General features: G+C 39.3%; 1 protein-coding gene and 4 long non-coding RNA genes across 5 annotated transcripts; 4 read left to right on the top strand and 1 right to left on the bottom strand.

Annotated features, from left to right (window-relative positions):
- Positions 1–1682: 1682 nt before the first annotated feature.
- LOC116419294 lies at positions 1683–10473 on the bottom strand. The gene is made up of 4 exons (XR_004229561.1): positions 10430–10473; positions 8472–8531; positions 6498–6596; positions 1683–1912 (listed from the first exon to the last, which is right to left on the bottom strand). It is a non-coding gene; the product is annotated as an uncharacterized LOC116419294 (long non-coding RNA).
- A 61475-nt stretch (positions 10474–71948) lies between these two features.
- Positions 71949–99821, top strand: LOC116419476. The gene is made up of 2 exons (XM_031939971.1): positions 71949–72046; positions 98718–99821. The coding sequence occupies exon 2, from the start codon at positions 98750–98752 to the stop codon at positions 99380–99382; it is 633 nt and encodes a 210-aa protein (XP_031795831.1). The 5' UTR covers positions 71949–72046; positions 98718–98749; the 3' UTR covers positions 99383–99821.
- Positions 99822–100417: 596 nt separating this feature from the next.
- LOC116419475 lies at positions 100418–125369 on the top strand. The gene is made up of 2 exons (XR_004229801.1): positions 100418–100527; positions 124828–125369. It is a non-coding gene; the product is annotated as an uncharacterized LOC116419475 (long non-coding RNA).
- LOC116419474 lies at positions 103778–109558 on the top strand. The gene is made up of 5 exons (XR_004229800.1): positions 103778–103819; positions 105288–105500; positions 105656–105867; positions 108750–109024; positions 109306–109558. It is a non-coding gene; the product is annotated as an uncharacterized LOC116419474 (long non-coding RNA).
- Positions 125370–127969: 2600 nt separating the features above from the next.
- LOC100919439 lies at positions 127970–140812 on the top strand. The gene is made up of 6 exons (XR_004229798.1): positions 127970–128059; positions 130829–131390; positions 132584–132678; positions 133383–133526; positions 138127–138176; positions 140353–140812. It is a non-coding gene; the product is annotated as an uncharacterized LOC100919439 (long non-coding RNA).
- The last annotated feature ends 3367 nt before the right edge of the window (positions 140813–144179 follow it).

Genomic DNA, 144179 nt, shown 5'->3' with positions numbered 1-144179 from the left:
CAGTTTGATGAAGATCTCTTCTCAGAATAATGTCTTTAAATGCATCTAAAAAAATACAAAGGAAAATAATCATATTGAAAATGCAGCTGTCAAATTATTTAAAAAAAAAAAAAACCCAAGTTCACAGACCCAGAACCTTTGCTTTAGATTGAAGTATTTACACACACACACCTTGAGTCTTAATGTCTATATTTGACATTTCTTCTTTTAATAATATTTTACTTTTTTTGATTATATGTAAAGACAATTTTAACATCCATTTTTTAAAATTTTGAGTTGCAATTTTTCCTACCCTTTCTCTCTTCCCTTTTCTCTCTTTGACTTACTTCTAAAACATTTTTCATAAACTATATTTCTATGAATCTTAGATAGTTTCCCAGGGAAAAAAACTCCTTTAATAATCTGTCTGTCAATTTTCCCATCTTAACCTCCCTGTACCTCATTCTTCTGCCCCAGGTGGACAGGTCTTAACTTGTTTTTTCTGTGCTTTGTGTAGAGAGAAGGAAAAAGAGTTAGAAATGGATGTAAGAAAATGCTCAAAAGTGGAAGAAGCAAGGAGATGCTCTTTTCCAAAAAATTCTAAGTAATATGAAGAGATTTTTACAGGAAGCTGCTAATACCCTATTCATGTTCTAGGGAGAGCTCAATGTCTAGCCTTGCCTGACTCCAAATACCACTCTATTGAGCCTAAATCTCTTTAGAACACAAAAAGCCAAATTTTATTGTAATGTCTCCAATAACACTAAAATCTTAGCACTGACTATGTCTACAAAATATGCCCAAACATAAAGCTTTGAAACCTACCACTAAATTACCTTGCAAAAATCACTTCTCTCTGAACTTCATTTTTTAATCTGTAAAATAAGGGTTCTCCTTCTATCCAACGAGTAATCTCACTAATGACAGAGATTACAAAACTATCTTGCAAAGCCCATCCTATGCAACTCTTGCCCTTGCCCTCATAAAGTCAATCAAAGGGGTTCCATCTGATGTGCTGACTGGTCCTCCTCTTTGAAGGAAGATGCCTTAACTCAATGAACCACTGATAATTGCTTAAATTCTTGCTTAAAGTCATTGCTCATTTAAGCCAGGTTTACCTTCAAGAAAATAACTCATGAATGGGTTGTTGCACTGTATTCTACCAATTGTCAATAAATGAAAATGATTTCAAAAGTATAAATTGTGCTCATATTGTTTGGCAGCACATTACATATGGACTTTCTGGAGTTGCCAAAATTTAAGTTATATCAATGGCTGGACCAAAATTCTATCCAGCTCTTTTACAGAGCTAATAACATTTATAATAACGAACACTTACAAATATTTTATTTACTATCCCATAAATCTTGGGAGATAGGTGCTATTGTTACTCCCATTTTATAGATAAGGAAACTGAGGCAATCAGAAGTTAAATCACTTGCCCAGAATCACAAAACTAGTAATGCCTGAAGCTCCATTTGCACCGATGTCTATTTCAACTCGAGGCCTAGTCCTGTGTCTACTGTGACATTTGTTGTTTAGTCATTTTTCAGTCATGTTTGACTTTTTATGAAGCCACTTTGGGTTTTCTTGGAAAAGACACTGGACTGGTTTGCCATTTCCTCCTCCAACTCATTTTACAGATGGGGAAATTGAGGCAAACAGGATGAAGTGACTTGAACAAGGTCACATAGCTAGTGAGGTTAGATTTGAACCCAGGTATCCCTGATCTATGAACCACTTAACTTCCCCAACAGAGCATTCTACAAAACACTTATTCTCATGTTCTTACTCATTTCTCAGAAAATCTCTGCGAGTTAGATGTTATTAGTCCCATTTTATGGATTTAAAAAAATAGGTTCAAATTCTGGCTGTATCACTTATCGTATGAATGCCTTTAAACAAATCACTTCTCTGGGCCTCAGTTGTTCATCTGTAAAACAAATCAATTAAGCTAGATTATCTCTAAAATCTCTTGCAAAAACATGACAAACATATGAAAAGATGCTCCAAGTCATTATTAATCAGAGAAATGCAAATTAAGACAACTCTAAGATACCACTACACACCTGTCAGATTGGCTAAGATGACAGGAAAAAATAATGATGATTGTTGGAGGGGATGTGGGAAAACTGGGACATTGATTCATTGTTGGTGGAGTTGTGAACGAATCCAACCATTTTGGAGAGTAGTTTGGAACTATGCTCAAAAAGTTATCAAACTGTGCATACCCTTTGATCCAGCAGTGTTACTACTGGGATTATATCCCAAAGAGATTATAAAGAAGGGAAAGGGACCTGTATGTGCACGAATGTTTGTGGCAGCCCTTTTTGTAGTGGCTAGAAACTGGAAACTGAATGGATGTCCATCAGTTGGAGAATGGCTGAATAAATTGTGGTATATGAAAATTATGGAATATTACTGTTCTGTAAGAAATGACCAGCAGGATGAATTTCAGAAAGGCCTGGAGAGACTTACACGAACTGATGCTGAGTGAAATGAGCAGGACCAGGAGATCATTATATACTTCAACAACAATACTAGATGATGACCAGTTCTGATGGATCAGGCCATCCTCAGCAACGAGATCAACCAAATCATTTCTAATGGAGCAGTAATGAACTGAACTAGCTATACCCAGAAAAAGAACTCTGGGAGATGACTAAAAACCATTACATTAAATTCCCAATCCCTATATTTATGCACACCTGCATTTTTGATTTCCTTCACAAGCTAATTGTACAATAATTCAGAGTCTGATTCTTTTTGTACAGCAAAATAATGTTTTGATCATGTATACTTATTGTGTATCTAAGTTATATTTTAATATATTTAACATCTACTGGTCATCCTGCCATCTGAGGGAGGGGGTGGAGGGTAAGAGGTGAAAAATTGGAACAAGAGGTTTGGCAATTGTTAATGCTGTAAAGTTACCCATGTATATATCCTGTAAATAAAAGGCTATTAAATTAAAAAAAAAAAAAAAACATGACAAATATGTTCAATGATGAATAGAACCAGCTACACCCAGTAAAAGAAATGAGTACGAACCACTACATAGCATTCCCAATCCCTCTAGTTTTGCCCGCCTGCATTTTTTTATTTCCTTCACAGGTTAATTGTACATTATTTCAAAGTCCAATTCTTCTTTTGCAGCAAAATAACTGTATGGACATGTGTACATATATTGTATTTAACTTATACTTTAACATATTTAACATGTATTGATCTATCTGCCATCTGGGAGAGGAGTGGGGAGAAGGAGGGGAAAAATTGGAACAAAAGGTTTCACAATTGTCAGTGCTGAAAAATTACCCATGCATATAACTTGTAAATAAAAAGCTATAATAAAAAAACATGACAAATATGAAAATATGTTTAAAAGGATTGCACATGTTTAACCTATGTCAGATTGCTTGCTGTCTTGGGGAGAGGAGGGAAAAAGAGAGAAAAAGTTGGAACACAAAGTTTTACAGAAATGTATGTTGAACAAGGTTTTTCAAGTGTGAATGTAGAAAACTATCTTTTAATGTATTTTGAAAATAAAAAACTTTTATTAAAAAATTTCAAAAGAAAGGAACTATGCATATATTTTGAAAATAAAAGGCTACAATAAACTGGGAAAACATTTTTACATTTAAAGGTTCCGATAAAGCCCTCATTTCCAAATTATATAGAGAATCAACTCAAATTTATAAGAAATCAAGCCATTCTCCAGTTGATAAATGGACAAAGGATATGAACAGACAATTTTCAGATGAAGAAATTGAAACTATTTCTAGTCATATGAAAAGGTGCTCCAAATCAATATTGATCAGAGAAATGCAAATTAAGACAACTCTGAGATACTATGCACCTCTCAGATTGGCTAAGATGGACAGGAAAAGATAGTGACAAATGTTGGAGTGATGTGGGAAAAGTGGGACACTGATGTAGTTTATTGTTGATGGAGTTATGAATGGATCCAACCCATTCTGGAGAGCAATTTGGAACTATGCTCAAAAAGTTATCAAACTGTGCATACCCTTTGATCCAGCAGTGTTACTACTGGGTTTATATCCCAAAGAGATCTTAAAGAAGGGAAAGGGACCCATATGTGCAAAAATGTGGCAGCCCTTTTGTAGTGGCAAGGAACTGGAAACTGAGTGGATGCCCATCAACTGGAGAATGGCTGGATAAATTATGGTATATGAATACTATGGAATATTATTGTTCTCTAAGAAATGACCAACAACATGATTTCATATAGGCCTGAAGAGACTTACATGAATTGATGCTAAGCAAAATGAGCAGAACCAAGAGATCATAGTACACGGCAACAAGAAGATTATACAATAATCAACTCTGATGGACATGGCTCTCAACAACGAGATAATTCAAACCAGTTCCAATTATTCAGTAATGCAGAGCATCAGCTACACTCAGAAAGAGAACTATGGGGAATGAGTGTGGACCACAACATAGCATTTCCACTCTTTCTGTTATTGTTTTCTTGCATGTTTGTTTTCCTTGAGTTTTTTTCTTTCTTTCTAGATCCAATTTTTCTTTTGCAGCAAGATAACTGTATAAATATGTATACATATATTGGATTTAATATATATTTTAACATATTTAACATGTATTGGACTATCTGCCCTCTAGGGGAGGAGGTGGGGGGAAGGAGGAGAAAAGTTGGAACAGAAAATTTTGCAAGGGTCAGTGTTGAAAAATTACCTATACAAATGTTTTGTAACTAAAAAGCTATAATAAAAATAAAAATAAAAAATAAAATAAAAGGTTACCATTTAAAAAAAAAAAGAAGTATGAGCGGGAAAAAACTATCTTTACATATATTTGGAAAAATGAAATGTTATTGAAAAAAACAAAATAAAATTTCTTACAAGCCTAAATCTATGATACAGTCTCAGGGCTAATAGGTATCAGAGTTGAAACTGGACCCAGTTCTTCCTATCTCTAAGCCCAAGGTTCTTTCCACTATATCTCAAGGCATGTAAGTGGCATAGGGATTAGAATGCAGGTCTGAAAGTTAAGAAGAATTGAGTTCAAAAGTTACATTTTCAGGCTTCTTTTTAGTCCATGGAAAGCTCCAAAATAATAATTCTTCCCTTAACTGTCTCTGTTTCCATTTCACAAATGAAGTCGGGTACAGAATAGCTAAGGGATTAGCCTAAGGTGACATAGCAAGTCCATTTCTGAAAACTCCTCCAATTTTTACTTATAATGTCCCATCCACTACCTTAAATGAAGAATGAAGTTCCCTCCTAAAGGAGCAGATGGGGTGCAGTCAGTCTCAATTGAAGCGACGGGTTTCATACTTGAGAATAATTGGCACTAATTAATGTGTCTAACAGCTTCAAGCTGGCTGTACATTTGCACAAGTCCCCTAAAAGCTTCCTCTCAGCATCCTCTGCTGGGTGCCTAACAACCTCTTAGAAGTTCCTTATAAGTCCTTCAATAGTGTTGGTAGAAATATTTTGCCCAATACTTTGGAACATGTTAATGCTCTCAGCGGCTCCAGGAGTACAGAGACCATGCCTCTTCAGAGACTCAAAAGTTCTCAATTAAAACCTCATTCAACAGATAAGGCAATTGACGTATGATGGCTGTGTAAAGAGAGATTCACATCTCTTTTAATGGGATCTGATGCTCGGGACAAAGGGGTAAAGGAATCACCTTTTCATAAGATTTTACATTTAAAGTTAGGAAGCTTAGATCCATAATCCTGTGACTTTAGAAGTCATCCCAGTCTACCATCCTCCTTTTACAGACCTGGAAACAGAGGCCAAGAAAAAATGGTGGATTTGTCAGTCATACTCTACACTTAATACTGGAGAACAGGGATTATCTGGGTTTGTTTGTTTGTTTTTTTTAATTAAAGCTTTTTATTTACAAAAGATATGCATGGGTAATTTTTCAACATTGACCTTTGCAAAGCCTTCTGTTCCAAATCATCCCCTCTTTCCCCCCACCCCTTCTTCTAGATGGCTGGTGAACTATGAGTTTTGAGAACCAAATAGGAAGAGAGTATCAGGAAGCAAATCCAGTTTATTTGAGTCCCCTTTTCAGAGACAGGCCTAAATAGCCAGGATTTGAATTCCAGCTTGTCTGCCTAAAATCTAACAATCTTTCCAGCACAACACACTGCCTCCATGTTTGAATACTAATACTCTCCCTTTCCCTACCCCCATACCTTTAGCAATTATGTTGTTTATCAAAAATATTTTGATGATAGATATTGCTAATACATTAGTTCCTTTTGTTTCTGAAAAGGCTTATATTAAAAATGCATGTGTTTTCTGCAGAATGTTGTGGTAATGTTCTAACTAAAGTCATAAATCTGAGAATCAGCAATAAAAGTGATACAGTTTCATCCCTTCCAGTTCAAGAATCGATCTCTTCAGTCTATTTCCTGGTGCTGTGGACAATGTATTACTGCCTCTAATTATGTTCCCTTGGGCTTCATAAACAAAAGCATGAAAAACCAGAGAGGTCTTTCCTGGAAGGTGTCCTTTGCATACCTTAAACGGGGCATCTAGCATTCGGATGCATGATCCATGGTCATAACCCAGTGGAATATAGCAGCACAGGCTCACAGAGTCATTTCAAGCTGAGGCTTGCTTAGGAATCAATTCATGTGATCAGGAAACAGAAAAGGAAACAGGCCAAAAGAAATTGTGACTTTAATGAAGATTACCATCTAATAAGTGGTGTGAAAGGTAAAACTTGAACATAATATCTTTAACACCAAACCCTGCTCTACCTCAGAAGATATTCCAGGAAATAGATTTCCAAAATATAACCAGTCACAAAAGATTTGACAATAACCTGAGCCTGCTGAAGATTTACATGGCCTTAGGCAGGAAGAAGAAGAAAGAAAAAGAAGAAGGAAGAAGAAGAAGAAGAAGAAGAAGAAGGAGGAGGAGGAGGAGGAGGAGGAGGAGGAGGAGGAGGAGGAGGAGGAGGAGGAGGAGGAAAGGAAGGAAGGAAGGAAGGAAGGAAGGAAGGAAGGAAGGAAGGAAGGAAGGAAGAAAATAGAAGGAGAAAGAAGAGGTAAAAGAGGGGAAGAAAATAAGAATTAATAATCTACAATATTTTAAAGTTTATAGAGTGCTTTAATTTTGTCTTCTCATCTATTCCTCATTTTAAAAAAATCCTATGAGGTAAGCAGTATGGCTATTTATTATTATTATACTTTTTTTTTATAGATGAGTATGCTTAGGATAATAGAGAAGTATCTGAAGCAGGATCCAGATTCATATCTTCTGAACTCCATGCAATCTTAACACACTACCTAATTACAAAAAAAAGTTCCTTGATTTGGACAGTGCTTCTAAGAAATCACTAAAGTTTTTCAGAAATAATTAGTGGATTGAGTCTGTATCCCAAAAAGATCATAAAAGAAGGAAAATGACTCACATGTACAAAAATGTTTGTGGCAGCCTTTTTTGTAGTGGTAAGGAACTGGGAACTGAGTGGATGCCCATCAATTGGAGAATAGATGAATAAGTTATGATATATGAAGGTAATGGAATATTATTGTTCTTTAAAAAATGATGAGCAAACTGATTAAAAAAAAAAAAACCTAGAAATACTTATATGAATTGATCCTAAATCAAGAGAACATTGTACCAGGCAACAAGAAGATTATGTAATGATCAACTGTGATGGAAGGACTCTTTTCAACAATGAGGTGATTCAGGCCAATTCCAATAGACTTGTGATGGAGAGAGCCATCTGCATCCCGAAAGGACACTATGAATACTGAATGTGGATTAAAGTAGTATTATTGCTTTTTTTGTCATTGCTGTTTGCTTGGTTTTTCTTTCCTTTCTTGTTTTTTTTTCTTTCCCTTTTGATCTGATTTTTCTTACCCAGCATGATGAATATGGAAATATATTTAGAAAAATTGCACATATTTAACTTATATTGGATTGCTTGATGTCTTGAAAAAGGAGGAAGGAAAGAAAAATTTGGAACAAAGATTTTGCAAAGGTGTGTGTTGAAAGCTATCTTTTGCATGTATTTGGATAAATAAAATACTATTAAAAAAGAAATAATATTGAGTTCCAATATTTTATGACTTTCTCCCCTATAGGGCTCCCCTATAGGGGATCACAGTAGCTCAGGGACAAACATATCTTTCCCTATTCCTCAAAGGGAATAACTGATGAATAAAAAGATTGAAGTTCTCAAAGATCATTGCAATCTAGTTCTAGCCCTTAGGTCAATTTCAGGGCCTCTGAGGAAGTAGTCAGTGGTCCAAGTGGGAAGTTTTTCAAAGCACTATGGTAACTGGTAGCATCACTATCAAGTGTGGCCAGAGACTTCCTACTCCCACAAGACTAGAATACTCATTGAGTTGCTTAAAGAGTCCCAAGTACAGGTCTGGCTGAGTATCCACCTCCCATTTACTTAGGAACTTTCCTCCAATCACCTTTTTCCTCCTTGGAATTTATGTTTTCCATCTGCAATATAAAGATAATGCTTATTACCTTTTTCATGGGAATGCTGAAGAATTTATGAAATCAACATGTGTAAAGGCTTCAGAGTCCCTGGAAAACAGATTTAAATGTTGCAGCAAGTTAAATAAAATATGCTTTTATGTTTGAATTCCTTAAATATTTATGTTTCCAATATCATTTATTCAAATAGTACATGCTTATCTTCTCATATACATGATTCAATCCCACTTCACCTGGCTTCCTCAGTTATTTCAATTACCTTTTCCTCCAGTTTCCCATCATATTGTTAATGGCACATATATCTTTTTTTTTTCTGGTAACCAGATGCCAACAAGTAGATAAAGTATTTCGATCAAAAACCACATGATCAATTCACCAAAAAAAAAAAAAAAAAAAAAAAAAAAGGGTGAAATATCCTATGGGTCTCATGTTAACTCCTGAAGGGTTTGGAAAAATTCTTCTTGCAGTCTGGGGCCAGACAAAAAAGAAAACAAATCACTCATTCTCCATCTCTTAGGTAGTGAGGTGATATGGTACACAGAGGATCAGCCTTGGGAGTTAGAAAATCTGAATTTGAATTCAGATTTCAGATGTTTATTTACTTGCAGTGTGACTCTTTCTAAATCATCTAACTTCCTTGCTTGCAGGAGACTGACTAAGATTTAAAATTGCAAAATTGTAGAAGAAGTTTCCCCATTGGGACTTCGCAAGACCAGTGAAATCATAGATTTGGACCAAAAATACTGTTGGAATCTTATAGGATCACAGATTCCAAGCTGGAGAGTCTTAGTAACTCACTCAATTCAACCCAACCACTTGCCCCAGTTTTCCAGAAGAAGAAAGTGGCGCTCAAAAAGGGAAGTGATTTGCCAGAGACCACACTGGTAATAACAAGCACTAGAAAAAGATATATACTCCAGATCTCTAGTTTTAATTGTGATGTTCTTCATCCCCGTCCCATGGGTAAATAGAACAGTGTAAAGAGTTGGTTTGTAAAGGATCAAATTTTAGTTAAGTTCCTGAACTCTGGAAGATCCCTCCACAGATCCTGAAGTCCCACTTCTGATAGCTAAGAGATTCCTCCTGGAACCTTCCACTTTTCCTTGTTTTTGGAGGCAATCAGGCTTAGATGACTTGCCTAGAGTTGTATACTTAGTGCTTAGTATAGTCCTGGAATAAATGTTCTTAGACTTTGTATTTCTATAATGGCAAAAGAAAATAAGCAAGATTGACACCTTATCTGGTGACTCCCCTGGGACCAATTTAAAAGAATGTGTAGATAAGATTGTTGATTTGGACACTGTAAACTCCCTGAGGACAGGGATTATTCACTTCTGTTTCTGTATCCATAGCATCTAGGTACAAAGAAAGATCTTAATAAATACTTGTGGGGTTGATTGATAGGAAGAGTAGACCAGAACAAGTTACTTTAATGTTGGATTAGATCAAGGGAATGACATGGAAACAGGAAGACCTGAGTTCAAATCTGCCTCAATCTATTTACTAGCTATACAGCTTCAAACAAATCCCTTCATCTCTTTCCAACTCAGTTCTTCATCTGTAAAATGGGAATGATAATAGTACCTACGTAGCAAGGTTATTGTGAGGATTAAATGAGATCATTTTTGTAAAGCATTTTATATATTTTTAAAATATGATTTAAATATTAGCTATTATTATTATTACTACTACTATAATTTAATTTTTAAAAGCTAGAGATTTGTGAGCCCCAGAGGGGTTACAAGATTAATTTTTTGGTCCCATAACTAATTAGGTATAATTATGTGCACCCAGGTGTTTCTAACTTAAGCAATCTATTGAATGCATGATGCAACCTTCTGAATATTATTGTCATTATTCACTCTGTCCTATTATGTGAGAAGAGGAAAAGGAAGGGAACACAAATTAAGTACCTACTATGTATCAGGTGGGCAGCTAGGTGGCATCGTGAATAGAAATCAAAAAAACTCCTCTTCATGAATTCTTACCTGGGCAAGTCAATAAACTCTGTCTCAGTTTCCTCATCTATAAAATGAACTGGAGAAGGAAATGGCAAACCGCTTCGGTATTTCTGCCAAAAAAATCCCAAATAGGTCACTAAGAGATAGAAAGAATTGAAGAATGATTGAACAACCACTACATACCAATGTGGTAAACATTTTATAAATATTATCTAAACTAGAATATATGAGTATCTCAACATTCTAAATACCCAATGCAAACAAAACTTTCCAAGTCTCTTATAACCCTCCTTCCTTGCCCTCTCAGCCTTATTTTCCAGGTAGTCTGAATTGATGAGTGACAACATGTTCAACTGAGGCCTATTTTCTAAAATGAAAATGCCCAAGAGCCATTTGTGGTTACTAATCATCATATAGCATCCGTTGTTGCTTCATTCTTCTCCATTGAGCAACCTTAGGAAAGCAACCTTCTCATAGATCTAATAACAATTACAGAAATCAACTCACACATCAATATCCTCTTTATTGATTCAATTCATTCATTTTTCAAGTATTTTACTGGCTCATTACAATAAGCCAGGCACAATAATAAACAAAATACTCCTTGCCCTCATGAAGCTTACATTCTACTAGGACAGAAATATGAAATATATAAGTAATAATGAAACGAGGGCCAGTTGGATGGAGTTACTAGTAGTTGGGGTGATTTCTCCTTTTTATCTCTTTATCAAGGGATATCATTTCATCAAGGGATATCTTCTCATCTTCTGAATATTTCCCTCTTTATCATCAACATTCTTTTATTTATGTCCAATCTCTTCTTATCTATTGACTGCTTCCCTAATGCCTATGAACATGCCCATTTCTCTTCTATCTTCAAAAAGTCTTCACTTGATCCATGAATCCCTGCTCCCCTATATTTCCTCCCATTTATGCTAAACCTCTTTAGAAAGTCATCTAAATGAATGCCTCCTATTCTTTTCTTCTCACTTTTTTTTTTAAAAACTCTCTATATAATCTGACTTTTAATCATATTATTCAAACACTTTCTCAAAAATCACTAAAGGCTTCTGAAATTCTCTTTCAGAAATTATGCAGAAAATCCCAACTTTTGACCTAAACCACACAGACTGATTGTCGATACTATGCCAGGTTCCTCTCCTTTTCCCTTTGGTCATGGTGGTTATTGTTCAAATATCTCATGGATATAAAATTTTATGGATGAAGGCATTCCTTCTAATGGTGCTCATCTTAATCCATCCATGTCTGGCTCTCCTGGGAAACTTTTGTTCATTGGCTTCTGTAAATCCTCTGCCCTACTACCTAATCAATCAGCTGGGTCCAATCCCCTGGATCTCTTGAAAGTACCTAGGTACCAGTGAACAACTCAACAGTACCTTTCATCTTTTTAACAGCCTCCACACTACTTCAGACTTCATCATTTCTTTGCCTGGACTCTTATAATAGTCTTCAAGTTGATCTCTCTAACTCTTGACTCTCCCCACTCCAATCTATCATCTTTCAAACTGATTTTCCTAAAGTAAAGTTCTGAAAAATGTCACTATTCTCCACAAGAAACTTCAGTGGCTTCCTAGTAGTTTTAGTGTTAAATATAAATAACTCTCTTTGTCAATTGTCACACATTGTCACATTGACGTGTCATAACTTTGTCTCTCCCTAATGTTCTTGTCTTTTAATGTATTATTTTTCTCCATGAACTTTGTAGTCTAGTCATTTTTACCTACTTTCAATTTTTCATACACTAAGCTCCAATTCCCAGGTCTATCTTTTGCAATGGTTGTCTTCCTGGACCTAGAATGCTCTTTTTCTTAGAACCCTTGTATTCCTTCAAGATTTCACTCAAGCATTGCCTTTTGTAGGATTTCCTAATCCCCATCCTACGTTGGTACTGCCAGGGCCATCTCTATGTGTCCTGATTTGTCCGGTTACTGGAGTTTGATGACTCCAGAGAACAAAGTAATAGAAGTGACCTTCCCCAGCCCTTTCTCACTCAAATCCAATTCACCTGTTACGTCATGGTATCACTTCCCTGATGCTGTGGTCCTTTGAATATGAAGGACAAACAACAACAACAATAACCTTTGTACCTATCTTGTAGATACTATAAAGATATAGTGTGTCCTACTTTAGAATGTAAACTCCTGAGGGCAGGGCCAGCTTTTTGTATTTTTTGTAATTGCAGTATTTAGCATGTGCCTGATACAAAAGAGACTCTGAATTAATGTTTGTCTGTTGGGAAAAAAAAATTACTAATGGCTTTTTCCCAATCTTCATCCTCCTTGACTTCCCTGAAGCCTTCGACATCATTGGTCACCTCTTTTCTCTTTAATATTCTCTTTTCTCTAGGTTTTTGTAACACTGCTCTCTCTATGTTGTTTCTCCTCCCATGGTCTAACCACTCCTTCTTTGTCCCCTTTAATGGATTTCATCCATGTCATTCTTGACAACTGCAGACATTCTGTATGGCTCTGACCTAGGTATAGGTATGACCTATATATTTCTCTCAGTGATCTCATCAGTTCCCATGTTTTAAGTTCAATTATTATTCAATTAATTTTCAGATCTTCTTATCCAGACCTAACTTCTCTCTTGGCCTCTTGTCACACAACTCCAACTGACTACTAAACTACTGAACATGTGGAAATAGAAAATAAGACATCTTAAATGCAACATGTCCAAAATGACTTTGTCTTTCCTCCCAAACTCTCTCTTGTTCCTAACTTCCTTATCATGGTTGAGGATACCACCAAACTTCCAGTCCCCAAGCTGGCAACGTTGATGTCAACTTTTACTCCTCAAACTCTGTCCCCTTCTGATAGCCAATTTGTTACCAAGACATGTCAATCTGATCTTTGTAGCATGTGACACTGCCACCACTGCCACCACCCTGATGCAGACCCTCATTACCTCACACCTAGAGTTTTTTTTAGCCTACTGGGAGGACCCCTGTCTGATTGCCTCACATCCCTCCCCACATCATTCCATTCTTTACTCAACTACCAAAGTGATCTTTGATTTAATCATGTTACCCTGCTCCCTAGTCCATAAACTCCAGTGGCTCTCTGTCACCTCCAGGATCAAGCAATTTAGTTTGAAAGCCCTTGATGATCTGGTTCTCCCCACCCTTCCAGTCTTTTTACACCCAATAGCCCTCCCCCCCTTTTTTTTCCCTACCACCCACATACTCTGTGATCTGATAAAGCTGTCCTTCCTTCAGTTCCTTGAACAAAACCCTCCATCTCAAAAACAAGCATTTTCTCTGGCTATCCCCCGCATCTGGAATGCTTTCCCTATTTATCCCTGCTTTCTGGCTTCCCTCAAGTCCCTGATAAATTTCTATCTTCTATGGGAAGACTTTCTCAATGCCTTGATTCTAGCTCTATTGATTATTTCCAATTAATCTTGCATAGAGCTTGTGTGTACATAGTTATTTGCATATGGTCTACCCCATTAGATAGTGAATCCTTGAGAAAAGAGACTGTCTTTTTATCTTCTCTGTATTCTAAGAATTTAGCACAGGACCCAACACATAGTAGGTGCTTAATAAATGTTTCTTGAGTAGACTCTTGAACTGAGTCTTGAAGGAAGACAGGTATTCTAGGTAACAGATGAGGAAGGAGAGCTTTTCAGACACGAGGAACAGTCTGTTCCAAAGACATGGATGGTATATTATGGAAAAAGAAGCACTTTCTCTACTCTCCCTGTGGAAGATCAACAACGCCTTTTGCACACATAAAACTTAGCTAAAATTCCTTCAATAGAACATCTAGAGAAGCAGTTATTTCTTCTTTTCCTTAGCTTTTCCTAAGTTCACAATTACTCATCTTGATTCCCCTTTGTTGTAGGCGCAAGAGTGGTAGCTAGCGAAGTTTTTCTCTGAGCATCAGCTGGAACAACACAATTAACTCCAACCCAAATCAGAGAAGTGTCTTTTCAGCACATCATTGAATTAAATCAGTACATCAGAGCAAGCCAGCTCAGGGAGTGATGAGGTAGCACTTTGCCATCCTCATCACATTGCCCCAAACAGATCCCTCTAGAGGCCTCGAAAGTCACAGAACTGCTTCTGCAGTTAATCTGGAGTACAAATGAAACCTTTACCTTTAGAGAGAGAGAAAAACAAAGGGAACAAGTTTTTATTTTCTCATCAGTCTCTTGTAGCACAGATCCCCCACTGTATTCAAGAAGGCCTTTGAGATGCCGTCAGGGGAAATGATGGTTATCACTTCCCATCCAAGAGCAGTTCTCTTTATTGGGCAGAAAAATCCCAGGGTGCACTCAGCGCATCCAGGAATATGGCTCCTCACACATTCTCTGTATGGCACCTCTGAGGCAGAAAGAGCTCTATGCTCTTCTCCTGCCTAAAAGCCTGTGCATGTAGTCTATTTTTTAGGGTCTTTTTCCAAGGTGGGAGCCAAGAATAATCTTGAATAATGGAGTCAAGAACATTAAAATGCACATTTCAACTACGGACTTGCAGCGAAATCCCCAGCATGGCAGGGTAGATGTCTAACAATGAACTCCACTGAAACATTGAGTCCCCACATGATTCCAAAGACGTTCATGAATCTGAGGCTCCCTGTGGCATTTGGTTAATTGGTGAGCCATGGGGGTTTGGACGGCTTTGTTTGAAGTGGATGGCTGTTGTTTTGGGGTTTTTTCTTTCTTTCTTCCAGGGTGAATACATGTTATCATTCTTCAGGATCACTATGGAGTTAGCAATTAATCAGAAGTGTGATATTTGTGTGTGTGTGTGTGTGTGTGTATGTGTGTATGTGTGTGTAGTATGCATCTACATGTGTATTTCACAAACCAAGCTATCACTCACAAGCACCATGATAGCATTCTAATCAGAAGTTATAGAAGCTAAAATATATAATGTCATACAATTCTCTTTGTGATGGAGAAAATGATGAGAGTGGGAAGAGAAACTGAAACTGAGGAAGAAAAAAAGTCAAAAGGAAGACAAACTAAACTTGCCAGTATCTGGGTAGTTAATTCAATCCTAAGCTCTTATGTCCATGATTAAAAGGAATAGAGAATCAGACTTCACTAAACAAATCAGACAAACTACAGCCTGACTGCTAAGACATGCATTAAAAATTGACTTCTAACTTCCCTGATAGTGAAACTAAAGGATGATAATATGCATGGTTCTTATACCTAAATGAATGAATACAAAAATAAATGAATTACTAGATAAATAGATAAATGTTATATGTTGATAACAGATAAGTAGACAAATAGATTCATGAATAGATAACTAATAGGTCAGGGTGATCTGGTTAATTGGATGGATAACTATATAAATAGATGATGGATGGATAAATAAATAGATATATATTCATTATAAATGATAGGTGATAGATAATAGTAGATAAATATAGGAAATGATATATGGGTAGATATAGCTAGAAATACATAGAAGATAGAGGGGTGAATAGATGGATAAGTAGACATAGATGATGGATAGATGGATAAAAGATTGATGGGTAGATGAATGAATGAATGAACATATAGATAAATTTTAGATAGGTGGACAGATAGAAAGATAGATAGACAGAGAGAGAGATAAACATAAGAAAGATGAATAGATGGATAGATGGATGAATCAGTGGATAGACAGAAATAGATAGAAAGGGAGACAGACAAATAGATATAGAAGATAGAAAGGTATAGATAGATAGATAGATAGATGGATAGAGAGATAGACAGACGATAAAGGGGTGGGTAGATAGATGGATAAGTAACTATAAATGATGAATAAATAGATAATAGATACATGGGCAGATGAATGGATGGATGAATGGATAGACAGATAGATGGATGGATAGATAGATAGATAAAGTCCCCTAATCAATGGCATTATGCAATAAAAAGAATATTAGATATGGAATCTAAGAATTTAGTCAATGTATTGTGAGTTTGGGGGGTAAGGGTGGGGAGAGTGGATTTATGTAGGTCTAAATCTCCTTGCTTGTACAATAAGGAAATTGGAGAAAATGTCCTTTATGGTCCATTAAAGTTCCAAAAATATGTGCTCCTGTTCCAGTCAGTTAGAGCTTGAAGAGAAATTAAAGAATATTTTAAAACAATCCATTCATTTTACAGATGAGGAATTGAATCGCAGAAGGGGGAAGTGAATTTGTCAAGATCACAAAACTAGTAAATGGCAGAAAAAGGACTAGCTGTAAGTCTTGATGTTCTGCGATCAATTAATTCCCTTTCCACTAGAGCGTACTGTCTCATTGCTATATTCATGATCTTATTGGGATGAATACCACTCACTGATCACAGATGGCAACAAATACACAATTTTTCATATTTATTTCTTCCCCTAAATTTGCTTCCATAAAAGCTCAATCTATCAGTATTTATTAAGACCCTATTATTATCCAGAAACTATGGGGACACAAAGATTAAAGGAACATAGGTTTGCTCTCTGGAGGCTTATACTCTTGGGAAACAATGCATCCAGTATTGTGACAGTGACAGGCTGCAAAAAAAGACCTGAGTGCAAATATGACTTCTAACACTGACTGTGTGATCTTAGGCAAGTTATTTAACTTCTGCTTCAGTTTCCTCAAATGTAAAATGTGAATAATAGTAACACATATCTCTCAGAGCTGTTGTGCAAATCAAATGAGCTATCAGTAAGACACCTAGCACAGTACATGCCATAACAGGCATTTAATAAATGCCTATGTGCATATGTGTATATGTGTATCCACACAGATGTGTGTGGTGCACATGCACTTGTATACATATATAAACATACATGAAAATATATGTGTGTGTGTAGGGACAGCTAGGTGACACAGTGACTAAAGCCTAAGTTTAGTTTAAGTTCAAATCCAGTCTCAGACAGTTACTAGCTGTGTGATCCTAAGCATGTCACTTCATCCTGTTTGTCTTAGTTCTTCCTCTGTAAAATAAACTAGAGAAGAAAATGGCAAACCACTCCAGTATCTTTGCCAAGAACACTCCCCAAATAGGGTCACAGAAAATTAGATATGACTGAAATAACTTAGCAACAAAAACTACAACAACATATATATGTATGTATGTATGTATGTATGTATACGTGTATAAAACATATCTGCACACTTATAAATATGTGTGCATATTTATACATGTATATATATACATGTATGGAAGGAAACACACATTTATTAAGTATCTACTATATGCCAGGGATAGTTCTAAGTGTTTGATAAATATTATCTCATTTGAACATATATATAAGAACATATACATATATTTGTATCTGTATACATACACATATCAATATATAAATACACATAACATATACATGTAAAATGTATTAGAACAACATATTTGTGTCATATATTACATATAAATATAATATATTATAAGAATAAGTATTATACATAGATCTATAAATATGAATAAATATATAAAATAATATATATACTATACATATATATGGAAGGACATGAATGTTTATACAAATGTATTCACACCAATATTCATTGTGATTGTTTTATGTATATATAAACACATATATGTATTTATGCATATATACAGATATGTAGATATATATGTATATAGAAATCAAATACAAGGAAACTTCCCAGAGAATGTCACTGGCATCTGTGCTAGAGCCGTTCTTCTAATATTAGCCAGGAAAATTGCAAAGACCGGAGGGAACAACAATTAATTAAAGAAAAATAATTCTTGGGACAGAAAAAAAAAAAGCAATCTTCTCTCCTCCCTGAACATTCAAAGATTGTGCTGCTCCAGAATAGTCCACACAAATAGGCATGATGCTGAGTGTCCAATTATTTCACCAGCTTTTCATAACCTTATTGTAACCTACTGTTCCATGTGTAACAAAAAGAAAGCAAGGCATTTTGCAGACAGATGATAATGGTTTCCAGTGTTTTTCAAATTGGCTCAAAGCCCACATCATATAAATTGCTAAAAGACCCCATGTAATGACAAGGTTCTTATAGGCCACAAGACTGTATGTGCTGGTAATTATTACACAGGCTAGGTAATTAACTTCTGACTTAAAGAAATGGAAAGAGGGGCCAGAAGTGGAACAGGGCTTATCAACTCTTACTTAAGTGAAGGGTACTTACCTTTACTTATTCCTTGGGCATTAATTGGGAAAACTGCATCATCATCATCTGTTTCTCCTGGAATTGGGAGAAATTTTCCTAAAGTTCAGTAAGAGCAATGCTTTTTACAGGTTATTGTTATCTGCATCCTTGTTTATTTTAGTTGGTATTTGTAATGTCTGCCCTGCTGGATTGGGTATTTTTAAAGACAATGTCCATGTCTTCTGCTACAGTTCCTTCTTCATTATCCTCATCATCATCACTATAGCATTTATATAGCACTTTAAAGTTTACAAAATGCTTAACAAATATTTCATTTTATCCTCACACAACCCTGGGAATTAGATATTTTTATTCTTATTTTATAGGTGAAGAAACTGAGGCAGAAAGAGGTTAAGTTATTTGCCTCCATAGTAGTAAGTGTCTCAGGCAAGGTTTGAACTTTGATCTTATTGACTCCAGGCACAGAGCTCTATCCACTATAGTGTATGGATTGTGTCCCCTCTAGACAAGGGAAAGTAGAGATTCAAGAAATATGATTGTGTATTGATCTTTTCTGTACATAGATTTATATAATAATGGTATACCCTCGGAGTTGACCCTCTTTTAATGTGGATCTCCTTGGTAAAAACTGTCTCGGGTTTGAGGTATTCTCTGGTTAGCAGCCACTCAAAGTCATAACGGAGGAATCGCTGTGTTTATTCTTTCTAGTCAGCCAGAGAACACATTAAGTTTTTAAAAAAATACATTTAATCAAATAGCAGAACCTATAAAGTGAAAACTTGTGGGACTGCTTAGTACAGTGGGACTTGTGGGACTACTTAGTACAGTGGGATGCCTCCAGTACAGTCTTTGGGGTGCAGAATTTAAAGTTCCCGGTAAACAGATATTTTGTACCTATTATTAATAAGTTTGTCATCTAATTAGTCAAAATGACCAACAGGAATCCATCAAAATAACCTTATAGAGCAACAAAAATAAAAGAAGATGTGGAGATTTAGCAAAAGCCAGAACTCAGCACAGCAGTCCAACAGCCCTGTCCGGGACAAAGATGTGCGAGGGATAAGAAGCAATAACTTCATCTTCTCCTTAATTTTTGTGCTTGATTAGATTCATTTACAAGCCTTGTAATCCTAGCCTTCACACATCTGACAGCCCTAAGAAATGGATTATAATTAAACAAAATTCCATGTAAAGGGTTAAATAGACATGTGGAGTCATTTCTAACCCTAAATCGGAGGAGTCTGTGAGAACAGATTTAGTTTTAGCCTAAGACACGAACACTCCCAAGAACAGACCTAATCTTAGCTTTATGGCATTATCTGACTTTTGCTAAGGAGATCCTTACTTGAGGGCAGCTAGGTATCTCAGAGGATAGAGCACTAGGACTGGAGTGAGGAAGACTCACCCACTGACCTTCTATATTTATTAGCTATAATGACCCTGGCCAAGTCTCTTAATCCTGCTTGCCTCAGTTTTTTCCTCACCTGTAAAATGGGGTGAAGAAAATAGCAAGCCACTCCAGTATCTCTGCCAAGAAAATCCCAATGGAGTCCCAAGGAGTCAGACATAACTTAAAACTATTAAACAATAAGTTGAGGGTGGGGGTTCCCAGCCTTAGGGATGAATAAAGAGCTGGCAGCCTGTCCTTATCACAGAGATATTTCCTGGGACCTATACTTTAGCAGATGGGGGCTAAGGTGTTCAGAAAGTGTCCCTAAAGAGAGGGAGCCCTCATATGTAGCAATGGGAAACTCAGGAACCATAAGAGACGCCTAAACAATTTGGAAACAATACAATGTCCAGTGGAGAATGAAAAGTCATATCCCAGCAGAGAATGAAGACATAATACCCAGGTGGAAACAGTGTGAAGATATTACCAAAGAACTTAGCAGTCCCCCAACTTCTCACTTTATATGTTCTGCTATTTGATTAAATGTATTTTTTTTAATTATGTGTCCTCTGGCTGACTGGAAAGAATAAATAGTGATTCCTCAGTTATGACTTTGAGTGCTGCTGACCAGAGAATACCTCAAATCTGAGACAATTTTACCAAGAAAATCCACAAGAAGGTCAACTCCGAGGGTATACCATTATTATATAAATCTATGTACAGAAGAGATCAATACATAATCATAATCATAATTGCCAACAGTGTAATGCTTTTAAGGTTTCTAATTTTATCCTCACAATAACCTGAGAAATAGATACCATTATTTATCCTCATTTTTCACATAAAGAAACTGAGGCACAAAGACATTAAGTAACTTTGCCCAGACTCAGTAAGTGCCTAATGTTGGATTTAAATTCAGACATCTATTATTTATTTGAACATTAGCTTGATAAAACTTTCATATGCTTTATGCAGCATTTGGCATTTTAAATAGTAACTAAAAACACTGATTTAGAAAACACTTAGAGAGAATAGCAAGCATACAAATAAAACCTAAATAAATGGAGATTGCTTTCCCTGGAAGAGAAAGAAGGTTTGGGGTGATCTAATGTTCAAGGAAAGGGATTTCATTTGGACAATGCCTAATAGCTGCTTGCCTTCTTCACTAAGAAAAATAGTGCTACACTGAAATTATACCTGGAGGAATACAGGCTAAATACATAAGCAAGGATGTGCTGGAGCCAATTCAAACCTGCTTGTGCCAGTCAACTATTGCATTTTCTCCATGAGCATTTACACCTCGGAAATCAGCTAATGCTAAAAAATCAGAACTTGATTTATTGTTGTGTTGATTGTCTAGACCAGGACTGTCAAAGCCAAATAAAAACTAAGGCCACTAAACTATATATAAGGATCCCTGCAGGCCACATATTGACTTAAAAAACCACATGTGTTCAAAGGTTTCTTTTTTATTAATGCCATCAACACATTAAAAACAGATAGGAATTACATTTTAGTCTGGTTCAGGACACACTTGGGTATTGTTATGGACTGCATTCGGCCCAGGGGCTGTATTTTTGACACCTTTGGTATACATTTAAGAAAGCAAGTGTGAAAATGTTAATAATGCACCTTGTACTTAAAACTATGGTCTATGTACTTTTGCTTTTGAGGAGGGGTTGTTAAACATTTACAATATACCACCTATAAAAGATAAGAATTATTGAATGCTGTAACGAATTATTAAAGGATGTTGTGCTCTACTTTTCTGAAAATCTGAATTTCTGAAGTCTGGAGTCCCTGAATGGGTCCAGAGTCTGGACACTCTTCTTTCAAGCTTATTTTTATTAAGTTCCACCCGAGACTCAATCCAGCATTCCTGTCTGTTGAGACTTTATTGGCTTCTGCCCAATTTCCTGTTCTCTGAAAAATGGGTAGACTTCATCTAAATCATGAAGGGGCAAATCAAGTCGTCATGGAACCATCAATAACTACTCCTTGGGTCTCTCCCTTAGATTATAAACTCTTTGAGGGCAGAATTGTCTTTTGACTCTTTTTGTATCTCCCAGGGCTTGGCATATAATAAGCACTTAATAAATGTTGGTTGAGTGATTGATCTCCATTCAAACAATTCTGAACCTATTTATTATCATTTAGACCCACCTCCTTAAACTATGGTTCACAGTCCCATTTGGAATCTTGTCACTGAACGTGGGGGTTATGAAATTATGATTTATTATTAGTGTTTGATTTACATACTTATTTTATATACCTATATACCCAAAATCATGTAAAAAATTTTCAGGTGAAAATGAGACATGAATGGAAAAAGTTTAAGAAACCCTGATCTAGCCCACTTTTATCTATCTTGTCTACAAAAATACCATGAAGAAATCTATCTGTTGATTTGCTAAAATGGTAGAATAGAAAGAATGAAGAATTTTAAGTAGGTGGAACTGGGTTTAAGTTCTGACCTTGCCATTTATGTTTTGAGGGAAAATAGGCAAGTCATAAGTTCTCTGGGTCTTGGTTTGCATATGTGTAAAATGGGGACTTTAGACTTAATGATTTCTCTGATCCATTTCACTATTCAATCTATTATCTTATCATATAAGCAATGGTTCCTTGGCCCCTTAATCATTTACCAGACCAATTAGTCTAACAACAACCCTGTCAAAATATGAAATGGCATGTCCTATTCTTGAAGGCCAGCTGGGCCTTTATGAATTCATTTTAGGTTCTAAGTATTCATTAATATACTTTAGGTGAAAGAGGAATTCACCACAGTTCATCATAGATCCTCTAGATTCTCTCTTTTTTTAATCAATGGCATTGTACTGATTCTTTCAAGTCCCTAAATGCTTCAGAGTCTCCTACAAGAGATTGGCAATTGATAATAAATCGTAATTTCAAACCCCATTCAGGAGCTGGCTCTGGATGAGAATAGCTGTATAAATGAAGCTCAATCAATCAACATCTATTAATTACAGATCTCTGTAGATTTTGGCCTGCCATTCACATAGGAAATACCAAGTGGATGAAAAGAATGTCTATTGCCCAAATTTCAATACACATTTGGCTAAATAATCTATACAGCTTATCTAATAGTATGTATATTCTATATATGCTATATAGATATAGATATAGATATAGATATAGATATAAGACAGACTATATAGATAGACAAGGTGAGCCCAGAGTTGAAAAGGAGGAAAGCAGGATGAATTGTTTTTAGGAAAATGCAAAGATATTTTCCCTAAGCTTCCCATGAGGCAGGTAGGTATAGTAGATAGAGCTTCAGAACTGGAGTCAGGAACAAATCCAGTCTTGGGCATTTAGTAGCTATGTAATCCTAAGTAAGTCTCTTAACCCTGTTTGCCTCAGTTTCCTCATCTGTAAAATGGGCTGGAAAAAGAATTGGCAAAGCATTCTAGTATTTCTACCAAGAAAACCCCAAATGGGGTCATAAAAAAAATCAGACAGGATTGAAATGACTTCATAATAACAAAAGCTTTCCATGAAGGCAAAGGCCAATCTCTGCAATACAAACATTTTACTAGTTGTACTTACTATATAGCAGGAAGCTATGGAACACAATTGCTCTGACCAGCTAAATATGAATATCACAAAGAAGGCAATGGAAGTGTACATAGTAGATTTTAAAAGATTATCATATGTAACCAATAAGAAACTCCAGAGGAAAACAGAAACAAAATGCCATAAAGGAATGGTATAAAAGCAAGGAAAATGAGTCAGTCACACTATGGGGTTGGGAAGAGGAAGGCAGGATAGCAGGAATATTCCTCTGGTATTCTTCCAATGCCAGAAAAGCATAAAGAAGGCCTGCAACATACTGGGTGAATCGTCAGAGACAAATTTGGGGAAGATATGGATGAGTATCACCAACCAAACAGATAGCTGTGAATGAATTGAAATTTGCATCTTTAGAGAGAACTTCCAGATGGATGAGATCCCAGATTCTTTGGGTATTATCTCATTAATAACCCACTCTAGAACTTTGTCAGGAGTCCCCATCAAATTCCATGGACTTAAAAGCTTTATTCTTTGTCCCCCTTCTTGAAAATCACTGTATTTGCCCTACCTGGGGCACTCTAGAACTTTGCCAGGAGTAAGCATCAAACTCCATAGACTTGAAGGTTTTGTTATTTTCCTATTCTTGAAAAGCACTATATTTGCCATTCCTAGGGGCCAATGGAACCTCTCGCTCTCCAAGAGCTTTCAAAGATCACTAACAACCAGCAATCATATCTTTCTACCTGCCAGTTCTTTCAGTTTCCAAGGTCATGTTTTATCTAGACCAGCTGACCTGAATTCATGTCTGAAAAATGTCTCTACTTATCTCCCCATTAGGTATTTTTGTTCTGCCTTTTTCTCTTTCAAAAGTCATTCTCCTTGAACAAAAAAACAAAAACGAAAACAATACAGAAGACAGTATAGGTCTATGATCCTCAATTTCCTCTTTTGTAAAACATTCAAAATGTCACCCATCTTACCTAACAGGGACTGCCATAGTTTCAAAAGAGAGAGTATAATCGTATTTACCTTAAAGTACCAAAGAAATGTCAACTAACATTATTATTTGAAATTGACAAGGTTGCCACCATAAAATGAACATTTGAAAGAAGCAAATGGTTTTGATCAAGAATTATGGACATACACTCCCAGACAAAAACATGCCTTAAAAGGCAGGTCTTTTGATAAAGGGAAGCCAGATGACAGTTTAAAAATAAAACCACATTACTAAAGTTGGCCTTGATGCAATAAATAAAATATGCTCTTTACTATAACACAGGCCATGCTATATATCTCCCCCATTTTTACATAAATTTATTGACATATCCATTGCTTCATCTTCAAAAAACAAACTGCAGCAAATGCATCATCGTGTCCTTCTGTTGGTGAAAGACTCACATAGACACAGCCTTAGAAAATAGAATCAATTCTTCTCATTAATCAGCAAGAAGAAAAGAAGAAATGGGAATAAGCTAGAAAGAAAAGGGAAATGGGTAATTCAGAGATTGAAACACACAGACCAGGGACCACACTAGCATCCTTCTCTCTGATGAAGTTAAGAGCCTGAGAGAGTTCAGGGTATCAGGGATGGTTTAACAGAAAGGAAATCAATCTTGCCCTGGTCCTGTGCAACAGATTTAGATAGACTGCTACAAGTCCCTTCCAACTCAACTGATTCTATTCCCAGTTTCTGTAAACGTGCCCAGAATACGAAGCGGCCATAGAAACCAGTGTGGGTCAACTGAACCATTATAGATTTCAGGGATGGGTTCCTCTCTAGGTTATTTTAGGGTTTCTTACCTTCATCCAATATGATTAATTCAATTTAACATTTTTTTTATTAGGTGTTTACCATGCCAGTCATTGTAGATTCCATGACAAAATAAATAAATAATCCCCGTCCTCAATGAGTTTATATTCTCCTAGGGAGGGGGTGGCAGGATATGTGCACAGATAACTAAATACAGAGCAAATACAAGATAAATTTCAAGTAATTGGGGGTAAGGGAGTGTTAAGGAAAGGGAAACAATGACATCTGAAGTGATTGAAAAGAACTCATATAGAAAGACTTGAGCTGAGACCTGAATGGTCCTAAGAAATTTTTCTTTTACACAATACTACTTGCATTTTGTCTTAAAATCAAGCATTCTATCACAAAATTCCCCTCTAGATTTGGTTGTACAACATGTTGAATTTGATCTATCCCCTTTCCCCCATGGTGATAAAGAATTCATCTCATTCAAGATTACACATGCAGTGCTATCCGTGGGATACACAGATTGTATAACTTTTTTCCAATTTTCCAGATTAAGTCACCCTACTCTCTACATTGGAGGGATAGATACTATTTGAAATCATTTGTAATGTTTTTAAAATATTAGAGGCCACTAGATGGTGCCATATTGCATATAGTGCTGGGTCTGGAGACAGACACTTTTCTAAATTCAAATCTGGTCTTAAACACTAGCTGTGACTCTGGACACGTCAGCCTGCTTGCCTCAATTTCCTCATCTGTGTAAAAAAAAAAAAAAAAAGACTGGAGAAGGACATGGCAAACCATTCCAGTATCTTTACCAAGAAAATCCAAAAAATGGGGTCATAAAGAATTGCACACAACTGAAAATGTCTGCTGTATGTGCCAAAATGTTTGTGGCAGCCCTGTTTGTAGTGGCCAGAAACTGGAAAATGAATGGATGCCCATCAGTTGGAGAATGGTTGAGTAAATTGTGGTATATGAATGTTATGGAATATTATTGTTCTGTAAGAAATGACCAGCAGGACAAATACAGGGAGGATTGGCGAGACTTACATGAACTGATGCTGAGCGAAATGCGCAGAGCCAGGAAATCATTATATACCTCAACAGCGATACTGTATGAGGATGTATTCTGATGGAAGTGGATTTCTTCAACAAAGACAAGAACTAACTTAGTTTCAATTGATCAAGGATGGACAGAAGCAGCTACACCCAAAGAAAGAACACTGGGAAATGAATGTAAACTGCTTGCACTTTTGTTCTTCTTCCCAGGTTATTTATACCTTCTAAATCCAATTCTCCCTGAGCAACAAGAAAACTGTTCGGTTCTGCACACATATATTGTATCCAAGATCTACTGTAATCTATTTAACATGTATAGGACTGCTTGCCATCTTTGGGGAGAGGGTGGAGGGAGGAAGGGGAAAAATCGGAACAGAAGTGAGTGCAAGGGATAATGTTGTAAAAAATTACCCTGGCATAGGTTCTGTCAATAAAAAGTTATTTAATTAAAAAAAAAAACTGAAAATGTCTGAAAGAAATTTCCCCCCCAGTTTTTGCCCCATATGCATCAACTCTTGCTTTGAGGGGTTCAAAGATCTATAGCTGGAAGGCAGTTCAGATGTTATCAGATTCCATCCTCTCATTTTAAAGAAGAGAAAATTGAAGCCTAAAGAGGCTAAATGACTTGCCTAAGATCATATTGGCAGAACGTATCTGAAGTTGGATTCTTTCTGAATCCAAATCCATCTTTCCACATTATGCTCCACAACCTCATTTCGTCCATCAATCTATGGCTAATACCCTTGGCTATCCTTTAATTTGGGATGTTATGGCATTTTCATCCCAGAAAATGGCTCCAGATCAGTAATTACATCATGAGGGCTACAAAAAAATGATGAGATTTGGACAACAAACAAGAATAAACAAGAAGGAAATAAGTGTGATCCATAAGTGTTTCCTAAAATGTGATATTTTAGGGCAAGTCTTGGGCAAAATTAGTCTATATGCCTTCCCAGGAAAACTCTCGCCTCTTGACACCCTCTATTACCAGTAGTTGATACCTTGGTGCTATCATCTAGCCATCCATAGCCCACCCAGCCCCACTCCAGCACTCTTCCCAAACCCATACATCCCCTTTAGTGACCATATGATGAATTTCCTCTTTTCTTGTCCCATCTTAAATTTGTGTCAATTTTCGGTTTAGTTGTTTGGAAATGCTGAATATGCTCATTCAGCATGTTAATAAGGTGTTAGAATGGTTACAAGAGAGCTGCTATCAATGTGCTAAACTCTCCAGAGATGCTGGAGTTTTGACAAAGAACTAATGTTTAATCGTCCCATGGGCTATTCAATTGGGAACATCATACATCTGGTCCAAAGTGAGATGGGGACGGCATTCTTCAAATCACTCCCTATAATAGACATGTTGATTTTGCATTGGTATATATTTATATTTCATAAGGTTATCTATGTTAAGATAGTGAGAGGAGAAGAGAAAAGAGTGGGAAGAGAGAGAACAGTCAGAGACCCAGAAACAGAGAGAGGGACAAACATATATTGAGACACCTAAGAGACAGACAGAAGGGGAGAGAGAGAGAGAGAGAGAAAGAGAGAGAGAGAGAGAGAGAGAGAGAGAGAGAGAGAGAGAGAGAGAGAGAGAGGAGAGAGAGAAAGGGAGAGGAGAGAAGAAAAGTGAGCAAAGATGGGAAAGAAGGAAGAGAGGATCATTGGGGGAAAGATAGAAGGGAAAAGAGAAGAGAAACAAAGAGAGCTGGAGAAATGATGAGAGAGGACAAAAACTACAAATCTGTGATTTCATCAGTTCAGGGGAAAAGTCTTCAGAGCATTGCTAGGGCACCAAGAGATTAAATGGCTTACCAACTTGACATCAGTCATAAAACCAAGATACATGCAAAGCAGGATTTGAATCCAGTTCTTCCTGACTTCTAGGTTAGTCCTTTGACTGAAATGCTACATGGTTTCTCAAAGCCCAACAAATAAATATGCATTATTAATTACTTTCAAAAATCACTCAAATACCTATCATGTGAAATACAGTATCATTATCACATTATAAAGCCAGTCTGACTTGCCTTTATTTAAAAAAAAAAAATGTCCTTCATCCGTGATGTGTAAACTTCATCCCTAGCAATAACAAGAATTCTTTAAGCTTCTTCTATATAGCTGGCACCAGCCTAAGACAATACCTTTGCCTTTTTTTTTTTTTATTTCCAATGCTTAGCACAATATCTTTAATTAATAAATCAAGATAATTTTAATAATACATTAAAGTAATTTATTTTGATGAATAATGCTTGTTGTTCCACAGACTTCTTCCAAAAAAAAGGTGAAAGAGGCTCAAAACTGACTCCACACTTGTAATGCAAAAAGATACAACATTATCTTCCATACTCAACAAGGAGACATGAGCAGTTCTGTGGATTCTGCCGTGGGAACTAACTCAACTGCAATGACACAAATTCAGTGTTCCCAGGAAAGTCTCCAAGGCTTTCACTACAGAACAGCTGAACTGCACTCATAGAATCTCTTCTGTAAGAATTAGTCATGTGAATGAAATCACAGGTGATGACTAATTATAGTAGAAGTATGAATAGTTGCAGCAGCAGTAGTAATAATAATAATAAAGCATTTACTAGTGTCCATTAAATCTCTCTCCCTGTCCGTTGGGCAAAATTGCCTATTTATTGAGGCTCATTAATTCTATTATCCAAGATGATGTCTTCACTGGTCTTTAAGTAGATGTGGCAGATGTGGTATATTCGTGTCTCAATTGTAGCAGAAATGAAGAAATATTAATTACTCATGGCTGAGCCATACTAAGAAAAAAATACTACCTAAATTAATTTATACATTCAGTGAACAGGCAGCTTTCAAAAGAATAAATTTAAGCTGTCATTAGGAAAAAATATTCCAAATCAATTAGAATGAGAAATATAAATGAAAACAACATTGAGGTTCTATATCATTCCCATTGGATTAAGGGAAAATGGCAGAGGGGCTGTGGAAAGACAGGCACTGTTGGTGGAATGGAGAAGTGATCTAACCATCTAGGAAGGAATTTGTAACTATGCCCCAAATTATATTAAGCTGTACATACCCTTTGAGCCAGTAATGCTACCAAAGAGTCCAAAAACAGGGGGAAAAGATTAATATTTACAAAAGAAATTTGCAGCAGCAAATTTAGCTGCAGAAAATAACTTGGAACAAAGCGGTGGGGGGGGGGGGGGGAAGAAATCTCTCATTAGCTGAACAATTACAATATATGAATGTAATGGAATATTCCTGCCTGGTAGGAAATGATGAAAGAGATGAATACAAAGAAACTTGGGAATATGTGAATATGTTAATGCAAAATCAAATGAACAGGACCAGGAAAATAATGTATATAACTACATCATATATCCAGAACTACAATAATATCCAGAAAAATAACTTTGAAAGATTTAAGAACTAGGATCAATGTTAATAGCCAATCATGAATCCAGAAACCGGTAGGGCAAGCCTCCCATCTCTAGGCAGAGAGGTTGATAGTTTGGAGATATAGAATGATACATGAATTTTCAGACACAGACGATATGAGACTTTATTTTGCTCTTCTATATTTATTTCTTACAAAGAAGGGCTTTTATTAGGAATGGGGGAGTTTAGAAAGAAAGAAAAGACTAGTGATAATGATTTTTTTAAAAAAGTATTAATGCAGCATTAAAAATACACTAAAAAAAAAGCAGAAGGAACTTCAGAAGAAGGCAAAAATATAGTAGGTTACTGTTGGTTTTATATTAAATTAATATGCCTTCCAAAAAAAAAAAGTCATAGGTAAGAGAGATTCATGACTTCATGTATAATCCTTTTTTCTGTTCTTTTTTTGCATGTGACCTTGAATCAAGAATAGATAAACTCCAGCCTCAGTCACTTCCTTAGCTGTGTGACTGAGCAAATCAACTTAAATTCTGTCTGCCTTGGTTTCTTCATCTGTGAAATGGGGATAAAAATAGCACATCCCCAGAGTTGTTGTGAGGATCAAATGCCAAAATATCCGTAAAGTACTTTTCAAATCATAAACCACTATGATTATATTGTATTCATAATTGTTGAAGTATATCAAGTTGATAATAAAAAATGAAAAGAGGTTAAAAATAAAATTGAATTTAAAAGTGATTAAGAAGACTACCACCAACTAGCTGATGATGACCACGGCAACGGCTCAACATTTTACTTCTTGTACTTACTGATTCAGCCAGCATTTATTAGATGCCTGCTATGTACCAGGAAGAATACACAAAGTGAGAGAAATCCTGGGCAATAGCATGAGACCGGGGAATGCAGCGAGACAGAGAGATAGGAATACAACCTGAAGTAGGCAAAATCTGTGAGTGACAATGCCAAATGGCTGTGGCCCTGGAATTTACATTACTGATTAATCATTTCCATGACTTTAATCCCTTTCTCATGGTGGCTCTAAATCTTTCATAAATACCATTTTATTCATCCCAACCACTTCCCTTTTAAAAAAGATGCAACAATTATTATTTTCTTTATTCTATGGGTAGAAGAACTAATCGTATAGTCTTATGGAATTTCAATCAGAGGGAACCTTACAGGTCCTTTGTGGTCCAAATTCTTATTTAACAAATGAGGAAACTGAGGCCCTGAAAGGAGAAGCTGGGTAGAATAGTGGATAGAGTGCTTCACTTGAAGTCCTGGAGACAAGTTCAAATCCAGCTTCTGACGTTTACTAGCTATTTGATGTCAGGGAGGTCACTTTTAACTTCTCAGCCTCAGTTTCCTTATCTGTAAAATGAGTATAAGAATAGACCCTTTAACTCAAGGTTATTATAAGGATCAAATGACATACCACTTGTAAAATTTTAACTTTAAAGTGCTATATAAATGCTGGCTATCATTATCATTATTTAGTTGTTTGCCAAATTGAAAAATATTGACCCCCATGCCCAGGGTCAGAATGGGACTACATCCTATATATTCTAAATATTCATCTATTACTCTTGCTAATAATAAGGCAGAGCTTCCATGCATGTACCCACTACTTTGTTCAAGTTATCATTCCTCATTAATGCTTTGTTGATTAAAATTTCCTTTTGTATCCAGATACATCAATACTGGAAGATTTTGCCGATGGATTTCAGCTCCCTAGAACACACCATCAGGCCTATAGACAGAGGCAGCTTATCCCCACAGAGAAGATATTCACAAAGATCACAAAGACAGATAACGATAAGCCCTTTTTCATCGGGAGTCCTGCTTTCCTAATCCAATGAAAGAATAGTGGAGAAAACAATGGGACTGACAATGTCCAGAGTCTGGCCTCCCAGAATGAAACCCACTTAACAGCATTTAAAGGTTTAACAGCAACACAATGAGGGCTTCCAAATAGTTTCATGTCTACTTCTCCCACTCTGGAAGGACAAAGGGTCCTGAGCATGTTAATCTTCTAAAAACTAAAGAAATTCAGACTGAGAAAATGAATCACAGGTGAGGGGTCAAAAATAATGTTCTTCTTTTTGAAAAAAGCAAAAAGTAAATAGATACACATATATAAGAAGAGGAGACAAGAGGAGAAAGAACGGAAAGCAGAGAGAGAGAGAAATAGAGGGAGAGGAAGGAGGGGAAGACAGAGAGACAGAGACAGACAGAGACAGACAGAGACAGAGAAACAGAGACAGAGACAGAGATAGAAAAAGAGAGAGATGAGACAGAGAGACAGAAAGAGAGAGATGAGAAAGAGACAGAGAGAGAGACTGAAACAGAGAGATGAGAAGAGATTTGAATCAAAGTATGACTCCAAGTCCAGTTAAGGGTTTCTAAATTTAAAGTAATCCTCTGGGGAATATAACCAGTTAGTAAGCCAATGTTTTATAATCATCAAAATTAACATTATTTAGTAGTCATAATAATATGCACATTTACATAGCATTTTATTGTACTCAAAGTGTTTTCTCCATAACAGCTCTGTAAGACAGGAGCACATCAGAGATTATAGTATTGCAATTCAAGCCTGATACATCCAATATAATGGGTGAAGAAGCATTGGGTATAAAATTCTGAAAAACTGAGACACTCATAACATCATGTACTTTGTGAGGTTTTGTGAGAAAAGCAATTTTCCAGGCTTAAAGTATTATGTAAATAAGTTTTAGCCCCATTTTACAGAAGTGGAAACTGAAGCTCAAAAACTCAATTCCCATAGCTAGTGAGTAAGCATCCAAACTGATATTAAAACCAGGTCTCCTGGACTTAGTTCTCTTTCCATGACACCATATTCCTATCTCCAGATGATTGGCTCTCTTGACAAAAAGACTTAAATGATCTCCAATAAGGAAAAGTCTTCTTAAACCTGAACAAGTCATTTTTGTTCAGGCTTGCCAAATTAAAAAAAAAAAAAAAAAGCTAGAAAAAATGTAAATCAAGGAAATACAACGTAACCAAGCCCCACGCAGTAATCTAAATAAGATAAAACGACCCTTAAAACTACAGAACTTTGGAATTTCAATCCATCTGAATCATAGTTAAATAAATAGCCCAAGAGATGCTGAAATAGCTATTGTCACTGGTAAAGAAAAATTCTGAGTTCCCACACTCAAGAAACTATAGCATTTACAGAGAACGGATTCATTTCTGACTTTGCTTAAGGACAGGAAACACAGACACACAGACACTCACAATAATAATCTTATGGGTGAACTCCTTCTCTCCCATTGCCCCCCATCCCCTCTATCAGATAGCCACTTATCAATGTCTTTCTCTTTGCTCATCCCCTTATCCATAATCTAGTTTGGAGACCTAATTCCCATGTACAGGGGTCTCAATTGAGTCTCTATATACCTTGTTCAAACGAATCAAAATCAATTTTCCCCCAGCAGACTTAACAGCCAATCACCATCAGAATTGATCCGATTTTGTTGTTTAAGCCAGTTGTAGTAACCACAGCAACTATGCTGTGCTTGGTTATTTGAGGTGTCATTAAGATAGGATCAGATTGTTAAGACTGAGGACAAAACATTCTTTCCTATACTCCCTGCAGGGGAGGAAGCACATCCTTAAATCCATGGGGTTTTTTTTTTTTTCTTAAATTGGAAAACATCCCAATCTCACAAACTAAATGCAGAGGTCTCCTTCAGGTTGCCATTCACCCCCAAACTGCTTTGGGCTACAAATCTGACCCCATATACTTCTGCAGCAGAGAGGAGTCAGCTTTGGAGACCTACCTTCAAACAACTAGAAGACATTCTATTAATCTCCATGCCATAAACATACACACTATAAAAGAAATAAGGGCTCAAATTCTGAACTTCAGACTTTATTGCCTCTCAGCTCGCTTCCTATGGGACCAGTTTCTGCATTCAGAACCATCCAGGGAACCTGCCTTCAACCCCTAGAATCCGTTAACCCATTTTTGGATATATGAACTCAAAATGGAAGCATTGAGCTTCCTGCCCCCAAGCTGACTTGATTACCTGAATTAAGAAATACACCATTCTGGGGAAGCTGGTGGCACAGTGGATAGAGCACCAGCCCTGAAGGCAGGATGACCTGAGTTCAAGTCTGGTCTCAGACACTTAATACTTTCCTGGCTGGGTAACCCTGGGCAAGTCACTTACCTCCAATTGCCTCAGAAAAAAAAAAAAAAAAAAAAAAAAAAAGAAATACACTATCCCTAATTTCCAATTCTTATTCCTGTTCATCTACAGGTAATGTCTTCCTGCTTTCTACTTTCTCTTCAATCCAGGATCCACTCATACCATATCCCAACATTGAATGTGCTAGGGTTAGGGTTATTAACAACTTTGCAGTGGAACACTTATAAAATTAGGAGTTCAAATCCTAGCTCTAACAACTGTTATCTGTGGGATGTTGGGAAAGTCTCTGCCTCAGTTGCCTTATCTGACAAAAAGACTAGGGGAGCTCTAAGCCTCTCTAGCCTTTAATTTGTGAATCTATTATCCTCATGATAATGTGATAGGCTTATGATAGCCCTCCTCTTCACCCCTACTACATAGTCCTTTAGCTAACCAGGCATCTCAAATTCACTCACCTTTTAACACTAAGATTTAAACAAGGAAATGATAAGAACTAAACAAAGAAATGCAAATCATGTACATAAATCAATTCCTATAACTTCAAGATCCAGTTTTTTTTTTTTTAATATAAGAAACAAATTAATCTCAAAATTCATGAATGATGACTCTGCTCCTTAGACAAAGGGAAGCATTTAATGTTAAATCAATATGTTCCTGATGTTGTTGTTCAGTCATTTTTCAGTCGTGCCCACCTCTCTATGGCCCCATATTGGGGTTTTCCTGGCAAAGATACTAGAGTGCTTGCCATTTCCTTCTCTAGTTCATTTTACAGATAAGGAACTAGGCAAATGGGATAAAGTAACTTGCTGAAAGTAACACAACTCAGAACTCAGGTCTTGGGACAACTAGATGTTTTGGAGTCAGGAGGACCTGAGTTCAAATCCAGCCTGACATTTAACACTTACTAGCTGTGTGACCCTGAGCAAGTTGCTTCACCCCAATTGTCTTGCCAAAAAAAAAAAAAAAAATGAACTCAGATCTTCCTGACTCTAATCCCAGAGCTCCAACAACTAGGAAACCTATACACTATGTTGTCAATAGGGTTGATCTATTTCAAAGATAGAAACAGTTGTTTTCTCAAAACCCCATAAAGCAGAGATCTAAAGCAGGCAAAGACCCTATAAAGGAGTCAGTCAGTGAGTTATCCAGGCAATAAGCATTTATTAAATGCCTATTATTTGCCAACTCTAACACTCCCAACTTCCAGATAAGGATAATGAGACCCAGTGACTGACCCAAGTTTACCCAGATAGTCCAAATCCAGCATTTCTCCCCAAGGTGCTCCTCTTATATTTATCTGACTTCATTCTCAACAACCATGTACTCCTCATTCTGGCACTCCAGAACAACCTAATCACAACCACCTTGATGCCCTCTCCCCCTGATCTGCATCTGCTTGATCCCTCACCTGTCTGATTCAATTCCTACTCTTGAACCCCTGGGAACAACACTGGCTTTGCTGACCCAATCTGTCTAATAGGCCATTTGTGTTCCGAACACTTTTCTTTCCCTAGTCTATCCCTTACTAATCCGCCCTTTGGCACTAATTTTATCCAGGAAATTACAAGAGCCCTAGACACAGGATAGAGACTAATTTATGAAAAAACAGCTAAAGATCCATGTCCTTATCTGCAAACAGATGATCCAGGAAGTGAGAGAAACATCCTCCTCTTGGTGGAAAGGAGGGAATATGTAAATTGGTAGTTGTCTGACAAGACAGTGATAACCATCATTCTATATCCTTACCAGATACCTGTAAAGGGCTGAAACTCTTGAGCTGATGCACCGAGGTTGGACAACCGAGCACTTAAGGCTCATTACCGATTGGACAATACTCTATAAGCATATGCTTGGAAAATTGCCCTTCCCACTATTCTGGGCTGGCTCGATAATTGGTGTACACAGAGAATTATAGGAGAGACTAAGGGGTGGAATAAGACTAGCCAGGATCACTTTTTGGGCTGGAGACAAAGAGGAGAGGTCATGGAGATCCTGCATCCATCCAATTCACTTCTACCCCTAAAGACCAAGAATAAAGACCAAGAACTTTTGCTTATCCTGACTCCAGCTGATTCTAAGGCATCCAGGGTGCTAACTCAGTCTTCACGGATACCTTTCTGAAAATGGGCTGGACGTCAAGTTCCTTATAATCTATATCCTATCTAAATATCCAGTTTCCAAACCATGACTCTTGTTTAACTCCTTAAAGTGCCTATCTTTTTCCTCATTTATCCAAGGAAGGGAGAGCCAAAAGACCTGAACTCAAGAGCCAAGTCTATCACTGTCACCCAATCTCAGGCTCTGTGTCACTTATTTTCAGACTTTTTCATTTGTAAAATGGATATTCACTAGATTGTTGTAAGGCTAGTGCCCTCAAAAGTAGAAGTGAAGCATTTTAGGCTCTCTGGAAAATTCCTAGGCATATAGGAATCTCTGCTGAACTGTTTTGTTTTGTTTCTTCTTCCAAGGAATGTAGCCTAAATTGTTTCAATATTACTAGGTTTTCACAGATACAACCTTCTAGTGAACAGATCTCTAACCACAATTCAATTCTTAACTCCTGAGGATCACGGATTTCTTTTTGAATGGGACTGCAGGCGCCTCACTACTGGCCATCCGAAATGTGCTTCTCACACATCTGCCTATAATGATAGAATCTCACTCTTCTTCAAGTTACAATCCTACCACTCTCAATTTAGCACTAATGCCTTCCCAGTCTGTCGCATGATCTTGTAATAATTCATTTTTATCTAGTCTCTTAATATTTATTCTGCATATTCCAAGTGTGTCAAAAGGGTAGCTTGAAGCTTTAATAGATAAAAATGGCACTAAGATTTTCGGGACACCCCATATTATTTTTGTTCCAATCGGCATGCAAATTCCCTGAGTTTGTACTCATATCCTCAGAGTCTAGTAGAGTGCTCAGGCATAAAATAAGCCCTTGTTAGATATTTACAGAATTAATTACCAAGACAAAAATAAAATATTACACAAAAGTAAGCTATTACTGCTTCTAATAACAATTGTGGAGCTGGATGAGATCCTGAGGAATGCTTCTTCTGTCACCTGAGTGTTGTAAAACTTGACAAAGATCAATTCCTCCTCAAGATGACGCCTGGAAAGTGGGTTAATCCAGTAGCTGCTTTTGCCTTGACACTGTTGACATCTCCTTAATAAGGTGTGAACTCATTTTCTTGGTCAGTTGATGGGAGGCAGAGGAGAACTGATTGATTTATGGACAAGTTGTGCACCTGAGCCAGGTCCTTGAACTTGGCCTTTAATAGGAAGTCTATGAAGCCAGAGTCAAACAGGAGAGAACCTTGCAGAGACCCACTGAAGAGAAAGCCCATTGGACAAACTTCCAGTTCTCTGGAAGGAAGGAAGCTTGGCCTTGTGTACCCTTCTGTTGAGGTTGGGAAGAGAACCCCAAAAGGTTGGAGTCACAGACTGATGTCACATGGTGTCTCAAAAGAATTTGCAGGCTTGAACCCATCTCCTTAGCCAAGGGACAGAGTTTATTGTAATTGTGATGCTATTATAAAGCAGACTGAATTTCTAAAAGAAATTAGCTGAGAAACAGAAGCAAGGAGACACATTTATCCAGCTTTTTATCATATATATGCTAATTCTATGGTCCATAAGTAGGAAGGAGGGGTAGTCTCCAGAATTTGGTACTCTCTGGCAAGATTATCAGTCAGCAATGAATTAATGGTCTCTAGTATTTAGTTATCACTGACCGACAGTTTATCTATCTGTCGGTCAGTAATAAACTGAGGAGTGGTCTCTTCACTATTGTCTCAGGAGTTTGATCTGGGGGACTATCCTGAGACCAGAAGCTATCTGACTGAGGAGTGGTCTATTCAGAATCAGACAGATTGGGGTGGGAGTTTCCTGAGGCCAGAAGATTTAGGATTTACTGACTTATTGTTAGAACAGAAGCCCCCCCCCTAAAATTAGGGGACCACAAAATCATATTACATCACCTCCAGGAGCCAAATGCATCAGGGTCCCAGAAATGACAGCAGCAATTGAGCAAATAGAGGACCCAAAGCAATGCAATCCAATCGGTAGAGGATTCTTACAGGGCAAAGTCCATAGGAAACCTCATTTAAATCTCAATTGCTATGTTCCCAATGGAAAATAATGGAGCAATTTTCCCCTTGGGCAGAGAGCTTTTGACATTGACAACTGTGCAGCAGCCTCTGTGTTTTGCAGAAGTCATCTTAGCCTGTCTAGAAAATGTCTCAATCCCCCAAATAAAAAGGCTACAGTAAGAGGGGCAGCATAATATACTTGCTCCTGTTTCCTGTTCTCCTTGACACTTTCCCTGCTGGCTACAATCGAACCAACAGGATGCCCTTAATGGACAGAAACCCTGAGTTAAGAATAGCACTGGAGTTTATTTTGAGCCCAGGGAATCTTGGCTTCTTATCTCCCTGACAAACTCACTTCCTACCACCCTCAAGAATCTCCTGAAGGATTGCTTACCAATCAATACATCTACATGCATTTTTAAGCACTTACTACATGTGCAAGGGCCTTGGGCCCAGAGAATAGAGACATGGGTGAAAAAGGCAGAGAGGCAGATTTTAGCTAAGTATAAGAAATAGCTACCTAAAAATTAGAGCCACCCAATGGAGAGTGGGGCCGGAGGCAGAGTAATATAATAACAGTAATGCTCTCTCCTTCTTTCTCTCTCCCTCCCTTCCTCTCTCTCCTTCCCTCTTTCTTTCTCTCCCTCTCTCTCTGCTTCCTTCCTTCTCTCTCTCCTTCCCTCCTTCTCTCTCTCCCTCCCTCCTTCTGTCTGTCTCTCCCTCTCTTCTTCTGTCTCTCCTTCTATCTCTGTCTGTCTGTCTATCTGTCTCTGTCTCTGTCTCTGTCTCTGTCTCTCTCTCAATTTGTTCCTGTCTTCTGCTCTCAACTGTATCTTACCCAGGCTGGATGTAAAGGAGCTAGTAAGGAGCTCAATCCTACTCTGATCTACAGAGGTGCAAGTTTTCATCTACTCCATTTCTGACCTGGGTCCCCCCTTCCCTAGATAACCTGGGTCCCCATCCTTCCAGGGTTCATCATGTTTATGATGGAGAGAAGACTTTCAGATGTTGCATATGCAACTTCTGTACTCAAGAGACATACCAGCTTCAATCTCTCAGGCAGCTGGGGTGAGAGACATGTCACCACCAAGCCTAGCTTTCTGGATGGAAGTGGATGGCTGCTATTTCCAGTTGGGAAAGTCATTCTTGATCAAGTTTGGCTAAGACTAGAGATGGTCTCTGAGGCCCCTTCTAAAATCGAAACTTTGTGATGTCTTTTGAAGGATAAAATAGGGGAAATTTTGAAAAGGTACTGCAAACTCTGTCAAGATATGCTTGCTAAGGAACTCAATACCACAATACCTCTGAGCTCAATACCACAATGGAAACAGGGAAAGATGTTGAATGTTATGCCACAGTTCTCAGTTTCCATAATTATCCTCATCCAGTCCTGACTCAGTTTCTCTGCTTCAACTCAAAGCTCAGTCCTGGCTCAGACTCAGGGGCAGTCTGATCTTGCAGAATCTTGCAGATCTTGCAGAAATTTAAATCATCCCCAAACCATCTGTTGATGATATTGGAAAGACAAGAGACACAAAATAAAATCAATCAGCTAACATTTTGAAAGCAATACATTTTCCCCTGGCAACGTGCTATAAAGGATAACCCAGGTTATGTAATCTGGGACTTAATCTCTAAGCAACTCTCTAAAATTCTAAATTGAATAGAAAGTATGTTCCTGAAAGGCTGGAGGGAATCACCTACCAGGGGTTCTCTCCACTATTCACAGATTCAGCCCCTACTCTTAACTGTAATAGAACCACTCATATGGATTATGAAACTCATTGCCTCTAAGAGGAAGGAGCAATAACTCTTTAAAAAATGTAAATAATAAACCAACCATGGTTGGACCTAATTAAGCATCTGCAAAAGAAAACTGTCCCAGAGGTGACAATTTTAAAGGTACCAGGGATTATTTATTCAATAAATCAAAGGCTTGGAAGAGTCCAAAATAATAAAAATAATAAACAAGGAATCATTTTTTGCAGAGCCCCCCCAGAGAGACAAATGAGAAGACATTACCTGTTATTGCTCCATATGTGTGCTTGCTTGTTTGTATAAAACGTTCATGAGAATAGACTGTGTGCATATCAATGATGTCATGGTTAAGGAAAATATAAAAAGAGTCTGGGAAGTTTTGTGCAGGTCATTTTCTATCACATCCTTATATTCACTGCCATATAGAAAGGTATAAAGACTAGGAAAACCCATTAGTCTATTGTTAATTTAAGATAGTTAATCTGATCACAGACATTTAATAAGGTGCAACCCTGGGCAAGACACCCTTCTTCCCTCAGTTTTCTCATCTGTAGAATGAGCTGGAGAAGGAAATGGCAAATCACTCCAGCATCTCTGTCAAGACAAATCCAAAATGGGGTCAAGAAAAATCAGACTTATTGAAAACGACTGAACAGCAAATTGTTAATTTATTTTTAAAAGCATTTTGCTCAAAAGAACAAAAACAGAGACTCTTCTTTACTAAAATGTCACCCACCCACAAGACAAAATGGTATGACTCTATCACTACTAACAGATGACATTGTTCTAAGTGCATCACCTCATGTTCTACCACAAAGTGTCTTCAGTGAAACCTACAACAATGGGAAACAGGGTTTTGCTTTATTTTGTTCTGTGGATGGGAGAGTTTAGCAAAATCGAGCGTAAATAAATAAATAAATAACATATAATGTATAATTCAACAGGCATTCTGCATGTGTTGGATTGACTATGCTGATGAGGATTAAGTTAGACCCAAAATTGAGAGGGAGGAAGCACTCAAAGAGAGAAGTTGTTTAATGATCTCAAACTGTGAGATATCAAAAAAGTTCATTTCATTTTTAAGAGGTTTGGGGGACTTTTGTTTTGTTTAGCTCATGTAGGTGGTACACAGAGAACACATGTGAACCTCCTCTTTATAGGAAGGTAAGAAGAGACATCTTTTACATCTCCTCTTCTCACCTTTCTCCAAGGGAGCCTTTGATTTCTGCCAGGAGGAGAAGCAGGTGGCTGGGGTCTGAGGCTGATCCCTCTGCTCTCCTCAGAGGCAGGGGGTATTTTCAGAATTATGTTTATCTGCTCCCTTAAATCTTATTAGTCTACAGAAGGTAATCTTTAGGTTCAAATTAGACTCCTAATTTTTAGTCCTTAATGAGGAAAAGAGATTCCCAAGCAGAGATTAAGTAATTAAAATTAAATTAAATTAAGAATTAAATTAAATTAAAATTAAGAATTTAAAAAGCAAGAAACTATGAGCAAGAAATAAGCCTACAGGAAATAGTCTGGGAATAATTGTGTATTCCATGAGGCGCAGAGGAAAAAGATCCATTTGATTCTATTTCTCTGTTCAAATTCAGTTTCAGATATTTAATCACTATGTGCTCCTGAAGAAGTCTCTTAATCTCTGCTTTCTTCAGTTTCCTTAACTGTAAAATGGGAAATAATCAGAGTACCTACTTTATAGCATCATTGTGAGGAACAAATAAAATAATATTTGTAAAGTGCTTAGCATAGTACATGGCATACATATAATAGGTCTTAAATAAATGCTTTATCTTCCCTCAGTCTCTAAAAGAAATAGGTGAAAATTGTGTAGATAGAAAGGTATGGCTGAATTATGACAGGCATTGGTGAAGGGAGTACCCACAAAAAGCATAAGTTTATCAAAAAAAGATAATAGTAAAAATAATAATAACAATAATAATAGATAGCATTTATATAGCACCTATTATGAGCCAGGTACTTTGCTTAGCACTTTACAAATATTACCTCATTTGATCCTCATACCTATTCTGGGAGATATCAAAAAATGATAACAGTAAGAATAAGAATAATAATAATACTATTTATACAGCACCTTATATGAGCCAGATAGTCTGCTTAACACTTTACAAATATTACTTCATTTAATACTCATACCTACCTTGGGAGATAGAGGGAATTATTAATAATTGTTCCGTCATTTCAGTTGTGCCCAACTCTATATGACCCCATTTGGGAGAATTCTGATACTGGAGTGGATTACAGTTCCTTCTCTGGCTCATTTTACAGATGAGTAAACTAAGGCAAACAAGATTAAGTGACTTGTCCAGGGTCATAGCTAGTAAGTATCTAAGGCTGGATTTGAACGCAAGACTCTAAGCCCATCTATTGTTCCATTTAGCTGCCCTATTATTAATGGTCAAGATGTTATTAGGAGACACCTTGTTTCCCAGAGAAAGGACCAACAAGCGAGCTGTGCCTTGAGCTTGGTATAACAAACAATCCTTTGCAATCACCCTCTGGGTGACCTCAGCTGTGGCAAAATCCCAGAATCATTTCTCATAATTATTGTATTGTTCAAGCAGACCATGTGTTCTCTGAGCTTGGACAAGCACCAGAGAAGCTCAGAGAGTTCTGGTCATGGGGCCCTGTTTGTCACAATGTGGTTGTTAATACTATATGGAGGATCAATTCTGATGGAAGTGGTTATCTTCAACAATGAGAAGATCCAAATCAGTTCCAATTGATCAGTGATGAATAGAACCAGCTACACCCAGAGAAAGAACACTGAGAAATGAGTAAGGACCACAACATAGCATTTATACTCTTTCTGTTACTATATGGTTGCATTTTTGTTTTTCTTCCCAGGTTATTTTTACCTTCTTTCTAAATCCGATTTTTCTTGTGCAACAAGATAACTGTATAAATATATATACATATATTGTATTTAACATATACTTTAACATGTTTAACATGTTTGGGACTGCCTGCCCTCTAGGGGAGGGGGTGGAGGGAAGGAGGGGAAAAGATGGAACAGAAGTTTTTGCAAGAGTCAATGTTGAAAAATTGCCCATGCATATGCTCTGTTAATAAAAAGCTATAGTTTTTTAAAAATGTGGCTGTTACCCCATTATCAGGGCTACATCTTCCCGGTATAAATAGTGAGATTTACCTCCATAGCCTCGGGTCCCCTCACTAGGGGCAGAGTTCCAGGAAATGTGTCTAATTGGCTTCCTTGCTTGAAAGCCATTTCCCTCACTTTGAAATAAAACTTCTGATGGATTCTTGAGGCTCCTGTTTCTAGCTTGCTCTGTTCAGCTCTGGCCATCCCTAGATTAGTGACTACTTTGGTCCAGTTGACCTAAGTTAATATTTATATAGTGTTTATCAAGGGATCCACTGATACCACCTAGCTGTGAATGCTGAGGGAATAGAAGTTTGAACTGATGGAGTCAAGGAATCGAAAATTGGAAAGTTCCTCTTGCTTGTGGCATCTTCCATGTTTCCTTGAATCTATGCTGTATTTTCCTTATCTGTAAATTGGGTTTTTTTCCCAATAAGCTTCTGGAGGACAGAGCCTGTTTTTGTATTTATCTTTGTATTCCTAGCACTTCTGGCATAAGGAAAGTCACTTAAAGCTGAACTGAATTGGATCGAAATCAATGGAATTGAATCAAGCTAAATTAGAGAAAGTACAAATGGGGTATTGTGGTGGTCAGCATAAGGATATTGGCCATGCTTGAATGATGGTGAGAATAGAGAAAGGGTGAAAGGAACATCAAGAAGAAAGGGAAGGGAAGAAAAAAGGAATCCAGAAGGGTACTTCTAAATAAACCTGGTCTACTTTGTAATTTTGCCGATGATTTCCCATGGCTAGAACTCTATATATCAGGACCTTCCTCAAAGAGTTACTTTTCCTAGGCAATAATAACTAGCCTGCCATTAGTGTTTGCTTACAAATATGGTAGGAGACTTTGCAGGGAAAGTCCATTTTCATTTTAATTCAATTATGTAAACTATATTAGAAGTTGAAAGTTCAGGTTGCATGCACCTGCTTCCACACACCTGCCTGGCTATTTTTTACCATCGGATTATGGGTTTAGAAGAAGAAATATCTTAAAGTTATCTACAACAAACCTCTTAATTTACAGATGAGGATATGGGCTTCCAGTGGGTTAAATGATTGATGGTTAACAACAGGCTTGGGTTTGAACATGTGTCCTCTGTTCAAAATCCATCTCCCAATTCATTTGCATGTTCTTATGAACTCCCCAAAGTGAAGGTCAATAGTTAAACCAGCTGGTGTATACATAAACACAACCTTTAAGAAAAAAGCAGTAACAATAAAACACTTCCAGGAAAGTATTTCCTTCCCCAAGAATATTTACAATATAAAAAAGAATACACTTGGGGAAACAATGCTAAAAAGCCAAGGTCTTTTCTTTCAATTCATTTGTTATATGGGATGTCACTCTTCATGGGGGAGAGATACAGACATAGAGGAAATGTCTGATAAGATAAAAAGACATAAATAAAAAATGGTAGAATCAATACACATAGGTTATGTGTTTGGGGTATTTGTGTCCCTCCATGGTTGCCATTTTGCCCTTTTAGAATTCCTGCATGAAAGATCATCATATCTTTTATCTGTTCTCTCCAATGACTAGTTTGCTCAAGGCAATTAATGAATTCTATAGCCAGAGAGAAGAAAATGGAGAACTAGAAGAGACACTGGTTACTTTAACCAGGCAAAGGGTATTTCTGAGTTGGGAGAGAAGAATGTATGGAGAAGATGTCCTGGTGACATTCAGGAGTAGACTTCTGAGTATAAATGAATGAAACCATTATGAGCTACTCCAAGCCCACACACATCGCTCTGTGATGGTGACATTATTGACCAAATGACTATCTATTCTGTCGATTTACATCTCACTGGATGAGATGAAAGAAATTAAAAGTCATGATAGGACAAGAACACCAAAAATGAGGTAACTATAAATGTGCTTCAAGGATCATGAATTTAGAGCTACAAGGACATTATAAGTCTAGAGCAGGGCTTTTTAAACTTTTTCCTCATGACTCCAGGTAAAAAGGTATATAAAATGGATATATAAATTAAATATATACTGGTAATAAATCATAATGAAATTTATGTTAAAACATTCTTGGATATACACACACACACACATATATATATATATATATATATATATATATATATAACCACTTATTAAAAGAAGGAACGAATGAAATAATGAAATGGATATGCTTAGACATAGAATTTTCAGAAATCTTGTATTATTGCCAAATTTTTGTGACCCCCCCCCCATATTCAGCTATATGACCCTATTTGGGAACACAACCTACGATTTAAGAACCTTTGGTCCAGATCAATAAGGATCCTAGAAGGGCTGTACAACATCTTGTTTTACAGAAAACTGAGAATAAGTGACTTGTCCCAAATCTCAAAAGGCAATAAAGCAACAAGAGTCAGCATTCAAATAGGGGTCCTTGGAACCTAGGCCCACCATGTTTTCCTAATGCTTTGCTTCCCCCTTTGCAAAATAAATTCTCCATCTTGCTTTCTCTATTCATTTCAGTGAGTACCAGCATATTAGAATGATTGGCCCAGGTTATTTAAACATTAATAGAAATGCATCTGTCCTTACAAGAAGCATTTCATCAACGTTTGTTCTAAATATGGTATTTATGTCCTAAATGATATACTACTTGGTCATGTATTGATTGGTCGGTACATAATGTACCATATAATTATATGTACGGCATTCAATTACAGTGAGTTATTCTTTACGTGCCATCTGCAATTTGTGCTACCTAATTGTGCCATTTTAAAAATCTAACAGTTTTCATATAATTGTGTAGTTTTCAACATACACATTCCAAACAAGGCATTAGGAATTGAGTGGTCTTGAGCAGACTCGTGGTATTTTACACAGTACCATTTACTGTTCTCTCAGTTTTCAGGTGAGCTTTGTTGACAAAGCCTAATGGTCACTACTAGCTAGAAAGGTCAGATAGGGAAAAGACTTTATAAAGGATGAAAAAAAATTAAGATGCATAGATCATGCTATTATAAAACCATGACTGTGTGATCTTATGAGCCAAAGTCTATCTACCGTCCATAAAATTAATAATACATTAATAATTAATTAATTGATGATAATTAGTATTTATATAGTACTTTATGTTTGGAAAGTACTTTACAACTATTAACTTATTTTATCCTCACAACAAGTGAGAGTTCAGTATTATTATTCCCATTTTACAGATGAATAACATTAAGTAACTTTCTCAGGATCACATAACTAGTTCCTGAGGCCACATTTGAACCCAAGTCTTCTTCATTCCAAGCCTAGCACGCTGTCCATTATGTCACATCACTGACTCCATAAAAATAAAATACATAATTACAAAGGAAATCAATCATTTGATTGCAATTGCCAAAATATTTTTTTTAAAAAAAAACAAGTTCATAAGTCACATATTAAAAATCTATAGAAAATGCAAATCTATGCCCATCGTCATCCTGGGATAAATAGTATTTGCCATCCTGATGCTATTCCCTTCCAATGATATTGCTTAATGAAATCTTAGTCAGTGATGGATAGTGATTAATGATTGAGAGGGAAATGTATTGATTTTTTTTTTCTGTGTTGGACACGACCGACCGATGCATCATGCCTCATTACCTCAAAAACCTAGTCTTCATCTTCAATTTGAATCAACAAACATGTAGTAAGTAGCTTATCATTTGTAAAATGAAGAAGTTGGGACTCTGAGATCCCCTTCTAGATCTAATCTATGATCCAAGGATCCCCTCTAGGCAAGGTAATCTAATAGTGATAGTGATTTGTTTGGTCATTATTTAATTGTATCTGACTCTTCATGAGTCTCTTTCTGGGTTTTCTTGGCAAAGATACTACAGTGGCTTGTCATTTCCCTCTCCAGCTCATTTTAGAGATGAGGAAACTGAGGCAGGCAGGATTAAGTGGCTTGCCCAGAATCACAAAGCTAGTAAATGTTTGAGGACCTATTTGAACTTAGGAGGATGAGGTTTCCTAATTCCAAATCTGGCATTTTATCCATTGCACAAGTTAGTTGCCTCAAGTAACAGTGATATAATTATGAATAAGAAATTCAGAATTTGGCTCCTAGATAAGGATTCTAAGGTGTGGAATATGAGTTCAAAAAAAAAGCTTTAAAAGTACCTATTAGGTCTATTTTTATTCGATTTCAAAAATGGTAGCTTACCAGCAATTGCAAAGACTATTAAATCACTTAATTATATAGGAAAGTTTGTTGATTTTTACTATTGCCAGACTTTATGCTTATCTTGTAGTTCTTTGAAATGTATTAATGCTTTTTGTGGATCTCCTTTGTTTTAGAAAAGCCCCGACTATCTATGGTTCATCTGTTGAGAAGAGTCTCCTGGTACCCAGAAAATGGAACACCCTAATAGCCAGCACTTGCTTATTCATTATTCATTACAAAAATAAGAATATTTGTAGGATATAATAGAAGTGACATTTAGCTATGCTCTTGAGGGTAACCACTGTGCAGAGGATGAAGATGATCAAGAGTTTCAATGACAGCATGTGTGGCCTGCCACATAATTATTTTTTTCCACAATCAGTGCATCTCTAAATTTTCAATAAGATCTAGATGGAGGAGGCTTGGAGGTAGAGGGAAAGAAATACAGCTCTTCAACTAACTTTATCTGTATTTACTTTTTAAAATCTGCAAAGGGTAATACCTGTACTTCTAGCAATGTCCACTTCCAAGGCCCAGAGCTGATAAGGGTGATTGGACATAGGAAAGGGCAGAGCACAAGTTTGGGACAGGCCCAAGCAAAGTAGAGTGATGTTGAATATGGGCTCCCAATTATGCACTGTGTATGTGTCATTCAAACATCAGCCCAGGTGTTTGCAGAGGCTTACCAGCAGAAGACGGGTGATGAGGTGAGTGTTCTTTCTTTTTTATAAGGGAAGAGGATAGAAATTTCTGAAAGATTTCTACTGAAATACTAAGAAGCAGCACTCTTAACTCAGAAGAAGGTATATTTATCGGGATTGAATTGTAGGTCGTTTTACACAACAAAAATATCCAAACACCCAGGTGTCACCTTGCAGACTACATTTCCCCCAAAGTATTTAATGAAAGCTAGCACTTTAAAGTTTACAAAGCACTTTGCATGTATGACCTCATTTTATCCTAATAGGTATTATTATTATTATTATCCCCATTTTGCAAATAAAGAAACTGAGGAAGGAAAGGATTAAATCACTTTCCTAGAAGTCACATAGCTACTAAGTGTCTGGACAGGATACAAACTCTAGTCTTCCTGAATCCAAATTCAGCATTTTATCCACTAAACCATATATAGGTGTCCCAGCTATCAATACTAAATTTTTCCAATTATTACTTCTCTTGTTCCTATAAAAATCAATATAATTATTATTTAGTTAAATCTTGCAAAGATCATGATGCATAAATTCCCAGATTCAATGCATTTCATTAGAAATCAAATTTATCTTCCTATCCTCAGTTTTGTTTGTAATACAAAGGAAAAAAAACCTTTTAAAAATTATTCATGTCCTACTACTTTATTGAAAGCATTAATTGCCTCAATTAATGAAGATAAAGCTGCTTCCTGTTTACAAGTATCATCTTAAGTTATTTTTCCTGTCATTTATAGCTAGCTTTCTCATGCTTTGTAGTCACACTGCCTTATCTTTGATTTACCTGACAAAGTTCCTGTGCCAATGCTTGATTTTAGACATATTTTTGATCCTATTAAAGAAATCTGATTTGATTCCTATGGTTTTCAGTGTTTTAAATATGAATAGAATAATTTATCAAAGGTTCTCTCTTCAACCAATTGAAAATCAAGTGATTTTGAGATTTTTTGGTTACCTCCCCTCTCTGGACATCAGTTTCCTAATCTGTAAACTGAGGAGCTAGGGTTACATCACCTTTCAAGTCTCCTGTAGCACTAAATTTATGATTCAGAGTGAGGAAAGAACAATAGGAAGAAGGGAGGCCCCGTTCTGCCATGTAGCCAGTCAATCAACTTTTATCAAGCATCTTACTATGCCCCACTCCAACAGGATGTGCTGTTCCCAGATGGATGGCAAACTCACCCAACGACCCAAGTCAAAGCTTCCACTATCAAAGCAACAGAATATTGAAGAATCCTGTCCAGGAGAGGGGAAAGATAGGAGGTCCAGTTTTTTCTGCCAAACTATCAAGGTAATTCTGTAGAAAAACTGTCCAATTCTAAGGAAATTCCCTGCATTAAAAGGGAGGTAACTCCTTTGCCAGGGATGTCTTACTCATCTGATGCTGAAATTACAAAATACAAATTAATTTGCCACCAAAAAGCTTTCTCCTCCTAGAAATAAATGTAAAATCATAGCAGATAGCCCAACATGGGATAAAAAAGCAAAAAGGGAATCCAGCTTAATTGGACAGGTGGAAGGAGGGAGGATGATGTATTATACATAATGAAATTATTCTGGTTAATCCATTCATACATAACTTCAATGTAGATGACAAAACTCTAATAAGATATAAACATATTATATGATTAAAAATATAGAAAAGACAGGAAAATAATATAATAAAGAAAATCACTAAGTCATGTAGAGATCTATTTTTCTGCACACAGTGTATAAATAATATCTCTAAGCTGCTGTCCCCTTCCAATTCTTGGGTTCTAGAGCATGAAATGTGAGATTCTAGAGTGTGAAGTCCGGCTATATAAGGCTGAGCTGAACGAAGTGAAGCAAACTAGAAGATATTTAAATGAAAGAAACTAAGAAAGTCCACACAAATACATTTAGAGGCTTGATCTATAGTAGAAAAAGGAAGGAGGGCTCCAAAGCTTGCAGTTCATTTAGAAAACACTAAGATCCATTCCAAATAAAAAGATGGAAGAGCAGAAAAAAAAAATCTCTTCTACTGTTTCTTAGATTTTTTTTTCCAACAGTTATTTATGGTTCTTTTTTCCCTCCATCCTGTCTGTCGGATGACTTTTGAGGGTCTTATCTAAAGTAAAGAAATATTTCTAAGTGCTGTAATGGGATGGGACTGACCAGTTTAATGAAGGCAAACTGCAGGCCTGGATGAGTTCCTCCTGCCAGAAGGTGTCAAACAGCTATCGAAAACTGTGTGAGTTAATAAAATCTGATGAAGACGATCACTGTCCACTTGAGAACAGTGATCCCCCGGGTACAGCATCTTGATGTAGCCGATTATGCTGTATCTCCAACTTGGCAAAGAGAACATTTAACAGGAGTCTGGGCTGCTAATCAGCACTGAAAAATAATAGAAAAACAGACCATTGTTCTCTCATCTCCCCTTCCAAAACCTATAGGTATATATTGTCACACATATAGGATAGCAAGGGAAGAAGTAGGACAAGACAGCAAATGCTTCAGTGCCAAATGAATATGTAGAAGGTAGAGGAATTTGGGGTGTAGGTAGAGAAAATTGCCTTCTGGATCAAGCCCTTTTCCATCTTCTTTTCAAGTGGATTTGTAGGACTGATAGGGAAATTATAGAGGCTGAAATTAACCCTTTCACAACAAATCTACCAGTGCCCTAGCAAATTGTATAAGTAGGATTCACAAGATGAATTTAAGAGAGGCAGATTCTCTACCAACGGTATAATAGTTGAAAAGGATGTTTGACAATCAGCAGGATGATTTCAGAAAACCCTGGAGAAACTTACATGAATTGGTGCTAAATGAAGTGAGTAGAATCAGGAGATCATTGTACACAGGAGCAGCAAGATTATACTGTGATCAATTCTGATGGACATGGTTCTTTTCAGCTATGAGATAATTCAAGCCTGGGCCACTGATCTTGTGATGATGAGAGCCATCAACACCCAGAGAGAAGACTGTGGGATCTGAGGGTACATTACAACATGGCATTTTCACTCTTTTTTGTTATGGTTTGCTTGAATTTTATTTTATTTCTCTTTTTTTTTTTTTTTTTTTACTATTTGATCTGATTTTTCTTGTGCAGCAAGATAATTATCTATTTTGAATTTAACGTATATTGTAACCATGTTTAACGTATACTGGATAACATGCCATCTAAGACAGGGAGTAGGGAGGAGGAGGGGAAACGGGAACACAAGGTTTTACAAGAGCCAGTGCTGAAAAAAATTACCCTTTGATTTCAGAAAGGCCTGGAGAGACTTACACAAACTGATGCTGAGTGAAACGAGCAGGGCCAAGAGATCATTATATACTTCAACAACAATACTATATGATGACCAATTCTGATGGACCTGGTCATCCTCAGCAGTGAGATGAACCAAATCAGTTCCAATGGAGCAGTAATGAACTGAACAAGCTCTGCCCAGAGAAAGAACTCTGGGAGATGACTAAAAACCATTACATTGAATTCCCAATCCCTCTATTTTTGCCCACCTGCATTTTGGATTTCCTTCACAGGCTAATTGTACAATATTTCAGAGTCCGATTCTTTTTGTACAGCAAAATAACAGTTTGGTCATGTATACTTATTGTGTATCTAATTTATACTTTAATATATTTAACATCTACTGGTCATCCTGCCATCTGGGGGAGGGGGTAGGGGGAAGGAGGGGAAAAATTGGAACAAGAGGTTTGGCAATTGTCAATGCTGTAAAATTACCCATACATATAACCTGTAAATAAAAGGCTATTAAAAAAATATATCCTTGCATATGATTTGAAAATAAAAAAAAAACTTCAATAAAAAATAAGCAAAAGAAAGTTTGACAAAAGGGTGTGAATGGAGGTAAAGAGAGTTTGGGAAGATAGAGAAGAAAAAAAGGACGAAGATGTCAATTTTGTTACCCTATCAGTAAAGAAAGCCATAAATCTGGCCTGAACATGAACCAGAGAGAGAAAAGAAACAAAAGCTGATTCAAAAAAGTTTTACAGAGAAGGATATCAAATTCCCCTTATCTATCTATACCTGGACACAAATATATTTTTTTTCCTTATTAATGAACAGTCACACAAAGACTAGACTTTTAAAAGTTTTGTGTTGAGATGTTTTTAATTTTTGGCAAAAATACACACTAGATGGAAGATGACATTTTATATTAATGAGAATCAGTGGGAAATACAGTTTGAAACACAATAAAGACAGAGTGACTTGAGTTCAGGAAACTAAGTCTCTTCACAAATACTCCAGCCTGCAGAGGTGATTGGAGGGAGGTAACTGATATAACGGAAAAATGGTTCTGTGTGATGACATCACTACCTCAAAAACTGTTACTGGGATAAAAGGCCAGGAGTCTCCATAGCCATGCTCTGTGAAAGAGAAAGAGAAACAGAGAGAGAGACAGAGAGAGAGAGAGACAGAGAGAGAGAGAGAGAGAGAGAGAGAGAGAGAGAGAGAGAGAGAGAGAGAGAGAGACACAGAGAGAGAGAGAGAGAGAGAGAGAGAGAGAGAGTGTGAGTGTGTGTATGTATGTATGTGTTTTCTATAACCTGGTACTTCACCAGCTGAAAGGCTGCTTTGTTTTTTTCATCTTGGAGAAGCTCTTACAGGTAGGAGGCTTCATGAGACAGAGTACTCTGGGGTGGGGATAGACTAATATGTGAAGAAGGAGGAATGAGGGAGTTTGTATTGGGGGGTGGTGTGTATGTTTCTAGGAAGTCATTGGTCTAAGGATCAATGAGAGAGACCTTTTTTGTGCCAGCAATAGGAGGTGGACAAGATGCTTGTTCCTAGGTCCTCAATGTCATCAATACAACTGAGATCATAAGAGAGAGCCAGCCCTCTTCTATAGCCTCTGGGGAGATAACAAACCATCTGGGACTCATCTACAAAGAAAATAGCTTTCTGTTGTTATCCTGAAGAAACTCCTCAGTTCTTAAGTAAAAGAATGATGTGGGCCAGGGAGTTAGGATGTCTTGAGTTTCAAATTCAGTCTTGGACTGAGGTGAGAGTCCCTGAGGCAAACCATTTCACCCATTTGCCTCTTTTTCCTCAATGAGATGGTATAGTGGGAAAGACTGACAAGTACAGTGCAAAGGACAGAAAGGAGGTGTTTCCTCTCACTTTCTCTCCCCTATGTGACCCTGAGACTGCCTCCAGGTCCTCGTGCTTAGAGCCTTCAAACAATTCCCCCAATTGAGGAATCAAACTGAACTATCAGAGACATGTGGATCCTCTTAGCTGGAGAGGAGATGGGGCAGACAGAGCAGCATCAAAGTTCCTAACTTTGTTCTGACAATTAACCTTCTGACACTGATACCGGAGTCTATCCCACTTTTCTCCAAACTATATTTTAAAGACATTTTTTAAAAACTCTATAATCTCAAAATAGAGTATCCATTTCATTGCTTTATTTAATTGAATGGGGTGGACCCAGTTGTTCATTCTACCTGTAGATATCCAGTGTAGCTGTGGGAAAATCCCTTTCTCCCTGTACTTAGATAGCCAGTCTGTCATTTCTTCTTAGAAAGCTGGTGTGCTTCAAGGCACTGAGAGGATTAAGAAAGGTTTTCCAAGATAAAAGTATAAGTTAGGACATTCAAGGCTCTCATTCTGGCCCTTCAGGCCCACATGGTAGTTACTACTCTACCCTTGTCTTGTGGATTTGAGAATACAAATATGAATTAACTCTTAGGGGAAAGAAGCAATGATGCAATGCAAGCCCATAATCTGTGAGCCTGACAAGTCCATAGGATGTTGTGAAATCAAAAAATATTGTAATTATTCTCCGAAATTTTGTGCTTTGAGCAGTCAGATAGAAGGTACCCACCACAGCAAACAAACTTGAGAGATTATTCTTTATACTGACAGACACTTTGCCTATAAGGTTTCATCTTCTCCTCCTTCTATTGTTTCTTTCTCCCTTTCTTGTGCCAGCAATAGGAGGTGGACAAGATGCTTGTTCCTATGAACCAAAATGATCTCTTTTGGTCATTATAACTCCATTTTTACAATGGAATTTCTCAGTTGCTGCCTTTGGAATACTTTTAATGATGAGGAGAGTGGAGAAAAGGGATAGAGAAAGGAAGAAACAGGGATGGGGACCTGTAGGAATGGATGATTTTTATCAAATTGTGTTGAGGCTGGCTCTACTGTTAAAAACATATAAACCAATGAAAGGCAATAGCTGGGCTATGCCCAATGAGCTAATTATAAGGCCTTCTTAGGCTGGTTGCTACTTCTTTAGCTGGAATGATAGGGGAGTTATTGGAACCAAAGCTTCATATTTATTTGAAACCAGAGTGCAGAGAGTTTACAAGAGAGAGAAAGGGGGAAGAATAATTGGAGCCTACAGTCAATAAACACTTATTATCTAATGTAGGCTAAGCTCCATAGTAAACAATGGGCCTTACAAAGAAAGGCCCAAGTTGGGCACTGGCCCGGAGGAGCTACCTGTCTAAGGGGAGGACTCCATATAAACAACTCTGTACAAATCAGTGGTTTACCAAAAAATTAGGGCTTCTTCCAAGTATGCAACAAAGGAGAGCACATGCAAGAACACATTAACAAGGGTTGGTCCAGTTGTCCTCCAAAGACCTGGTATCGCTCCCGGGAGATCATAATCCCTCTGCTGCTGCCATCTTTCCCGCCCACAATCTCTTTCCTGATTCCTTCCTCTTTGCTCATATGGTCCCTCCTTCATTCACAGACTTGGTCCAGGAGCAGCAGAAAAGCCTATTCAAGAAGGCAAAATCAGTGATACTCCATGATCCCTCTCACCGTATTGTACTTTTGTCAATGAGCAACAATGAGATAAAGTGTCCAACCTCGAGAGCCAGGAGAACAGCGTTCCTGCCGGGTCAACAATCCAGGAAAAGAACATTAGATCCCATCATGGGTGAGAAGTTTGGCTTTCAAGGTTCCTGCTATGACCCTGGTAGTGTCTCTAATACTGGTGGAACCCTTGGCTCCTGTTTCCCCCAAGGATCATCAGAAAGCCACTTTGGCCTCTCCTGACAAAACTGACAGTGCTCCTGTGAAGAAAGCCGCAAAAGTTCATTCTGATCTAGCCGCAGAATCAAAGATATCCCCCAAGATCGCCCCCGAACCCTCCTTCCAATGGCCCCAGGGCAAAGGTTCTGGACGCCCAGCCTGTTCTGAAAGCCAGTGCTCCTCTGAAGACGACCGCTAAAGTCCATCGTGCCTTGGCCCCCTAGTCCAAAACTTCTCCTAAGGTAGTCCCAAGTACACCTCCCAAAGGCCCGAGGGAAAAGGTCCTAGACAACAAGGTCCAGTTGGGGTATTTTTTTAAAATTCTCCTCTAGAAGTTCTAGGAAGATGGTTGAGAACAGATTGTTAAGTTCCAGCTCTCCCGATATGGGGGTTATGAAGGACAGTAACCACGGACCCCTCCCAGAGGAAGACGGAGGGGGAAGACATCATGAATGTCTCTCATCCAGGCAGTTTTTCCTAGAATAAAGACCAAAGAACATTTCCCCCCAATTTCTGCTTTTCTTTCCTTAAAGATCTAGAGGCATTGGGTGGAACAGTGAGGACTTAGGGAGTATGATCTCCTTTAGCAAAAATGCTAGAGCTTTTTCAGTCTTACAAGGGGAGCCTTTTGCCCAATTCATACAGGGGTTAACAAAACCCAAAAGCAGTTTGAAGCCCCTGCCGGGGGCACATGTGCACATAATTGTCCCCTAAGGATGGGCCCCTCCTCCAGATAGGCTTTCAGGATGGGGGTTAAACAGCCCTTTCTGATTTTGCTTATCTGGGAGCTCTGGGAGGGAGGGGAGGAGTCAGGAGGTGGGGAATTAAAGGTGTCCTGGTCAGGGAAAGCAGGAAGCAGCACGGGCCTGTACTGGAAAGCCTGTTTCCCTTGGTCTGAAGTGAATTCCTCTTCTGTTGTCCTTTATGGGAGAGGGACGACTTGCAGTCCTTGTTCCCCTGCACACACTTATTGGGGGAATGTTTGGCTGTGAAAAATCCCCTTTCTTTCCATATTGCCCCCCTCAGCATGGGAAGCACAAAAGGCACATCTGGAGTCAGAATAGATATTCATGCTCATTCCTTTCCCCAATTCTAAAGCTCTGATGGGGGGGGAGGGGGAACTCCAAAACTGATGAGTTAGAAACTCCAGTGACTGGCCTAGAGTGAACTTAGAGGCTTTCTCAGAAAGACTATGGCAGACATTGCTCTAGATGGGAGGGTCACCCCAAAGACATCTAGTTGTTTTGAGAAATAATCAGGTTGTGACCAAGTCCCAAAGACTGAGTCAAGACCCCTAGGACCTGGCCCCACTTTTCATCAACATAGTTAAAAGGCTTCAGGTAGGGCTGAGGTGGGGAGAGGGTATTTGTTTCCAAGGTCTTCAAAAACCTGGGCCTGATCAGGGTGTGATAAGATTACTTGCTTTCCAAGGTTGCCCACTATCACCATTATTATTCAATATTGTATTAGAAACACTAGCCTCGGCAATAAGAATTGAGAAAGAGATTAAAGGAATTAGAGGAGGCAATGAGAAAACCAAACTATTACTCTTTGCAGATGATATGATGGTATATACTTAAGAGAACCCCAGAGAGTCTACTAAAAAGCTATTAGAAATAATTCATAACTTTAGCAAAGTTGCAGGATACAAAATAAATCCCCATAAATCCTCAGCATTTTTATACATCACCAACATCACCAACAAAATCCAACAGCAAGAGATACAAAGAGAAATTCCATTCAAAATAATTGTCAACAGGATAAAATATTTGGGAATCCATCAACCAAAGGACAGTCAGGAATTACATGAGCAAAATTACAAAATACTTTTCACACAAAGTCAGACTTAAATAATTGGAAAAATATTAAGTGCTCTTGGATAGGCCGAGCGAATATAATAAAGATGACAATACCCCCTAAACTAATTATTTAATGCTATACCAATCAGACTTCCAAGAAAATATTTTAATCTAGAAAAAATAACAAAATTCATATGGAAGAAAAAAAGATCAAGAATCTCAAGGGAATTAATGAAAAAAAAAAAAAAATCAAATGAAGGTGGCCTAGCTGTAACTAATCTAAAACTATATTATAAAGCAGCAGTCACCAAAACCATTTGGTATTGGCTAAGAAATAGTAGTAGTTGATCAGTTGATAAGATAGTAGTTGATCAGTGGAATAGGTTAGGTTCACGAGACAAAATAGTCAACTATAGCAATCTAGTGTTTCACAAACCCAAAGATCCTAACTTTTGGGATAAGAATTCATTATTTGACAAAAACTGCTGGGATAACTGGAAATTAGTATGGCAGAAATTAGGCATGGACCCACACTTAACACCGTATAAGATCAAAATGAGTCCATGATTTAGGCATAAAGAACAAGATTATAAATAAATTAGAGGAATATAGGATAGTTTATCTCTCAGACCTGTGGAGGAGGAAGAATTTGTGACCAAAGATGAACTAGAGACTATTATTGATCACAAAATAGAAAATTTTGATTACATCAAATTAAAAAGCCTTTGTACAAACACAACTAATGCAAACAAGATTAGAAGGGAAGCAACAAACTGGGAAAACATCTTCACAGTTAAAGGTTCTGATAAAGGCCTCATTTCCAAAATATATAGAGAATTGACTCCATTCTCCAATTGATAAATGGTCAAAGGATATGAACAAACAATTTTTAAATGATGAAATTGAAACTATTACCACTCATATGAAAGTGTTCCAAATAACTATTGATCAGAGAAATGCAAATTAAGACAACTCTGAGATACCACTACACACCTGTCAGATTGGCTAAGATGACAGAAAAAAATAATGATGATTGTTGGAGGGGGTGCGGGAAAACTGGGATACTGATGCATTGTTGGTGGAATTGGGAACAAATCCAACCATTCTGGAGAACGATCTGGAATTATGCCCCAAAAGTTATCAAACTGTGCATACCCTTTGATCCAGCAGTGCTACTACTGGGCTTATATCCCAAAGAGATTTTAAAGAAGGGAAAGGGACCTGTATGTGCCAAAATGTTTGTGGCATCCCTGTTTGTAGTGGCTAGAAGCTGGAAAATGAATTGATGTCCATCAATTGGAGAATGGTTGGGTGAATTGTGGTATATGAATGTTATGGAATATTATTGTTCTGTAAGAAACGACCAGCAGGATGAATACAGAGAGACTTGGAGAGACTTACATGAATTGATGCTGAGTGAGATGAGCAGAACCAGGAGATCATTATACACTTCAACAACGATACTGTATGAGGATGTATTCTGATGGAAGTGGATTTCTTTGACAAAGAGACCAAACTCAGTTTCAATTGATCAATAATGGACAGAAGCAGCTACACCCAAAGAAAGAACACTGGGAAATGAATGTGAACTGCTTGCATTTTTGTTTTTCTTCCCGGGTTATTTTTACCTTCTGAATCCAATTCTTCCTGTGCAACAAGAGAACTGTTCGGTTCTGCACACATATATTGTATCTAAGATAAACTGTAACCTCTTTAACATGTATAGGACTGCTTGCCATCTGGGGGAGGGGGTGGAGGAAGGGAGGGAGGGGAAAAATCGGAACAGAAGTGAGTGCAAGGGATAATGTTGTAAAAAATTACCCTGGCATAGGTTCTGTCAATAGAAAATTATAATTATTAAAAAGAAAGAAAGAAAGAAAGAAAAAAGAAAAGAGGGGGAAAAAAAAGATTTCCTGCTTCTTCTCTGCTCTGAGCAAAAGGGAGGTAAGAGGTGGGATGTGGGCCAAATATTTAACAGATAAGGTTTTTTATGGCAGCTGCCAAAGTAGCCTCCAGGACTGGGCAGCAGATCAAGTTATCATCTCCATACGTGTAATGTGCCTCATGGCTTCTACTGATCATGTGCTCAGATTATAGAAATTTATTATAAGAGGAAAAAGCGGGGACATGATTATCAGTCAAAATCAATCCTTCAGGACCTCAGCCTGATAGTATATATATGACAGGATAATTCACCCTTAGCTCTGATAACCAATCATATACTAAGAATTCTACCTCATAGCCAGACTCAGGAATAATCAGGTGGGAGACAAAGAAACAGAGCTGTCCTCCCAAGCCCTTGCCCAGATAAAGACATCCACCTGTTACAGCTCAAGAAGGCATCAGTCCAAGTAACTTAGAGCATTCCTTCCAAATGGAGGGTTACTGATTTCATCAGGCAATCCTATCCAAATTTAAAATTCAATATTAGTTACATTCTCAAGAGATTTCATCTCAATAGTAAAGTTCACTCATCTCTTAGATCCTAAACTATCCCATGTGCTTGCAGAGCACAGCCAAAGCTAAATGAAGGACTGTCAGGTTAAAATCTTGCTCTGGATATTTCAAGAAAATCATAGACCATATTTCTTATCCTATTAAATGAATTCAATTCAATGAAATCATTAAGCATTTTTTTTGAGGGGGGAAGACTTAGGCATATTTGAAGGTATTCAAAAAAGAATCAGTAGGTAGGGAGAGGGTCTGGTGACAGATCATTTGAAGACCACTCTGCTTATATACAAAAAGGATCATCTGTGGAAGATTACCTAAGAAGATGATCAACAACTGATTCAATCAATATTTATGTAACTACTAAGTACAAGACATCATGGTCAGTACTGAAGACATAAAAATAGCCTCTGCCATCAAGTGTCAAATTGATGTTCCTAAAGCCCAAGAGATGACCATGCCATTCCTTCCCTGTTCAATTAAGTTCAGTGATTCCCTATTACATTCAGGATTGAATATCTCATTTAGCTTTTAAAGAACTTCATAAGGGAATTGAGCAGAACCAGGTGATCATTGTACACAGCAACATCAATATTATACAATAGATTCTGATGAACATGACTTTTTTCCAACAATGAGATAACCGATGCCAGTTCCAATGATCTTGAGATGAAAAGAGCCGTCTACACCCAGAGAGAGGACTATGGGAATTGAATGTGGATCACATTCTTGCTTTTTGTTGTTCGCTTGCATTTTGTTTTCTTATCCATTTTCTTTCCTTTTTGATTTGATTGTTCTTGTGCAACAAAAGAATTGAGTAAATATGTTTATACATATTGGATTTAATATATATTTTAACATGTATAATATATTGGATTGGATGCCATCAAAGAAGGGGAAAATATGAAACACAAGGTTAAACATAGGTCAGTGTTCTGCTTCTGTTTCTGAGTGCCTATGCCTCAGGTTGTTGGGCCACAGTTCTCTTTTAATGTCCTGACCCAGTTTCCCTAATTGTCCTATTCCATTGCTCTGCCTCAGGTTATAACCATTCCTTTTTTATGTTTAAAAGGATAAAAGTCTTATATCTTAGACCTTAGGCTATACTTATTCTCTCTTAATGTTTGATGGGATAAAGGTCTCTATCCATTTTAGATGTCATTAGCATATCAGGAGCCTCTCCAGTACCTCCCTCTATTATGTCATCATAGGTGCCTGTCTCCATTATGTCATCCTCATCTTAGGTGCCTCCTCCCATTAGGTCATCCCCATCCACCTCCCCCATTATGTCATTGTTCTTATAACCCTATAAAAGAATCTTGTATCCAACATTCAGGGCTGGATTCTTTGAGATGATAGTCTCATTCAGCCCTGGGACCAAACCATGGATCCATTGGTCCCAGTATATCTCTCCATTTAATAAACTATTAAATTGTTCTCTAATTGCTATCTTCCTCAGTTTCTCCAGCATTACATTTTGGAGGCCCCGGCAAGATAATTAGAAAATGAGCAGGATTAGAGATAAGGGATTTTTGGGTCCCTGACTTGGGCCTGACTTGTGGATCTGAATTCTTGCCCTGGAGAGGCTGGGCCCCTCTGGGTTTTTTTTCCAGAGCCTCTGGGAAAAAGAGCAGTTTCTAGCCACAAAAGCCTGATGGTAGACACCCCCATTTTGGCCACAGGAGAGTTAAGTCTGTTTGGGCACCTTTTGGGGTAGCATCTGGTTATGTCTTAAGACCTGTTCTGTTCTGTCTGTATAAGACCTGTTCTGTTCTGTCTGTATGTCCGTATTCCCAGAATTATGAAATGTTGATGGGCATAAATTCTGGGGAGTAGGGTCTTCTGAATTCAGAGGACCTTACCTGGGTGTCTAAGACACATCTGTGCCAGGTTGCACAACTCTGGGAATTCCAGAGTATAAATCTGGGTGTCTTTTAATTTTTAAGACACCATCTGGCTTAAAAAAAAAAAAGGCTCTGTTTGGATTATGGGAGGAAAGACTGGAGCCAACAACTTCCCTCAGGGCTATTCTTTCCACATAGCCCCTGGTCTGTGTTAAATGTTTTGTCTGCACAGTCTAGTCCATGTGTGTTCTGTGTGATTTGTTTGTCTGTTTTGTTATTTTAAGAGTCTGTAAATTTAAGAACAATGATCAAATTTGGGAATTGGTTATTTCAATACTGAACTCCAGCTGGAGAAAACATTTAATTAGGAATTTTAGGATGACTCTAAATTTGGGAAATTTACTAGTTTGCCTTTTCATACCAGATTTCTTCTGAGTATTCTTTTGGGTAGTTTTAAAATTGTGGGAAATAATTTTTCTGTTGCCCATGCAGGTTAGATTTAGTTATCTTTAAATATAACATTTTAAAAGAACAATAGCTTGTTAAAGAAGTTCTGTTAACTTGCATGAAAGGGGTCATATGCCTCTAATTAGGTAAAGTATATAGCAAAAAGGATCTGACTTTTGAAGGCTCCAACTCTGGCCAAGTTGGAGCTTAGGAGGAGTCCACTGGGAATAATGACCACATGGGGCCAGAGGGAGAGAAAGAAACTATGCTGTTTCATTATTTGAAATGAGATAGGAAAAGCAGTTTTATATTATTGGGAATTTAAAGCTATATTTTGGTTCAGCGTTTGTTACCTATATTATAACATTGTAAGTTATGCTTTAAATCCAGCTCTGCTGGACATGTGGGTTTTATGGAATCTTCCCTCTCCATCCCCCCACTTATTTGTGCTATTTTAAATGTTGGGTGGGGTAGGGATCTTTTGTCTTCAAAGGTGAAGATTTAAACTCACCCCCTACTGCTCTCTGCTACTTCAGGTATGGAGCATCTAGTTAGCCTGGGCTGCAGTTTAGTTCGACTTCTCTCCCCCCTGCCTCTTTGGAGGTGGAGTGGGGGGAAAGGCAGCCATGTGGAATCCTCTCCTTCCCCCGCCCCCCTCCAAAACTGTTCCAGACATTTTTTTAATCAAGTTATAGCCACCTAGCTCTTGGCTAAAAGGAGCAAACTGATTTGTATATATAAGATTATGGTAAATATCTGTTTAGGATTTATCCAAAACTTTGGCTAATGGGATTTGTTATTGGAGGTAAAATTTCTTGGATTTGTAGTTAATATGTCACTTTTTTTTTCCTCCTGTAACTTTCTATAATCAGAGCAATGGTCAATAAGAAACTGTTAATGCAATTCAATTATGTCATACCTTGCTATTTCCAATCTGGTTATATATTATACCTGGTTATCTGTAATCATTATACCCTAAATACTTGAGCAAGTATGTATTTAGTGTGGTCATCTATCAGTTACTAGATAGATATTGTGTCTGGATATTCAAGTATTTTAAGGTTTATAACTAATGAGAGGCCACATCTTGTAGCAGTCCTTATGGACCAGTCTTTCTATCCCAGACTTTTCTAACTTTGTTAGACTTTTTTGTTTGTTTCTAGATTTGGTCAAATTACAGATATATTGACTTGCTTCTGGGACCTAGATCCGAGCTTTGATTGTCAGCATGCCACACTACACCCATTCCCCTCCCTGTACTGAGCATCTCCTCCCATCTTCAGCAGGAAGCAATATTTGAGAAAATCATCACCCCTGTTCCTGATGTAATTTGGACTCATATGGGGGAAATGAGAAAGTGACTGAATTGTTAGAATTTTAACTCTTAACTGTTTTTAAGACTTGGGATGGAAATTGTTAAACTTGTGTAACTACTGCTTTATGTTTGAAGGATTTTTAGTCTGCTATGTGCATGTATATGTATATGGTTTATATGTGGGATGGCTATTTGATAATTCCTTTCCATAAGAAAAAAAGAATAGGAAATTGGGGAAACTTGTGTATTTTCTTAGGTACTTCTGCCCCACCCCCTATCTTACTAGTTCAAATTTAATTGGAAGTCCTGTGAGCAGTCCTTTCACTGGACTATCATTTGCTGGTTATGCTTTAATCTTGGAACCCCTTATTCTGTTGGAATTGCCCTGGCAGACTCAGTTTTGGGGATTATTTTTTAGAAATCAGAAACCAAGACACTTGTCGTGGGATTGGCAGTCTCTCTGATGTTTCTCCACTCCTGTTACCCCAGATCCTTAATTAGTATTTCAGCATATTTAAAAGGACCCTGCAGTTTTATATCAGGCTTCTAAAAGTTTGGGGTTTGCCTGCCTTGGTTTAACTGCATAATCTGCTCAGAAATCTGATCCTTTCTGCAGCCCTATCTGTTCTGGGCAGGGACAGGTGGAGCTACTCCAACTTTCACCCTTCTCCCTGGAGTGGGTAGCCTCTCTGAATGGGCAGCACAACTGTCTTGAGCCCTGCTGCTCTGTAAGAGAGACTGAGTCATGCACAAATGACCACAGATCTAACTCGCAGTGAACTGTCCATATGCTCCCCAACTGCAGAAGACCTAACATGATTGCAATAAGGAGATTTCTGTATTGCTGATTAATTCTAGGGTTATCCTGGAGAAATTTGTCCTTGTTATAAGTCCTTGCATAGTTCTAACTTTATTTTGATTTTTATTCGGTCCATTTACTTCACATAGGGTTGGTCACAATTATGATGCTAAGACCTTCTAGAGGAAGGTAATTCAAAGATTTGAATAGTTAGAAAAGTGTGGAATGTTGTGCCACAGTTCTTTTTTAATGTCCTGACCCGGTTTCCCTAATTGTCCTTATTTAGTTACTTGCCCCAGGTTATAACCATTCCCTCTTAATGTTTGATGGGATAAAGGTCTTTATCCATTTTAGATATCATTAGTGTATCAGGAGCCTCTCCAGTATCTCCCTCCATTATATCATCCTAGGTGCCTGCCTCCATTATGTCATCCTCATCCTAGGTGCCTCCCCCCATTAGGTCATCCCCATCCAGGTACTTTCCCCATTATGCCATTGGGTCTTGTAACCCTATAAAAGAATCTTGTATCTGACATTCAGGGCTGGATGCTTTGAGATGATAGTCTCATTCAGCCCTGGGACCAAACCATGGATCCATTGGTCCCAGTAAATTTCTCCATTTAACAACTATCTTGCTCAATTTCTCTGGCGTTACAAGGTTTTTACCTCACAGAAAGGGAGGTATAGAGTCTAATCTCAAGGACAGTTGCAGAAAACCCAAGCAAGAGTCTGCCTTGCAACAGAATCCCAGCCATCTCTCTGGGAAGGCACAGATCTAGGATGAGCCTGTGGGACAGGATGCTTGACCCTCTTACCCAACTTTATGGATACTCGGGCATCTCCAGATACAAAGAGAAAGCATTTATTTTGTCTTTTGTCAGGATAAGTCAAAGCACACAACTGAGCAGCCCAGTACGGTATGATACCCTGGGATAGAAACAATAGAATATAACATTTAACAAAAGACTTTTGAGTTCCTTGGATGGTTGAAAAGGAAGCAAGCATTGAGCAATTTTGTCTTTTTCCTGTGGACCACAGTACTTCCTGAAGCTTAGACCTAGGGTCTTACAACCTCTTGAGAAATCTTCACCTCTTCCCATTCAGAAGGAAGGAAGAAGGAAGAGGAAGGAAGGAATAGAGGGAATAAGGAAGGGAGGAAGAGAGAAAAGAAGGATGGAAGGAACAAAGGAAAGAGGAATGAGGAAGGAAAGAAAGATGGAAAGAAAAGGAAGAAAAAAAGAGGGAGGGTGGGAGGGAGGATGAAAAGAAAGTTGTTGTCCAACTGACTTTGAGTAGGATAAAGCCATTTTTGCCTCAATTTTTACCTAGTCTCACTTAATGAAATTTTTTCCAAGTCAAGAGACAAAAAGCTCTTTCATGTTGCTATGAGGGAGGGAACTTTAGGGAAAGACTCAGAATAAATCCTATTAAACTTGCAATTTACATGAGAAAAACTTTTGTACTTAAGAAAAAACCTGGGGGACTGACCTCCTGATTAGATCCCATATGTGTAGGGTCAAGATAGTACTATCATTGAAGGAACTGGAAAAGGAACCATTGCAACAAAGGTTAATCCCGCCAATGTGCCCCTCCCAGGCAAACTGTCTCCCTCAAACAGACCTGATAGACACCTTGTCGCCAGGCTGATCTCCAGTCATCCTGATCTATAGCTGGCCATTGGATCAAGATGGTTCTAGAGTAGAAAGTGAGGCAGGTGACCTTGCCCAGGCCTCACTCCCTTAAATCCAAATCATTTGCTTTTCATGGCCACAGGCAAGTTATTCGAGATCTTCCTCTAAGGGGAGAGAACTGGATGGGATGGGCCAATGAAATGAAGACCCCTCTCACTCTGAATCCCCAATATTTTGTAGAGTAGGAGGGAAGCATTGTATATGTTAAAGATACTTGATGGATTATATTTGTTATTAAATATGAAAATCTGTATTTTGAAATGGTGACTATACACATACCTCACACCTGATTTCAAAGGATTTTTACATCTTCTATCATATATCTTCCCGCCAGGCTTGCACAAGATACCTTTCATCATCCACATTTTACAGATGAGTAAACTGAGTCATAGAAATTTTGTTGGGGGTTTAATGCTCAATACTCAGTATTTCATAGTGTCTGAACTAAGACCTCAAGTCCATTTTGAACTGGATTTGTAGAACTGATGGGGGAATTATAGAGGCTGAAATTAATCCTTTCCCAGCAAATTTACCAGTGCCTTGGCAAATTAGCTAAGGAGAGGGGGCAGAGCCAAGATGGCAGAAAGGACATGCTCTTTTTGTGAGCTCCACCACATGCTTCAAATTAACAGAAAACCCAGCCTCTGAACCAGTTTTGGAGTGAAAGAACCCACAAATATTTGGAGTATAACAAATTTCCAGCAAAAGATAATTTTTAAGATCTCCAGAAAAGGTCTTTTTCAATTGGTCACAAAGGGAGGCAGGCCAAGCACAGGCAGTACTGAGACCCAGGGCACATGGGCTCTAGGTATGGGAGAATCTACCAGGAGGAATCCACAGCAGTGTTGGCTACTCTGTCCTGGTTGCAAGCCAATAGATCAGTAGATTAGCTATAAGACATCCATTGCAAATACCAAAGGCAAATAGTGAGTCCTTAAATGCCAAAATTTCACAGGACCTGGCAAAGCCCACCCAGCACCAGAACTTAACACTGACCCAGCGCATCCACTGTGGCCCATAGAGGAAGCTTGGACTATTTCCCCCTTTGCCCTAAAAGACATCTTAACTGTAATGTCCCATAAGGCTACTCTATCTGCCCACCCATTGGTGGCACACGACTAGGCCAGCTTACCTGCCTTCAGGCTCCAGCCCAGAACACATAGAGACAGACCAACCAGGAGGTGCAAACATTCTATCTTTATTCAATCATCCTCTCAGTGGGGTTAGCAGGAGCACAAGAGCACAAGAAAGCAAGAGAGCAGGAGAGCAGAAGAGCAAGAGCATGAGCTCTGCTCAGGGCTATTTATGCTGCCTCTCCTCCGGGATTGCCCGGGCCCAGCCCACTCAGAACTGTGCAGGCGGAGCCCCAAACTGGAGGCTTCTGGAGTTAGTGCTGAGTCCCAGGAGGAGATCTAGCAAGAGGAAATGCCCCTTGCCATCTCAGGAAACCCATAGCAGTTCCTTTAACTCCTGCCACACAAAAGCTCCTGCCTCAGAGGCCAAGCCCCTTTTTACCTCCTGGGCCCGCCCTACCAGCTGACGTGGCGTACAGGCTCCACGGCACATCTCAAAGAGAGAGCAGTGCTTCGTTGCCCCTTACATCTCCCCCTCTTTTATTAATAAGACTGTGCTCATGTGGATGAATGAGAAGCTCTTCCTTAATCACCTCTATGGAATTTTTAAGAATACGTATAAAGCATCCTAGCAAAGTAGGCAAAAGCAAAAGAAGCAACAATACAAAAATGGCTACATCGAGCCCATGGGATACAATAGAAGGGGATGGGAAAGAAAATATGTTGGATCCAATCACTAAGTTGGTCTGGCCCGGGTAGTCATCTCCCCACTATGGCGCTGTTTGGGGAATTTCTTGGGTCAGCTCCTCTTCTTCTTCGGCCCCTGTTTTAATAGGGGCAACTTTCCTTGTTCTTTCTGGAATCCAGCAGCTTTCCCCATCAGGATCTACAAGACACAAATATCCCGGCCCTCTCCAAAGTACTAAGGATGGACTTTGCCAATGTCCTTCTTTGTCCTTTTAAAGGACCTTTTGAATGTTCTCCAGCGCTTGAAGCGCTGTTTCCATGGGGCCTAGTTTTCTGTCCTGTCTATAAGATTGTGCCAAATGTACCATTCTTGGAGAGAGGCCAGTATCCCTATCCAGGCACAAAATTGTAAGTCTATAAGGCCTTATCTACGTCTGCCTGTGTGAGCCATCAGGGATTCTGTCTACTTCCTCCCCCTTTCTGTTTAACAAGGGTGGCCTTCAGAGTATGATGGGCCCGTACCACTAGGGATTATGGGGAATCTCTGTAACATGTTTAATGGTGAACATTGCAAGGAAGGTGGCCATCTGCTTAGAGGTATAAGCTAGACCATTGTCAGTCTTTAGGATATTAGGAATTCCATGAGAGGAGAAGCAACTATACAAATGTTTAATGACCGAAGAAGTGTTCTCATGGGAGGCCACTGTGGCCCAAAGGCATTTTTAAAAAGTGTCAATACAGATGTGGATGGCCACACGGCCCACATGGATCACATCAATTGCCACAAACTTTTGGGGTATAAACCCCAGGAATTATCTCCTTTACTAGGTGGAGGAGGGAGAAATGAAACACACTGCTTCCCTATCTGTCGGGCTAGGCAATGTGGAGAATTAGCGGGTAAGCAGAGAGAGTCCTAGGCACGTTCAGGAGCTGTGGCGACCATGAGAAAGGAACATTGTAAAGCCTTGTCCACCACCTCCTTCTCAGAAATTGCGCCTCCTGCACAGCACTGATCAGAGTATACATGCAGGATATAAATGGGATGTTTCCTAGTCTGTAAAATCAACTGCAAGTCAGCACAAAGGTCAGCAATTGAAGAATTCTGAGGTTACAGGATAGTATCCTCAATGCCTCTGAGCACTCGGACAACACATAAGCTGTTTGATATGATGTTAATGGGCTCCGGGTATCTCTTACAGGCCGGTAGGATAGTGAAAAGCTTATTTTTTCTGGTTGGAATCATAAGGACTCTCTAACAACAGAATCTCTTTTGAGCGCTCATGATAAATTGAGGCCCTGAGGTTCTTAGTGGAGTCAGTAAAGACATTTGTGCCTTGCACAGGCTCATCAACAATCATCTTACGAAGGGGCTCTACCAGAATATGGGACGGCAAGGGAAGGAGTAAGCATGTAGAATGGGAGCTTAGTGTAATCCATTGGACACAATATGCCCATGACTCCCAGTTCAAAGGGTAAATAGAGTAAGGGTCTTTTCCCTGTTAGATGAGAAGCTCTTTTACCTGCCTCAAGGGCAAGTTCTCCCAACATTTCCATATGGTTTGATAATATCTTCTGTGCTTATCATGTACACATATTCCAAAATTGTAGTACCACAAAAGGACTTTTTGTCCTTTACGGGACCTCTATGGGGTACGTGGGGTCCCACCTCTCTGTTTCAGATTAAGAAGAGAGAGCAATGATCTTATAAATCCCATCCTTGGAGGAGGAGATCCTTTTATGAGGGGAGTTTAGATCAGACTCTCCTTTCAAGATGTCATATAAAGGCTGCATCAAAGAAATAGGAATAGGGGTGCGAGCCCTTAGCCACTGAATTTGTCCAACCAGTTTCTGAAACAGGTTCAGAATAATCACTTTGTCTAATTGTAAATTAGATATCTAGTTAATAACTGCAGAAGTCCCCATGGGAGCCCCAGGTAAATGATGGGACACTTATGTTGGATCTTTTCTGGGACTACCATCAGTCCGCATTGAACAAGAACACTTATGGTCTCTCTGAGCAGGACAGAGAGATCTTTCCCATTGCTCACTGATAACAGTGTATCATGCATATAATACAGTATCATGGCCTGAAGCCACTCCTTCCTAACTGCTTCTAGCACTTGTGCTACATAAGCCTGACACAAGGTGGGGGACACAACACATCCCTCGGGGAGAACTTTCCCTTGGTAGCCCAGATCAGGTCCTGCATTGTTTGTAGAGGGAATGGTAAAAGCAAATATTCTCCTCGGGGGCCAGAGGGATGGAGAAGAAACTATCATGTGTGTCTATTACTGTAACTGCCAGCCGGTGGGTACTAGATTAGGAGATGGCCGTAGGGCTCCCATAGATTCAAAAGTAGCATTAACAGCCCTAAGCTCCACTGGCATTCTGAAGTTCCCAGATTTTTTCTTTACGATAAATACAGGGCTATTCCATGGGCTGGACATTGTTTCTATATGTCCGGCCTTCAACTGTTACACAATTTCCTGTAAAGTTTGGGCTTTGCAAACTGAGAAAGGCTATGGGGCCACCCAAACCGGGGTGTAAGGTTTCCATGTTAATGGTGTGGGCATGATATGAAAGGTGGTGCCCGAACACCCAATGTCCCCAATTAAAAATTCTGTGGAGGTGGTATATAAACTGAGGCCCCACAAGCCTCCAATATGTCCCTGCCCATAGATTGTACCGGAGACCTGTGACCACCAGGGGTCGGAATACCCTCTATTTGTCTGCAAACTGCCAGGGCAGGTCTTCTGCTGCAACCCCTTTAGATATAGCGGCTGTGAGGGCATCCATTTGAAAGGCACTGGAGCCGACATTCTCACAGTTCTATCATCTCTTCCAGGTCAGGTCCCCATCTAACGCAAGCATGGCCTTCTGGCAGTTAGTATTAGTATCCTGCGGTTCCAATTTCTGTATAAGGAGACTGGAGGCTTCCCTCTTAGCCAGGGACCTCTCAACAGCCGCCTGTAGGCAGGCCACAAAATCGGAACAGGGTTCATCTGGGCCCTGTTTAATCTTTGCCATGGAGAGTCTCTGCTTTCCAGAAGCCTGAACTTTGCTAAGTACTCGTTGGGCACACTGGGACACAGCTGCATATACTGCTGCATCATATTGCATTTGATCCTCACTTCTTTCATACCTTCCAGATCCTACTATTTTTTTGGAAATCATCTTGAGGCATATGGCTCTGCATGTCACTTACAAAGTTTGCCAAGTCTGCAAACAGAGTCATCCACTGCAGAGTTCCAGAGAGACTAAGGCAGACATTAGCAATAGTCTTCCAATCATTTGGGGTTAAAACTAAGCATTCTGCTAAGGAGGATAAAGTTCCTTTACATAAGGGGAATTTATACCATATGTGTGGACTGCTGATTTCATTTCTTTAAGTTTTTTCCATTCTATTGGGGCCCATGTTCTTCCCCATTGATTGTCCTCAAATACTAGACAGGCATGAAGCCATTCGTCTGCCTCCATCTCTCCTTGTGCTGCCTGCTGAAGGATAGCAGATAAGGTTTTTTACACATTCTGTCCAAAAGGAGGAGCTATTGGGGCAGAAGGCCAAGTGCCTGTAAATGGAGATAGAGTTGGCCATTCTCTCAGTTGTTCCCTCCCTCTCTTTTGTTCCTCTTTTATCACCACCAGCTTCACTTTCTGACTCCTCTTTTGAGTTTATATCAGCCATATTGGCACTTGCCAAATTAGCATTTTTTTCTTTCCATTACAGAACTTTTTTGGCTTGGGAGCCAATTCAATTCTCTTTCCTTCCTTCACTGCTTTCTAAATCATTTGTCCTAAGGTTGTCTGGGAATCTCCAAAGTCTCCACAAGGAGGAGCAGAGGGAGCAGATGGGAGACATATCTTTTCAGGCAGGGTAGGGGATGGGGAGAAGGCCGTCCCTCAGAGACAGAGGCGACCTTCTCTCTGTTTGCTTTCTTGTCTTATCACCATCCTTTTTTTCAAGGTTATATGTTTCTCTATTTACTTCCTCATAACTCATATTATTCTTGCCTCCTCCTGTTCTGTTACATCCACTTCCTGCTTCTTCCTCACTACCTCTTCCTTTTTCATCACATCCACCTCCTTTGTCTTTTTTTTTTACTTCCTGCTTCTTTCCCACAGCTAACTTCCACCTATTCCATTTTATAGGTGTGGCTGGTCCCGGTGAGTGCCAGTTTATGACCCTCATTTTGTTTTAGACATTTACACTGAATTACCTACTTTTAATGGATTGCAGTTTATACCTCTTAAAGTGCTTCTAATCACCTGATAAATGAGGTGATGCTATTCTGGGAGGGCTCCCAGTGTTTCCTTATCATAGGAAGCATCAGACTTCCTACTACCTCTCATTTTTAAAAATCAATTTCCAATCCTGCTTGCTTCACTATTTTATAAACGTCTTTCCCTAGCACCTCCCGGTATGGGACCCTCACAATAATTTTTCCCATCCCTAACTTTCTACTCACTAGAGTAGAGTTCTGTCTCCCTTCCCAGCATGTAGGCCTGCTACACAGTGAGGTCCTAGCCACATAGTCACCACTTGAGCATCCCATAGTCCACCCATTGGTGGCCTGTGACTAGGACAGTTTACCTGCCTTCAGGTTCCAGCCCAGGTCACACAGAGAAAGAACCACCAGGAAGTGCAAACATTCTGTTTTTATTCAGTCATCCTCTCAGCGGGGGTAGCAGGAATGCAGGACTGCAAGAGCACAGGAGCTCAAGAAAGCAAGAAAGTAGGAGAACAAGAGCACGAGCTCTGCCTCTCCTCCAGAATTGCCTGTGCCCAGAGCACTCAGAACTGCATAAGCAGAGCCCCAGATTGGAGGCTTCTGGAGTTAGTGCTGAGTCTTAGGAGGAGATCTAGCAAGAGGACACGCCCCTTGCCATCTCAAGGAACCCCTAGCAGTTCCTTTAACTCCTGCCAGACACAAGTTCCTGCCTCATAGGCCAAGCCCCTTTTTTACCTCCTGGGCCCGCCCTACCAGCTGACGTGGCATACAGGCTCCACAGCACATATCAAACAGAGAGCAGGGCCTCAGAGGAGAGAGGCGAAAGGAGAGGGAGAGGATGAGGCAGTAGGAGAGGGAGAGAGAGGTGGAAGGAGAGGGAGAGAATGAAGAAAAGAGTGAGACAGAAAAAGTGAGAGTGAGAGAGAAAGCAAGAAAGGGAGAGAGAAAGAGGAAAGAAAGGGAGAGAGAGAGAGAGAAAGAAAGGCGGGGGAGAGAGAGGGAGAAACACTGTGTGTGTGTGTTCCATAAGCTGTTACTTCACCAACTAAGGGGCTGCCTGGTGTTTCGCATCTTCCAGAAGCTCTTACAGGTAGGCGGCTCCATGATGTAGACTACTTTGCGGTACAGGTAGCCGAATATGTGTAGAAGGAGGAATGAGGGACTTTGTATTGGGAGGAGGTGTGTATTTTTGTGGGAAATCACTGGTCTCGAGATGAATGAGACATTCCTAGTGCCAGCAATAGAAGATGGACAAGATGCTTCGTCCTCCGTCCTCAATGGGGGAGCAGCTAGGTTACATGTGAGATCACGAGAGAGAACCTTCTTCAGTTGACTCTGGGGAGATTACTCAAAACATCTGAGACTCACAAAGAAAATGGCTTTTTGTTGTTAAGAAGCTCCTCAGTTCTTAAGTAAAAAAAAGATGTGGGCCTGGGAGTTGGGATAACCTGAGTTTTAAATTCAGTCTCCGACAGAGTTGAGTGTCCCTGAGGCAAACCATTTCCCCATTTGCCTCTGATTCCTCACAGGGTTGATGTAAGGATCAAATGAGATGGTATAGTGGGAAAGGCTGACAAGTACAGTGCAAAGGACAGAAGAGAGGGGCTTCCTCTCACTTGACCCTGAGACTGCCTCCAGTTCCTCAATGCTTAGAGCTTTCAAACAAATTTCCCTATTGCAGGATCAAGCTTAACCATAAGACAACTTGTGGATCCCCTTAGCTGAAGAGGAGATGGGGCAAAGTAGCATCAAAGTTCCTAACCTTGATCTGACGATTCACTTCTGACACTGACACTGATACTGGAGCCTATCCCACTTTTCTCCTAAACCACATATTAAATTCATTTAAAAAATTCTCTGCCATCTCAAAATGTATATGTACTCTATTGCTTTTATTTACTTGGAGGAGAGTGGACCCAGTTGTTCATTGTACCTGTAGATATCCCAGGTAGGTATGGAAAATCCCTTTCTCGCTGTACTTGGGTAGCCAACACCTGTCATTTCTTCTTAGAGAGCTGGTGTGCTTCAAGGCACTGAAAGGGTTAAGAAAGGGTTGTCCCGGGTAGAAGTGCAGGTTGGGACTTTCAAGCCTCTCATTCTGGCCCCTAATGTAGTTACTACTTTGCCCTTAGGTCATGTAGATTTGAGAATATGAATATGAGAGAACTGTTAGGGGAAAGAAGAAGCAGGGATGGGGAGCCCATGGACTGTGACAAATTTATAGGATGTGATAAAATCAAACAAAATTGAAATTATTCTCAGAAATTGTGCTTTGGGCAGTGTAATAGTATATACCCACCACAACAAACAAATTTTGAAGATTTCTTCTTTATGCTGACAGACCCTTTGCCTATAAGGTTTTATCCTCTATTTCTTCTGTCACACAAGGGCGTTTCTCAGTTGCTGCCTTTAGATTGTTTTTAATGATGATTGACATAGGAGAGATGGGATGGAGAAAGGAGGAAACTGGGAAAGGAACCTGTAGGAACAGATCATTTTTATCAAAACATATGGGACGATGAAAAGCAACAGCTGGGCTGTAACCAATGAGAGGTTAGGGCATTCTTGGGTTCCTTGCTACTGCTTTAGCTGGGAAGATGGAATAGCTCTTGGAACAAGAGCTCTTAGTACTTATTTCTTGACATTTTTTCCCCGAGGAAATTCTTGAAAACCAGCATGATGAACACAAATTGGACACTTCCTCAGGGTGAGAATCAATTAATCATCAAACATGTAGGAATCCTTGTTCTGATATCAATACCGTATTAAATGAAAAAATTACTCACAAAAAATTCAATCTGAGAGGGAAGGCCAATAGTGTCAATTAGAATATGCCAGACAAATAGAGAGTATCTAAAATTTATGTCAGAAGGCATTTTCCTCCTGAAACAAGGAGACTATCAGAAGAGTTCAGGAGACAGGTGGACAGGGTGAGCAGATTGTTAGCTATGGGAGTGAAGAAAAGAAAACATCTGGAGGGGAAATGGTTGTTGAGTAAAGAATTAAAAGATGCCTTACTCAATGGATGCTATGAAGGCTAAGCAGGAAAGAGTGGTGAATGACTGAGCCTACAAACCTGGCTGACAGAAAAAGGAATCTCAGAAGAGGGCAGAGGGTGTGGGACAAAGAAGGGATTGTGTTTTGCACACATTGAGATTCAGGTGCAATTGGGCGTTTGGGTCAAAATGTCTGACGCATATTATATGGGAATGGCATAAGAGAGCTCAAGAGAGAGACTGAGGCAGGATCAATATACCTGGGAGTGATTTAAGCTGTATCTGTTCCCATTGTTTCATAGGAGGATGATACTTGTAACTTCTTGGATATTATCATTATTCTGGCAGTTAGAAGGAGGAGCAAACATAGTCAGAGGATAACGGGTGTGAGTGGAATTTAAAGGGATAATATCTTTTTTTAAAAAATGATGAAAAAGAGCAAGATAGGAATGTAATGGGAAAAGGGAAGAAAGGGAGAAGTGCAATGGTGTAGATTTTCTGCTATAAGAAAAAGAGTCAAGAAAAAGCTTTTCCATTAGGAGGAGAAGAGGAGGAGAGGATAAATGAGAGAACATCACTCTCATCAGAATTGGCTCAAATAAGAGACATCATAAATACTCAATAGAGGTATAGAAAACTATCTTAGCCTTCAGGAAAATAGGAGGGGAATGGAATATGGAAGGGGGGTGATAAAAGAAGAGATCATGTTGGGGGACTCAATTGTCAAGAATAAAACACTTTTCAGGAGAGACAGGGTGAAAGGAGAAAGACAATAAATGGGGGTAAATACAAATAACAATAGTAAGTGTAAAAATAACTTTTTAAGCAAGTTTCTCTGATGGAATATCATTGTTCTCCGGGAAATAAAAAACAAAATGTTCCTAGGGGAAAAAAACAAAGAGACATATACCATATATGAAATGACGGCAATGTGCTGGGGAGACCAGTTGTCAATGTTTTTGTTGTTCCCAGTAACACAGTTGTCCACAACTACTCTGAAAGACTTATGTTAAAAAAATTGCTATCCATTCACAGAGAAGGAATGATTGTGTCTGAATACAGCTCGGAAGCAATCTCTAGTTCCCTCTTTCTGCATTTTTAACTAACTTGTTCTTGAGGCTTTTTATTTCCTTTAGGGTGAGAGGTCTTTGTTTTTATTGACAATTTTTATGAGAAAATTTTAGATAACGTCAAAAGTGACTTAATTGTGAGTGGGATTTAGGGAAAGAAACTACAAAGCAAAAATCTTAAAAATAAATGTAAAAGAAAATCTTTTGAATGTAACTTGAGTAAATAATTAAATTAATTAATTAAAATTAAATAAAAAAGAGATCATTTACTTTTGTACTTTGGAGGTTATAATAGTAATTTTGCATTTCAATTAGAAAAACTCAACTGAATAAGAATGTGAGGAACTAGAGTGCAGAGAGCACATTCACAGCTATTCATCCCACACCATTGCTATTCTTTTGTACATAGTAGATTTTACTTTTTTTACTTTTACTTCGCTATTGTTAACAATACAGTGATCCAATACTACTCTGAAGGATTTATAATTAAAAATTAATTAAAATTAATTTTACTTTTCTTGAGTTCATGGAGGTTTTTCCAAGTGGAAGCAACAGTCAGTAAACATTTATTAATTATCTACTTGTGTGCCAAGCTCCATACTAAATGCTGGGGGCTTACAAAGAATACCCCTAACAGGGAACTGGTCCGGAGGAGGGGGGTGACTCCATACAAACAATTCTGTACAAATAAGTGTTTTACCAGAAAAATTAGAAGTAATGAAATTGTCTCTTGAGCTTCTTCCTGGTGTGCAATGAGGGAGAGCATAGCAAGAGCACAATGACAAGGGTTCACTTGTCCTCCAAAGGCCAGGTACACTATTGGTAGATCATAATCCCTGTGCTGCTACCATCTTTCCGGCCCACAATCTCTTTGCTGATTCCTTCCCCTTTGCTCATATGATCTCTTTTTCATTCACAGACTTGGTCCAGGAGCAGTGGGCAAAATCAGTGATGTTCCAAGGTCTCCATCCTCGTATTGCCCCCTTGTCAATAAAGGAGCAATAAGCAAGTGTCTGAACTCAAGGGCCAGGAGAACATTTTTCCTACCAAGTCAAAAGTGGAGGAAAATGACATTAGGGCCCTGACATGGGTGAGAAGTTTGGCCTTCACAGCTCTTGCTATGACCCAAGCAGTGCCTCTGCTACTGGTAGAATTGCTTCCTGCCCTTGCAGAGCAGCCTGTCTCTCTCTCCCCAAAGGACCACAAAAGTATATCCCAGTCTGGCCACAGATTCCAAGACATCCTTCAACATTGTCCTTGAACCCTCCTCTGATTGGCCCAGGGAGAAGCTTCTGGATCACAAGAAACCATTCTACCCTCTGCTGAAAAAGCCAGTGCTCCACAAAAAAGGACCTCCAAAGTCCACCCTGCCATGGCCAGGGAATGCCAGATATCCCCTCACAAAAGGACCTCCAAAGTCCACCCTGCCCTGGCCAAGGTATTTGAGAAATCCCTGGAGATTGCACCTGAATCCTTCTCCCAATGGCCCCAGGGGGAAGTTTCAGGATCTGAAGAAGCCACACCAACCTGCCCAAGAAAAGCAGCCCCTCCTCCTCACAAGAGGACCACCAAAATCTGTCCTGCCGTGGCCTCCCCAATCAGAAACTTGTCCCAAGACCATCCTCAAACTCTCCACACCAAGGCCCCAGGAAAAACATTCTGGACCTCTAAAAGATACACCAGCCTGTCTGAGAAAAGCAGCTCGGGCTCCTCTGAACAGGACTGCCAAAATCTGTCATCCTATGGTTAATCCAAGCCATTTTCTTCCAAGACAGTCCCTAAACACTTCTCCTAAAGACTATAGGGAGGAGGTTCTAGGCAGCAAGGTCCTTCTGGGGGCTTTCTAAAAAACTCTTCTCTGGAGGATTCTAAGAAGAGAGATTAGAATAGATTGTTAAGATCCAGCTCCCCCAATTTCCCTCATGAACTGAACAGATTGTGATGCCTCAGGGCAAACATAGACATTGAAATTGAAGACTTGGGGGAATCAGGGCAAATATAGACATTAAGGTCAAATATGGACATTAAAATCAAAGATGAGGTAGTCAGGGCAAATACAGACATTAAAATCAAAGACTTGGAGCAGTTGGGACAAATATAGACATTAAAATAGAAGACTTTGGGTAGTCAGGGCAATTATAAACATTAAAATCAAAGTCTTGGGGTATAACAGGGATCCTTCAGACATAACACAAAAAAGATGCAAATAAAGCCATCGGGCTGGGGATGAAACTGTCTGAAGAACCAACATCTCCAGGCAAAATCCCCAGAAACAAGAGGGGATGCCCAACTTAGCTGAATGTTGGTTGGAGTTTCAATAGGAACCACAGAGTTCATCTCCCAGACTGTCAAGTTGAAGTCAGAGTCCTGGAGCCTGAGTGAAGCTGGGCTGATTAGGATTGCAGCTGGGTCCACCTGTGCCACTGAGAACCTGAGAACATGGCCCTGGCAAGAAGGAACCAGCCCTTGGTGGATACAGAGGCAGTGGGGCAGGGATGCTGCTGGCAGCTGGTACTTGCAGGAGTGGGGAGCTCTTCTTTTGGTGTTCCTGATCAGAAGGCAGAGCTGAAAGGAAGTTTGAGAAACCATCCCTCTGCACCACAATTAGAAGACTAATTCCTCTTTTTAAAAAATGTACCTGCAAAAAACCACCCTACCATTGAAATATGGGAACAAAGAAGACTAGAGTTTATCTTCACAGGAGAACACTTAAGTAAAAAAGATTTTGCCACAACGAATGGCTCCAAACTGAAAGAGAATATATAGAACTGAAAAATGAATTTAAAAATTAAATGAGAGACATTGAAGGCAAATCAAAATAAAAAAATAAAATCTGTCCCAATAAAAACCAAAAGCTAATGGAACAAAAAAGGAAACCAACTTGCAAATGAGGTATAGAGTCTCAAAAATTAAAATAATTCTTTGAAAATGAGGATTGGGCAAGGGGAAGCCAGGGATGTTAAGACAAACCAAGAGCTAACAAAACAGATTGTAAAGCTTGGAAACAAAGGCAACAAGATATGAAACATCTTATAAGTTAAAAGACAGATCAAAAGAATGGATTAAGAAGAGAAAATAGAAGAATTGGACTACCTAAAATCTGTGACCAAAAATAGAACTTTGAAACAATAATGCAAGAAATACTTCAGGAAAATTGTCCGAGGGGTAGAGGTGGGGTGGCAGGAGCAGAGCCAAAATAGCAGAGAGGAGACACAACTTTACCTGAACTCTCCCATGAGTCTCTCAAATTAATGGCAAATCAAGCCTCCGATCTGGTTTTGGAATGAAAGAACTCACAAATATTTGGAGTTTAATAAATTTCTAGCAGAATATAATTTATAAAAATGTCAGAAAGTTCTGTTATAATTGGGCAGCCAGGAAGGTGGCCCAAGCACAGACAGTACATTCACCCAAGGAGGTTTGGGTGCTGGGGACTGGGGAATCTACCAGGAGGAATCTAGAGCAGTGTTGGCTCCTCTGTTCTGGTTGCAAGCCAGTACATCAACAGATTAGCTGAAAGACATTCAACCTTAATACAAAGGGCAGACAGTGAGCCCCTAAACTTCAGAATATTGCAAGCCCTGGCCACTCCCACCAACTTTTGGAAGTTAATCAGCATTGACCTACTGAAGTCACTGTGACCTATAGAGTTAACTTGGACAGTCTTCCCTTTCCTTTAATACAGATCTTTAAAAAAATAAAATGAGCAAAAAAGCAAAAATAACTTTGACCAGAGATAGTTTTTGTGGTGAAAGATCTCTATGATGGACAGAGTTCAAATGCTGAAGACACTAAAAGATCATCTCCAGGTGAAATTCCAAAGGCTGACAGGAATTGGTCCCCATATCATAAGGTTCTCTTGGAAGAATTAAAAAAAGATCTTAAAGGAGAGTTATAAGAAAAATGGGGAAAGGAAAGGAAAGGAAAACATTGCAAGAGGGTTTAGAAAACACAGATATTATCTGAAAAAAATTTCCAAAGTATATTTATTGAACTATAAAAAGCATATGACTGCTCACAAAATAAGATTTCCAAATTAGAAAAGAAACGTGAAAAATTGAATTTGTGAAATGGAAAATACGTTGAATAAAACAAATCATTTAAAAATTCAATTGGCCAAATACAAAAGGAGCTTTAAAAAAGTAACTGAAGAAAATAATTAACTGAAAATTGAACAAATGCAAATGAATGATTCAATAAGATATCAAGAATCAGTCAAACAAAACCAAAGAAAACTGAAAAAAGAAGAAAAATACAATACCTCATTGAAAAAAACAACTGACCTGGAAAATAGATCTGAGACAATCTCAGGATTATTGAACTTCTAAAAACCATGATGAGAAAAGCTGAGATATCAGCTTTCAGGAAATCAGCAAGGAATACTGCCCTGATGTCCTAAAACCAGGAGATAAAAAAGCCACTGAAAAATTCACCAGACAGCACTTGAAAGAGGTCCAAAAATGAAAACTCTATAGACACATTGTAGCTAAACTTCAGAATTATTGCAAAAACAAAAACAGATCTAATTAAAAGAGATAAGAGAGTAAATTATATCTTGCTAAAGGGTACCAAAAATAATGAAGTAAAAGCAATATTAAATATATATGCACCAAGTGATACATACAGCATCCAAATTCCTAGAGGAGAATTTAGGACAGATGCAAGAAGAAATAGATAGTAAAACTATATTAGTGGAGATTCTCAGCCTTGCTGTCCCAAAACTACATAAATTGAACCACAAAATAAATAAGAAGTCAAGGAGATAAATAGAATTTTAAAAACTGATGTATGATAGATTATTGGAGAAAACTGAATGGAGACAGGAGTATACTTTTTTCTCAGCCATTCATGGAATGTATACAAAAATTGACCATGTAGTAGGGTATAAAAACTTTAAAATCAAATTCAGAAAGGCAGAAAAAATAAATGCATTTTTCAGATCACGATGCAATAAAAATTATATGGAATAAAACACCAGAGGAAAATAGATCAAAAATTAATTGGAAACTAAAAACACTTAAAGCCAAAGAATGAATGGGTGAAACAACAAATCAAAAACACAATCAATGATATCATCTAAGAGAATGACAATAATGAAAACATACCAAAATTTGTGGGATGCAGCCAAAGCAGTTATTAGGGGAAATTTTATATCTCTAGATACTTATTATTTAAAAAATAGAAAAAGAGAAGATTAATGAATTAGGCTTATAACTAAAAAAGCTAGAACAAGAACAAATTAAAAACTTCAATTAAACACCAAATTTGAAAATCTGAAAATAAAACAGCAGATGAATAAAACTGCAAGAAAACTGGAGTTTATATAGGCAACTACCAAAAAAATCACTCAATTATTTAGCAAAGTTTCTTGCTTTTACTCTTGCCAGATTTTATGCTTACCTTGTAATTATTTGGAATGTACTAATGTTTTTTGTGTATCTCCTTTGTTTTAGAAAAGCCAAGATTATCTATGGTTCACCTGCTACCAAGAGCTTCCTGGTACACAGAAAATAGAACATCCTAACAGTCAGCTTTTTCTTGTTCATTATTCATTCCAAAAATAAGTCAACATACTGTAGGGATATAATAGCCTTGACATTTGCCTGTGTTCTTCAGGGTAACCACCGTATAGGGGATGAAGATAATCAAGAGTTTCAACGACAACATATGTGGCCTGCCAAAGGGGACTTTTAAGACAGAGGGAAAGAAATACAGCTCTTCGACTAACTTTATATTTTCCTCTTATAATCTTCAAAGGGCAATAATACCTATGCTTCTAGTAATGTCTACTTCTGAGTCCCAGTGGTGATAAGGGTGATTCAGCATAGGAAAAGGCAGAGCATAAGTTTGGGACAGGCCCAACCAAAGTAGAGTGACATTAAATGTGGTCTCAATTATGAACTGTGTATATATCATTCAAGGATCAACCCCAGTGTTTCCAGAGGATTACCAGCAGAGGACAGGTGATGAGGTGAGTGTTTGTTCTTTTTTTAAGGTGGGATAGAAATTTCTGAAAGATTTCTACTGAAATACCAAGAAACAGGACTCTTAAATCAGCAGAAGATATATTTATCATAATTGAAGTATAAATCTTTTGACACAACAAAATATCCAAACAAACTCCCAGAGAAGTCCTCTTGCAGCGTACATCTCCCCCCAAAATATTTAATGAAAGCTAGCACTTTAAGGTTTACAAAGAACTTTGCATGTATGATGTATCCTACTAGATGTTCCTATTATCATTATTCCCATTTTACAAATAAAGAAAATGAGGAAGGAACAGATTAAATCACTTGCCTAGAAATCAAATAAGTTACTAAATATCTGGATAAGGATGCAAACTCTAGTCTTCCTGAATCCAAATTCAGCATTTTATCCACTAAACCATGCTAAATTTTTAAATTATTTGCTACTCTTTCCTATAAAAATAATTTTAATTGTTATTTAGCAAAAGCTTACAAAGATCATGATAGGTAAATTCCCAGGTTCAATGTATTTCATTATAAATTAAATATATCTTCCTATCCTCAGTTGTGTTTGTAATAGAAATAAAAAAAAATTAAAACATTACTTTCATATACTACTACTTTATTGAAGGCTTTAATTGCATCAATTAATGGAGATAATGCTGCTTCCTCTTTACACGTAGTATCCTCTTAATTCATTTTCCCTGTCTTATTTATAGCTAGCATTTCTCATGCTTTATAAAGAAATTGTGGAAGCAGTAGGCATCTCTGTCTTATGTTGGATTTACCTGACAAAATTCCTAAGCCAATGCTTTATTTTAGACACACTTTTGATTCTATTAAAGAAACCTGTTTTGATTCCTATGATTTTCATTGTTTTTAACATTAAGAGAATTTTTTTTTATCAGAGGCTCTTTTTTCACCTCATTGAAAATCAAGTGATTGTTACACTTTTTGTTACCCCTGCACTCTGGACCTCAGTTTTCCTAATCTGTAAAATGAAGAGCTAGGGTTACACTAACTTTCGAGTATCCTCTAGCAATACATTTATGGTTCAAAGTGGGGAAAGAGCAATAGAAGGAAGATAAGGCCCCTGTTCTGCCATGTAGCCAATCAATCAACTTTTATCAAGCACCTTACTATGCCCCACTCCAACAAGATGTGCTGTCCCCAGATGAATGGCAAACTCACCCAATGGCCTAAGTCAAAGCGTCCACTATCAAAGCAACAGAATATTAAAGATTCCTTTCCTGGGAAGTGGAAATGGTAGAAGGGTCTGGTTTCTTCTGCCAAAATATCAGGGTAATTCTGCAGAAAAAATTGTCCAATTCTGCAGAAATTCCATGCATTAAATTGGAGGGAACTCCTTTGCCAGGGATGTCTTACTCATCTGATCTTGAAATTACCCAGTGCTTTTTAATATGCCACCAAATAGCTTCCTCCTCCTAGAAATGCAAAATCACAGCAGATAGCCTGACACAGAGGGGAAGAAAGCAAAAAGGGAACTCAGCTTAATCCAACAACTGGGAGGAGGGAGGAAAAGGTGTTTTATACATGAAGTGATACAATGAAGTTATTCTGGTTTATCTATTCATACATAGCTTCACTGTAGATGACACAGCTTTAAGGAAATATAAACATGATAAACTATAGAAAAGATATAAAAATATAAAAGTAATATGATAAATTAATCAAACCTCTCATCATTTAGAGATCTATCTTTATGCACACAGTGTATAAACAATGTCCCTAAGCTACTGTCCCCTTCCAATCCTTGGATTATAGAGTATGTGAGTTTGAGATTCTAGAGAGAAGGTCTAGAGGAGGAGGCTGAGCTGAATGAAACAAAGCAGCCTAGAATATACTTAAATGAAAAAAACTAAGTCCACACAAATATAATTAGAGTGTTAATCAGCACTGAAAAATAATAGGGAAACCCACCATTGTTCTCTTCAGGATTTTCCCATCTCCCCATTCATAGCCTACAGGCTTTCTCTAGGTTCCTTGTAATGAGGATCCCTCATAGGATGAATGATATAGATGAAGTTCTAGACTTGACATGAAAAAAGATCTGGATTCAAATTCTCTCTCCAATTCAAATCAATCCAGTTTGGCACAGTTTTCCTACTTGTCTCCTAGTCAATAAAATGGGAGAATAGTAATATATATGTAATAATACTTACCTTAAAAGGTATAAGGAGTAAATGAAATAATGGATGTAAAGCATCTAGCAAACCCTCTAAAGTGATTTATAAACAATGTTATCAGAAGTACTTTGCTCTTACTAACACCAATCCAAGCTAGGACCCTTTCATGTTCCATCTTCAGTTCCAACTCACTAATCAAAATCTGCCTGGCTTGCCCCAAGTATTCAGGCCCCCAAAATGGGTGCTAATGAATTACTCAGAAAATATCATTTACTTTGGAGCTTTTCAGAAATTATACTTTAAGCAAGAATTTCATGTACTTCCACCATGAAGAAAAGAAAGCCCCATGGGAAGCAGGGTTTTTTAATAATATTTCTCAAATCATACCATACATATATACCCTGCCAAGAAAGAAAGGAAAGAGCTGCTGTTCATCAGACCTTGAGTAGGTTAAAGAAGCCATTTTTGCCCCAATTTTTACCTAACCTTAATATTTTTTTCCAAGTCAAGAGGTCAAAAGCTTTATTATGTTGCCATAAAGTGGGCAAAGTGGGGAACGATTCCGACTAAATTGCTAATCAACTTGCAATTTACAAGGGGAAAGAGGGTACCTTTTATTGTTAAGGAATAACCGGGGGGATTAAGAAAGGTTTGTCCAGGGTAAAAGTGTAGGTTAGGACTTTCAAGGCTCTCATTCTGGCCCTTCAGGCTCACATCGTAGTTATTACTTTACTCTTTGGTCTTGTGGATTTGAGAATATGAATATGAGAGAACTCTTAAGGGCAAGATGATGCAGGGATGCGAGCCCATGGACTGTAAGCCTGACAGGTCCATAGGATGTTGTGAAATCAAAGAATATTGGAATGATTCTCAGACAGTTTGTGATTTGGGCAGTCTGATAGAAGTTTGTTTGTTATTCTTTGAAGAACTTTGAAGATTCTGCTTTATGCTGACAGACACTTTGCCTACAAGATTTCATCCTCTATTTCTTCTATGTCATATAAAAAGAATTTCTCAGGTGCTGCCTCTGGATTTCTTTTAATGATATAGGAGAGAGGGGATGGAGAAAGAAAGGAACAAGAAAAGGGACCTAACCTGTAGGAATGGTTCATTTTTATCACTTGTGTTGAGCCTGGCTTTACTGTAAAAGCATATAGGACTATGAAAGTCAATAGCTGGGCGGTGCCCAATGAGCTATTAGGGCCTTGTTGGGCTACTTGCTACTCCCTTAGCTGGGAAGATGGGGTAGTTATTGGAAGTAAAGCTTTGTACTTACTTGTTAATATTCTTTTCTTTCAGAAAATCCTTGAAATTTCACATGGTGAAAAGAAAGCAGGTATTTCCCCACAGTGAAAATCAGTTACTAATCAACAAACATGTAGCCGTACTTGTTTTTATGTGAGTCACTGTACTAAGTGAGGAAGATAGCCCGAATGTCTATTCTAAGAGGGAGGATGAAAAGTACATAAATTAGAATATGCCAGATAAATACAGAGTATATAAAATAACATCAGAATGCATAATTCTAATGGAACAATAAGACTATCAGAAGAGTTTTGGATCACAAGAGCTTAGTGGCCAGGGTGAACCGGTAGTTAGCTATGGGAGAGGAGAAAGAAATTTCTAGGGGGAAAAGGTTATTGAGTAAGGAATTTTAAAATGCCTAAGTCATTGGATGATATGTGGGCTAAGCAAAGAGGGGGAGAAAAAGGGTGGGTGACTGACCTGGCAATCCTGGGTGACAGAAAAGGGAATCTCAGAAGAGGGCAGAGAGTAGGGGACAAAGAACGGCTTCTATTTTGCACACATTGAGATTCAGGTGCAATTGGGCATTTGGGTCCACCATACATTATGTGGGAATTGGGGGAGAAAGCTCAAGAGAGAAACTGAGGCAGGAGCAATATACCTGGCACTAGATTAAGCTTTATGTGTTTACATTCTGACATAGGAGAATTTTACTTGTAACTCCTTAAGACATTCTCAATATTCTGGCAGTTAGAAAGGAATATACATAGCCAGAGAATAAGGTGTGTATAAGTTGAATATAAAGGAATAATATTTTTTAAAAAATAAAAAGAAAAGAAAAAGGAGTGAGAAGGGAATGTACCAGAATGTACCAGAAAAAGGGAAAGGGAGAAGGGGAAGAGTGCAAATTATCTGTCATATGGTAAAGAGGCAAAAAAAAAAACAAAAAAAAAACCCTTTTCTATTGGTGGGGGAAAGGAAGAAGAGAGGTTGAGTGGGGATCCCGAATTGGGATATAGAAATCTAATAGAAAGCAGGAAAAATTGGGAGGAAAATAGAATATGAGAAGAACTGGTGATAAAAGAAGAAATCATTTTTGGGGAGAGTCAGTGGTCAGTAGGGAAACACTTTAGAGGAGAGACAGTGAAAAGAGAGAGAAGAAATGGGGGGAAATACAATGAGCAATAGTAAATGTGAAGACAATTTCTGAAGCAAGTTCATCAGATGGAATATCAGCAGAACGTACTCAGAAAAAGAAAAAACAACAACATGAAAACCGTTCCATGAACAGAGTGAAATATGCCGTATATGGAATGATAGCAATGTTCTGGGGAAACCAGTTGTCAATGTTTTTCTTGTTCCCAGTAACACAAGCATCCACAACTACTCTAAAGGACTGATACAAAATCCTTATCCATTCACAGAGAAGGAATGACTGAGTCTGAATACAGATGAAAGCATTTTCTATTTCCCTCTTTATCTCTCTGTTTTTTACTTAATTTTTCTTGACTTTTTATTTTGCATTAGACTGGGAGATCTATGTTGGGATTTTATTTTCACAACCTTTATGGAAATGTTTTGTATAATTTCAAATGTGGTTTATAACAAATGTAAAAAGAATTTTTAATGAAATTTGGGTAAAATATTATTTTTTTTTATTTAATAGCCTTTTATTTACAGGATATATGCATGGGTAACTTTACAGCATTAACAATTGCCAAACCTCTTGTTCCAATTTTTCACCTCTTACCCCCCACCCCCTCCCCCAGATGGCAGGATGACCAGTAGATGTTAAGTACATTAAAATATAAATTAGATACACAATAAGTATACATGACCAAAACGTTATTTTGCTGTACAAAAAGAATCAGACTCTGAAATATTGTACAATTAGCTTGTGAAGGAAATCAAAAATGCAGGTGGGCATAAATATAGGGATTGGGAATTCAATGTAATGGTTTTTAGTCATCTCCCAGAGTTCTTTCTCTGGGCATAGCTGGTTCAGTTCATTACTGCTCCATTTGAAATGATTTGGTTGATCTCGTTGCTGAGGATGGCCAGGTCCATCAGAACTGTTCATCATATAGTATTGTTGATGAAGTATATAATGATCTCCTGGTCCTGCTCATTTCACTCAGCATCAGTTCGTGTAAGTCTCTCCAGGCCTTTCTGAAATCATCCTGTTGGTCATTTCTTACAGGAGTAATATTCCATAATATTCATATACCACAATTTATTCAGCCATTCTCCAACTGATGGACATCCATTCAGTTTCCAGTTTCTAGCCACTACAAAAAGGGCTGCCACAAACATTCGTGCACATACAGGTCCCTTTCCCTTCTTTATAATCTCTTTGGGATATAATCCCAGTAGTAACACTGCTGGATCAAAGGGTATGCACAGTTTGATAACTTTTTGAGCATAGTTCCAAACTACTTTCCAAAATGGTTGGATTCGTTCACAACTCCACCAACAATGCATCAATGTCCCAGTTTTCCCGCATCCCCTCCAACAATCATCATTATTTTTTCCTGTCATCTTAGCCAATCTGACAGGTGTGTAGTGGTATCTTAGAGTTGTCTTAATTTGCATTTCTCTGATTAATAATGACTTGGAGCATCTTTTCATATGACTAGAAATAGTTTCAATTTCTTCATCTGAGAATTGTCTGTTCATATCCTTTGACCATTTTTCAATTGGAGAATGGCTTGATTTTTTATAAATTAGAGTTAATTCTCTATATATTTTGGAAATGAGGCCTTTATCAGAACCTTTGACTGTAAAAATATTTTCCCAGTTTATTGCTTCCCTTCTAATCTTGTCTGCATTAGTTTTGTTTGTACAAAAACTTTTCAGTTTGGTATAATCGAAATTTTCTATTTTGTGATCAGTAATGATCTCTAGTTCTGCTTTGGTCATAAAGACCTTCCCCTTCCACAGGTCTGAGAGGTAAACTATCCTATGTTCCTCTAATTTATTAATAATTTCATTCTTTATGCCTAGGTCATGAACCCATTTTGACCTTATCTTGGTGTACGGCGTTAAGTATGGATCAATGCCTAGTTTCTGCCATATTAGTTTCCAATTTTCCCAGCAATTTTTATCAAACAGTAAGTTCTTATCCCAAAAGCTGGGATCTTTGGGTTTGTCAAAGACTAGGTTGCTATATTTGTTGACTGTTTTATCCCTTGAACCTAACCTATTCCACTGATCAACTAATCTATTCCTTAGCCAATACCAAATGGTTTTGGTAACTGCTGCTCTATAATATAATTTTAGATCTGGTACAGCTAAGCCACCTTCATAATTCATAAATATATATATATATTTATATATATTATAAAATAAATAAATGTATATTTATAAATAAATAAATGTATATTTATAAATATATATTTATTTATATTTATAAATATATATATAAATTTAAATATTTATATATATTTATAAATATATAAATAAATATATATTTATAAATAAATAAATTATATTTATAAATATAATTCATAAATTAATTAAAACAATTTAAAAATCATTCACTTTGTACTTTTGAGGTATTTAATAGTAACTTCGCATTTCAATTAGGAAAACAACTGACTAAGAATGAGAATGTCAACAGAATGAACAGAGTTTACAAGAGAGAACAAGGGGGAGAATAATTGGAGGCTACAGTCAAATTAACATTTATCATCTCATGTGGGCCAAGCTCCGTAGTAAGCATTGGGGGAATACAAAATAAGGTCTGAGCTGGACACTGCCTTCAAGGAGCTCCTAGTCTAAGGGGGTGACTCCACAAAAACAACTGTATAACAATAAATACTTGATCAGAAAAATTGGAAGTAATGAATTTGTCTCTTGGCGTTTCCTCCCAGTGGGCAGTGAGGGAAAGTATATGAAAGAGCACATTAACAAGAGCCACTTATTCTCCAAAGTCTCTTGCCAGAGATCATAATCCCAGAGCTGCTACCATCGATTTCCCGCCCACAATCTCTTTTCTGATTCCTTCCCCTTTACTCATATGTCCCCTTCTTCATTCACAGACTTGGTCCAAGAGCAGCTGAACCAATTCCAGAAGGAAAAATAACTGATATTCCAAGGTCCCCCTCACCATATTGCACCTTTGTCAATGAGCAACAATGAGCAAATGTCCGACCTCAAGGACCAGGAGGACAGCATTCCTGCCAGGTCAACACAGGAAAAGGATTTTAGGGCCCCATTTAGGGTGAGAAGTTTGGTTTTCACTGCTCCTCCTTTGACTCTGGCAGTTCCTCTCATATTGGGGGAATACTTGGCTCCTGTTTTCCCCGAGCATCATCAGAAAACCACCCTAGCCTGAATTGACAAAACTGATGGTGCTCCTCTGAAGAGGTCATCTAAAGTCCTTCCTGACCTGCACACAGAATCCAAGACATACCCAGAGATCATCCCTGAACCCTGCTCCAGTTGGCCTTAGGAAGAAAGTTCTGGACCTCAAGAAGCCATCCCAGTATGTGGTATCAAAGTAGTCAATGCTGCTCCCAAAAGGACCACTAAAGTCCATCCTACCTTAACCCCCAATCCAAAACTTCTCCCAAAGTCATCCCCAAGCACTCCTCCCAAAGGTCCAGGGGGAAGGTTCTAGACAACAAGGTCCAGTTGGGGGCATTTTAGAAAATTCTCCCCTGGAGGTTTCTAGGAAGATGGTCAAGAATAGATGGTTATGTTCCAATTCTCCCAAAATGAGATGAGGGTTACTTGTTATGGCAAAGTTCTCTTTTAATGTTGTGACCCAGTTTCTCTAATTGTCCTATTTCATTATTCTGCCTTAGGTTATAACCGTTCCCTCTTAATGTTTGAGATAAAGGTTTTATAGACATTCCTTAATGTTTGACAAGATAAACGTTTATCCATTTTAGATGTCATTAGAATATCACTAATGTCATTGTGCTTGTTATTCCATAAAAAGCTTGCTGCCCCCATATTTGGGGCTAGACTCTTTGAGATGATAGTCTCGTCTACCCCTGGGAGCAACATGGATCCATTGGTCCCAGTATTTCTCTACATTTAATAAACTATTGAATTGGTCTCTAATCTCTGTCTTGTTCAGTTGCCCCTTCTTCATTCACAGATTTGGTCCAGGAGCAGCTGAACCAATTCCAGAAGGAAAAATAACTGATATTCCAAGGTCCCCCGCACCATATTGCACCTTTGTCAATAAGCAAGAATGAACAAATGTCCAACCTCGAGGACCAAGAGGACGGCCTTCCTGTCAGGTCAAACAGGAAAAGATTTTGGAGCCCCATTTAGGGTGAGAAGTTTGGCTTTCATTGCTCCTCCTTTGACTCTGGCAGTTCCTCCATTGGGGAATACTTGGCTCCTGTTTTCCCCGAGCATCATCAGAAAACCACCCTAGCCTGACTTGACAAAACTGATGGTGTTCCTCTGAAGAGGTCATCTAAAGTCCTTCCTGACCTGCACACAGAATCCAAGACATATCCCCAGAGATCATCCCCGAACCCCTGCTCCAGTTGGCCCCAGGAAGAAAGTTCTGGAGCCCAAGAAGCCATCCCAGTATGTGCTATCAAAGTAGTCAATGCTGCTCCCAAAAGGACCACTAAACCCCCAATCCAAAACTTCTCCCAAAGTTGTCCCCAAGCACTCCTCCCAAAGGTCCAGGGGGAAGGCTCTGGACAACAAGGTCCAGTTGGGGGCATTTTAGAAAATTCTCCCCTGGAGGTTTCTAGGAAGATGGTCAAGAATAAATGATTATGTTCCAGCTAAGGACAGTAACCACTGACCCCTACCCGAGGAAGACGGAGGGGGAAGACGAGGCTATCATGAATGTCTCTCAGCCAGGCAGTTTTTCCTAGAATAAATACCAAAGTATTTATTACCAATACCAATACCAAAATAAATACCAAAAATTTCCCCAATTCCTGCTTTTCTTTCCTCAAAGATCTAGGGGCAATAGGTGGGATAGTGTGGCCTTCAGGGAGTATGATCTCCTTTAACAAAAACACTAAGAGCTTTTCAGTCTTATAAGGGGAGGCTTTTTTGCCCAGTTCATACAGGGGTTAACAAAACACAAAAGCAGTTTTTGCCAGGGGCAGAATATGCACAATCCAACTGCGTTTTTGCCAGGGGCAGAATATGCACAATCCATCTGCCAATCCTCCCCTAAGGATGTGCCTCCTCCAGATAGGCTTTCAGGATGAGGGGTTTAACAGCCCTTTCAGATTTTGCTTATCTGGGAGCTCTGGGAGGGAGAGTAGGAGTCAGGAGTTGGGGAATTAAAGGTGCCCTGGTCAGGACAAGCAGGAAGCAGCATGGACCTATGTGGGAAAGCCTGTTTCCCTTGGCCTGAAGTGAATCCCTCTTCTGTTGTCCTTTATGAAACACATCAGAAACCTCTCTAGTCCAGGAAAGACATGCAGTCATTGTTCCCCTGCACACTTATTGGGGGAATGTTTGGTGAAAATCCCCTTTCTTTCCATATTGCCCCATCAGCATGTGAAACATGAAAGGCAGGAAGGAAGGACAGAAGGACGGAAGTAAGGACAGAAGGATGGAAGGAAGGAAGGAAGGAAGGACAGAAGGAAAGACAGAAGGAAGGACAGAAGGAAGGAAGGAAGGAAGGACGGAAGGAAGGAAGGAAGGGAAGGAAGGAAGGAAAGAAGGAAGGAAGGAAGGAAGGAAGGAAGGAAGGAAGGAAGGAAGGAAGGAAGGAAGGAAGGAGGGAGGGAGGGAGGGAGGAAGGAAGAGAGGGGAGAGAGGGAGGGAGGGAGGGGAGGAAGGGAGGGAGGGGAGGGAGGGAAGGAAAGGAGGAAGGAAGGAAAAAAGAGGGAGGAAAGTGGGAAGGGCTGTGGAAATAAATAAAGAGCTGTTGTCCAACTGACATCGAGTTGATTAAAGAAACCATCTTTGACTCATTTCTTACCTAATCTTAATAATTTTTCCCAAGTGTAGGGACAAAAAGCTTTACCATGTTTCCATGAGGTAGGCAAAGTTAGGTAAAGATTCAGGCTAAATGATAATTAAACTTGACATTTACAAGCCTAAAGAGGAGTTTTGTGCTTAAGGAATAACCTGGGGACTGAACTCATGATTACATCCCATATCTGTGGGGTCAAGATAGTCCTAACAATGAAGGAACTGGAAAAGGAACCAATGAAACAAAGGTTCACTTAAAGACAAGATAATCCTGTCAATGCCCCTCTCCCAGGCAAACTGTCTCAGTCAAAGGGACCTGATAAAACACCCTGCCTCCAGGCCCACATCCAGTCATCCTGATCTATAGCTGGCCACTGGATAGAAATGGGTCCAGAGGAGAAAATGAGGCAGGCCATCTTGCCCAGGGCTCTCTCCCTTAAATTCAAATCACTTGCTTGTCATGGCCATAGGCAAGTTATTCAAGCTCATTAGAGATCCTCCTCTAAGGGGAGAGCACTGGATGGGATGGGTCAATATAAAGCTCTGAATTCCCAAGATTTTGTAGAGTAGGAAGGAAGCATTGCATATGTTAAAGATACTTGATGGATTATATTTGTTATTAAATGTGAAAATCTATATTTTGAAATGATGGCTATAGACACATCTCACACTTGATTTCAAAGGATTTTTACATCTTCTATCACATATCTTCCCACCAGGCTTGCTTAAGATATCTTTTATCATCCACATTTCACAGATGAGTAAACTGAGTCATAGAAATTTTGTTAGGGATTTTAAATTTTAAGCAGGCACATTAATAATCAAATGAAAATAACATTTTCATAAAACTTTAAAGTTCACAGAATGGTTTTCTCAAAACACTTCAGGAATAAAAGTGTTGTTAGCTGTTGTCATTCTATACATGCTGAAAATGAGCTCAAAAGAAACTTCTGATATAATTAGAAAATGATGACATTTATATTGTCAAGCATATAAGATAGTAAGGGAAGAGGTATATAACAAGACAGTGTGTGCTTCAGTGTCAAATATATGTAGAGAATGTAAGGATTTGGGGTATAGGTGGAAAAAATTGCTCACTCAATCAGGACCTTTTCCATCTATTTTCAACTGGATTTGTAGGACTGATAGGGAAATTATGGGAGCTGAAATTAATCATTTCCCTACAAATCTATGAAGGGCAAATTGGCTAAGGAGAGGGGGCAGAGCCAAGATGGCAGAGAGGAGATGCGCTTTTTCTGAGCTCCACCACATGCCTCAAAGTAACAGAAAAATCCAGCCTCTGAACTGGTCTTGGAGTGAATGAAGCCACAAATATTTGGAGTGTAACAAATTTCCAGCAAAAGATAATTTTTAAGACCTCCAGAAAAGGTCATTTTCAATTGATTACAGAAGGAGGCGGGCCGAGCACAGGCAGTACTGAGACCCGGGGTGGTGCGGACTCTGGGCATGGGTGACTCTACCAGGAGGAATCTACAGCAGTGCTGGCTACTCTGTCCGGGTTGCAAGCCAGTAGATCAAGCAGATTAGCTATAAGACATCCAATGCAAATACCAAAGGCAATTAGTAAATACCTAAATGCCAGAATTTCACAGCATCTGGCAATGCCTACCCAGCACAGAACTTAGTCAGCACTGACCCAGCACAGCCACTGTGGTCTGTACAGGAAGCTGGATAATCTCCCTTCACCCCAAAACACACCTAAACCTTTTTAAATAAGATGAGCAACAAACCAAAAAGAACTCTGACCACAGAGCTTTTGTGGAGGAAGAGAGGAACAGATTTCAAACCCCAAGGACACTGAAAGCAGATTGCCTCCAAATGAAGCTCTAAGGGGTGATATAAATTGGTTCCTTCCTTACAAGGCTCTCTTACAAGAATTCAAAAAGGATCGTAAAAAGGAGTCAGAAGAAAAATGGGGAAAGGGAACGAAAACTTGCAAGAGGATCTAGAAAACAAAACACAGAAATTATCTGAAGAAGATTTAGTGAAATAGAAAAAACACATAACTCCTTACAAAATCAATTTGATGAAATGGGAAAAGAAAATAAATGGGAAAAGCAAATTGGCTAAATAGAATTCACAAAATAATTGTGAGAGAGGCAGACTCTCTACCTAGGGTGTGACAGTTTAAAAGAAGTTTGATACAAGAGTGTGAAGGGAGGTAAAGTGTGTTAGGGAACATAGAGGAGGAGGAAGAAGATGGCAAATGTTACCTATCAATAAAGTTATATATTTCTCCTTGATTGGAAATAAACCAAAGAGAAAAAAAGAAAGCTGAATCAAAGTTTTACAAAGAAGGATATCAAAACCCTCTAATCTATCCATGCTGGATGACAAATAGTCTTCTTCCTTATCAATGGACAGTCAGAGGAAGACCAGAATTTTAAAAGTTCGAGTTGGTGAAGTTTTGATCTTTGGAAGAGTACAGCTAGGTGAAAATGACAAACGTTTAATGAAAATCAGTGGGAAATAGTTTGAAATCCAAGAAGAAGAGGGTTGTCGGGAAACTAAGTAATAATGAGCAAGCTTCCTGTCTCTGCATAAACAATCCATCCTGCAATGAGAGAGCTGATTGGAGGAGGGAAATGATGTAATGGGAAAATGGTATGTGATGTCATGACTACTTCACAAACCATTACTGGGATAAAAGACCAGGACTGCTGACAGCTGTGCTCTGTGCGGGAGAGAGAGCGGGCGAGAAAGAGAGTGAGAGAGTGAGAGATTGAGAGGAGAGAGAGAGCGCCAGAGCCACAGACAGGGAGAGAGACAGAGAGGTATAGAGGTGGAGGAGAGGGAGAGGAGAGAGGCGGAAGGAGAGGGAGAGGAGAGAGCTGGAGAGAGAGAGAGAGAGGAAAAGAGGGAGGAGGAGAGGAGAGGAGAGGAGGAGAGAGAGGAGAGGACAGAGGAGGAGAGGAGGGAGAGAGGAGAGGGAGAGGAAGGAGAGGGAGGAGAGGAGAGGAGGAGAGGAAGGAGGAGAGGGAAGGGAGGGAAGGGAGGAGGGAGGGGAGGGAGGAGAGGGGCAGGGAGGGAGGGAGGAAGGAGAGGGAGGGAGGGAGGGAGGAGAAGGGAGGGAGGAGGAGAGAAGAGGAGAGGAGAGAAGAGAGGAGAGAGAGGAGAAGAGAGGAGAGAGACCAGGGAGAGAGAGGAGAGGGAGAGACCAGGGAGAGAGAGAGGAGAGACCGGAGAGGAGAGGAGGAGAGGAGGACAGGGAAGAGAGAGGGAGAGACCAGGAAGGAGGGAGGAGGAGGAGGGGGGGAGAGGAGAGGGGAAAGAGGGAGCCAGGGAGGAGAGTCCAGGAGAAGATGACCAGGGAGAGGAGAGAGAGGAGAGATCAGGGAGAGGAGAGACCAGGGAGAGGAGAGAGGCGGAAGGAGAGGGAGAGGAGAGTCCAGGGAGAGGACAGAGGCGGAAGGAGAGGGAGAGGAGAGTCCAGGGAGAGGACAGAGGCGGAAGGAGAGGGAGAGGAGAGTCCAGGGAGAGGACAGAGGCAGAAGGAGAGAAGGAGTCAGGGAAGGACGAGCCAGAGGAGAGGAGAGAAGTGAAGAAAGAGGCAGAGAGTCAGAGAGGAAAGACGGAGAGGGAGAAGGGAGAGTGGATAAAGGTATGAGAGAAAGAGAGCGAGGAGAGAAAGAGATAGAGAGGAGAGGAAGAGGAAGGAGGAAGGGAGACAGGGAGAGAGTTTAGAAGAGAAGAGAGAGGGGAGAGAGAGAGGAGGGAGAGGGAGAAAGCATGTGGTGTGAGAGAATTCCATAAGGGACCTTCACCAACTGAGAGGCTGCCTGGTGTTCGCATCTTACGGAGAGCTTTTACAGGAGGAGGGTCCAATGATACTGACTACTTGGGGTGAGGACATGAATATGTGAGAAGGAGAGGAAGGAGGGAAAGTTTGATTTAGGAGTGTTGTACTATAGTTGTGGGAAATCACTCGAGTCTATGAGGATGAATGAGGCATACCTTGCAGCTTGGTAGAATCGGACTAGATGCTTGTTCTCTGTCCTCAAGTGGGGAGCAGCATTTAGGATAAAGTGACATCATGAGAGAGAGTCTCTTCTGTTGACTCTGGGAGATTACTTGAAACGCATCTGTAGGACTCACAAAGAAATGAGCTTTTTGTTGTTATCCTGAAGAAGCTCCTCGGTTCTTAAGTAAAAGAATGCCCTGGGCTTGGGAGTTGGGATGAGCTGACTTTCAAATTTAGTCTCAGACAGAGCTGAGAGTCCCTGAGGCAAACCATTTCAAATGGGTGCATTTGCCTCCGTTTCCTCACAGGATTGATGGTAAGGATGAAAGGAAATGGTATAGTGGGGAAGGCTGATAAGTATAGTACAAAGAACAAAGAGAGGGGCTTCCTCTCTCTCTCTCTCTCTCTCTCTCTCTCTCTCTTTCTCTCTCTCATGTGACCCTGAGACTGCCTCCAGGTCCTCATTGCTTAGAGCATTAAAACAAATTTCCCTCTTGGGGGACAAGCCTGAACCATTAGACACTTGTGTTTCCTTAGCCAAAGAGGAGATGGGGCAGAACAGCATCAAAGTTCCTAACCTTGATCTGACAATTAACTAATAGTGATTATTGACACTGATACTGGAGCCTATCCCACTTTTCTCCAAACCACATATTAAATTCATTTTAAAAATTCTCTACAATCTCAAAATGGATATCTACTATTGCTTTTATTTACTTGGAGAGAAGGTGAATCCAGTTGTTCATTGTACCTATAGATATATCCCAGGTAGGTATGGAAAATCCCTTTCTCGCTGTACTTGGGTAGCCAACCTGTCATTTCTTCTTAGAGAGCTGGTGTGCTTCAAGGCACTGAAAGGGTTAAGAAAGGGTTGTCCCAGGTAGAAGTACAGTTTGGGACTTTCAAACTCTCATTCTGGCCCCCATTATAGTTACTACTTTGCCCTTAGGTCATGTAGAATTTGAGATATGAATATGAGAGAACTGTTAGGGGAAAGAAAAAGCAAGGATGGGAGCCCATGGACTGTGACAAGTTTATAGGATGTTGTGAAATCAAAGAAAATTGGAATTATTCTCAGAAATTGTGTGCTTTGGACAGTCTGATAGAGGAGGTACTTGCCACAGCAAAGAAACAAATTTTGATGATTCTTCTTTATGCTGACAGACCCTTTGCCTACAAGGTTTCATCTTCTATTTCTTCTATTGTCATGCAAGGGCTTTTCTCAGTTGCTGCCTTTAGGTTGCTTTTAATGATCTTTAGACAGGAGAGATGGGATGGAGAAAGGAGGAAACTTGGAAAGGGACTTGTAGGAATGGAATTTTTATCAGCATTTATGGGATGATGAAAAGCAACATCAGGGCTGTAACCAATGAGAGGTTAGGGCATTCTTGGGTTGCTTGCTACTGCTTTAGCTGGGAAGATGGGGTAGTTCTTGGAACAAGAGTTCTTAGTACTTATTTCTTGACATTCTTTTCCCTGAGGAAATCCTTGAAAACCAGCATGGTGAACACAAATTAGATACTTTCTCAGGGTGAGAATCAAGAAACATGTAGGAATCCTTGTTCTGATCTGCATTAGATGAGGAAGATACGCAAAAAAATTCATTCTAAGAGGAAGCACCAATAGGACATCAATTAGAATATGCCAGACAAATAGGAAGCATCTAAAAATTACGTCAGAAGGCATTTTCCTCCTGGAACAACGAGGCTATCAGAAGAGTTCAGGAGAGGACAGGTGAGCAGGTTGTTAGCTATGGGAGTGAAGAAAAAACATCTGGAGGGGAAACGGTTGTTGAGGAAAGAATTAAAAGATGCCTTACTCAATGGATGCTGTGAGGGGTAAGCACAGGGAAGAGTGGTGGATGAGTTAGCCTGTAAACCTGGTTGACAGAAAAGGGAATCTCAGAAGAGGGCAGAAGGGGTGGGACAAAGAAGGGATTGTGTTTTGCACACATTGAGTCTCAGCTGCAATTGGGCATTTGGGTCAAAATAACCGACACATATTATATGGGAATGGCATAAGAGAGCTCAAGAGAGACTGAGGCAGGAACACTATACCTGGGAGTGGTTTAAGCTTTATCTGTTTCCATTGGGACATAGGAGGATGATACTTGTAACTTCTTAGGACATTATCAATATTCTGGCACTTAGAAGGAGCAAACATAGCCAGAGGATAAGGGGTGTGAAGAGAGTATGAAGGGATAATAACTTTTTTTTAAAAAAACGATGAAAAGGAGTGAGACAGGAATGTAATGGGAAAAGGGAAAGGGAGAAGTAGAATGATGTAGATTTTCTGCTATATGAGAAAAAGAGTCAAGAAAAAGCTTTTCCATTGGGAGGGGAAGAGGAGAAGAGGAGAGGTTAAGTGAGAGAACATTACTCTCATCAGAACTGACTCAAATAAGAGACATCATAAATACTCAACAGGGGTATAGAAAACAATCTTAACCTGCAGGAAAATAGGAGGGGGATGGAATATGGGAGGGAGGTGATAAAAGAAGAGCGGGGGTCATTTTGGGGGAGTCAGTAGCAAAACACTTTTGAGGAGAAAGAAGGTGAAAGAAGAGAGAATAAATGAGGGGAAAATACAAATAATAGTACTTGTAAAAACTCCTGAAGCAAGTTTCTCTGATATTATATCATTGTTCTCCGAGAAATAATGGGAATACAGATCGAAGCATTCTCTATTTGCTTCTTTATCTCTCTATTTTTAACTAAATTACTCTTGAGGCATTTTTTATTTTCATTAGGGTGGGAAGGTCTATGTTTTTCTCCCACAATTTTTACAGAAAAGTTTTGGATAATTTCAAATGCGACTTCTTGATTGTGAGTGGGAATCAGGGAAAGAAAGTACAAAGCAAAATCCTTAAAAACAAATATAAAAGAAAGTCTTTTAAAGGTAACTTGGGTAAATAAATTAATTAAAATTAAATAAAAAAGAGATCATTCACTTTTGTACTTTGGAGATTATAATAGTAACTTTGCATTTCAATTAGGAAAACTCAACTGAATGTTAATATGAGAAACCAGAGTGCAGAGAGTATAGAAGAGAGGGAAAGGAGGTAGAATAAGTGGAAGCCACAGTCAGTAAACATTTATTAATTATCTACTGTGTGCTAAGTGCTCTCGGGACATAGAAAGAATACGCCTAACAGAGTACTGACCTGAAGGAAGCTCCCAGCCTAAGGGGGTGACTCCATACAAACAATTCTGTATAAGTGTTTTACCAGAAAAACTGGAAGTAATGAAATCGTCTCTTGGGCTTCCTCTCGGTATGCAATGAGGGAGAGCATAGGCAAGAGCACATTGAGCAGGGTCCACTTGTCCAGCAAAGGCCAGATACACGATTGGTAGATCATAATCCCAGAGCTGCTGCCATCTTTCCCGCCCACAATCTCTTTCCTGATTCCTTCCCCTTTGCCCACATGCGCCCTTTCTCATTCACAGACTTGGTCCAGGAGCAGCGGGCAAAATCAGTGATGTTCCGAGGTCTCCGTCCCCGTATTGCTCCCTTGTCAATAAGGAGCAATGAGCAAGGGTCCGACCTCGAGGGCCAGGGAAACATCGTTCCTACTAGGCGAAAAGTGAAGGGAAGGATTGGGGACCCAGCATGGCTGAGGAGTTTGGCCTTTGCGGCTCCTCCTATGACCCAAGCAGTGCCTGTGCAACTGATAGATCTGTTCCCAACCACCACATCCTGCTTTGCCTGCGATTGCAGAGGAGCCTGTGTTCCCCCAAGGAACACAAAAGTCCTTCCTACCCTGGCCAAGACATCCACTGACATTGTCCTGGAGCCCTCCTCTGATTGGCCTCAGGGAGAAGCTTTTAGACCACAACAAAGCACTCCAGCCTGTCCTAGCACCTCCGGGGTTCCACAAAAATGGACCTCCAAAGTCCACCCGGCCATGGCCGGGGAATGCCAGACATCCCATCAGAGACGAAGCTCCAAAGTCCACCCTGCCATGGCCGGGGAATGCCAGACATCCCATCAGAGACGAAGCTCCAAAATCCACCCTGCCATGGCCGGGGAATGCCAGACATCCCATCAGAGACGAAGCTCCAAAATCCACCCTGCCATGGCCGAGGAATGCCAGAAATCCCCTCATATGTGAAGCTCTAAAGTCTACCCTGCCATGGCCGGGAAATGCCAGACAGCAGCCCCTCCTAAACAAAGCTCCAAAGTCTACCCTGCCATGGCCGGGAAATGCCAGACAGCCCCTCCTAAACGAAGCTCCAAAGTCCACCCTGCCCTGGCCAGGGAATGCCAGACAGCCCCTCATAGACGAAGCTCCAAAGTCCACCCTGCCATGGCGGGGAATGCCAGACATTCCCTCATAGACGAAGCTCCAAAGTCCACCCTGCCATGGCCGGGGAATGCCAGACAGCCCCTCCTAAACGAAGCTCCAAAGTCCACCCTGTCCTGGCAAATGTAGCCAAGACATCGCTAAAGACTGTTGTGGAACCCTCCTCCCAATGCATCGAGGGAGAAGTTTCTGGACCAGGAACCACCAGGCCAGCCACTCCTAGCAAAGGCAGTATTCCACAAAATCGGACCTCCAAATCCACCCTGCCATGGCGAAATGTGCCAGACAGCTCCCTCATAGATGAAGTCTAAAGTCCACCCTGCCAATGGCCCGGGAATCTGCTCAGGACACCGCATCTAGAACGGAAGTCCCAAAGCTAACCACCCTGCCATGGCCGGGAAATGCCAGACAGCCCCTCGTAGACGAAGCTCCAAAGTCCACCGTGCCATGGCCGGGAAATGCCAGACATCCGATCATAGACGAAGCTCCAAAGTCCACCCTGCCATGGCCGGGGAATGCCAGACAGCCCCTCCTAAACGAAGCTCCAAAGTCCACCCTGTCCTGGCAAATGTAGCCAAGACATCGCTAAAGACTGTTGTGGAACCCTCCTCCCAATGCATCGAGGGAGAAGTTTCTGGACCAGGAACCACCAGGCCAGCCACTCCTAGCAAAGGCAGTATTCCACAAAAACGGACCTCCAAATCCACCCTGCCATGGCCGGGGAATGCCAGACAGCCCCTCATAGATGAAGCTCCAAAGTCCACCCTGCCATGGCCTCGAGAACTGCCTGGAGACATCCGATCATAGACGAAGTCTGACCAGACACCCTGCCATGGCCGGGAATGCCAGACATCCGATCATAGACAAAGCTCCAAAGTCCACCCTGCCATGGCCGGGAAATGCCAGACATCCGATCATAGACGAAGCTCCAAAGTCCACCCTGCCCTGGCCAGGTAAGCTCAGAAAGCCCTCCTAAAAGCATCCATCCTGCTCTGGCAAATTAGCCAAGACATCCTCTGTGACCCTCCCAATGCCCTAGGGAGAAGATTTTGACAAGAAGCCACAGCTAGCCATGTCCTAGAAAAGCACTCTGCCCTGAAGAGAATCCACCTGATCCATCCTAGCCCTTGGACCCTCTAAATCCAATCTCTCTTTCCAAGATCGTCCCAATCCTCACAAGGTCCCAGACTGAAGAAGCCATCTGACCTGTCTAGAAGCACCCTCCCTTCAAGAATCTGTCCTCCTGCCATGCCCCCAATCAAAACTTCTCCCAAGGCAGTCTCTGAATCCTCCACCCAAGGCCCCAGGAAGAACATTCTGGACCTTTAGAAGCCACCCCACCCTTTCTGAACAGTAGGCCCTGCCATCTAGAAGAGGCTTCTACCAAATCTGTCCTGGTGTCCCCTCAAGCCTCAGGAAAACATTCTGACCCTAAGATGGTCCACCAAACACACTCTCTGAAAAGAGCTTACTCGAGAGGCAACTGAAGGGTCTCTCAACGAAACCTCCAAATGGCAGGCTTTGAAGGTTTACAAACTCAAAGAGTTTTATTCTCTTCTGGAAGATTCTAAGATAGATAGATGAGAATAGGTTGTTAAAATCCAGCTCTCTCCATTTCCCTCACAAATTGTTGCCTCATGGCAAATATAGACATTAAAATCAAAGACTTGGGAAGAGAACAGAGATCCATCACACAACTGAAAAGATGTGAACAAAGTTATTGAGCTCAAGATGAAACTGTCTAAAGTGCCAACACTTCCAAGTGAAATCTACAGAAACAAGTGGGGACCCCCAATCCAGTTGGGGGTTGGCTAGGAGCTTCTATAGGCACCATCTCCCAGATGGTCAAGTTGAGGTCTGAGTCCTAGAGCCTGAGTGTAGCTGGGCTGATTAGGATTGCAGCTGGGTCCACCTGTGCCACTGAGAAACCTGAGAACGTGGCCCTGGCAAGAAAGAACCAGCCCTCGATGGATACAGAGGCAGTGGGGCTGGGATGCTTCTGGCAGCTGGTACTTGGAGGAGTGGGGAGCTCTTCTTTTGGTGCTCCTGAGCAGAATGCAGAGCTGAAAGGAAGCTTGAGGAACCATGCCCCTACAACACAATTAGAGGGGCTTAACACTAATTCCTCTTTTTGAAAAATGTACCTGCAATGAAGAACCCTACCACTGAAATATGGAAACAGGGAAGACTAGAGTTTATGTTCACAGGAGGACCCTCAAGTAAAAAAGATTTTGCCACAGCAAATAATGTAAAATGACTCCAACCTAAAGAGAATATATAGAACTGAAAAATCTTTTAAAACTCAAATGAGACATTGAGGAAAAACTAACCAAAATAAAATCTGTCCAAGAAAAACCCAAAAGCTAATAGAACAAAAAAGAAAATGAATTTGGAAAAGAGAGAGTCTCAAAGATGAAAATAATTCTTTGAAAAAGAGAATTGGCAAGGGGAAGCCAGGGATGTTAAGACAAACCAAGAACTAACAAAACAGATTATAAAGACTGAAAACAAAGACAAAAATGTAAAACATCTTATAAATTAAAAAAGACAGGTCTAGAGAACAGTTTAAGAGAAAATAGAAGAATTGGACTATCCTAAATTTGTGACCAAAAATAGAACCTTGACACAATAAGGGAAGAAATAATTTAGGAAAATTGTACTCAAGTAGGGTTTGGTCCTGAGCCAAGATGGCAGAGAGGAGACACAACTTTATCTGAGCTCTCCCACAAGTCCCTCAAATTAACAGCAAATCAAGCTTCTAATCTGGTTTTGGAATTAAAGAACCCACAAATATTTGGAATTTTAACAAATTTCCAATAGAACATAATTTAGAAGAATGTCAGAAAGATCTGTTACACTTGGGGAGCAAGGGAGGTGGCCCAAGCACAGGCAGTACAGACCCCCAAGCAGGTATGGCTCTGAGCACCAGGGATTCTACCATGACAAATCTACAGCAGTGTTTGCTCCTCTATGCTGGTTGCAAGCCAGTAGATCAGCGAAGACATCCAATCTTAATACAAAGAGCAAATAGTGAGCCCCTAAAGCCCAGAATATCGCAGGCCCTGGCCAATCCCACCCAGTTTTGGAAGTTAACATTGACCCACTGAAATCACAGTGGCCTGTAGAGGAAGCTTGGACAGTCTCCCCTTTGCCCTAATACAAATCTTTTTTTTAAAAAAAAGAACAAAAAAAGCAAAAATAACTTTGACCAGAGATAGTTTTTGTGGAGAAAGGGAAGAACAGAATTCAAACCCTAAGGACACTAAAAGATCATCTCCAAATGAGACTCCAAAGGGTGATAATTGGTTCCCATCTTATAAGGTTCTCTTGGAAGAATTCAAAAAGATCTTAAAAGAGGGTTAGAAGAAAAATGGGAAAAGGAAATGAAAACTTTGCCAGAGGTTTTAGCAAACTAGATTAAAATTCAGAAATTATCTGAAGAAAACTCCTTACAAAGTAGATTTAGTGAAATAGAAAAAGCATGTAACTGCTTACAAAATAAGATTTGCAAAATGGAAAAAAACTTGAAAATTTTAATTTGTGAAATTAAAAAAATACATTGAACAAAACAAACCATTTAAAAATTCAATTGGCAAAATACAAAAGGAGCTAAGGCAACTAAAGAAAATAATTCACTGAAAATTGAATAAATGCAAATGAATGACTCAATGAAACATCAAGAATCAGTTCAACAAAACTAAAGATTTTTTTAAAAATATAAAATACCTCCTTGAAAAAACATTTCATCTGGAAAATAGATCTGAGATAATTGAAGCATTATTGACCTTCCTGAAAACCATGATGAGAAAAGTCGAGACATCAGCTTTCAGGAAATCAAGGAAAACTGCCCTGATATCCTACAACCAGAAGATAAAATAGACATTAAAAATTCACCAGACATTACCTGAAAGAGATCCCAAAATGAAAACTCCAAGACACATTGTAGCTAAATTTCAGAATTATCAAATCATGGAAAAAGTATTGCCAGCAGCCAGAAACATTCAAATATCAAGGAGGCACAGTCCATATCAACAGAGACCTGGCAGCTTCCACCTTAAAGACTCCAAGGCAAAGGAACTTGCATTGCAGCCAAGAATCAACTCTCCAGCTAAATTGAGCATTATTTTTCAGAGAAAAAGATGGGCATTAGATGATACAAGTGAATTTCATTTATTTCTGATGAAAAGACTGAGATAAACAAAAATTTTAAGCTCCAAATACAGAACTCAAGAGAAACATCAAAAGGTAAAAAGAAAAAGAACTCCTCAGAAGTATACCTCTGTTATGGGTATTCATAGAGAGTGCTGATATAATTTGATTTTATTATAATATGGAATAGCAACCAGAGGTGGAAAGGGGATTGTACCAAGAAAAGAGGAAAATGAAGGTAAAATGAGGGAAATTACATCTCATGAAGAAACCAGGAAGACCTATTATAAGTGAGGCAAAAGAAGGGGGGGAGGAGGGGAGCAGGATGAACATTGTGTGAATCTCAATCTCATCAGATTAGGCTCAAAGAGAGAATGTCAGACATACTTGGTTTCACAGAGAAACATCTGCCACCTTATCTGGAAGTGAAAGGAGAAAGAGGGGAAAGGAAAGGGAGAGGCTAATAGAAGGGAAAATAGCAGTAGTAGGGTAAAAGTAAAAGAAGAGGAGGGGCTGAAAATGGAGAGGGCTGTTTGAGGGACGTGGTGGTCCAAAATAAAATTGTGAGGAAGAGAAAGAGAGGAAGGAAAGAGAAAAGCATAACTTGGGGCAAATACGGTAGTGGGGACTACAGAATTAGGCATTTTCACTATGAATGTGAATGGGATGAATTCTCCCATAAAAAGAAAGCACATAGCAAACTAGATTAAAAGCCAGAATCAGATAATAATTTATAAGAAATACATTTAAAGCACAGTGATACATACAGAGTAAAGGTAAAAGGCTATAGTAGAATCTGTTATATTTTGGGGGAAGTAAAAAAAAAAAAAAGCAGAGGTAGCAATCTTGAACAAAAACAAAAATAGATCTACTTAAAAGAGATAAAAAAAGGAAACTGTATCTTGCTAAAGGGTACCAGAAATAATGAAGCAAAAGCAATTTTAAATATATATGCACTAAGTGATACAGCATCCAAATTCCTAGAGGAGAAATTAAGAGAGCTGCAAGAAGAAATAGACAGCAAAGCTATACTAGTGGAGAATCTCAGCCTTGCTGTTTCAAAACTAGATAAATGTACCACAAATTAAAGAAGTCAAGGATGTAAATAGAATTTTAGAAAAATGATGTATAATAGATTATTGGAGAAAACTGGTGAAACAACAAATGAAAAACACAATCTACAAGAGAATGACAATAATGAGACAATATACCAAAATTTGTGGGATGCAGCCAAAGCGCTTATTAGGGGAAATTTTATATCTCTAGATATTTACTTACAAAAAATAGAGAAAGAGAAGATTAATGAATTGGGCTTAGAAAGAAAAAAAGCTAGAACAAGAACAAATTAAAAACCCCAATTAAATATCAAATTTGAAATTCTGAAAATAAAACAGGAGATGAATACAATTGAAAGAAAGAAAACTGGGGTTTATAGGCAACTGCAGAAAATCACTCAATTATATAGCAAAGTTTCTTGCTTTTATACTCTTGCCAGTCACTCTATGCTTGCATTATAATTATTTGAAATGTACTAATGTTTTTTTGTGGATCTCCTTTGTTTTAGGAAAACCAAGATTATCTACGGTTTACCTACTGGCAAGAGTTTCCTGGTATGCAGAAAATGAAACATCCTAGCAGCCAACACTTGCTTAGTCAATATTCATTACAAAAATAAGAAGTCAGCATACTTGTACAATATAATAGTCTCGACATTTGGCTATGCTCTTCAAGGTAACCACTGTGCAGGGGATGAAGATGACCAACAGTTTCAATGACAGTATGTGAGCCTTACCTTCCAATGACTTCATTTTTACAATCAATGCATCTCTAAATTTTTTATAGGACCTGGGTGGTGACGGTTTGGACGTAGTGGGAAAGAAATACAGCTCTTCACCTAACTTTATTTTTATTTCCCTCTTAAAATCTGCAAAGGTAATACCTATACTTCTAGAAATGTCCACTTCTGAGGCCCAGGGCTGATAAGGGTGATTGAACACAGGAAAAGGCAGAACACAAGTCTGGGACAAACCCAACCAAAGTACAGTGACACTGAATATGGGCTCTCAATTATGAACTGTGTATATATCATTCAAGGATCAACCCAGGTGTTTCCAGAGGATTACCAGCAGAGGACAAGTGATGAGGTGAGTGTTCTTTTTTTAAGGTGGGAGGATAGAAATTTCTGAAAAGATTTCTACTGAAATATCAAGAAGCAGAACTCTTAAATCAGCAGAAGGTATATTTATCGGGATTGAATTGTAGTTTTGACAAAACAAAATATCTAAACAAACACTTAAGAAGAGTCCTCTTGCAGAGTATATCTCCCCAAAGTATTTAATGAAAGCTAGCACTTTAAGGATTTACAAAGCACTTTGCATGTATGACCTCATTTTATTATAGTAGTAATTATTATAATTCTCATTTTTTACACATAAAGAAACTTAGGACAGAAAAAATTAAATCATTTGCCTAGAAGTCACATACCTACTATGTATCTGGATAGGATGCAAACACTAGTCTTCCTAAATCCAAATTCAGCATTTTATCCACTAACCATGGTAAATTTCTTAATTTATGTCTTTCATTCCTATAAAAATAATTTTAATTGTTCTTTAGTAAAAGCTTACAAAGATCATGATAGGTAAATTTCCAGATTCAATGCACTTCATTATAAATTAAATTTATCTTCCTATCCTCAGTTTTGTATGTAATAGAAAAAAAAAAACCTTTTCAAAACATTACTTTCATATGCTACTACTTTATTGAAGGCTTTAATTGCCTCAATTAATGAAGATAATGCTGCTTCCTCTTTAAAGTATTATTATCTTTAATTTATTTTCCCTGTCTTATTTATAGCTAGCATTTCTCCCGCATTGTGAAGAAATAATGGAATCAGTAGGCATAGGCATCTCTGACTTATCTTGGATTTACCTGACAAAATTCCTAAGCCAATGCTTGATTTTAGACATACTACCTTTGATCCTAGTAAAGAAACCTGTTTTGAATCCTATGGTTTTCATTGTTTTTGACATGAATAGAGTGGTTTTTTTTAAAATCAAAGGCTGTCTTTTCACCTAATTGAAAATCAAGTGATTTTCACACTTTTTGTTACCCCTGCATTCTGGACCTCAGTTTTCCTAATCTGTAAAATGAAGAGCTAGGGTAGATTACCTTTCTAGTCTCCTCTAGCACTAAATTTATGTTTCAAAGTGGGGGAAGAGGAATAGAAAGAAGGGAAGGCCCCTTTTCTGCCATGTAGCCAGTCAATCAACTTTTATCAAGCATCTTACTATGCCCCACTCCAACGGGATGTGCTGTCCCCAGACGAATGGCAAACTCACCCAATGGCCTAAGTCAAAGCATCCATTATCAAAGCAACAGAATATTAAAGATTCCTTTCCTGGGAAGTGGAAATGGTAGAAGGTCTGGTTTCTTCTGCCAAAATATCAGGGTAATTCTGCAGAAAAAAATTGCCCAATTCTGCGGAAATCCCATACATTAAATTGGAGGCAACTCCTTTGCCAGGGATGTCTTACTCATCTGATCCTGAAATTACCAAAGGCTTTTGAATATGCCACCAAATAGCTTCCTCCTCCTAGAAATGCAAAATCACAGCAGATAGCCTGACACAGAGGGGAAGAAAGCAAAAGAGGAACTCAGCTTAATCCAGCAACTGGGAGGAGGGAGGAAAAGGTATTTTATACATCAAGTGATACAATGAAGTTATTCTGGTTTATCTATTCATACATAGCTTCATTGTAGATGACACAGCTTTAAGGAAATATAAACATGATAAACTATAGAAAAGATATAAAAATATAAAAGTAATATGATAAATTAATCAAACCTCTCATCATTTAGAGATCTATCTTTATGCACACAGTGTATAAACAATGTCCCTAAGGTACTGTCCCCTTCCAATCCTTGGATTATAGAGTATGTGAGTTTGAGATTCTAGAGAGAAGGTCTAGAGGAGGAGGCTGAGCTGAATGAGACAAAGCAGCCTAGAATATACTTAAATGAAAGAAACCACACAAATGTAATTAGAGTGTTAATCAGCACTGAAAAATAATAGGGAAACCAACCATTAGTTCTCTTCAGGATTTTCCCATCTCCCCATCCATAGCCTACAGGCTTTCTCTAGGTTCCTTGTAATGAGGATCCCTCATAGGATGAATGATATAGATGAAGTTCTAGGACATGAAAAAAGATCTGGATTCAAATTCTCTCTCCAATTCAAATCAATCCAGTTTGGCACAGTCTTCCTACTTATCTCCTACTCAACAAAATGGGAGAATAGTAATATATGTAATAATACTTACCTTAAAAGGTATAAGGAGTAATGAAATAATGGATGTAAAAGCATCTAGCAAACCCTCTAAAGTGATTTATAAACAATGTTATCAGAAGTACTTTGCTCTTACTAACACCAATCCAAGCTAGGACCCTTTCATGTTCCATCTTCAGTTCCAACTCACTAATCAAAATCTGCCTGGCTTGCCCCAGGTATTCAGGCCCCCAAAATGGGTGCTAATGAATTACTCAGAAAATATCATTTACTTTGGAGCTTTTCAGAAATTATACTTTAAGCAAGAATTTCATGTACTTCCACCATGAAGAAAAGAAAGCCCCATGGGAAGCAGGGTTTTTTAATAATATTTCTCAAATCATACCATACATATATACCCTGCCAAGAAAGAAAGGAAAGAGCTGCTGTTCATCAGACCTTGAGTAGGTTAAAGAAGCCATTTTTGCCCCAATTTTTACCTAACCTTAATATTTTTTTCCAAGTCAAGAGGTCAAAAGCTTTATTATGTTGCCATAAAGTGGGCAAAGTGGGGAACGATTCCGACTAAATTGCTAATCAACTTGCAATTTACAAGGGGAAAGAGGGTACCTTTTATTGTTAAGGAATAACCGGGGGGATTAAGAAAGGTTTGTCCAGGGTAAAAGTGTAGGTTGGGACTTTCAAGGGCTCTCATTCTGGCCCTTCAGGCCCACATTGTAGTTACTACTTTACTCTTAGGTCTTGTGGATTTGAGAATATGAATATGAGAGAACTCTTAAAGGAAAGAAGATGCAGGGATGCGAGCTCATGGACTGTAAGGCTGACCGGTCCATAGGATGTTGTGAAATCAAAAAATATTGGAATTATTCTCCGAAATTGTGTGCTTTGGGCAGTCTGATAGAAGGTCCACAGCAAACAAACAAACTTTGAAGATTCTGCTTTATGCTGACAGACACTTTGCCTACAAGATTTCATCCTCTGTTTCTTCTATGTCATATAAAAGAATTTCTCAGGTACTGCCTCTGGATTACTTTTAATGATATAGGAGAGAGGGATTGGAGAAAGAAGGGAACAAGAAAAGGGACCTGACCTGTAGGAATGGATCATTTTTATCAATTGGGTTGAGGCTGGCTCTAATGTAAAAACATATAGGATGATGAAAAGCAATAGCTGGGCTGTGCCCAATGAGCTATTAGGGCCTTGTTGGGCTACTTGCTACTCCCTTAGCTGGGAAGATGGGGTAGTTATTGGAAGTAAAGCTTTGTACTTACTTGTTAATATTCTTTTCTTTCAGAAAATCCTTGAAATTTCACATGGTGAAAAGAAAGTGGGTATTTCTCCACAGTGAGAATCAGTTAATCAATAAACATGTAGCCATACTTGTTTTTATGTGAGTCACTGTACTAAATGAGGAAGATAGTCCGAATGTCTATTCTAAGAGGGAGGATGAAAAGTACATAAATTAGAATATGCCAGATAAATACAGAGTATATAAAATAACATCAGAATGCATAATTCTAATGGAACAATAAGACTATCAGAAGAGTTTTGGATCACAAGAGCTTGGGTGGCCAGGGTGAACCGGTAATTAGCTATGGGAGAGGAGAAAGAAATTTCTAGGGGGAAAAGGTTATTGAGTAAGGAATTTTAAAATGCCTACCTCATTGGATGATATGTGGGCTAAGCAAAGAGGGGGAGAAAAAGGGTGGGTGACTGACCTGGCAATCCTGGGTGACAGAAAAGGGAATCTCAGAAGAGGGCAGAGAGTAGGGGACAAAGAACGGCTTCTATTTTGCACACATTGAGATTCAGGTGCAATTGGGCATTTGGGTCCACCATACATTATGTGGGAATTGGGGGAGAAAGCTCAAGAGAGAGACTGAGAGAGGAGCAATAATATACCTGGCACTAGATTAAGCTTTATGTGTTTACATTCTGACATAGGAGATTTTACTTGTAACTCCTTAAGACATTCTTAATATTCTGGCAGTTAGAAAGGAATATACATAGCCAGAGAATAAGGTGTATAAGTTGAATATGAAGGAGTAATATTTTTTAAAAATAAAAAGAAAAGAAAAAGGAGTGAGAAGGGAATGTACCAGAATGTACCAGAAAAAGGGAAAGGGAGAAGGGGAAGAGTGCAAATTATCTGTCATATGGTAAAGAGGCAAAAAAAAAAAAAACCCTTTTCATTGGTGGGGGAAAGGAAGAAGAGAGGTTGAGTGGGGATCCCGAATTGGGATATAGAAATCTAATAGAAAGCAGGAAAAATTGGGAGGAAAATAGAATATGAGAAGAATGTGATAAAAGAATAGATCATTTGGGGAGAGTCAGTGATCAATAGCAAAACACTTTACAAGCGAGGCAGAGTGAAGATAGAATAAATGGAGAAATATAATGAGCAATAGCAAATGTAGAAACAATTTGTGAAGTAAGTTTCTTTGATGGAATATCATCAGAACATACTCAGAAAAAAAAAAACAACAACATGAAAACCGTTCTATGAACAGAGTGAAATATGCCATATATGAAATGATAGCAATGTTCTGGGGTGATCACTTGTAAATGATTTTGTTGTTCTCAGTGACACAATCATCTACAACTACTCTAAAGGACTGATAAAAATCCTTTCCATTCAGAGAGAAGGAATGACTGTGGCTGAATACATATCAAAGCATTCACTATTTCCCTCTTTATCTCTCTGTTTTTTACTTAATTTTTCTTGACTTTTTATTTTGCATTAGACTGGGAGATCTATGTTGGGATTTTATTTTCACAACCTTTATGGAAATGTTTTGTATAATTTTGAATGTGGTTTGTAAGAAATGTAAAAGAATTTTAATGAAATTTGGGAAATATTATTTTTTTTTATTTAATAGCCTTTTATTTACAGGATATATGCATGGGTAACTTTTACAGCATTAATAATTGCCAAACCTCTTGTTCCAATTTTTTCACCTCTTACCCCCACCCTCCCCAGATGGCAGGATGACCAGTAGATGTTAAACATTAAAATAAATTAGATACATAATAAGATAATGACTAAAACGTTATTTTGCTGTACAAAAGAATCAGACTCTGAAATATTGTACAATTAGTTTGTGAAGGAAATCAAAATGCAGGGGCATAAATATAGGGATTGGGAATTCAATGAATGGTTTTAGTCATCTCCCAGAGTTCTTTTCTTCTGGGCATAGCTGGTTCAGTTCATTACTGCTCCATTTGAAATGATTTGGTTGATCTGTGCTGAGGATGGCCAGGTCCATCAGAACCGTTCATCATATAGTATTGTTGATGAAGTATATAATGATCTCTGGTCCTGCTCATTTACTAGCATCAGTTCGTGTAAGTCTTCCAGGCCTTTCTGAAATCATCCTGTTGGTCATTTCACAGAACAGTAATATTCCATAATATTCATATACCATAATTTATTCAGCCATTCTCCAACTGATGGACATCCATTCAGTTTCCAGTTTCTAGCCACTACAAAAGGGCTGCCACAAACATTCGTGCACATACAGGTCCCTTTCCTTCTTTATCATCTCTTTGGATATAATCCCAGTAGTAACACTGCTGGATCAAGGGTATGCACAGTTTGATAACTTTTGAGCATAGTTCCAAACTACTTTCCAAAATGGTTGATTCGTTCTACAACTCCACCAAAATGCATCAATGTCCCAGTTTTCCCGCATCCTCCAACAATCAATTATTTTTTCCTGTCATCTTAGCCAATCTGACAGGTGTGTAGTGGTATCTCAGAGTTGTCTTAATTTGATTTCTCTGATTAATAATGACATGGAGCATCTTTTATGAGTAGAAATAGTTTCAATTTCTTTCTATCTAAGAATTGTCTGTTCATATCCTTTGACCATTTTTCAATTGAGAATGGCTTGATTTTTATAAATTAGAGTTAATTTCTATATTTTGGAAATGAGGTTTTATCAGAACCTTTGACTGTAAAAATATTTTCCAGTTTATTGCTTCCTTCTAATCTTTGTTCTATTAGTTTTGTTTGTACAAAAACTTTTCAGTTTGGTATATATGGAAATTTTCATTTTGTGATCAGTAATGATTCTAGTTCTGCTTTGGTCATAAAGACCTTTCCTTCCACAGGTCTGAGAGGGTAAACTATCCTGTGTTCCTTCTAATTTATTAATATTCTATTCTTATGCCTAGGTCACGAACCCATTTTGACCTTTATCTTGGTGTACGTATTAAGTATGGATCAATGCCTAGTTTCTGCCATATTAGTTTCCAATTTTCCTAGCAATTTTTATCAAAAGTAAGTTCTTATCCAAAGTTGGGTCTTGGTTTGTCAAAGACTAGGTTATATTTGTTGACTGTTTTATCCTTGAACCTAACCTTATTCCACTGATCAACTAATCTATTCTTAGCCAATACTAAATGGTTTTGGTAATCTGCCTATAATATAATTTTAGATCTGGAACTTAACCTATAATTCATAAATATATATATATATTTTATATATTATAAAATAATAAATGTATATTTATAAATAAATAATGTATATTTATAAATATATATTTATTTATATTTATAAATATATATATAAATTTAAATATTTATATATATTTATAAATATATAAATAAATATATATTTATAAATAAATAAATTATATTTATAAATATAATTAATAAATTAATTAAAACAATTTAAAAATCATTCACTTTGTACTTTTGAGGTATTTAATAGTAACTTTGCATTTAAATTAGGAAAAAAACTGACTAAGAATGAGAATGTCAACAGAATGAACAGAGTTTACAAGAGAGAACAAGGGGGAGAATAATTGGAGGCTACAGTCAAATTAACATTTATCATCTCTGTGGGCCAAGTCTGTAGTAAGCATTGGGGAATACAAAATAAGGTCTGAGCTGGACACGCCTTCAAGGAGCTCCTAGTCTAAGGGGTGACTAAAAAACAACTGTATAACAAAAATACTTGATCAGAAAATAGGAAGTAATGAAGTTGTCTCTTGGCTTTCTCCCAGTGGGCAGTGAGGGAAAGTATATGAAAGAGCACATTAACAAGAGCCACTTATTCTCCAAAGTCTCTTGCCAGAGATCACAATCCCAGAGCTGCTGCCATCTTTCCCGCCCCCAATCTCTTTCTGGATTCCTTCCCCTTTGCTTATATGGTCCCTTCTTCATTCATAGATTTGGTCCAGGAGCAGCAGAACCAATTCCAGAAGGAATAATAAGTGGTATTCCAAAGTCCCCCTCACCATATTGCACCTTTGTCAATGAGCAAGTATCCAACTTTGAGGACCAGGAGGACAACATTCCTGCCAGGTCAACACAGGAAAGGACTTTAGGGCCCCATTTAGGGCGAGAAGGTTGGCTTTCACTGCTCCTCCTTTGACTCTGGCAGCTCCTCTTATACTGAGGGAACTCTTGGCTCCTATTTTCCCCAAGCATCATCAGAAAGCCACCCCAGCCTGACTTGACAAAACTGATGGTGCTCCTCTGAAGAGGTCATCGAAAGTCCTTCCTGACCTGCACACAGAATCCAAGACATATCCCCAGAGATCATCCCCGAACCCTGCTCCAGTTGGCCCCAGGAAGAAAGTTCTGGAGCCCAAGAAGCCATCCCAGTATGTGCTATCAAAGTAGTCAATGCTGCTCCCAAAAGGACCACTAAACCCCCAATCCAAAACTTCTCCCAAAGTCATCCCCAAGCACTCCTCCCAAAGGTCCAGGGGGAAGGTTCTAGACAACAAGGTCCAGTTGGGGGCATTTTAGAAAATTCTCCCCTGGAGGTTTCTAGGAAGATGGTCAAGAATAGATGGTTATGTTCCAATTCTCCCAAAATGAGATGAGGGTTACTTGTTATGGCAAAGTTCTCTTTTAATGTTGTGACCCAGTTTCTCTAATTGTCCTATTTCATTATTCTGCCTTAGGTTATAACCGTTCCCTCTTAATGTTTGAGATAAAGGTTTTATAGACATTCCTTAATGTTTGACAAGATAAACGTTTATCCATTTTAGATGTCATTAGAATATCACTAATGTCATTGTGCTTGTTATTCCATAAAAAGCTTGCTGCCCCCATATTTGGGGCTAGACTCTTTGAGATGATAGTCTCGTCTACCCCTGGGAGCAACATGGATCCATTGGTCCCAGTATTTCTCTACATTTAATAAACTATTGAATTGGTCTCTAATCTCTGTCTTGTTCAGTTGCCCTTCTTCATTCACAGACTTGGTCCAGGAGCAGCAGAAAAGCCTAATGGAGAAGGCAAAATCACTGATATTCCAAGATCCCCCGCACCATATTGCACCTTTGTCAATAAGCAAGAATGAACAAATGTCCAACCTCGAGGACCAAGAGGACGGCCTTCCTGTCAGGTCAACACAGGAAAAAGATTTTGGAGCCCCATTTAGGGTGAGAAGTTTGGCTTTCATTGCTCCTCCTTTGACTCTGGCAGTTCCTCTCACATTGGGGGAATACTTGGCTCCTGTTTTCCCCGAGCATCATCAGAAAACCACCCTAGCCTGACTTGACAAAACTGATGGTGCTCCTCTGAAGAGGTCATCTAAAGTCCTTCCTGACCTGCACACAGAATCCAAGACATACCCAGAGATCATCCCTGAACCCTGCTCCAGTTGGCCTTAGGAAGAAAGTTCTGGACCTCAAGAAGCCATCCCAGTATGTGGTATCAAAGTAGTCAATGCTGCTCCCAAAAGGACCACTAAACCCCCAATCCAAAACTTCTCCCAAAGTCATTCCCAAGCACTCCTCCCAAAGGTCCAGGGGGAAGGTTCTGGACAACAAGGTCCAGTTGGGGGCATTTTAGAAAATTCTCCCCTGGAGGTTTCTAGGAAGATGGTCAAGAATAGATGGTTATGTTCCAGCTCAAGGACAGTAACCACAGACCCCTCCCAGAAAAAGACTGAGGGGGAAGATGAGGCTATCATGAATGTCTCTCATCCAGGAAGTTTTTCGTAGAATAAATACCAAAGTATTTATTACCAATACCAATACCAAAATAAATACCAAAAAATGCCAAAAAATTTCCCCCAATTCCTGCTTTTCTTGCCTCAAAGATCTAGGGGCAATAGGTGGGACAGTGTGGCCTTCAGGGAGTATGATCTCCTTTAACAAAAATGCTAGAGCTTTTTCAGTCTTACAAGGGAAGGCTTTTGCCCATTTCATACAGGGGTTAACAAAAACCAAAAGCAGTTTTTGCCAGGGGCAGAATATGCACAATCCAACTGCGTTTTTGCCAGGGGCAGAATATGCACAATCCATCTGCCAATCCTCCCCTAAGGATGTGCCCCTCCTCCAGATAAGCTTTCAGGATGAGGGGTTTAACAGCCCTTTCAGATTTTGCTTATCTGAGAGCTTTGGGAGGGAGGGTAGGAGTCAGGAGTTGGGGAATTAAAGGTGCCCTGGTCAGGGCAAGCAGGAAGCAGCATGGTCCTGTATTGGAAAGCCTGTTTCCCTTGGCCTGAAGTGAATCCCTCTTCCATTGTCCTTTATGAAACATATAGGGAACCTCTCTAGGTCCAGGAAAGACATGCATTGTTCCTTTGCACACTCATTGGGGTAATGTTTGGCTGTGAAAAATCTCCTTTCTTTCCATATTGCCCCCATCATCATGTGAAACATAAAAGGCAGGAAGGAAGGACAGAAGGACGGAAGTAAGGACAGAAGGATGGAAGGAAGGAAGGAAGGAAGGACAGAAGGAAAGACAGAAGGAAGGACAGAAGGAAGGAAGGAAGGAAGGACGGAAGGAAGGAAGGAAGGGAAGGAAGGAAGGAAAGAAGGAAGGAAGGACGGAAGGAAGGAAGGAAGGAAGGAAGGAAGGAAGGAAGGAAGGAAGGAGGGAGGGAGGGAGGAGGAAGGAAGAGAGGGAGAGAGGGAGGAAGGGGGGAGGGAGGAAGGGAGGGAGGGGAGGGAGGGAAGGAAAGGAGGAAGGAAGGAAAAAAGAGGGAGGAAAGTGGGAAGGGCTGTGGAAATAAATAAAGAGCTGTTGTCCAACTGACATCGAGTTGATTAAAGAAACCATCTTTGACTCATTTCTACCAATCTTAAATTTTTCCCAAGTGTAGGGACAAAAGCTTTACTATGTTTCATGAGGGTAGGCAAAGTTAGGAAAATCCAGGCTAAATGATAATTAAATTTGAAATTTACAAGCCTAAAGAGGAAACCTTTTGTGCTTAAGGAATAACCTGGGGACTGGAACTCATGATTAGATCCAGTGTCTGTGGGGTCAAGATAGGCCTATTAATGAAGGAACTCAACAAGCAACCATTGCAACAAAGTCCACTTAAAGATAGCATAATCCTATCAATGCCCCTCTCCCAGGCAAACTGCCTCAGTCAAAGGGACCTGATAAGACACCCTGCCTCCAGGCCCATCTCCAGTCATCCTGATCTATAGCTGGCCACTGGACAGAAATGGGTCCAAAGGAGAAATGAGGCAGGCCATCTTGCCCAGGGCTCCCTCCCTTAAATTCAAATCACTTGCTTGTCATGGCCATAGGCAAGTTATTGAAGCTCACTGGAGATCCTCCTCTAAGGGGAGAGCACTGGATGGGATGGGCCAATGTAATGCTCTGAATTCCCAAGATTTTGTAGAGTAGGAAGAAAGCATTGCATATGTTGAAGATACTTGATGGATTGTATTTATTATTGAACTTGAGACTCTGTATCTTGAAATGGTGGCTATAGACATCCCTCACACTTGATTTCAAAGGATTTTTACATCTTCCATCACATATCTTCTCACCAGGCTTGCATAGAAGACCTTTTATCATTCACATTTCACAGATGAGTAAACTGAGTCATAGAAATTTTGTTGGGGGTTTAATGCTCAATACTCAGTATTTCATAGTGTCTGAACTAAGGCCTCAAATCAGAGCTTATGCTCCTTACACATCAACCTGATGACATAATATTTTAAGCAGGCCCATTAATAATCATTTTCATTTTCATGTTATTTTCATTTTCATAAAACTTTGAAGTTCACAATGGTTTTCTCAAAACACTTCAGGAATAAAAGTGTTGTTTAGCCACTGTCATTCTATACATGCTGAAAATGAGCTCAAAAAACCTTCTGATATAATTAGAAAATGATGACATTTATATGTCAAGCATATAAGATAGCAAGGGAAGAGGTATAACAAGACAGTGTGTGCTTCAGTGCCAAATGAATATGTAGAGAATGTAAGGATTTGGGGTATAGGTGGAGAAAATTGCTCACTCAATCAGGACCTTTTCCATCTATTTTCAACTGGATTTGTAGGACTGATAGGGAAATTATGGGAGCTGAAATTAATCATTTCCCTACAAATCTATGAAGGGCAAATTGGCTAAGGAGAGGGGGCAGAGCCAAGATGGCAGAGAGGAGATGCGCTTTTTCTGAGCTCCACCACATGCCTCAAAGTAACAGAAAAATCCAGCCTTTGAACTGGTCTTGGAGTGAATGAAGCCACAAATATTTGGAGTGTAACAAATTTCCAGCAAAAGATAATTTTTAAGACCTCCAGTAAAGGTCATTTGCAATTGATTACAGAAGGAGGCGGGCCGAGCACAGGCAGTACTGAGACCCAGAGTGGTGCGGACTCTGGGTATGGGTGACTCTACCAGGAGGAATCTACAGCAGTGCTGGCTACTCTGTCCGGGTTGCAAGCCAGTAGATCAAGCAGATTATCTATAAGACATCCAATGCAAATACCAAAGGCAATTAGTGAGTACCTAAATGCCAGAATTTCACAGCATCTGGCAATGCCTACCCAGCACCAGAACTTAGTCAGCACTGACCCAGCACAGCCACTGTGGTCTGTACAGGAAGCTTGGATAATCTCCCCTTCACCCTAAAACACACCTAAACCTTTTAAATAAGATGAGCAATAAACCAAAAAGAACTCTGACCACAGAGCTTTTATGGAGGAAGAGAGGAACAGATTTCAAACCCCAAGGACACTGAAAGCAGATTGCCTCCAAATGAAGCTCTAAGGGGTGATATAAATTGGTTCCTTCCTTACAAGGCTCTCTTACAAGAATTCAAAAAGGATCGTAAAAAGGAGTCAGAAGAAAAATGGGGAAAGGGAACGAAAACTTGCAAGAGGATCTAGAAAACAAAACACAGAAATTATCTGAAGAAGATTTAGTGAAATAGAAAAAACACATAACTCCTTACAAAATCAATTTGATGAAATGGGAAAAGAAAATAAATGGGAAAAGCAAATTGGCTAAATAGAATTCACAAAATAATTGTGAGAGAGGCAGACTCTCTACCTAGGGTGTGACAGTTTAAAAGAAGTTTGATACAAGAGTGTGAAGGGAGGTAAAGTGTGTTAGGGAACATAGAGGAGGAGGAAGAAGATGGCAAATGTTACCTATCAATAAAGTTATATATTTCTCCTTGATTGGAAATAAACCAAAGAGAAAAAAAGAAAGCTGAATCAAAGTTTTACAAAGAAGGATATCAAAACCCTCTAATCTATCCATGCTGGATGACAAATAGTCTTCTTCCTTATCAATGGACAGTCAGAGGAAGACCAGAATTTTAAAAGTTCAGAGTTGGGTGATGTTTTTGATCTTTGGTAAAGATACACGCTAGGTGGAAAATGACAAAACTGTTTAATGAAAATCAGTGGGAAATAGTTTGAAACCCAATGAAGACAGAGTGGCTTGGGTTCAGGAAACTAAGTAATAATGAGCAAGCTTCCTGTCTCTGCATAAACAATCCATCCTGCAATGAGAGAGCTGATTGGAGGAGGGAAATGATGTAATGGGAAAATGGTATGTGATGTCATGACTACTTCACAAACCATTACTGGGATAAAAGACCAGGACAAGACACAGTTTCGCGGGAGGAAGGGGCGGAAAGAGAGTGAGAGAGTGAGAGATTGAGAGGAGAGAGAGAGCGCCAGAGCCACAGACAGGGAGAGAGACAGAGAGGTATAGAGGTGGAGGAGAGGGAGAGGAGAGAGGCGGAAGGAGAGGGAGAGGAGAGAGGCGAAAGAGAGGGAGAGGAGAGAGGCGAAAGAGAGGGAGAGGAGAGGAGAGGAGAGGAGGGAGAGGAGAGGAAAGGAGAGGACAGAGGGGGGGGAGGAGGGGAGGGAGAGGAGAGGAGGAAGGAGAGGGAGAGGAGAGGAGGAAGGAGAGGGAGAGGAGAGGAGGAGGAGAGGGAAGGGCAGGGAAGGGAAGGAGAGGGGAGGGGAGGGGGGAGGGGACAGGGGAGGGGAGGGGAGGGAAGGAGGGGAGGGGAGGGGAGGGGAGGAGAAGGGAGGGGAGGAGGAGAAGAGAAGAGAGGAGAGGAGAGGAGAGGAGAGGAGAGGAGAGGAGAGGAGAGACCAGGGAGAGGGGAGAGGAGAGGAGAGACCAGGGAGGGGAGAGGGGAGAGGAGAGACCAGGGAGAGGAGAGGAGAGGAGAGACCAGGGAGAGGAGAGGAGAGGAGAGACCAGGGAGAGGAGAGGAGGGGCCGGGGAGAGGAGGGAGAGGAGGGAGAGGAGAGGAGAGGAGAGGAGAGGAGAGGAGAGACCAGGGAGAGGAGAGACCAGGGAGAGGAGAGAGAGGAAAGATCAGGGAGAGGAGAGACCAGGGAGAGGAGAGAGAGGAGAGATCAGGGAGAGGAGAGACCAGGGAGAGGAGAGAGGCGGAAGGAGAGGGAGAGGAGAGTCCGGGGAGGGGACAGAGGCGGAAGGAGGGAGAGGAGAGTCCAGGGAGAGGACAGAGGCGGAAGGAGGGAGAGGAGAGTCCAGGGAGAGGACAGAGGCAGAAGGAGAGGGAGAGGAGAGTCCAGGGAGAGGACAGAGCCAGAAGGAGGGAGAGGAGAGTCAAGGGAAAGGAAAGAGGCAGAAGGAGAGGGAGAGGAAAGACCAGGGAGAGAGAGAGAGAGGGAGAGAGTGTGTGTGAAGAAAAGAGAGTGAGAGTGAGAGAAAAAGAGAGTGAGAGTGAGAGAGAAAGAAAGAAAGGGAGAGAGAGGAAAGAGGGAAAGAGAGGAAAGAGGGAGAGACAGAGAGAAAGAGAGAGTCAGAGAGAGAGAGAGAGAGAGAGGGAAAGAGAGAGAGAGGGAGAAGAGAGAAAGAGGGAGAGAGAGGAGAAACACTGTGTGTGTGTGTGTATTCCATAACGTGGTACTTCACCAACTGAGGGGCTGCCTGGTGTTTCGCATCTTCCAGAAGCTTTTACAGGTAGGAGGGTCCATGACACAGATTACTCTGGGGTGGGGATAGCCGAATATGTGTAGGAGGAAAGGAGGGAGTTTGTATTTGGGGGGAGATGTGTATATTTGTGGGAAATCACTGGTCTAGAGATGAATGAGGCTATTGGTGGACAAAGAATGGCGTTCCTCTGTCCCTCATGGGGGGGCATTTTAGGATACAAGTGACATCATGAGAGAGAAGTCTCTTCTGTTGACTCTAGGGAGATTACTTAAACCATCTGAGACTCACAAAGAAAATGGCTTTTTGTTGTTATCCTGAAGAAGCTCCTCGGTTCTTAAGTAAAAGAATGCCCTGGGCTTGGGAGTTGGGATGAGCTGACTTTCAAATTTAGTCTCAGACAGAGCTGAGAGTCCCTGAGGCAAACCATTTCAAATGGGTGCATTTGGCCTCTTTCCGGTTGATGTGGTAAGGATGAAAGGGGAAAAAAGAGTGGGGAAGGCTGGTAAGATAGACAAAAAAAGAAAAGGGGCCTCTCTCTCTCTCTCTCTCTCTCTCTCTCTCTTTCTCTCTCTCATGTGACCCTGAGACTGCCTCCAGGTCCTCATTGTTAAACTTAAAACAAATTTCCCTCTTTGGGGGGATAAAACCTTAAGATAACTTTGTGTTTCCCTTAGCCAAAGAGGGTGAGGCAAACAACATAAAGTTCCCCCTTGATCTGACAATTAACTAATAGTGATTATTGACAACTGATAGACCTATCCCACTTTTCTCCAAACCAAGGTTTCATTTAAAAAATTTCTACAATCTCAAAATAATCTACTATTTGCTTTTATTTACTTGGAAAGGTGAACCAGTTGTTCTTGCCTGCAGATATATCCCAAGGGTATGGAAAACCCTTTCTCCCTGTCTTGGGTAATAACCTGTCATTTCTTCTTAGGAGGAGTTGTGCTTCAACACTGAAAAGGTTAAGAAAGGGTTTTTCCCAGGAAGGACAGTTTGGGAACTTTCAAACCTCATTCTTTCCCCATTATAATTTCTTTGCCTTTAGGTCATGTAAATTTGAATATGAATATTGAAGAGAAACTGTTGGGGAAAAGAAAAAGCAAGGATGGGAGCCCATGGACTGTAACCAAGTTTTTATAGGATGTTGGAAATCAAAAAAATTGGAATTATTCTCAAGAAATGTGGTTTTTGGACAGTCTGGATAGAGGAGGAATTGCCACAGCAAAAGAAACAAATTTTGATGATTCTTCTTTTTGACCAGACCCCGCCTAAAAGGTTTCATCTTCTATTTTTATTGTCATGCAAGGGCTTTTCTCAAGTTGCCCTTTAGGTTGCTTTTAAGATGGGAGATAGGAAATGGGATGGAGAAAGGGAGGAAACTTGGAAAGGGGAACGCAAAAATGGATCATTTTTATCGCTTTACGGGATGATGGAACACAGGGCTCAACCAATGAGAGAGGTTTGGGGATTTTTGGGGTTCTTTCACGTTAGCTAAAGATGGGGGTAGTTCTTGGAACAAGAGTTTTTACTGCTTTTTTTGACATTCTTTCCCTAGGAAATTTTTGAAAACCAAGCCAAGGGGACAAAATGAGATCCTTTCCGGGGTGAGAATCAATCAACATGAGGAATCCTTGTTCTGATCTGTTAGTGAAATACTAAAAAAATTTCATTCTGAGGAAGCACCAATAGTACATCTTAGAATATAGACAAATAGGGGGCATCTAAAAATTATGTCAGAAGGCATTTTCCCAAAACAATGAGGAACAAGAAGAGTTAGGGAGGACAGGGAGCAGGTTGTTAGCTATGGGAGTGAAGAAAAAAACATCTGGAGGGGAAACGGTTGTTGAGTAAAGAGTTAAAAGATGCCTTACTCAATGGATGCTGTGAGGGGTAAGCACAGGGAAGAGTGGTGAATGACTGAGCCTGCGAACCTGGCTGACAGAAAAAGGAATCTCAGAAGAGGGCAGAAGGTGGGGGATAAAGAAAGGACTGTGTTTTGCACACATAGAGATTCAGGTGCAATTGGGCATCTGGGTCAAAATGTCCAATACATATTATGTGGGAATGGCAAAAGAGAACTCAAGAGACTGAGGCAGGATCAATATACCTTAAATTTTTAAGTTATCTGTTTCAATTTGGACATTGGGAGGATGATAATTTTAACTTCTTAGGACATTATCAATATTTGGCAATTGGGAGAAGCAAACATAGCCAGAGGATAAGGGGGTGTAAAGAGTATGAAGGATAATAACTTTTTTTAAAAAAAAACGATGAAAAAGGGAGGAGACAGGAATGTACTGGAAAAGGAAAAGGAAGAAGTGGAATGGGTAGATTTTTCTTAAGAAAAAATTCAAGAAAAAGCTTTTCCATTGGGAGGAAGAGGAGGAGGAATTAAGTGAGAGAACATTACCTTACCAGGGCCAAAATAAGGAACATTAAATTCCAACAGGGGTTAAAAAAATCTAACCTAAGGAAAATAGGAGGGATGGAATAGGAGGGAGGTGATAAAAGAAGGCGGGGTATTTTGGGGGAGTCAAAAACACTTTTGAGGAGAAAGAAGGTGAAAGAAGAATAAATGAGGGGAAATACAAATAATAGTAATTTAAAACTCCTGAAGCAAGTTTCTCCTGATATTATATCATTGTTCTCCGAGAAATAATGGGAATACAGATCAAAGCATTCTTTTGCCCTTTTTTCTCTATTTTTTCCTAAATTACCTTGGGGTTTTACATTAGGGTGGGAAGGTCTATGTTTTTCTCCCACAATTTTTATGGAAAAGTTTTGGATAATGTCAAAAGTGACTTAATTGTGAGTGGGAATGAGAGAAAGAAACTACAAAGCAAAACTCTTAAAAACAAATGTAAAAGAAAATCTTTTGAATGTAACTTGGGTAAATAATTTAATTAAAATTAAATAAAAAACAGATCATTCACTTTTGTACTTTGGAGGTTATAATAGTAATTTTGCATTTCAACTGGGAAAACGCAACTGAATCAGAATATGAGAAACCAGAGTACAGAAAGTTTAGAAGAGAGAGAAAGAGGAAAGAATAAGTAGAAGCCAGTCAGTAAATATTTATTAATTATCTACTGTGTGCTAAGTGCTCTCGGGACATAGAAAGAATACGCCTAACAGAGTACTGACCTGAAGGAAGCTCCCAGCCTAAGGGGGTGATTCCATACAAAGAATTTGGTATAAATGTTTTACCAGAAAAAAATGGAAGTAATGAAATCGTCTCTTAGGCTTCCTCCTGGTATGCAATGAGGGAGAGCATAGGCAAGAGCACATTGACAAGGGTCCACTTGTCCCCCAAATCCAGATACACGATTGGAAGATCATAATCCCAGAGCTGCTGCCATCTTTCCCGCCCACAATCTCTTTCCTAATTCCTTCCCCTTTGCTCATATGGTCCCTTCTTCATTCACAGACTTGGTCCAGGGCAGGCCAGGGCTATCAGTGATGTTCGAGGTTTCCCCCAGAACCCCTTTGTAACAAGGAGCAATGAGCAAGGGTCCCACCTCGAGGGCCAGGAGAACATCCTTCCTACCACTTCAAAAGTGAAGGGAAAGAACGTTGGGGACCCAACATGGGTAAGGGGAGTTTCTTGGCTCCTCCCATGACCCAGGCAGTGCCCTAAACTGATAGATCTGTTTCCCAGCCCCGGCCGCTTTGCCTGCCGTTGCAGAGAAGCCTGTGGTTCCCAAAGGAAACAAAAGTCCTTCCACCCCCAAGACATCCACTGACATTGTCCGGAGGCCCCCTCTGATTGGCCCCTCAGGGAGAAGCTTTTGAACCAAAAAAAAGCACCCAGCCTGTCCTAGCACCTCCGGGGTTCCACAAAAATGGACCTCCAAAGTCCACCCGGCCATGGCCGGGGAAATTAGACATCCCATCAGAGACGGCTCCAAAATCCACCCTGCCATGGCCGGGGAATGAAATTTCCCATCAAGGGAAGTCCAAATCCACCCTGATGGCCGGGGAATGCCAGACATCCCATCAGAGACAAGTCCAAAATCCACCCTGCCATGGGGGTGGAAATCCCTCAATATGTGAAGCTCTAAAGTTACCCTGCCATGGCCGGGAAATGCCAGACAGCCCCTCCCAAACAAGGTCCAAGTCCCACCCTGCCATGGCCGGGGAAGGCCGAACCAAGCCCCTCGTAGACAAGCCCAAAGGCCACCCCTGCCATGGCCGGGAAATCCAGACATTCCCTCATAAAGGAAGGCTCCAAAGTCCACCCTGCCTGGCCGGGTAATGCCAACAGCCCCTCCCAAACGAACCCAGTCCACCCTGTCCGGCAAATGTTAAGACATCGTTAAGACTGTTTGGGAACCCCCTCCCAATGGCAGAGGGAGGAATTTCTTGGACCAGGAACCACCAGGCCAGCCACTCCTAGCAAAGGCAGTATTCCACAAAATCGGACCTCCAAATCCACCCTGCCATGGCCGGGGAATGCCAGACAGCCCCTCATAGACGAAGCTCCAAAGTCCACCCTGCCATGGCCCGGGAATGCCAGACAGCCCCTCATAGACGAAGCTCCAAAGTCCACCCTGCCATGGCCGGGGAATGCCAGACAGCCCCTCCTAAACAAAGCTCCAAAGTCCACCCTGCCATGGCCGGGAAATGCCAGACATCCGATCATAGACGAAGCTCCAAAGTCCACCCTGCCCTGGCCAGGTAAGCCCCTCAGAAAAAGGACCTCTAAAATCCATCCTGCTCTGGCCAGTTATCCAAGACATCCCCTCCTCCCAATGGCCCCAGGGAGAAGATTTTAGATCTGAAGAAGCCACATCAGCCTGTCTGAGAAAAGCACCCCCTGCTCCTTGCAAGAGAACCACTCAGATCCATCCCGCCTTGACCCCACAATCCAAATCTTCTCCCAAGATCGTCCCAAATCTACCACAAGGTCCCAGAAAAAGCATTCTGGACCCATAGAAGCCACCCCATTCAATCTGTTCTGCCATGGCCCCCCCCAATCAAAAACTTCTCCTAAGACTGTCCCCGAACCCTCCACCCCAAGGCCCCAGGAAAAAACATTCTGGACCCTTAGAAGCCACCTCACTCTTTCTGAAAAAAGTAGCCTGGGCTGCTCTGAAGAGGCCCACCAAAATCTGTCCTGTTGTGTCTCCTCAATCGAAAACTTCTCCCAAGATGGTCCCCAAACACACCACCTGAAGGTTATCGGGAGAAGGGTCTGGGCAGCAAACCTCCAAAGGAGGCTTTGTTTAAAAAAAAATTCTCTTCTGGAAGATTCTAAGATAGATAGATGAGAATAGGTTGTTAAAATCCAGCTCTCTCCATTTCCCTCACAAATTGTTGCCTCATGGCAAATATAGACATTAAAATCAAAGACTTGGGGAGAACAGAGATCCATTACACAACTGAAAAGATGTGAAGAAAGTTATTGAGCTCAAGATGAAACTGTCTAAAGTGCCAACACTTCCAAGTGAAATCTACAGAAACAAGTGGGGACCCCCAATCCAGTTGGGGGTTGGCTAGGGATTTATAGGCACCTTCCCAAGATTCAAGTTAGGAAGGTCTTGGGGCCTGAGTGTAGCTGGGCTGATTAGGATTGCAGTTGGGTCCACCTGTGCCACTGAGGAAAACCTGAGGAAGGGGTGGCCCTTGGCCAAGAAAGAACCAGCCTCAATGGATACAGAGGCAGGGGGCTGGGATGCTTTGGCAGCTGGTCCAGGGTGGGGGCCTTTTTTGGTGCTCCTGGTAAGAAGAGCTGAAAGGAAGCTTGCGGAACCATCCCTGTGCACCACAATTAGAAGTGCTTAACACTAATTCCTCTTTTTTGTAAATGTACCTGAAAAGGAGAACCCACCATTGAAATATATCATGGGAACAGGAAAGACGATACTTCATCTTCACAAGGGGACACTTAAATTAAAAAGATTTTGCTGCAACAAATAATGTAAAATGGATCCAAACCCAAAGAGAATATATAGAACTGAAAAAAATGAATTTAAAAATCAAATGAGAGACATTGAGGAAAAACTAAACAAAATAAAAAATAAAATCTGTCCAAGAAAAAACAAAAACTAATTGAATAATAAAGGAAACCAATTTGCAAAGGAGGTACAGAGTCTCAAAGATAAAAATAATTCTTTGAAAATGAGGATTGGGCAAGGGGAAGTCAGGGAAGTTAAGACAAACCAAGAACAAAATAGATTGTAAAGATTGAAAAAAAGACAACAAAATATGAAACATCTTATAAATTAATAGATCTGAAGAACAGATTAAGAAAAGAAAATAGAAGAATTGGACTACTTGAAATTTGTGACGAAAAATAGAACCTTGACACAATAATGCAAGAAATAACTTAGGAAAATTGTTCTGGGGAGCAGAGCCAAGATAGTGGAGAGGAGACAAGACTTTAACTGAACTCTCCCAGATATGTCTCAGATTAACAGCAAATCAAGCCTCCCCCAGCACTGAAATTTAGTTACCATTAACCAGTGCAGCCACTGTGGTCTCTAGAGAAACCACACAATGGACAATCTTCCCTTTGCCCTAAAATAGACCTCAACCTTTTATTTTAAAAAAAGAGCAAAAAAGCAAAAATAACTTAGAAAAGAGATAGTTTTGTGGAGAAAGAGAACAGATTTCAAACCCTGAGGATACTAAAAGCAGATCATCTCCAGATGAAACTCCAAAGGATGATATGAATTGGTCCCCTTCTCATAAGGTTCTCTTGGAAGAGTTCAAAAGAGATCTTAAAAGAGATAAGAAAAATGGGGAAAGGAAAGGAAAACTTTGTGAGAGGGTTTAGAAAAGGAAACAGAAACTATCTGAAGAAAACTCTTTAAACAATACATTTAGTAAAATAGGGAAAAAACATATAACTCTTTACAAAATAGAATTTGACAAAATGGAAAAAAAACAAAGTTTGAAAAATTTAATTTGTGAAACAAAAAAAAAAAATACATTGAACAAAACATCATTTAAAATTTCAATTGGCAAAATACAAAAGTGTAATGGGCTGAGGTTTGAGTTGATGCACTGAGGTCCCAAGTATGTGAGGCTAAATTGGACTATATTAATATACATGATTGGATAAAGAAGTCTAGCTAGCTTCTTGACTCAGCTGCACACATTGCTATCGCCCATTCCCTTCCACCTCCGATCTTTCTTCACTGAGAATAAAGAGTGACGATTTTCCCCTAACCTGAATTCCTGACTCTGGCTGATTTTAAAATATGCGATCTTCACACAAAAGGAACTAAAAAAGATAACTGAAGAAAATAATTCACTGAAAATTGAACAAATGCAAATGAATGACTCAATGAGACATCAAAAATCAGTCAAACAAAACTAAAGAAAAATGAAAAAAGAAAAGAAAATATAAAATACCTCATTGGAAAAACATCTGACCTGGAAAATAGATCTAAGACAATCTAAAGCTTATTGACCTTCCTGAAAAAACATGATGAAAAAAGCTGAGACATCAGCTTTCAGGAAATCATCAAGGAAAACTGCCCTGATATGTCCTAGAGCCAGAAGATAAAATAGCCATTAAAAAATTCACCAAACACCACCTGAAAGAGACTCCAAAATGAAAACTTCAATGCATATCGTAGCTAAATTTCAGAATTATCAAATTATCATATCATGGAAGAATTATTGCAAGCAGCCAGAAACAAACAATTCAAATATCAAAGAGCCACAGTCCTGATCAAGACCTGGCAGCTTTCACCTTAAAGGTTCGAAGGGCTGGACTCTCATATTCCCCAAGGCAAAGGAACTTGCATTGCAGCCAACAATCAACTCTCCAACTAAATTGAGCGTTATCTTTGAGGGAAAAAGATGGACACTGGATGATACAGATAAATTTCATTTATTTCTGATGAAAAGACCAGAGCTGAACAAAAATTTTCACCTCCAAATACAGAAACATCAAAAGGTAAAAAGAAAAAAAACTCTTTAAGAACTATACTTCTGTTGGGTATTCATAGTGCTGATATAATTTTGATTTTATTGTAATAATATGGAAAAGCCTAAACTAGAGGTAGAAAGAGGATTGTACCAGAAAAAGGGAAAAATGGAGGTAAAATGAGAGAAATTACACCTCATAAAGAGGCAAAGAAGGACCTAGTATGAGGAAGGGAAAGAAGGGAGGTAGATGAACATTGAGTAAATCTTACTTTCATCAGATTTGAGAGAATGTCACATATACTTGTTTTCACAGAGAAACTTCTCTCATATTATAGGGAAGTGGGAGGGGAAAAGGGAAAGGAAAGGGGGAAGCTAATAGAAGGAAAAGAGAAGCAGTTGAGGAAAGATATAAAAATGGGAAGGAGGTATTGGGGGGGGGGGGCTGGAGGAAGCAGACCCTGGGGATCTCCGAGAGAGAAGAGTTCTGATCAAAATGGCAAGAGGAGAAGGTTGTTTGAAGGGAGGTGGTGGTCAGAAGCAAAATACTGGGAAAGAGGAAAGAGGGAGAAAGGAATAATTATGGGCAAATAAGATGGCAGGAAGTACAGAATTAGACATTTTCACTGGGAATGGGAATGGGAATGAACTCTCCCATAAAGAGGAAGCAAATAGCAGACTGGATTAAAAGCTAAAATCATATAATATGTTCCCCCCCCCAAAAAAAAAAAAAAAACATTTAAAGCAAGGTGAAACATACAGAGTAAAAAGGTAAAAGGCTGCAACAGAATCTATTATGCTTCCTGTGTAAAGTAAAAAAAAAAAAAAAAAAAAGCAGCAGTAGAGACCCTGATCTCTTATCGAGCAAAAACAGATCTAATTAAAAGATAAAGAAGAAAATTATATCTTGTTATATAAAGGGTATCAAAAATAATGAAGCAAAAGCAGTATTAAATATATATGCAGTGAGTGGTATAGCACCCAAATTCCAAAAGGAGAAGTTAAAAGAGCTGCAAGAAGAAATAGACAGCGAAACTACTAGTGTGGGATCTCAACCTTGTTCTCTCAAAACTGGATAAATCGAATCTCAAAATAAATAAGTAGTTAAGGAGATAAATTCAATTTTAGAAAAGTTATGTATGATAGATCTTTGGAGAAAATTGAATGGAGAGAGAAAAGAGTATACTTTTTTCTCAGTAGTTCATGAAATCTATACAAAAATTAACCATGTATTATTGTGGCACATAAACCTCAAAATCAAATACAGAAAGGCAGAAATAATAAATGCAATTTTTCAGGTCATGATGCAATAAAAATTACATGTAATAAAAGACCAGGGGAAAATAGACCAAAAAATAATTAGAATTTAAATCTAATCCCAAAGAATGAATGGGTGAAACAACAAATCATAGATATAATCAACAATGTTATCCAAGAGAATGACAATAATGAGACAACATACCAAAAGTTGTGGGATGCAGCAAAAGTAATTAGGGGAAATTTTATATCTCTAGATGCTTACTTGCAAAAAATAAAGAGAAGATCAATGAATTAGGCTTGCAACTAAAAAAGTTAGAGCAAGAACAAATTAAAAATCCCCAATTAAATACCAAATTTGAAATTCTGAAAATAAAAGATGAGATGAATAAAATTGAAAGAAAACTATTGAATTAAGAAATAAAATTAAAGAGTTGGTTTTATGAAAAAAAGCAACAAAATTGATAAAAAACTTTTAGGTATTTTGATTAGAAAAAGAAAAGAAAATCATAGTCTCAAAAATGAAAAGGGAGAACTTTTCATCAATCATATCAGTCTCAAAAATCAAAAGGGAGAACTTTTCATCAATCATATCAGTCTCAAAAATCAAAAGGGAGAACTTTTCATCAATGAAGAGGAAATTGGAGCAATCATTAGGAGTTATTTTACCCAATTTAACATCAATAAATTTGATAATCTAAATGAAAGGAAGGAATATCTACAATAGGAATTTGTATGTGATGGGGGGTGCTAGACCCCTGACTCAAAAGAGTCAGGAGGCATTTCCAGATACAGAAAGAAAGCATGGGCTCTGTCCTTGCAAGGAGAGGTCCCAGCACACCAACTGAACAGCCCAGCATGGCATGGGACCCCAGACCATAACAAGGGAAAGGGATTAAATAGCAAAAGACTGAGATTCATTGGATGGATTGAAAAGGAAATAACTATTGATCAATCATCAGCAATGATGTCTAGGTCCTATAGGTCATGTGATTTCCTGAAATTTAAGCCTAGAGTCTGATAATGTCTACCCTACTCTAAGAATAGGGATCATGTGACTTCTGAAATTTAGACCTAAGGTCCTACAGCCTCTGAAAAATCATCCACGGTCCTTTTCAGTCCCTCCTCTTTATTTCATATCGTCTCACAGCAGTCCTCATACATTTCTTCCACTAAGATACCTTTGTTATTTAGGCCTTCTGCTCAGTATCCACTGCAACCTGCCCTCTACCATTTAGAACCATCACCCCCATATCAATGCAAGCTTTCAGGAACCATTTTAATGAAGAAATCTTGAGACATTCTAGCGCTTAAGTCTATAACCAAGCAGGTGCTAGGATAATGGCACTTAAAGCAATGAGCATGAGTCAGAAACACTGCTTCCACCAGCTCCCACCATTTCAAAAAAGTGAAGTTTACAGGCAAAGACAACTAAAACACTCAATTATATAGCAAAGTTTCTTGGCTTTTACTCTGGGCTTCAATCTTACCTTGTAGTTATTTGAAATGTATTAATGCATTTTATGGATCTTCTTTGTTTTAGAAAAGCCAAGATTATCTATAGTTCACCTGTTGGGAAGAGCTTTCTGCTACCAAGAAAATGGACCATCCTAACAGCCAGCACGTGTTTATTCATTATTCACTGCAAAAATAAGAAATCATCGTATTTGTTGATATTGACATTTGGCTATGCTTTTCAAGGTAACCAGCATGCAAGGGATGAAGATGACTAAGAGTTTCAAAGACAACACATGTGGCCTGCCACATAATTACTTTATTTCTATAATCAGTGCATCTCTAAATTTTTGAGATCTAGATAGAGGAGGCTTGGAAGTAGAAAGAAATACAGCTCTTCAACTAACTTTATATTTACTTTTTAAAATCTGCAAAGGATAATACCTGTACTTTAGCAATGTCCACTTCTGATGCCCAGGGTGGGTGATAAGGGTGATTCAGCATAGGAAAAGGCAGAGCACAAGTTTGAGACAGGCCCAAGCAAAATAGAGTGACGTATATAGGCTCTCAGTTATGAACTGTGTATGTGTCATTCAAGCATCAGCCCAGATGTTCACAGAAGCTTACCAGCAGAAGACAAGTGGATGGAGGTGAGTCTTCTTTCTTTTTTTTTTAAGGGGGGAAATAGAAATTTCTGAAAGATTTCTAGTTAAATACCAAGATGCAGCACTCTTAAATCATTGGGATTAAATTGTAGATCTTTTGACACAACAAAAATCTTTAAACACCCAGACAAGTCCCCTTGCAGAGTACATCTCCCCCAAAATATTTAATGAAAGATAGCACTTTAAGGTTTACAAAGCATGTTGCATGTATGACCTCACTGAATCCTAGTAGGTATTATTATTAATATCCCCATTTTACAGATAAAGAAACTGAGGAATGAAGAGATTAAATCACTTGCTTAGAAGTCACATAGCTACTAAGTATCTGGATAGGATGCCAATTCTAGTCTTCCTGAATCCAAATTCAGCATGTTATCCACTAAACCATCTATGGTTTCTCAGCTATCAATACTAAATTTCTCCAACTTACTATTCTCCTTTCTATACAAATCATTTTAATTGTTATTTAGTGAAATCTTACAAAGATCATGACAGGTAAATTTCCAGATCCAATGCATTTCACTACAAATTAAATTTATCTTCCTATCCTCAGTTTTATTTGTAACAGAAAGGGAAAAAAAAACTTTAAAAAAAAATTACTCTCATATCCTACTACTTTATTGAAAGCATTAATTGCCTCAATTAATGAAGATAATGCTGCTTCCTCTTTACAAGTATTGTTGTCTTAATTTATTTTCCATGTCTTATTTATAGCTAGCATTTCTCATGCTTTGTGAAGAAATAGTGGAAACAGTAGGCATCTCTGCCTTATCTTGGATTTACCTGACAAAATTCCTAAGGCAATGCTTGATTTTAGACATACTACCTTTGATCCTATTAAAGAAACCTGTTTTGATTCCTATGGTTTTCAGTGTTTTTAATATGAATAGAGTGATTATTTTGTATTTTTTTTTAATCAAAGGCTCTCTTTTCACCTAATTGAAAATTAAGTGATTTTTATACTTTTTGTTACCTCCCCACTCGACCTCAGTTTCCTAATCTGTAAAATTAGGAGCTAGAGTTACATCACCTTTCGAGTCTAGCACTTGAATTTGTGCACTAAATTTGTGATTCAAGATGGGGGGAGAGCAATAGGAGGAAGGGAAGGGCCCCTCTTCTGCCATGTAGTCAGTCAATCAACTTTTATCAAGCACCTTACTATGCCCCACTCCCAACAGGATGTGCTGTTCCCAGATGGATGGCAAACTCACCCAATGGCCCAAGTCAAAGTGTCCACTATCAAAGCAAGGGAATATTGAAGAATTCTGCCCAGGTAAGTGGGAAAGGTAGAAGGTCCAGTTTCTTCTGCCAAACTATCAGGGTAGTTCTGTAGAAAAACTGTCCAATTCTGAGGAAATTCCATTCATTAAATTGGAGGCAACTCCTTTGCCAGGGATGTCTTACTCATCTGATCCTGAAATTGCCAAATGCCTATTAATATGCCACCAAATAACTTCCTCCTCCTAGAAATGCAAAAATCACAACAGATAGCCTGGCACAGAGGGGAAGAAAGCAAAAAGGGAACTCGGCTTAATCTGCAACTGGGAGGAGGGAGGAAAAGGTGTTTTACCCATGAAGTTATACAATGAATCCTATACAATGTAGCTTTCTGCACACAGTGTATAAACAATGTCCCTAAACTGCTGTCTCCTTCCAATCCTTGGGTTCTAGTGCATGCAAATGTAAAATTCTTAGATTGTGAAGTTCTAAAGGATAAGGAAGAGCTGAATGAAGCAAAGCAGCCTAGAAGATATTTAGATGAAAAAAAAAATAAGAAAGTCCACACAAATACATTTAGACACTCACTGGACCTAAAGCAGAAAAAGGAGGGAGGGCTCCAAAGCTTGCAGTTCATTTAGAAAAAGCCAAGATCCATTCCAAATAAAAAGATGGGAAGAGCAGAAAAATATCTCTTCTACTGTTTAGATTTTTTTTTCAACAGTTCTTTATGGTTTTTTCCCTCCATCCTGTCTTTAGGATAACTTTTGAGGGCCTTATCTAAAGTAAAGAAATGCTTCTAAGTGCTGTAATGGGATGGGACTGACCAGTTTAATGAAGGCAAACTCCAGGCCTATATGAGTTGCTCCTGCCAGAAGGTGTCAAACAACTATCGAATACCGTGTGAGTTAATAAAACCTAATGAAAATGATCCCTGTCCACCTGAGAACAGTGATTCTCCCGGGTACAGCATCTTGATGTAGCCTATTACTTCAACTTAGCAAAGAGAACATTCAACAGGAATCTGGCTGCTAATCAGCACTGAAAAATCCTTCTGTAGACTACAGACTTTCTCTAGGTTCCCTGTGAAATGAGGGTTTCTCATAGAATGATTTAGATGAAGTAATAGACTTGTCATGAAAAAAGATCTGGATTCAAATTCTGTCTTCCAATTCAAATCAATCCAGTTTGTCCCAGTCTTCCTACTTGTCTCCTACTCTATAAAATGGGAGAATAATAATATATATAATAAATTAACTTAAAAGGTATAAGGAGTAAATGAATAATGGATATAAATCATCTAGCAAACCTTTTTAAGTGCTTTATGAACAATATTATCAGAAGTACTCTGCTCAGATAACTGTATATGTATACATACAGTGGATTTAACATATATTTTAACATATTTAACGTGTATTGGTCTACCTGCCATCTAGGGGAAAGGAGGGGAAAAGTTGGAACAGAAGGTTTTGCAAGGGTCAATGTTGAAAAATTATCCATGCATAGTTTTGTAAATAAAAAGCTATAATAATAATAATAATAAAAGAGCAGTATAGCTTAAAACAACACACACACACAAAAAGTACTTGCTTTTACAAATAGCAATCCATACTAGGACCCTTTCATGTTCCATTTCCTGTTCCAACTCTCTAATCAAAATTTGCCTGACTTGCCCCAGACACTCAGGGCCCAATAATAGGTGCTAAGAATTACCCAATGTCATTTATTTTTAATTGAAGCTTTTCAGAAATGATACTTTAAACAAGAATTTCATATATTTCCACTGTGTAGAGGAAGTACCACAGGGAATTTTTTTTTTTTAATGTTTCTCAAATCATATCACATACCCCCGCCAAGGAAGGAAGGAAGGAAGGAAGGAAAGAGCTATTGTTCAAATGAGTTTGAGTATAGATTAAAGAAGCCATTTTTGCCTCAATTTTTATCTAACCTTAATGGTATTTTTTTCCAAGTCAAGAGGCCAAAAACTTTATTATGTTGCCATAAGGTGGGCAAAGTTGGGGAAAGATTTCAACTAAATTCCTAACTAACTTGCAATTTACAAGGGTAAAGGAGGGTACTTTTTATTGTTAAGGATAACTTGGGGGGTTGACCTCCTGATTAAATACTGTGTCTATAAAGTCAAAATAGCCTTCTAACAATGTAAAGAACTCAAGAGACCATTGCAACAAACGCCCATTGAAAGGCAAGATTATCTTGTCAATGACCCTCTCCTGATCAAACTAATTCTGTCAAACAGACCTGTTAAAAAACCTTGCATCTAGGGGCCATCTCCAGTCATCCTGATCTCTATCTAGAAACTGGACACAGATGGTCCCAGAGGAGAAAGTGAAGCAAGTGAACCTTGGACAGCTCTTCCTCGCTTAAATTCATTTGTTTTTCAAGGCCATAGGCAAAATTAGGCTGGCTGGATATCTGTCTCCAAAGGTGATAGCACTAAATGGGATGGGCCAACATAATCACGCCTTTTCCCACTCTGAATTTCCAAGATTTTGTAGAGTAGGAAGGATGCAACGCATGTGTTTAAAATATTTGATGGATTATATTTGTTATTGAACAGCTGGTATGAATCTATAATCTATACCTTGAAATGCAGATAATAGACACACTTTTCACAACTTGATTTCAAAGGATTTCTATATCTACCCTCTCATATCTTCCCACCATTCTTGCATAAATCCCTTTTATTATCCACATTTTACAGATAAGTAAATTGATTTCATAGAGATTGTGTTGGTTTTTTGCTCAGTATTTCGTACTTAGTCTGTCTGAACTAAGTGTCTGAACTAAGATCTCAAGTCAAGTCTTCTGATCCTTACATATCAACCTGAATGACAGAAATTTTTAAGTCGGCACTTTAATAGTAAAATAACAATAACGGTCATTTACATTTTCATAAAACTTGAAAGTTTACAGAATGGTTTTCTCAGAACCTTTCATGAACGCAAATGTTGTTATCCATCCCCATTTCTATAGGTGAGTAAACTTGAGTCTCACAAGGAACATGTAATATTGAAAAATCAGGACATTTATATTGTTAAGCATAGGATAGCAAGAGAAGAGGTAAGACAACACAGAATATGTTTTAGTGCCAAATGAATATGTAAAGGGCACAAGGATTTGGGGTATAGGTAGAGAAAATTGCCCACTCCATCAAGCCCTTTTCCACCTTATTTTCTAGTTGATTTGTAGCACTGCTAGGGGAATTATAGAGACTTAAATTGACCCTTTCACAACAAATCTACCAGTGCCTTTGCAAATTGGCTAAGTAGAATTCACAAGATTATTTCAAGAGAGACAGATTCTCTACCCTAGGGTGATGCTAAGTGAAGTGAGCAGAACCAGGAGATCATTGTACACAGCAACAAGATTGTACGATGATCAATTCTGATAAACATGACTCTTTTCAACAATGAGATCATTCAGGCTTGTTCCAATAATCTTGCGATGATGAGAGCCTAAAGATGAGAGAGATCTAAAGCCAGGAGAGGACTTTGGGAACTGAGGGTTGATTACAATATAGAATTTTCACTTTTTGTTATGTTTTGCTTGAATTTTATTTTCTTATTTTTTTAAACTTTTTGATCCGATTTTTCTTGTGCAGCATGATAATTGCCTATTTTGGATTTAATATATAGTGTAACCATGTTTAACATATATTGGATTACATGCCATCTAGGGGAGGGGGTGTGGGGAAGGGGGGAGAAAAGGGGAACACAAGATTTTTCAAGGGCCAATGCTGAAACAATGATTCTTGCATGTGTTTTAAAAATAAAAAACTTCAATAAAAATAAGCAAAAGGAAATTTAACAAAAGAGTGTGAATGGAGGTAAAGAGTGTTTGGGAAGACAGAGAAGAGGAGAAGGAGGAAAATGTCAATTTTGTTGCCTTATCAATAAAGAAAGCCATATAGCTGTCTTGGACATGAACCAGAGAAAGAAAAGAACAAAAGCTTAAATCAAAAGTTTTACAAAGGATATCGAATTCCCCTTTTCTATCCATGCTAGACACAAACATATTTTTTTCCTTATTAATGGACAATCAGACAAAGACTAGAATTTTAAGTTTTGCATTGAGATGTTTTTGATCTTTGGCCTTTAAAAATACATGCTAGGTAGAAGCTGACACTTTATTTTAGTGAGAATCAGTGGGAAATACAGTTTGAAACCCAATTAAGACAGAATGGCTTGGATTCAGGAAACTTAAGTAACAAACAAGCTTCCTGTCTCTGCAAAAATATTCCAACCTGCAATGCAGAGGTGATTGGAGGGTGGTAACTGATATAATGGAAAAATGGTTCTGTGTGATGGCATCACTACCTCAAAAACTAGGATAAAAAGCCAGAAAGTCTCAACAGTGGTGCTCTGTGTGAGAGAGAAATAGAGACACAGACAGGGACACAAAGAGAGGGAAGAGGGAGGGAAGAAGAGAGAATAAAATGACTGTGTGTGTGTGTGTGTGTTCCATAACCTGCTACTTAGTCAACTAAGAGGCTGCCTTTTGCTTCTTGTCTTCGAGAAGCTCTCACACGTAAGAGGCTTCATGATACAGACTTTCTCAGGGGTGGGGATAGCTGCATATGCGTAGGACGAGGAATGAGGGAGTCTGTATTATGGAGCGAGGTGCGTAATTTTGTGGGAAGACATTGTTCTAGAGATGAATGTGAGAGACACTCCTTGTAGCAGCAATAGAAGGTGGATAAGATGCTTGTTCCTCTGTCCTCAGTGGGGGAGCATCTGGGATACAAGTGAGATCATGAGAGAGAAGCCTCTTCTGTTGACTCTGGGGAGATAAACCATCTGAGACTCACCTACAAAGGAAATGGCTTTTTGTTGTTATCCTGAAGAAATGTAGGTTAGGACTTTCAAGCCTCTCATTCTGGCCCTTCAGGCTCACATTGTAGTTACTACTTTGCCCTTACATCTTGTGGATTTGAGAATATAAATAAGAGAGAACTCTTAGGGGAAAGAAGAAGCAGCAGGGTTGCAAGCCCATGGACTGTAAGCCTGACAGGTCCATAGGATGTTGTGAAATCAAAGAATATTGGAATGATTCTCAGACATTTTGTGATTTGGCCAGTCTGATAGAAGGTCCACAGCAAACAAACAAACTTTGAAGATTCTTCTTTATTATGCTGACACTTTGCCTACAAGATTTCATCCTCTATTTCTTCTGTTGTCATGCAAGGGAGTTTCTCAGTTGATTGATGCCTTTGGATTACTTTTAATGATGAGGAGGAGAAGAGAGAAGGGATGGAGAAAGAAGGAAACAGGGAAAGGGCTCTAGAAATGGATCATTTTTTTCAACTGAGTTGAGGCTGGCTCTACTGTAAAAACATATAGGACAACAAAAAGCAATAGTTGGGCTGCAGCCAATATGCTGTTAGGGCCTTCTTGAGTTGCTTGCCACTTCTTTAGCTGGGAAGATGGGGTAGTTATTGGAAACAAACCTTAGTATTTATTTGTTGACATTCTTTTTTTTTCAGGAAATCCTTGAAATTCAACATGGTGAAAAGAAATCAACTATTTTCCCATGGTGAGAATCAATTAATCAACAAATGTATTGTAATACTTGTTCCTATGTCAGTCACTGTATTAAATGAGGAAGACACCCCCCCAAAATTCATTCTAAAATGGAGGCTTCAAAGGTACATCAACTAGAATATGCCACATAAATACAGATTATATAATAGTAACATCAGCATGCATAATCCTTGTGGAATAATGAGGCTATAGAAGAGTTCAGGAGACAGGTGGACAAGGGTGATCAGGTTTGTTAGTTATGGGAATGAAGAAAAGAAACCATCTGAGGGGAAAAACATTGTTGAATCAGGAATTAAAAGATGCCTAACTCAATGGATGTTATAGGGGCTAAACAACGGGAAGAGTGGTGGATGATTGAGTCTGCAAACCAGGGTGACAGAAAAGGGAATCTCAGAAGAAGGCAGAGGGTGTGGAACAAAGAACAGATTGTGTTTTGCACACGTTGAGATTCAAGTGCAATTGGTCATTCAGATCAAAATGTCCAACACATCCTATGTGGGAATTGGGGGAGAAAGCTTGAGAGAGACTGAGGCAGGATCAATATACCTGGCACCAGTTTAAGTTTTATGTTCTGGCATAGGAGGATGATACTTGTAACTCCTGAAGATATTCTCAATATTCTGGCAGTTAGGAGGAGTATACATGAGTATACATAGCCAGAGGATAAGGTGGGTGAGTTAAATTTGAAGGGATAATATCTTTAAAAAAAAAAAAAAAATGATGAAAAGGAGACGGGAATATACCAGGAAAAGGGAAAGGGAGAAATGGAATGGTAAAAATTATCTGTCATAAGAAAAAGAGACAAGAAAAAGCTTTTTCATTGGAGGGGGAAAGAAGGAAGAGAGGTAGAGTAAGAACATTACTGTCATCAGAATTAATTCAAACAGGAGACACCATAAATACTGAATTGGGGTGTTGAAATCATCTAAGCCTGCAGGAAAATGGGAGGGGAATGGAATATGAGAAGGAGCGGGTGATAAAAGAACAAGTCATTTGGGGAGAGTTCAGGGATCAGTAGGGAAACACTTTTGAGGAGAAAAGAGAGAATAAATGTGAGGAAATACAATTAGCGATGGTAAATGTAAAAATTTTTGAAACAAGTTCCTCTGAAAGAGATCATTGTTCTCTGAGAAAAGATGAACAGAATGCTCCCAGGTGAAAAAAAAAAGTGGAAACTCCATGAACAGAGTGAAATATGCCATATATGAAACGATAGCAAAAAAAGACCTCCCCAGAGATTCTCGCTGAACCCTGCTCCAATTGGCCCCAGAGAGAAGGTTCTGGACCCCCCCCAGGTTCTGGACCCCCAACACAGCAATGTTCTGGGGTAAGTAGTTAAATGATTTTGTTGTTCTCAGTAGCACAATCATCCACAACTACTCTGAAGGACTGATGATAAAAATCTTATCCATTCAGAAAGAAGGAATGATTGTGTCTGAATAGAGATCAAAGCATTCACTATTTCCCTTTTTATCTCTCTGTTTTTAACTTAATTTTTTTTGAGGCTTTTTATTTTGCATTAGGTGGGAGATCTATATTTTTTTTCACAAACTTTATGGAAGTGTTTTTTAAAATTTCAAATGTGGTTTGTAAGCAAATGTAAAAAAAATTTTTTTAATGTAACAGGTAAAATTTAAATAAAGTAAAATTAACAAAAAAATAAAAAACAAAAAAAATTATTCACTTTTGTGTAACCTTGCATTTCAGTTAGGAAAACTCAACTTAATGAGAATATGAAAAACCAGAATGCAAAGAGTTTAGAAGAGAGAGAAAGGGGGAAGAATAATTGGAGGCCACAGTCAATAAACATTTATTATCTCATGTGGGCCAAGCTTCATAGTAAGCACTGGGGGGATACAAAATAAGGTCCAAGCCGGGTCCTGGCCTGGAGGAGCTCCCAGTCTAAGGGGATGATTCCATGCAAACAACTCTGTACAAATAAGTAGTTTATCAGAAAAATTAGAAGTAATGAAGTTGTCTCTTGGGGTTCCTTCCAGTAGGCAATGAGGGAGAGCATATGAAAAAGCACGTTCTAGTGCTTTCTCCACCAAAGGCCAGGTATCACTCTTGGTAGATCATAAATCCTAAGCTACAACGATCTTTCCCGCCCACAGTCTCTTTCCTGATTAACTTCCCCTTTGTTCATATGGTCCCTTCTTCATTCACAGACTTAGTACAGGAGCAGCAGAAGAACCAATTCCAGAAGGAAGAATAAGTGATATTCCAAAGTCCCCCTCACCATATTGTACCCTTGTCAAAGAGCAAAAATGAGCAAGTGTCCAACCTCAAGGACCAGGAGGACAGCATTCCTTCTGGGGACCTGGTCCAGGAACAGCAGAAGAACCAATTCCAGAACCAAAAACAAGTGATATTCCAAAGTCCCCCTCACCATATTGTATCCTTGTCAAAGAGCAACAATGAGCAAGTGTCCTACACCTCGAGGACCAGGAGGACAGCATTGCTTCTGGGGACTTGGTCCAGGAGCAGCAGAAGAACCAATTCCAGAAGCAAAAACAACTGATATTCCGAAGGCCCCTCACCACATTGTACCCTTGTCAAAGAGCAACAATGAACAATTGTCCAACCTCGAGGACCAAGAGGACAGCATTCCTTCTAGGGACTTGGTCCAGGAGCAGCAGAAGAACCAATTCCAGAACGAAACACAACTGATATTCCAAAGTCTCCCTCACCATATTGTACCCTTGTTAAAGAGCAAAAATGAGCAAGTATCCAACCTCAAGGACCAGGACGACAGCATTGCTTCTGGGGACTTGGTCCAGGAGCAGCAGAACCACCAATTCCAGAATGAACCACAAGCGATAAAGTCTCCCTCCATATTGTACCCTTGTCAAAGAGCAACATTGAGCAAGTGTCCAACCTCGAGGACCAGGACAGCAGCATTGCTTCTGGGGACTTGGTCCAGAGCAGCAGAACCACCAATTCCAGAACGAACCACAATTGTTAAAGTCTCCCTCACCATATTGTACCCTTGTCAAAGAGCAACATTGAGCAAGTGTCCAACCTCGAGGACCAGGAGGACAGCATTGCTTCTAGGGACTTGGTCCAAGAGCAGCAGAAGAACCAATTCCAGAACGAAAAACAAGTCATATTCCAGAGTCTCCCTCATTATATTGTACCCTTGTCAAAGAGCAACATTGAGCAAGTGTCCAACCTCAAGGACCAAGAGGACAGTATTACTTCCGGGGACTTGGTCCAGGAGCAGCAGAACCACCAATTCCAGAACGAACCACAAGCGATAGTCTCCCTCACCATATTGTACCCTTGTTAAAGAGCAACAATGAGCAAGTGTCCAACCTCAAGGACCAGGAGGACAGCATTCCTTCCAGGGACTTGGTCCAGGAGCAGTAGAACCACCAATTCCAGAACGAAACAGAACTGATATAGTCTCCCTCACCATATTGTACCCTTATCAAAGAGCAACAATGAGCAAGTGTCCAAACTCGAGGACCAAGAGGACAGCATTCCTTCTGGTGACTTGGTCCAGGAGCAGTAGAAGAACCAATTCCAGAACGAAACAGAACTGATATTCCAAAGTCTCCCTCACCATATTGTACCCTTGTCAAAGAGCAACAATGAGCAAGTGTTCAACCTCGAGGACCGGGAGGACAGCCTTCCTGCCAGGTCAACAACACAGGAAAAGGACTTTAGGGCCCCATCTTGGGTGAGAAGTTTGGCTTTCACTGCTCCCTCCTCCTTTGACTCTGGCAGTTCCTCTTATACTGAGGGAACCCTTGGCTACTGTTTTCCCCAAGCATCATCAGAAAACCACCCCAGCCTGACTTGACAAAACTGATGGTGCTCCTCTGAAGAGGTCCTCGAAAGTCCTTCCTGACCCGCACACAGAATCCAAGACATCCCCAGAGATCATCCCCAAACCCTACTCCAGTTGGCCCAAGGAAGAAGGTTCTGGACCCCAAGAAGCCATCCCAGTATGTGCTATCAAAGTAACTAATGTTGCTCCCAAAAGGACCACTAAAGTCCATCGGGTGCACAGCCCACAGAAACCAATACATCCCCTGTGATTGTCCCTGAACCCTCCTCCAATTGATGACAGGGAGAAGTTTCTGGAGCCCAAGAAGCTAACTCAGCCTATCCTGCCAAAGCCAGTGCTCCTTCAAAGAGAACCGCTACAGTCCATCCTGCCTTGGCCTCCCGATCTAAAACGACTCCCAAAGGCCCTAGGGAAAATGTTCTGGACAGCAAGGTCCATTTGGGGTAGTTTTTAAAAATTATTTTCTGGAGGATTCTAGGAAGATGGTTCAAGAATAGATTGTAAAGTTCCAGTTCTCCCGATATGGGGGTTATGAGGGACAGTAACCACTGACTCCTCCCCGAGGAAGATGGAGGGGGAAGACGAGGCTATCATGAATGTCTCTCAGCCAGGCGGTTTTTCCTAGAATAAAGACCGAAGAACATTTCCCCCCAATTCCTGCTTTTCTTTCCTCAAAGATCTAGGGGCAATGGGTGGAACAGTGAGGACTTCAGGGAGTATGATCTCCTTTAGCAAAAACGCTAGAGCTTTTTCAGTCTTACAAGGGGAGGCTTTTGTCCAGTTCATACAGGGGTTAACAAAACCCAAAAGCAGTTTGAAGCCCCTGCCGGGGGCCATGTGCAATTGTCCCCTAAGGATGGGCCCCTCCTCCATATAGGCTTTCAGGATGGGGGTTTAACAGCCCTTTCAGATTTTGCTTATCTGGGAGCTCTGGAAGGGAGGGCAGGAGTCGAGAGGGGGAAATTAAAGGTGTCCTGGTCAGGACAACCAGGAAGCAGCATGGGCCTGTATTGGAAAGCCTGTTTCCCTTGGCCTGAAGTGAATTCCTCTTCTTGTTGTCCTTTACGGAACTTTCTCTAGGTCCAGGGATGACTTGCAGTCATTGTTCCCCTGCACACACTTACTGGGGGAATGTTTGGCTGTGAAAAATCCCCTTTCTTTCCATATTGCCCCCCTCAGCATGGGAAGCACAAAAGGCACATCTGGAGTCAGAATAGATATTCACGCTCATTCCTTTCCCCAATTCTAAAGCTCTGAGGGCAAAAATGCTCTGAACCTGGTAAGAACCTCCACTAACTGGCCTGGGGTGAACTTAGGGGTTTCCTCAGAAAAACTATGGCAACCATTGCTCTAGATGGGAGGGTCACCCCAAAGACACCAAGTTGTTTTGCTAAGTAACCAAGGAGACTGCAACCAGGTCCCAAGGACTTGAGTCAAGACCCCTAGGACCTGGCCCCACCTTTCGTCAACATAGAGTAAAAGGCTTCAGGTAGGGCTGAGGTGGGGAGAGGGCAGTTTAATTTTCAAGGCTTTTAAAAGCCTGGGCCCAATCAGGCCGTGATCAGATTGTTTGCTTTCTCTCTGTTCTGAACAAAAGGGAGATGGCCCAGATATTTAACAGAGAGATAGAGAAAGGGGGCTTTCAGACACAGAAAAGCCAGAAAGTTAAGGGTTTTTTATGGCAGCTGCCAGAGCAGCCTCCAGGGCTGATCAACAGAGCAAGATATCATCTCCATACTTGTAATGTGCCTCATGGCTTCTGATTACAGAAATTTGTTGGAAGAGGAAAATATCAGGAACATGATTATAATCAGTCAAAACCAGCCCTTTAGGACCTCAGCATTGAGAGCACATACATGACAGGATAAAGCACTGTTAGTTCTGAGAACCAATCATGTAACAATTCTACCTCATAGCCAGACTCGGGAATAATCAGGTGGGAGACAGAGCTGGGAAACTGAATCAAAAGGATCTTACCTTGAGCAGAGCCCAGTGTTGTCCTCCCAGTCCTTGCCCAGATAAGACATCCAGTTCAGGAAGGCATCCCTCTGAGTAACTTGAGGCATTCTTCCCTAATGGTGGGTTACTGATTTCATGATCCATCAGGCAATCCTATCCAAATTTAAAGCTCAAAACAATATTAGGTACAGTCCCAAAAGATTTCATCTCAGTAGGAAGGTTCACTCATCAGCTCTTAGATCC

Source organism: Sarcophilus harrisii, chromosome 5, assembly GCF_902635505.1.
Source record: "Sarcophilus harrisii chromosome 5, mSarHar1.11, whole genome shotgun sequence".
In the NCBI taxonomy this organism is placed as follows: Eukaryota; Metazoa; Chordata; class Mammalia; order Dasyuromorphia; family Dasyuridae; genus Sarcophilus; species Sarcophilus harrisii.
Note: the sequence above shows the minus strand (reverse complement) of the source record. Positions and strands in the feature narration are given on the sequence as shown.

What these genes read in the sequence shown, in the direction of transcription:
- LOC116419476 (XM_031939971.1), top strand. Translation starts at nt 98,750, where the DNA reads ATGTTCCGAGGTCTCCGTCCCCGTATTGCTCCCTTGTCAATAAGGAGC.